Source organism: Zalophus californianus, chromosome 1 (genome assembly GCF_009762305.2).
Source record: "Zalophus californianus isolate mZalCal1 chromosome 1, mZalCal1.pri.v2, whole genome shotgun sequence".
Classification (NCBI taxonomy): domain Eukaryota; kingdom Metazoa; phylum Chordata; class Mammalia; order Carnivora; family Otariidae; genus Zalophus; species Zalophus californianus.
Genome location: NC_045595.1, coordinates 869651 through 992212, shown reverse-complemented (window position 1 = coordinate 992212; position 122562 = coordinate 869651). Strand labels below are relative to the sequence as shown.

At 62.0% G+C, this 122562-nt stretch overlaps 10 protein-coding genes across 22 annotated transcripts; 7 read left to right on the top strand and 3 right to left on the bottom strand.

The window, feature by feature from the left end:
- Positions 1-1934: 1934 nt before the first annotated feature.
- On the top strand, positions 1935-4337 carry LOC113916653 (cytochrome b-c1 complex subunit 10). The gene is made up of 3 exons (XM_027583356.1): positions 1935-2091; positions 3413-3557; positions 4174-4337. Exons 1-2 carry the CDS (start codon positions 2042-2044, stop codon positions 3531-3533), a joined length of 171 nt encoding a protein of 56 aa, XP_027439157.1. The 5' UTR covers positions 1935-2041; the 3' UTR covers positions 3534-3557; positions 4174-4337.
- A 4126-nt stretch (positions 4338-8463) lies between these two features.
- MBD3 (methyl-CpG binding domain protein 3) lies at positions 8464-19648 on the top strand. Its single transcript, XM_027586471.2, is given in 8 exon segments — positions 8464-8621; positions 13353-13512; positions 14820-14957; positions 15695-15785; positions 16213-16325; positions 16327-16391; positions 17902-18100; positions 18212-19648. Coding segments are annotated over 7 exon segments (774 nt in total). The 5' UTR covers positions 8464-8607; the 3' UTR covers positions 18095-18100; positions 18212-19648.
- A 3045-nt stretch (positions 19649-22693) lies between these two features.
- On the top strand, positions 22694-27595 carry LOC113918300 (translation initiation factor IF-2-like). The gene is made up of 4 exons (XM_027586655.1): positions 22694-22777; positions 24015-24239; positions 26468-26566; positions 27093-27595. The coding sequence occupies exons 2-4, from the start codon at positions 24023-24025 to the stop codon at positions 27464-27466; spliced, it is 690 nt and encodes a 229-aa protein (XP_027442456.1). The 5' UTR covers positions 22694-22777; positions 24015-24022; the 3' UTR covers positions 27467-27595.
- A 309-nt stretch (positions 27596-27904) lies between these two features.
- Positions 27905-36635, top strand: MEX3D (mex-3 RNA binding family member D). Its single transcript, XM_027587778.2, has 3 exons — positions 27905-28518; positions 34408-35778; positions 35895-36635. Exons 1-3 carry the CDS (start codon positions 27921-27923, stop codon positions 35930-35932), a joined length of 2007 nt encoding a protein of 668 aa, XP_027443579.2. The 5' UTR covers positions 27905-27920; the 3' UTR covers positions 35933-36635.
- Positions 36636-51018: 14383 nt separating this feature from the next.
- PLK5 (polo like kinase 5 (inactive)) lies at positions 51019-57990 on the bottom strand. The gene is given in 16 exon segments (XM_035727012.1): positions 51019-51379; positions 52084-52194; positions 52279-52408; positions 53223-53302; positions 53304-53380; positions 54142-54219; positions 54484-54568; positions 54751-54827; positions 55018-55144; positions 55244-55442; positions 55862-55957; positions 56059-56146; positions 56238-56367; positions 56816-56932; positions 57075-57190; positions 57838-57990. Coding segments are annotated over 16 exon segments (1803 nt in total). The 5' UTR covers positions 57944-57990; the 3' UTR covers positions 51019-51193.
- Positions 57991-68118: 10128 nt separating this feature from the next.
- ADAMTSL5 (ADAMTS like 5) lies at positions 68119-74197 on the top strand. Its single transcript, XM_035727017.1, is given in 14 exon segments — positions 68119-68213; positions 68415-68737; positions 69013-69043; positions 69045-69209; positions 69320-69411; positions 69671-69731; positions 69879-69987; positions 71085-71212; positions 71490-71601; positions 71953-72039; positions 72187-72350; positions 72510-72708; positions 72782-72853; positions 73163-74197. Coding segments are annotated over 13 exon segments (1587 nt in total). The 5' UTR covers positions 68119-68213; positions 68415-68672; the 3' UTR covers positions 73465-74197.
- Positions 74198-79937: 5740 nt separating this feature from the next.
- REEP6 (receptor accessory protein 6) lies at positions 79938-85061 on the bottom strand. Of its 2 annotated transcripts, none has more exons than XM_027587440.2 (5): positions 84627-85061; positions 81626-81719; positions 81410-81548; positions 81079-81157; positions 79938-80679 (listed from the first exon to the last, which is right to left on the bottom strand). In XM_027587440.2, the coding sequence occupies exons 1-5, from the start codon at positions 85013-85015 to the stop codon at positions 79968-79970; spliced, it is 1413 nt and encodes a 470-aa protein (XP_027443241.2). In that variant the 5' UTR covers positions 85016-85061; the 3' UTR covers positions 79938-79967. The 2 variants fall into 2 exon arrangements, with proteins under 2 accessions (XP_027443241.2, XP_027443242.1); XM_027587441.1 differs by having other exon boundaries at positions 80019-80679; positions 81079-81247; positions 84627-84879.
- Positions 85062-85329: 268 nt separating this feature from the next.
- On the top strand, positions 85330-92982 carry PCSK4 (proprotein convertase subtilisin/kexin type 4). Of its 5 annotated transcripts, none has more exons than XM_027587437.2 (15): positions 85330-85918; positions 86164-86268; positions 87793-87879; positions 87954-88082; positions 88173-88249; positions 88358-88446; positions 88676-88848; positions 88933-89145; positions 90412-90512; positions 90592-90695; positions 90766-90883; positions 91081-91302; positions 91492-91616; positions 91906-92028; positions 92166-92982. In XM_027587437.2, exons 1-15 carry the CDS (start codon positions 85481-85483, stop codon positions 92618-92620), a joined length of 2559 nt encoding a protein of 852 aa, XP_027443238.2. In that variant the 5' UTR covers positions 85330-85480; the 3' UTR covers positions 92621-92982. The 5 variants fall into 5 exon arrangements, with proteins under 5 accessions (XP_027443238.2, XP_027443240.2, XP_027443237.2 ...); XM_027587439.2 differs by having other exon boundaries at positions 87787-87879; positions 91906-91979; positions 92166-92397; XM_027587436.2 differs by having other exon boundaries at positions 85331-85918; positions 87787-87879; positions 91084-91302.
- Positions 92983-94031: 1049 nt separating this feature from the next.
- Positions 94032-110359, top strand: C1H19orf25 (chromosome 1 C19orf25 homolog). Of its 4 annotated transcripts, none has more exons than XM_027582086.2 (5): positions 94032-94122; positions 94384-94515; positions 96004-96182; positions 107299-107499; positions 109774-110359. In XM_027582086.2, the coding sequence occupies exons 2-4, from the start codon at positions 94386-94388 to the stop codon at positions 107479-107481; spliced, it is 492 nt and encodes a 163-aa protein (XP_027437887.1). In that variant the 5' UTR covers positions 94032-94122; positions 94384-94385; the 3' UTR covers positions 107482-107499; positions 109774-110359. The 4 variants fall into 4 exon arrangements, with proteins under 4 accessions (XP_027437887.1, XP_027437888.1, XP_027437886.1 ...); XM_027582087.2 differs by lacking the exon at positions 109774-110359 and adding an exon at positions 108871-109376; XM_027582085.2 differs by lacking the exon at positions 109774-110359 and adding an exon at positions 108861-109376.
- Positions 97857-120880, bottom strand: APC2 (APC regulator of WNT signaling pathway 2). Of its 5 annotated transcripts, none has more exons than XM_027582066.2 (15): positions 120771-120880; positions 114599-114757; positions 114363-114453; positions 114055-114235; positions 113025-113133; positions 112816-112932; positions 112213-112290; positions 111949-112047; positions 110984-111371; positions 110453-110548; positions 107618-107757; positions 107071-107148; positions 106738-106854; positions 106209-106423; positions 97857-105206 (listed from the first exon to the last, which is right to left on the bottom strand). In XM_027582066.2, the coding sequence occupies exons 1-15, from the start codon at positions 120822-120824 to the stop codon at positions 100253-100255; spliced, it is 6876 nt and encodes a 2291-aa protein (XP_027437867.2). In that variant the 5' UTR covers positions 120825-120880; the 3' UTR covers positions 97857-100252. The 5 variants fall into 5 exon arrangements, with proteins under 5 accessions (XP_027437867.2, XP_027437868.2, XP_027437869.2 ...); XM_027582067.2 differs by having other exon boundaries at positions 112816-112929; XM_027582068.2 differs by lacking the exon at positions 120771-120880 and adding an exon at positions 117437-117571.
- Positions 120881-122562: the final 1682 nt, after the last annotated feature.

Below are 122562 nucleotides of genomic sequence, written 5' to 3'. Positions count from 1 at the left end.
GTGATCGCCGAAACCTGGAAACAACCCGAATGCCCTCCAGCAGGTGAGCGGGTCAGCACACAGGTCTGCCCCTCTGTGGAAGGAAGGCACCAGGGACTCTCAGAATTAACTGTGCTGCATGGGAACAGCCAGACACCAAGGAGAACACACCGTATGCCTCCCTGTATAGACAAGTCTAACAATGCAGGTGGACCGACCGGAGACAGCAGATGAGTGCTTGCGGGGGCCAGGAGAGGGTGGGCGGGGGTCCAGAGGGGCAGGGGGAAACGCCAGTGGGCACCCCGGCTGTCCCAGTGGGCAGTTCCGTGGGCACACACACGTCCAAAGACCAAGCTGTACGTGTTCAGTACATGCCTCTGCTCCACTTCCACAGGAGGCCCAGGAGAACCAGCCTCAGGGTATCTTCCACAATTATCAGGAAAGAGGTGCCATCTTCCTTCGAGGGCTGCTGGAATGCTGACCTAGAGTTTCCACATGCCACTGCTCAGAGAGAGCTCACCAGAGGCCAAGGACAACAGAGGCAAGAAGAGCTGAGAGATGCAGAGAGAGATTCGTGATAATATTGCTAGGTTCCTGGATCCAGCCGTGCCTGAAGCCACCCAACATGCCACAAAACTTCTTTTCTCTTGGGGGCACCTGGGTGGCTCAGTCGTTAAGCGTCTGCCTTCGGCTCAGGTCATGATCCCAGGGTCCTGGGATCAAGCCCCACATCGGGCTTCCTGCTGGGCAGGGAACCTGCTTCTCCCTCTCCCACTCCCCCTGCTTGTGTGCCCTCTCTCGCTGTGTCTCTCTCTGTCAAATAAATAAATAAAATCTTAAAACAAAAACTTCTTTTCTCTTAAACTGGTTTTCGTATTTTATCGCTGCAAAGGAAAACATTCTGCCTTATGAGCTGAAATACATTAAGCAGAAGGAGCAACGAGGCAGGGCATTAGGAACTGCTTGGATCCAGGACCTGCAGCCTGCAGGCCTCTATGACCATCTCCACTCATTTTTTTTTTAAGACTTTATTTATTGACTTGAGACAGAGAGAGATAGAATGAGCGGGGGGAGGGGCAGAGGAAGAGGGAGAGAGAATCCCAAGCCGACTCTGCGCTGAGTGCAGAGCCCAACCTGGGGCTCATCTCACTACCCTGAGATCACGACCTGAGCAGAAACCAAGAGTCCGATGCTTAACTGACTGACAAGCAGCTCTGGTGCCCCGACCGTGGGCTCTGACTGTCGGTGCCGGGACCCACCCGCGGTGAGTGCCCGGGGCCAGGTCAGCACCTGCAGCCCCTCCTCCCCCCACCCCCGGGAACTGCCACCCTGCAGGAAACGGAGGCGCAGATGCCAGGAGGAGAGCAAGACGGGGCAGCGGCCGGGGCTTACCTCCGAGGCTTACCTCCGGGCCTGCACCCGATGCTGGGGCCCCAGAGGCAGTGACGGCGGCAGGCGAGGCTCCGCCCGCCCCGGCGGTCCGTCCACTAGCGGAAGCGGGCCCTCCGCGTTGGCTCCAGGAGCCAGGCCTCCGATCGACGGCTCCCGGGGAGCACACGGAGGCGGGGAAGCACGGCCAACGGCCCCAGAGGCGGCTTCCGATCGCACCCTTCCCTCCGTGCGACTCCGGCCGAGTTCCTTCCCCGCCGGGCCTCAGTTTCCCTAACTGCAAATACAGCCTTGGCTTGTAGTAAAGACCCAAAATCACCAGCCAAGTGTCGGGGGTTGTGCTCAGCTGCCGCAGGCTGCGCCGCTGGGGGCCACCCTGGCCGCCGGCGAGGGGACATCACCCGCGTCGCGGGGCCTCCCGCTCAGAAGAGCCCCCTCCGCCCCCCAAGACATGCCCACTCTCGGGCGCATCTAACGACTTCCGACCCTCCCCGGAAATGACTGCAAGGTTTTCCGGGTCTGCGCGCGCAACAACCGCTGCCGCCCGTCGCCAAACGGGCAGCTCGCTGGGGGGGGGGGGGCCTCCCCGTGCGCCTGCGCGCTGCCGCCGCCGCGCTTGCGTAGTGTGGCCGGGAGGGCCCCGGGGTCACCCTGAGCTGGGGACCGCGCCGCGATGCTGAGCAGGTTTCTGGGCCCGCGGTACCGTGAGCTGGCCAAAAACTGGTGAGCATGTGCTCCCGGCCCCCGCCGTCCGCAGTCGGCACCCGTTGTGCTACCGGGTCCCAGATGGGACGGGCGCAGAGCGGCGGGTCCGGCGCGCACTTACGAGCCAGCTCCTCTCCCCTACCTGGACGGACTGACTCGGCCGCCCTCCGTCTGTCCAGCGCCTTCGGCTCTGGCTCCCCGGGGCCGACCAGGACGGCGGGGAAGGCTCCTGGGACGTTACTGACCCTCGGAGCTGGGGGGCCCGCCGAGGCGCCAGGTGGGGTGGCGGGGGCCGCGGCTGTCACTGGGGAGACAGGCGGGGGGCGTGGTGGTGGTTCGTCGTCTGTGGAAGTGGCGATGGCATCCCTTCCGGTCCAGCGTCCCAGGCACGTGGCTGACCCCGACCGTGATCGGGGTCCGTATATCGCCGGCCATCGGCCCTCCAGTGGTCAGCCGTGGCTGCAGGACAGGTGGCCCCGCACAGCTTCAAACCACAAGCACGTATTCCCTCGCAGTTTGTGTGGGTCAGGAGCGCGGGCACACCCGAGCTGGGCCCACCACACCGGCTTAGGAGGCTGCAGTCTCCTCCAAAGGCTCTTTTGAGGGGGGCCTTTCCAAGCGCAAGTATGTGATCGTTGGCGGACCCCCTGTAGGGCAGCTCAGGTGGCAGCCGGCTTCCCGCAGAGTAGGAGCAAGCCAGAGCACCTGTGCTGGAAGCTTGTGCTCCTAAGGTCACCTGTGCGAGTCTCACTCATTAGAGACCAGAGACTGGGTCCTGCTCACACTCCGAGGGAGGAGGTGCACCGAGCGTGAGCATCAGGGGGAATTGTTGGAGCCACTGTGGATTCTAACCAATCACAGGACATAAGTGAGGGGTGGTCGTCCTGGGTGAAAGCGAGACTCAGCTCCGTTATGCACTATGCAGCTGTGTGTCATTGGGGAGGTGGCCTGCCCTTCCTGTGCTGTGTGCTCCTATAAGACCCAGACCCTGACGCCTCCCTCAGTCCCACAGCTGTCCCTGGTCAGCTGTAAACTGCATAGTTGGGGCCTGCATGCAGACATTACCTGTTGTGAATGGGTGCTTATGAGCTTGGGTTGTTTAAATTTTCTTTTGAGCAAATTCCTCAAAAAAAAAAAAAAACCTCCAGAAGATTCTCATGTGAAAGCAGGTGAGAGTGCCTCAGGGTCTCCTGCTTTGTGCCCAAACACTGGGCAGGAGGGGTGGGTGTGTGGTGGGCGCTGGATAAATGGAAGCTTGGCATGGGAGGGAGAGAGACCCAGAGATGCAGCTGGAAGGGTGACCCCTGAGCAGGACCTGACCCCTGCTGTTCTTTGGCAGGATGCCCACAGCAGGCATGTGGGGCGCCGTGGGCACTGTGGGGCTGGTGTGGGCCACGGACTGGCGGCTGATTCTGGACTGGGTGCCCTACATCAATGGCAAGTTTAAGAAGGACGATTAAACTGACTCTCCTCGGACCCCTCTGGTAAGTTTTGGCGGCTGTTAGCAGGTGAATCCTATGATGCCCACATGGCTGAGGGCTGGGGCTTCCATGAGGCTGGTTCTCCACGCCCCCAGAGCTAGGGTGGTAGGTCTGGGAGGCTCACCTGGACTATTCACCTGGGAGAATCTTGCCTGTCAACACAAAGCTGCCAACCAGCATCCCTGGTTTGTGGGCCTGGGGAATGGGCAGTGGCCCCGGGCGCTCCATCCTGGAGGCTGACTGCACCCCACACCCCAATCTGCCCAGGCCTGGGTGTGACAGAGGGGTGCCCCATTTTATAAATGGGGAAAGTGGAAGCTGACCCACAGCTGCTGGCCTCCCAGGGGTTGCTGCGTGAGCCGTAACGACCCCTTGGACTCTTCCATTTGTCTCTTGACGTGGCTGTCCACTGCGCCGACCACGATAGGCCAGAGTGCACGTGCCTCTTGCATTTCCATTCTACAGATGGGCCCCAGGCCATGACGCAACTAAGCAGTCTAGCTGGACTTGATTTTGGAGCCTGGCTGCAGTGTGTGTAGCTCCTCATCACTTAGCTCCTCCCTCTTACAAGAACGGGAGCCCGGAGTCTTGTGCTCACCCTGCCTTGTCTCCCATCCAGGTGTCTGCTGATGCTGTCTCCCGTGGGAGCCCCTGCAGTGCCTGGACCAGCCCCCACCCTCAGGATGGGCCTCAAGGAAAGGACAGCATGACTGAGGACTCTGTTTCTGAGAATAGCTTTTATGTTTGAATGCACACAGCATTAAACCTTGCTCTGAAACCTGCTGCGCCTGAACATGGTCATGCTAGGGACTTGGTTATCTTGACTGCAGCCGTGGTGGTGTGAGTGACCCAGGGGTCCGTGGCTGTGGCAGAAATTGATCACTTATGGTGTTTAATGTGTAACACCTGTACAGGGTGTTTATCACCACCTTGAGAAGTCACCTCACAACTTAGGGGTGTCAAACAGCAAATATCCGTTACCTCTCGATTTCTGTGGGCGAGAATTTAGGAGTAACTTAGCTGCACGGTCCTGGCTCCAGATCACTCATGAGGATGCAGTCACGGTGTCAGCTGCGGCTGCCTCATGAGAAGGCTGGACTGGGGCGGGAGGAGCCGTTCGTGCGGGCACCCTCATGGGGCTGCTGGTGGGAGGGAGGCCTCAGCTCCCCACTGCGTGGGCCTCTCCGTGGGGCTGCTGGAGCCGCCTTGCGTCTTTGTGGGTGGAAGCCACATGTCTTATGACCTTCCCCCAGAAGTCTTGCACCATCACTTTCTCCACATTCTGTTAGAAAACACATCCCCACATCCAGCCCACACTCAAGGGAACGAGAACTTGGCTCTGTTTTAAAAGGAAAAACATCAGAAGTTGTAGAAAAGTGAAACCATCACATGAAGGATACAAAAGCGGGCAGGTACACAAGGGTCTGGCACACAAGTTTCCTCCCCTGGCCCCTGCCCGGTTCTTGACAGTTCTAGAAACTGTGTGTGTAAGCATATTTGTGGAAGCAGCTGTTCTGTTAGCCATAAGGAAACCGCACAGACTGGGGAGCTCATACAACACAACCGAATCTTCTTAGTTCTGGAGGCTGGGAGTTGAGATCAAGGTTCTGACAGGGTTTGCTTCTGGTGAGTTCCTGCATCCTGCCTTCTGGCTGTGTCTTCTTCACCTGGCCTTCCCCCCGCACACCTGCGGAGGGAGGAGCAGGCGTGTGCTCTCAGGTGTCCCGGGACACTGATCCTATCAGGGTGGGCCCCACCCCCCTGACCTCTCCTCACCTCCTTCCGTCCTGAGGCGCGGAAGACACATTCGGAACAGATCTCTATCTTGAACACAAGCGGTGGCATTTGTGACACCCCTCTCTGCACATCATTCTCTTACCCAAGGCATCTTTCCTGGGGCCACAGCACTTTGGGAAGGATCCTCCGCTTCGACACGGCTTAACCCAGTTTTCAACCTGGGGCAGCCTCCGGGGCTGTGTGGAGCCATGTGGCCTGAAGTGGAAAGAAACCTGTTTCTCCTAACTAAATCTTAAAAAAATACACATTTTTAAAAATTGGTATTTACTTATAAGGATTTTATTTTATTTGACACAGAGAACAAGCGGGGGGAGCAGCAGAGGGAGAAGCAGGCTTCCCGTTGAGCAGGGAGCCCGATGCAGGGCTGGATCCCAGGACCCTGGGATCATGACCTGAGCCAAAGGCAGACACTTAACGACTGAGCCACCCAGGCGTCCCACAAAAATAAAATTTGACATTTTGTCTATCATGGATCTTAAGCATTCATTTTAAATTGTTACACTATTGCATTAAATGCCATTCATCTTGATGACAGGTACCCTGTAAATTCTGTGCCCCAGCTGAGTGCCATGATTGACTCATTAACTCGGGGACTGTTGGCTGGGGACATCTGTGGTTGTCAAGACGGGGGGAGTGCTGGCCTAGAGTGGGCTCAGTGAGGGATGCTGCTCGGTCCCCCACGGTGCCCAGGATGCCCCCAATCACCCATCCCCAAGGTCCACAGTACTGAGGGGGGAGACCCTGCCACTAAAAGTGGCTCCTCATCACTTGATTTTGTTTTTATTTCTTACCTTGTGTAGATGGGTAGGAGAGGGTGTCTGCTTGGGTCCCGAGGCAGCCAGCCCAGGAAAGGGAGGTCCTCAGTGCCAGCAAACCAGGAGGGGAGCATGATTGCCTGTCTCCCTTCTGGGACTCCCAGCTTCTCTGCTGGCAACTCCCCATCATGTCCACCTGGACCAGCCCCAGGGGACCATCCCAGGGGCTCGGGCCAGGCGATGCCCACAGGCTTGCTGCTATGGAGGCAGCCTTGGCCTGAGGGGGGTCAAATGCCCCGAGAAGCAAGTGGAGGCCGGCACGCTGAATGCCTAAGAATGGTGAGGGGGCACCTAGGGTGCATTTTTTTTTTTAAGGGTGCATGGTGGTTCTTAAGGTCAAATTTTTTTTTAAGATTTTATTAATGAGAGACAGACAGAGGGAGAAGCAGTCTTCCCAAGAGGCAGGGAGCCCGATGCGGGACTCGATTCCAGGATCCTGGGATCATGACCTGAGCCGAAGGCAGACGCTTAACGACTGAGCCACCCAGGCGCCCTCTTAAGGTCAAATCTTATGACCCAACACCATACATCCACCAATGTGGTACTATCAAAAACCAGGAAATAACAAACGTTGGCAAAGATGTGGCGAAACCAGAGCCCTCCCCCAACCCCTTCCTCTTCCCCCCAGCGAGAGCAGCTGGCTTCCCCTCTGAGTCCCTCCCCTCACCTGCCCAGGGCAGGTGCTCAAAAAAGATGACTGAACGAGCGGCTGGAGCTGCGGCCGGTGCCAGAAGGCCGGACCTCCTCCTCATGCACCACTGGCGGGAACGTGAGTAGGGCAGGCGCTGCGGAAAACAGTAGGCGGTTCTTCTAAAAATGAAACATAGAGGGCGCCTGGGTGGCTCCGTCAGTGAAGCGTCTGCCTTCGGCTCAGATCATGATCCTGGGGTCCTGGGATTGAGCCCCGCATCGGGCTCCCTGCTCAGTGGGGCGCCTGCTTCTCCCTCTGCCACTCCCCCTGCTCATGCTCTCTCTCTTGCTCACTCTCAAATAAATAAATAAAATCTTTAAAAAAAATTAAACAGGATTACCATGTGACCCAGCAATTGCACTTGGGGTATACACCCAAAGACTTGAAAGCAGGAGCTTGGTCCTCCCCAGGACCTCTGACACAAGAAGGTTAACAATTTTTCCTTTACCTCTGCACGTGGTTTCACTGACTGAAATAAACGTATCTTTGTAACTATAGTTTTTTAAGTTAAATAAAATCATACAAGCTGGAAAAAGACAAGCCCAGTAGTTACCAGCATTTCCCTGCACAAAGGGCAGGGTCCTGAAGCCCTGGGTTCTGGCCTGAACCCTCCAGACAGGAATCTGGTGCCCCAAACCAGCTTCGTATGGTGACCGTTCAGGGTGCCCGCCTCCCCACTGTGCCCTTTGTCTCTGAGACAGCAGGAGGGACATTGTGAGAAGCTGCACTTAACCTGAAGCCATTAAAACAAGTTACACCTGCGCTCCACTTGGTGCTCTTGGGTTGCCCGCCCAGGGCCTGCCTCAGACTTGAGCTGTGAAGACCCCTGCAGGGGAGACCCCTGTGTGCGGACCACCCCTCTGCTTCCCTCGGCGGAGCTTGCCCCCGCCCCCCCACCATCACCATGCTCCTCAGTCTCCTGGCACCGGCTGCAGCTCTAGCCACTCGGTCATCTTTTCTTGAGCACCTGCCCTGGGCCGACGAGGGGAGGGACCAAGAGGGGAAGCCAGCTGGTCTCTGGCGGGGAGAGGCGTCAAAATCGGGGCGGCACGTTTCTTAGGAAGGTCCTGGACCCCAGGAAGAGAAGGCGGCTGGACTACGGTGGAGCGGGGGGAGGTGGGGGCTGGGGAGGGGCTATTCCTCGATTCCAAGGCGTCGGGAGGGACTTGGGGCGTGCAGGGCGGTGGTCAACTACAATGCCTGGAGGCTGGGAGACCAGGGGGAGGGAGGGCGGGAGGCGGCGTGATGATGGAGGCCCGGCACTGGGCGGATAACCCGAGATTCGAGCGGGCACCTGGCGGCACAGCGCTGGAGAGGACCACGGGGCGGTCCGGCAGTTTGCCGCTCGCCGAGCCCAGGGCGCAGGCGCTGGGCGGGCCGGCAGGCGAGCCGCGTGCCGCCACTAGCCACGCCCCCCAGCCGCCCGCTGATTGGGGCCGCCGCCGCAGGGCGGGGCCGGCGCCCACGGGGAGGGGCCCGCGCAGCGCCTGCGCAGCACGGGGCCCCGCGCGCGGGCGGGTGGGCGGAGCGGGCCCCCCGAGCGGGGGCTGGCGAGCGCGGGGAGGGGGCCGAGAGGGCGGCAAAGCCGGCGCGTGCCCGGCTGGGGGCGGAGGGCGGGGGCCCGCGGGCCGGAACAGCCGCGGCAAGTGGCGGCGGCGGCGGCGACGGAGGCAGCTGAGGCGGCGGCGGCGAGCGGGGGTCCGGGCGGCGGCGGCGGCGGCGGCGGCGGCGGGCCGAGGAGCCGGGCGCGATGGAGCGGAAGAGGTGGGAGTGCCCGGCGCTCCCGCAGGGCTGGGAGAGGGAAGAAGTGCCCAGAAGGTCGGGGCTGTCGGCCGGCCACAGGGATGTCTTTTACTATAGGTGAATGAACGTGCCGGCCGGGCAGGGCCCCAACGGGCGCCTCCCAGCGGCCTCTGCGGCGGCCTGGGCGCCTCGACCCGGGCTGCGGCCTGGGCCCCGCGCGTGCGTCGTGCGTGCGTGCGTGCGTGCCGGCGCGCGGCGGCCCCGGGCCAGTGCGCGTGCGTGCCCCTCCCCCTCCCCCGCGGCCGCGTGGGGCGCGGGGCGCGGGGCGGGCGGTGGCCTTTGTTCCGCGGCCGCGGCGGGCCGGCCGGCGGGGCGAGGGACGCCGGGCGCGGGCCAGACGCCGCTGGGAGGCGGGGGTGGGGGCTGGGCTGTCCCTTGGATTGGCGGAGCGCGCGCTCAGCCCGAGGCGGGGGCGCTCGGGGGTGGGGGGCCGCCCCTCCGGAGAGCGGCGCTGCGCTGGGTCGCGGCGCCTCCGGGAGCGGGGAGGGGACGCGCGGGACTGTGAGCCCCCCTTCCCCAGGCTCCTGGTCGGTGGAATAAAGAGTCAGTGGGCGGCTGGCGGCCCACCCCAGACAGTCGGCCACCTGCTGTCTTCTCTCGCGCTCCTGTTTTCTTTCTGACTGCTGGAAGATGCTTTTGTGTCTGAGCCAGCTCTGATGACTCCCTCCCCCTTGCTTCAGGACCCTGGGGCGCCTTCGGGTCGCTGGGCAGAGTAAAGCGGGATACCCGCCACGTGTTGAATGCGGGCTGGGTTCGTGCGGTCCCCACGGGCCCAGAAGCTGCCCGCGTGAGGCCGAGGCGGGCTGGGAGTGCCGTTCCGTCCACCCAGCACTTGGGTCCCTCCTGCGCCTTTGCCGGCCCCCGTGGGGAAGGAGTAGGGAGGTGGGCTGAGAAGGGCTGGCGGCTGGGACCGTGTGAGGTCAGGCATTGAAGTGGTGTGACTACAGCATCTCCCCGGGACTCTGATGCCACTCCTTCGCCAGCTGTTGCCGTTCTGACCTGGGGGTCCGTGAGGAGCTCTCCTTTCATTCCAAGCATGCCTGTGTGTCCGTCTTCCCTCTCAGATCTAAAGTGTGAAGCAGATCTCCCTGGCTCTCTTGTTAACGACTCTGCAGCACCTGCTGGCGGTGGGGCTGGAGTCAGACCCGGGCCTTCCTCTCCTGGGCGACAGCACCAGCCGGCTCCCCGAGGATCCCATAGTTACAGGAGAGGACACCCGCTCAGAAGCGCGGGGGTCTGTGAGGGCCAGTGATGGGGTGCTGGATTGAGGCTGGTGCAGCTCAGGGAGGGCCTCTCTGACGGGGTAGCACTGAGCTGAGCTTGGGCAGTGGAGCTGGGAGGGGCTGTCCGGGGAGTGGGCATCCTGTGCAGAGGCCCCAGGAGGCTGAGCCAAGGTCAGCAGGGCTGGAGCACCTTGAGAAGAACATTGCTCCACCTCTTGTCCCCACCTCCGTGAGGGCCTCATAGGGCCTCAGCTAAACGGGGCCTTCCTCTGAGGCCCTGGACCTGAGCATGGGGGTCTGGCAATGGGGAACAGTTCCAAATGGGCTGGACAGATACAATTCTAGGTTTCCCATGACCACTGAGAGGCGGTCTGAGGGGAGGAGGTGGCCGGGAGGGTCCCGTACCATTCCCAGGTCTTTGACCTGGATGACCCACTAGGCAGGTGGGTGTCACCTTCCCTCCCAGTGGGTGGGAGGTTTGGGGTGTGTGATCTGGAATCCATGGTGTTTTCTGGAATGTGGGTCTCTGGCCTCTCCACCTACTGGAGCTCCTGCTGAACCAGGCAGCTGGGCAGGAGCATGGATAGATTTTCCTGATTCTCTCAATGCAGAGGGAAGGTAGGGCATGAGGGCCTTGAGTCCAGCAGACCTGGTGTGGGATCCAAGCCTTGTCCCTAGGAACACATGGGCCTCGATTCCTTGTCCAGAGAGTGGAGGAAGGGAGTGTATTCTTTGCAAGATTGTCACCCCACAAATTGTTACCTGGGGGCTGACACATCAGCCTGCAGCCATGTATTTTCTTTGTGAAAATAATCTCACTGTGACATTTTTTGTCAGGCAGGAGGTTGAGGGTGTGCGGGAAGTTAGTACCCTGACCTCGGGGATAATTCTTTGGAGGGGTATGGAGTAGGGAGGACTTCTCCAGAAGATCTCATTTTAGAGGTAGAAATGTACTCAGGAAAAGCAGGAGGGACTTAGCGTAGCAGCCCCCTTCCTTGGGGCAGCCGGCTGAGGTTGTATCTTGCTTGCTGTTGGGGCGTCACGGGTTTTGGGCCTCACTCTCGTCGGTGCCCGCTCACTGGTTCTGGCGACCCTCACAGCAGCCCTTTCTGCAGACGGGAAGCCAGGCTGCACTCAGTCCTGCATCCATCTCCTGGTCTGGGCATCAAGGCTAGGTGGCAGCTCCTCACCCCACAACAAGCCACTTGACGGGCCAGCCGCAGCCCTCCGAACCCACGCTTCTAGCTCCTGGTTTGTGCCCTCTAGCTTAGGCCCTGCTCCCAGAAAGGCCATAGTGCACTTTTATATAAATCCAGGATTGTTTTCAATAAACCATCAGGGACATTTTCCTGTGTCGATGCTGCAGAACCTTTTTTAAAAGTTGAGATACAGTCTGCATTCTGTCAGAAATGTGTACTGTTGAGTAGTTCTTTAGTACATTCACAAAGTTGTGCAGCCATCACAATATCTAGTTCCAGAACATTCCATCACCCCAAAATGAGCCCTTTGTCCATTAGCATCACCTCTCAATCTCTCCCCCAGCCCCTGGGATCTACTATCGCATCTTTTTCTTTTTGTTTTTTAACAGTTTTATTGGGATTACGATTCATATACGTACAGTTCACCCATTTGAAGTGTATAATTGAATACTTTGTAGCATATTCACAGACAGGTGAATCCTCCACATTTCCCTCACCCCAAAAGAGCCCCAGGCCCTTAATCATCAGTGCCTTGTACCCCCAACCACTTACCTGTGCTTTGTGTCTATTTGCTGTTCTCATGTAGCATGGCGGGGGCAGGGGGGACTGGAGGCAGAGAAAGGCTGGCAAGTTTGATGGGGTCCTCTCCTTCCTCTGTGGCCTTATCTGACCCCGGTTCCTTCCTGCTGTCCTGGGCATGTAGGCTCAGTGTGCGCATGAGCCAGCACAGCATGATGGAAAAGTGCATCATCCTGAAGGCAAGAGTCGGGCTCTGTGTGCTGGGCTCCTGGTCCTAGCAGACGCAGCCAGGCCCAGGGGAATCGCCTGGCTTCCAGCCATGGCCCTGCTTGTCCAGAGGTCCTGGTGGGGATTCCAGAGGGGAGTGCAGCTGGCCACCGTGTGGGTCCTGACGTTGGAGGGGAGGGGGTTTCCTTCTGGCTGTCCCGGCTTCTATGCTGCCTTCTGTGGTCCCTAGAGGGGCTTGCGGGGGCGGACATGCAGTTGCTGAATTAGAGGCTCATCCTAGAGATTTGTCAGGGGAGATCAGCAAAATCAAGCACTTTTCAATCTCAGACTGATGAGCTGTTACTGAGAGCGACTGCTTGTTGAGTTGGTAGCAGTGACGTGTTTGGAGAGGCCCCAGGCCTGCTGGGCGTCACACAAGTGCTTTTTCTAACAGCCTGATGGAGATGCAGTCCACATACCGCACAGTTTAGCCACTTAAAGTGTGCAAGTGTGTAGTTTAGTGTATCACAGAGTCGTGCAACTGTCACCAGGGCCAATTTTAAAACATTCCATCGACCCAAGAAGAAGCCCCGTCTCTCTTAGTGTCACTCTCCCTCTCCCGGCCCCCATGAGCCCCCTTCCGTCCATGGATGAGCCTGTTCTGGACGTGCCACCCACGTGGATTCACACCCCGTGTGGCCTTCTGTGTCTGGTTCTGTCCCTGAGCGTCGTGGGCTCGGGGTCCGTCCCCGGGGCTGTGCGTGTGGGCGCCTCCCTCCTGTTCGCAGCCAAGGGATGTTTGTTCGCTCACCACCTGATGGCCGAGTGACACTCCCGTGCGTGAGGGACACGCTGTGTGTATCTGTTCCCCCACTGGTGGACACTTGGGCTCTTTTCACCTCTTGCTCTCGATGAGCCGCTGCTCTGAACACCGGGGTGTAGTTTTGCATGAACACGTTCGTTCTCTCGGGTAGATGGGAGTGTGGGGCTGCTGATCAGTACAAAGTGGCTGCAGCAGTTGGCGTTCCTGGGCCTGTGCTACTCATTTGTTGTGCAGTCTCCCTGTGGGTCGGCATCGTTAGTCTCCTAGAGAGGTGGGTGGCCTGCGCTGTCCAGAGGTGAGCAGGATCACGGAGCTTCACGGCTTCCAAACACCTGGTTTTGGATTTCCCAACAGGTCACACCTGAGCAGCTATTTGGGGTCCTGGCCCTGAATCTTAACGAAATGTTACCGTCCGCCCCCGCCACGATACCCTAGTCCCCAACATGGTACCCACGAGGAGACTGTTAGGGGTTGTCCCTGAAATACCTGTTATCTTGGAGTCCTTTCTCAAGAACACAGCCTAACTGTGTTTCTGAAATGTTCTGATATGTCAGCTGGGCTCCTGGAGCTGGGCCCCAGCCTTCTGCATCAGGGTGTTGATCCCTGCTCTCAGCAGACCCTGGGGTCTGCTTGGGGGCTCTAGTTGGGAGGCGGCACTGGGGAGAGGGCAAGGGTTGGCCCAGCACACCCTGCCCGCCGCTGACCCCCTCTCTGTCCACAGCCCCAGTGGGAAGAAGTTCCGGAGCAAACCCCAGCTGGCACGGTACCTGGGGGGTTCCATGGACCTGAGCACCTTTGACTTCCGGACGGGCAAGATGCTGATGAGCAAGATGAACAAGAGCCGGCAGAGGGTCCGCTATGACTCGTCCAACCAGGTCAAGGTAAGCTCCAGGCCTCTGGGGGCGCCTGGCTGGCTCTGTCGGTGGAGCATGCGATCCTTGATCTTGGGGTCATGAGTTCAAGGCCCGTGTTGGGCATACAGGTTACTTTTAAAAAGTCCAAAAGTTAAGAGGCACCTGGGTGGCTCAGTAGGTTGTGTTCAACTGTTGGTTTCAGCTCAGGTCATGATCTCCAGGTCCTGGGATCAAGCCCCGTGTCGGGCTCCCAGCTCAGCGGGGTGTCTGCTTCTCCTCCTGCCTCTGACCTTCCCTCCTGCTGTCACTCACGTGTGCTCTTTCTCTTTCAAATGAATATATTAAAAAACCTTTTTTTTTTTTAAAGATTTTATTTCTTTATTGGACAGAAAGCATGAGCGGGGTCGGGGGGAAGACAGAGGGAGAAGCAGGCTTCCCGTCGAGCAGGGAGCCCGATGTGGGGCTCAATCCCAGGACGCTGAGATCATGACCTGAGCTGTAGGCAGACGCTCAACCCAGTGAGCCACCCAGGCGCCCCTAAATAAAAAATCTTTAAAAAAAATAAATCTTGGGGCGCCTGGGTGGCTCAGTCATTAGGCGTCTGCCTTTGGCTCAGGTCATGATCTCAGGGTCCTGGGATCGAGCCCCACATCGGACTCCTTGCTCAGCGGGGAGCCTGCTTCTCCCTCTCCCACTTCCTCTGCTTGTGTTCCCTCTCTCGCCGTCAAATAAATAAAATCTTGAAAAATAAAAATTAAAAAAAAAAAACCCCGCTTTTAGGTGGAGAGAGAGAAGTTTCCACGCTTCAGTTTATTTGCCGTGGTATTCAAATCGCAACTATCTGTGGAGGGAAACTTGGGAGCTACAGAAAAGCAGAAAGAAGAAAAGAAAGCATTTTCACTCAGTCCCTGGGAGAGGCCACAGGCCTGTGGCCCCCGGCTGTCCCCAGTGTGCCTGTCACTCTCTCCCCAAACCTGGCAGTGAGGGGGTCGCTGCAGGGGCCTGGAAGGCAGCCGGTCTTCAACAGCTGATGGGACGCCCACGGGGGCCCGGTGACACTGTGTGTCCACCAGTCTCTGACGAGTGGAGGGGGGTGCTTTGGTCCTGGCTGCAGGACAGCCCCAGCAGAGCCCCACCACGGCCCCACCGTGGGCAGCAAATAGGCAGGGCCTGGGCTTGCCATCGCCTCCAGCTCTGGGGGTGCCTCGGCGTAGGCTGGTGACTGAGGGACACGGGGTCTGTTCCCCAAAGCCCACGGGGAGGGTTTCCTCCGCTGCCTGGGAGAGCCCACTGGGGACCTTGGGGCTGCGGTACCAGCTTGTGTGTGTCTGCAGGGCAAGCCCGACCTGAACACGGCCCTCCCCGTCAGGCAGACGGCATCCATCTTCAAGCAGCCAGTGACCAAGATCACCAACCACCCCAGCAACAAGGTGAAGAGTGACCCCCAGAAGGCCGTGGAGCAACCTCGGCAGGTGAGCCCACGTGCCCCACGCACATCCCCGGGCGAGGTCGCGGTGGGCATAGGGTGCGGGTCACACACATGCTGCCTTGTGACCTACCTCCCAAGAGCCAAGGGTTCCCTGTGCTTTTGAGCATGTGTGCAAATGCCCAGCAGATGGCTGGCGTGCGGGCACTGGCTGGGGCAGGAGGCTTCGGGGCCGCTCCAGGGGGGTCCCGTGGCATTTCCTCCCCCTCGGTGGCATTGGGGTCGTCGCCATCTAAGTAACTGCTCAGACCTGTGCGTCTGCCCCCACGCTTAGGACGTGCCTCTCTGCACACTGTCCCCCAGAGTCCTGGGGCGCTGTCACTGGGTGTGAGCCCCTTGACCTGCAGGGCCTGCCCTGGTGCTAGGCCACGGTGGGGCCTCTGGGGGCCTCGTAGCTCAGCCCTGCTGGACGGTGGAGTTCTGCACTGAAGTTTCAGCGTGAAGGGGGCTTCACCTCCCCAGGGTTGTGCCATGTTTTAGGAACGGCAAGGCTGAGGTCCCGGGTTGGGGTTTCTCTGGCCTGGAGGCCAGGCCTGGCGGGAAATCCCACACGTTCTACCGCAGCCTCGTTCCCAAGCAGGTAGTTCTAGCACATGGGGGTCAGAGGTCGTGCTGAGACTGCTGTCCCGCATGTGGATGGGCCCCAGCTGTCGTCGGGACTGGCCAGGGCTGCCTGTTGTGGGGGCACGTCCGTCAGCCTCATGTCTGTGTGTCTGGTGGCAGCTTTTCTGGGAGAAGAAGCTGAGTGGCCTCAATGCCTTTGACATCGCCGAGGAGCTCGTGAAGACCATGGACCTGCCCAAAGGCCTGCAAGGTAGGCCCGGGATAGAGGGGACCAGGCACGAGGAAGCCAGCGGTCTCTGCAGCGCGGTGAAGGACCGTAAATAGCACGCCCTGGGCCGAGCGCCGCCCTCCTGCTGGGCTGGGAGGAAGGACAGGTGTCTGGCAGGGGCAGGGCTCCCCCCGTGCAGCCTGGACCAGCCAGGGCCCTGGTCCCCCAATCCTGGAGGCCACCCCACCTGTGCCGCGGCTCCCGAGCTGTGTCGGGGGCCCTGCAAAGACCCACCTGTGTGTGGTTTTGCTCCCACGCCGTGAAAAGGCCACCACACTGTGACGGACGGGCACGGCTCCTGCTTTTGTCAAGGGCCTGAGTGCCTATAGCGGGGAGTTGGGATCGAAAACCCGAGGCTCGGGGGGAGGCCTCAGGTGCCCAGTGGTGACCACCCTCCTGTCCCTGGTAGGCGTGGGGCCTGGCTGCACAGATGAGACCCTGTTGTCGGCCATCGCCAGCGCCCTGCACACCAGCACCATGCCCATCACCGGGCAGCTCTCGGCCGCCGTGGAGAAGAATCCTGGGGGTGTGGCTCAACACAGCCCAGCCCCTCTGCAAGGCCTTCATGGTGACCGATGAGGACATCAGGTACTGCCCTGCACGCCACCCCCCCCATACCAGTGCCCATGGCCGGCGCGCCCGGCCAGCGCGTCCCACTTCCTTGCTGACGCTCTCTGGGGCTCGGGGGCTCGAAGCAGATGCGCCACAGCGAGGGCGGGTTTGAAAAGAATCAGTAGAAGCTTTCCCACGAGTCTTGGTTCAGGGCAGGCCAGGGGCGAGGCGACCTGTGGCGGGGGTGGGAAGCGTCCTAGCTCTGTACATGTGTTGTTGGGAAGGGAAAGTGGCTCTTCACCTACATGCACAGGCTCACAGTGTGGCCTGCCCATCCTCGGGCACATGAGGCCTTGCACGTGCCTGGCCGGGGGCGGGGGGGGCTCTAGAGAGTGGCATGGGACGGGGGTGGCGCCAAGCATGCCACAGGCCCCGAAGGCCAGCCCGAGTTGAGGCTGGACGCTGTGGCCAGTGGGCCCTGGAAGGGTTTCCCAGCTGAGCCAGAGAGCAGGTGCAGGGGGCCTCGGGGCAAGAGGCATCCCCGACCTGGAGTCCTCTGGGAAGGCATCCTGGTGAGGAGATAGTTGAAGCTGGCAGCAGGACAGAAAACATCCAGAAGCTCTGGACGAGTGGAACCTGTGTTCTCTCGACTGAAGTGTCAACGCACAGCTTAGGTCAGAACGAGTTAGGGGACTCTGTGGACCCCACAAAGAGAAGGGGCTGGAAACACAGCAGCCATGGCCAGGACTGGCTTACAGGTGGGGTCGTAGGTGGGCAGGCTTCCTGTGTCGGGCCTGGGGCTTGGAAGCCGTGCGGGTACAGGAGAGAGTCCCATGCCCTGCACACAGAAGACACAGAATCGCCCACAGGCCTGCAGAGGAGCTCGTCTCCAGGGAGTTGGAAGTATAAGACAAGAACACAACCGTCTGGAAAGACTAGCAGATTTTTAAAGTCAAGCAGAAACTTCTAGAAACAGGAAAAGCCACAGAAAGGAGAACCTCGTGTTACGGGTTAGGTGGTAGATTTGGTCCGGGGTCGGCGGGGGCGGGGGGGGCGCGTTGCCAAAGATGGGGGCTGGCATTTGCCAGCCTGGTGACAGACACAGTGCTGGTTCGTGTTCCCGTTGTGGTGAGGGTCTCGGCCTCAGGGAGGGAAGGCTGGTGGCTTTCTGGATGGTCGTAACAGAAGGTAAAAGGCCCGAGAAGGCCGTCCTCTGCCTGGCGCTCTCCAGCAGAATCCCCTCGCCCGGCCGGTGGCTGACCCTGGCTGTGGCCGCGGTGACCGAGCACCGTTGTCCATCTCTGCACACTGTGCTCAAGTGACAGGAAAGGGAGTCGGGGGCGCTGCGCTGGGCCCCGGCAGGTGCTCGCTGACGCGGCGGTGCCGGGAGGGGCGGGCACGGAGGGCAGCGGGGCCCGCCCCAGCATCGGCCCGGCCCGGGTGGAGTGCCAGGCCCTGTGCGCGGGCAGCTGCGGGGACAGGAGCGCGGGCGGAGGGGCCCCTCCCGGCAGCCGTGCGCCCGGCCAGCGTAGCCCGTGCACCCCAGGAGGCAGGAGGAGCTGGTGCAGCAGGTGCGCAAGCGGCTGGAGGAGGCGCTGATGGCCGACATGCTGGCCCACGTCGAGGAGCTGGCCCGGGACGGCGAGGCGCCGCTGGACAAGCCCAGCGCCGACGGGGACGAGGCCGGGGACGAGGACGGGGACGAGGACGAGCCGGACCAGGGGCCGGAGCACGTCTAGAAGCAGGTGCCGGCCCTGCCGGCTGGGTCCCAGGCCGCCTGGCGCTCGGACGGCGACCGTGGGGACGAGGGCCGCTCCCGTCAGGGCGCTGATGGCGCTCTCTCCCTGTCTTTCCAGAGGCCGCGTGGAGCCCTGCCGCGGGGAGCCCCCCGCGGACTCCGCCGTGCCCACGCTCGGACCACGCTCTGTGGCCCGGCCCCGGACGATGGCTGCCCCTCCTGGGCCCTCCCAGGCGTGTCCCCTCCCCTGGGCCCACGGGGGCACGGCTGGAGGGCAGCTCCTGCCCGACGGGCCCCCCGTGTGGGCTCTTCTTCTGAAGGCCTGGGGTCCGGAAGTGTCGTCCACCGGCCCCCGGGCCCGCCTGCAGGAGGCCCTCCTCGGCGCCGTCTCTCCACCTGGACTTGGGGCTGGCCTCACCCCCACGGCCGCATCACACAGGACGGCCGCCACCGGGGGCCTGCGAGGGTCCCCAGGGGGCTGGAGAAGCAGTTTTCGGAACAGTCCCCGCCTCCCGATCCCCGCGTGTGAGGACGCCGTTCCGGGGTCCGCACATCAGCCCTCCAAGGAGGGGGGATGCCCACCGGCGGGCGAAGCCGCCCCGGCTCGGAGCTCATCTGGAGGCAAACGGCGCAACCCAGACGTTGTCCTTCAATAAATCCGTGACACAAACAAGGCTGGACGTCCACATAACTGCTTAGCCTTTGTGTTCGCTGCACGTGGATGCGGACTCTAGCCTTTGTGTTGGGAAAACCTCACTGTCCACAGCGCGGCCGACCCGGCCTGAGGGTCAGCCAGCCACCGGCGATGGCGAACTGCTTGCGGCCGACTCGCCAGGCCGGGGCTCCAAGGCAGCTGGGCCGTCGACTGGCCTCCCTTCCCCTCCCTGTGTAGCGGGGACGGGGGTGCCCAGCACTCAGGGCCAGAGCTGGTCCTGGGCCGCAGCTCCTCCGAGGTCCCATCCTGGGGTGCGTTCTGTGGCCCCGGCGTTTCCAAGCATCTGGTGCCCAGAGCAGCGGCATCTGGGCAGCTCCGGGCGCAGGGGGGCGTCGGAATCGTCCTTCATCCTTGCCCTCTCCTAGCCTGAGTGCCTTGGGTGAGGGGCGCCCTCCCGTCCCCGCTCAGCCCCGGCCAGCAGCTGGAGACCGTCGGGAAGGACCTGGGTCGCTGCCTGTGTGGCTGTCACCCTGGCTGATGCACAGGGTGGGGGCCATGGCAGGAGCCACCTGCTCATCCGAGACGCTGGCCCAGCACGGCACATTGGCAGCATCCTTCTAGTCCAGTCAAAGCACAAATCCTCCAGAACCACCCACGAAGGGTGTGGCCGGCGTGCTGTGGGGGCCGGGCCACCACAGGCCTCGGGAAGGCCTCTCCCCTAAGGCCACGCATCGTCCTGCCCTTCATGGAGGCTGTAGCCGCTGAAGGAGCTCCGTCTGGGGCTGGCCCCTGTGTGGGCCTGAGGTCCAGGTGCCCGGAGCCCTGCCCAGCGGAAGGGACTGCGGGGCCCGGGAGGCACCCTGTCCTGTGGGCGACCGTTGAATAAAGCCATCTCGGTGAGTGTGGTTTGGAACCTTGCTTTAATTCTGAAGACCCAGAGCCTTTGTGTCCAGGGGGGGTTGGACCCCCGCCCAGGCCTTCGGCACCTAGTGTCCTGTTTGTCACCTTATCGTGGGCTGGGTGATGAAAGGGGACCCGGGGGGCCAACGGGCCTTTCCCAGGGAGGGTGGGGTTCCGCTCCCAGCACCTGTAGTGAAAGAGCCCGTTTGGCCAAGGTTTCCAGAAGATGCGGAGCCCCCAGGGCCCCCTGCTGCCTGGACTGGAGACTCCCCCACGTGTGCTCCGCCCCAAGTCTGCATTGTAGGGGTTTGTGCCAGGAGCTCAGGCGGGGAGCCCCCCCGGGCCAGCACTGGTGGGATGATTGGGAAGGGGGCCCGCATGGTAGTGCTCCTACCATCTCCGGTGTCCGGCCACCACCTGCTCTGCCTGGGGCCCCCTCCACTCCACACCCCTCCCACACAGTCATTCCACAGGCTTTGGCTCTACCCTGCAGTCAGCACCGCCCTCCTGGAGGGGGCCCAGCTCCCAGAGGGGAAACAGGCTCAGGGTAGCAACTTGCCGAGGGGCACCAGCTGGAGAGGTCCAGCCTGGCTGAGAACTTGGGTCTCCCCGACTCCAGGTCCACAGAGGCCCTGAGGGGCCGCGAATCTCAGGACCTCAGAAGCTAGGACGGGGTCCAGCGTCCCACCCCCCCAGAGCCCATCCTGACCCTGAGTTGGGGCCCGCCACGAATTCTCTCCTCTCCCTAGAGAGACCCCCGGTGGCAAGGGACGAGGAGGGGGCTCCCAGGCAGCCAGGTCACCTGGTGCATCCAGCTCCGACATCTCCCGACGACACCTGCTGGGTGCCAGGGTTTCAGCAGCATCAGCTCCGATGTCCACACCACAGACCAGAACCACCCCCATGTCTCCACCTGGTGCCCAGCCGCCCCCACTCCAAGGCAGGCACAGAGCTTTCTGAACCAAGCTGCACCCCACCCTGCACAACAGTCCTAGGACACCTCTGCATCTGTGCAAGCCTCCCGCGGCCACTGCAACAGGTCACGGCCACCTTGGCCGCTTAAAACCACACGGATTGATTCTCTGACAGTTTGGGTTCAGAAGTCCTAAAACCTCGGCGTGGGCAGGGCTGGTCCCCCCCGGGGCCCCGGGGAGACCCGGCTCCGGCCTTTTCCTGGCCCGCGGCCCCCCCTCCATCCTCACCGCCAGCAGCGTGGGGTCTGCCCATCTCTGGGACTCCCACCCTCTGCCTCCCCCTCGGGAGGGCCTCGTGAGGATCTCGTGAGGACGCCGGGCCCCCCAGGAACCCAGGGTCACCCCCTCCTCGGGGGCCCTGACAGGGTTCCCTCTGCCACGTGAGGGGACATGTCCACAGGTCTTCCCGGGACAGGGATGTCTTTGGGGGACTTAGTTGTCAGGCCACATTACCCCGAAGACAAAATTCCTTATCTCCCTGGGCAGCCCGTAGACTTGACCATCTCTTCCTTCCTTCCAAGCTCACTCCAGCCCCCTGGCCTTCGCCCATGTTGTCCCTCAAGGGGAATGAGCGGTTGCTACAGAAGCCCAGGGACGGGTCGAGCTCAGGATCCACCAAGTTTGAGGAGGAAGGGACCCTAAGGGTGACCTAAGGCAGTGACGTGAACAGAACAAGTTGGGAGTTTACTGGTCAAGACCTGGCCGGGTGGGCAGGAGCGGAGGGACCAGCTTGCTCAGATTTCTAGAATAGTCCAGTGGGATGGCCACCAGCCACATGTGGCTCTATCAGTTTCAATTGGTTACAACTAATGAAACGTCCCATTCCTCGAACCCAGGCCTGGTGGCTATGAAAGCGGACACAGCACATGGAGAACATTCCATCATCTGGAAAGTTCTATTGCCCGGTACCGTCCTAGAACAGGGACTCTCAGCCTTTGCTAGGGGGATGCTCAGACGCCACTGTAAGATCAGGTAAGGGTTGGTCCAGGTTCAGGCACTCAAAACGTGGAAATAATCCCAGGGTCTATCAACAAACAAGCGGAAACAGCGCAGACAGGAGTGAGGTGTGGGCATGCACTGCCCCAGGGACGGACCCTGAGCCCAGGACGTCCGGGGGGTGGGGGGGCAGGGAACCGGACACACAAGGCTACTGTGGGTTTTTTGTTCCAATGTGATGTTAATTTTATGCTGAGGGACACCCAGACAGCTGGTAAATGTGAGTTCTGGGGGTGCCCGTGGCTGTGTCTGGAAGAGATGAGCATTTCTTCAGCGGACGGAGTGAAGACCTCGTCCCGTCCACGTGGGCACCATTCACCAGGGGCCCGAATGCGACACTGGAGGTGGAGGAAGGGCTAACTGCTCTCTTCTCCCCGAGCTGAGCCAACCGTGCTCCTGGACTGAATCACGCCCTGGGCCCTCCCGGGTCTGTGGCTTGGCTCCCTAAGCACGGGAGCCAGTCGCCTTGTCTCCCCTTGGAGATCTGTCCTTAGATCCTACTGGTTCTGTTTCTCTGGGGAGCCCTCACACAGCCAGTGTCCGAACCCACGGACATGAAAGGTCAGGAGAGGTCAATCCACAGAGACAAAGTGGGTTCGCGGGCGCCGGGGGCTCCGGGGCTGGGGAGGCGCTGCCCATGGGGATGGGATTTCTTGTTGGGGTAACGATAATGTTCTAAGACCAACAGTCGTGATGATCGCACAAATTCTCAAATTTACTAAAAACCATTCAACGGTCTACTTTAAAAGACCAAACTTTGATGCACACGAATTATCCCTGTTTTAACAATAAGAAAATCTCAGGGTCTTAGGGAACCTGAAGCGTGTGCAGAGATCCCAGCCAGTTAGGAAGGAGCCTGAGGGTCCCCCAAATGGCTGTGGGGAGAGCAGGTGGCCTGCAGTGTGGATGCAGCTGCCTGGCCAGGAATCTTTAAAAAAAAAAAAAAAAAAAAGACAAACATTAACTTAGGCTGAGTTCAAGAAACGTGCCACGGGAGGCAGCACAAAGCAAGTCCGTTCAGGTGAAACTGCAGAGGAGGCAAAGATGCTCCCAGGGGCCGGTGGCGTGGGGAGGCCCAGCAGCAAGGGGGCGGACGCAGCGCTCCGGGGTGTCGACCTGGGCAAGCAGAGCTGATCAGTCAGTCGGACAGTGAAAACAGGTGTGTTTTCTGAAACTAATATAACACTGTCTGTCAGCTAACTGGAATTCAGATAAACACTTAGGGGGAAAAAGCTGTTTCATTGCATGTAAACTGTCTCAACAGCATCTGATTCGCAAAGTTTAACTTGCGTCCACCCCCAAACTGCCCCCAGCACACATTCTGATAAGCAACAAGGCAGTAAATAGAAACTGTCCAGGGAAGACAGTTCTGTGGTTTTATATTCTTTGGCAATTTTTTTCCCCTTGACTATTTCTTATTCTTTCAAAATGTGCCCACGGAGGAGGAGGGCGCCGCTGTCCGCCACCCCCCTCCCCGCGCTTGGGCAGCACCGAGCACACACCCGGGCTCCCCTGAGGGCGCCCCTGAAGCCCCACCACGGTGTTTCTGCTCTCTATTACAGCATTTCCCCAACAACGTTTGAAGAACTGTTAAAAAAAAAAAAAAGTTAAAAACAAAGAGGTGAACTATCACTAAAATCCTCCTGAGGGAAAATAACCATGCCCAGCCCCATGCAAACCAGAGCAGACCATCTTTTGCTGGTTTTGTTGGTTTCTTTTGGCATTTTCCTTCATACTGCATTTTATCCTTCTTGCTCCCCAGCCCCGGCCCCCACGAGCCCCCTTCCCGTCCGCGGATGAGTCTGTTCTGGACGTGTCACCCACGTGGACTCACACCCCGCGTGGCCTTCTGTGTCTGGTTCCCTCCCCGAGCGTCGTGGGCTCAGGGTCCATCCCCGGGGCCGTGCATGTGGGCGCCTCGCTCCTGTTTGTGGCCCAGTGTTGCTCTGGTGCGTGGGGGACCATGTGTGTATCCGTGGACCCACGGATGGACGCCTGGGTCGCCTACACCTTCAGGCTTCGGTGAACACAGGGGTGTGTCTGCTTCAGTCCATTTTCAGTTCTCTGGGTTCACGGCAGGTGGGGCTGCTGGGGCTGTTCCTGGCACGCCCTGCTCTGTTCTTGGCACCCCTGCCTCCCAGGGGTTTGCCACCAGCCCCCCCACCCAGGGCAGCTCCAGCAGGGGTTCCGGTCACAAGTTCCCTCAAGTTCCCAAGCACCTGCTGCAGGTCAAAATAGAGAGAAGGGAAAGCCGACTTCCAGGGCCCACCCCACCTCATGGGACTTTCATGCTGTTTTCATTTACAGACATCTCCAAATGCATCTCTCAAAGGACAGTTTTTAAAACTTAAAAATACGTTGTTTTTTTTTTTTTTTTTTTTTTTTTATCACGGAAGGTTCTGAAATGCAGCAAACAGACAAGCGCAGCCCAGGTGCTGCGACCCGGCCTCGGGAAGGCCGCTCAGGGCCCACACCACCTCCCAGCACCGCCTCCTGCCTCCACGTTATCCCAGCACACTCTACCAGAGGGATCTCCGACGCAGAGCAGAGTTGGCTGGATCAGACAATGACCATCCCCCGCGCACCACCTGCACCAGCCACACACGGGTTGGCATGGAAGGGTAAGCGGTTCTGAGCACCCAGGGACTCTGTCTGAGAACGGTGTTGGTCATCCTGCCTGGGGAGGTATTGTGGGTTGCACTGTGTCTCCCCAGAAAAGACTGTCCATGTCCCAACCCCTCAACCTGGGAATGGGAGCTTACTTGGAAATAGGGCCTTGGCAGATGGAATTAGTTAAGATGAGGTCACACTGGAGTAGGGCGGTCCTGAACCCTCCTGAGACAGAGATGTGGACGCAGATGCACAGGGAGAAACGGCGTGATCGTGGACACACACCAGGGCGATGTGTCCACAGCCAAGGGACGCCAAGGATGGCCAGCCACGCAGGAGCTGGGAGAGGCAGGAAGGACCCTCCCTGGAGTCTTCAGAGAGCCAACGGTCCAGCCACACCTTGACCTGGGACTTCTGGGCCCCAGGACTTGGAGAGAATACATTGGTATTCAAAGCCCCCCAGTTTGTGGTAATTTGCTAAGACCACAGAAAAGAAACGTGCGGGGCGGTGGGCGGGGGGCGGCGCTGGTGGCTCCGGGAACCACATAGTGGGGGCCGGGGATGCGGCCAGACACACACAGTGCCCAGCACAGCCCCCCGCAGAGAATGACCCTCCGGAGTGTCAGCACTGCAGGGGGAGAGCCTGTCCAGGCTGACCACCCACCTTTTACCTGCGGCATCGTCCGCCTCTGCCCGTCCCTCACTCCATCCTGTTTCTGGTGTGTTTCAAACCACGCCACAGACACCACCTTCTGCCTCCTAAATACGTCAGTGTGCAAACTGCTCATCGGTCAGTGGTTTACAGATCTTTTTATTTTTTTCAAAAGATTTTATTTGTTTGACAGAGAGAGAGCACAAGCAGGGGGAGCTGCAGCAGCGGGAGAGGGAGAAGCAGGGTCCCCGCTGAGCAGGGAGCCCAATGCAGGTCTCAATCCCGGGACCCTGGGATCATGACCTGAGCCGAAGGCAGTCACTTCACAGACAGCCACCCAGGTGCCCTAAAGTGCGCCACCACAGGGCCATTCCTACCCAATCCCTACAGACACCCAACAGGCCAGCATGTGCACATCCTGACTCCATGGAGCCCCGGTTCCCCTCTCTCTTCTGACTCCTAATCTGCTTGTTGTCAAACAGCCTCCTTTTGGAATTGGCAGTAGTCTTGGCTCCTGATGGCTGGTTGGCCACGGCCAAAGGCTCGCCGGTCCCCCAGACCCACTCTCCAGAGCCCCACTGCACACAGCTCGGCACCATTCCAGTCCACTTGTCTCCCCGGGCCAGCACCTGTGTGGTTCATTCACTTCCTCTCTTGTTTTGCTGGAGTGCACCCTGCAGGATGCTAAGCTGATTGGTGAAGACCTCGCTGGCCTGAAACATCTTGATTCTTCCTCCCACTTGACTCAGACCTTGGGGTCAGCCATCCCTTTCCCCTGGAACCCAGGCCTTCTTTTTCCTGATCGTTCGGAGTATGGCCCGGAAGCACTCAGGAGTCCCAGCTCCACGAACTCGTCTTCCCAGGACAAGCTGCGGGGTCCTGGCTATACCCTTCTATGGTTTCTTGGACAACTTCCCTCCATTTCCCCTTTGCTCTCTGGGATTCTTGAACTGTTCCTGTTTTTTCTCCCTCCTCTCTGAGTTCTCACTTATTTTTTTGCCTGACTTTCTGGGTTTCTCCAACTTGAATCTTCCAACTTCTTGCTGAAGTTTTAATGCCGGCTACTGTGCTAACTCCCAAGCCCTCTCTCGTTCTGTCTTCCTCCGTCACCTTCCCGTTGGCTGGATGCCTGCAGTGGAGCAGAGCCTGCACGCCCCCCAGGAACGCTGGTGTCTCCAGGGGGCGGCCAGCAGCTTGGGGCAGGGTCCCCCAGGCCACTCTGTCCTTGTTTCTCCTCCATCGGTGGATGCTGCCTCCCCTCCCAAGTCCCCCAGAGGGAGGGACATGTGTATGGGGCCTGGGAGCAGAAACTGGGGAGCAGAAAGGCACCCAGCTCGTCTGAAGACCTCTCCACGGGGACTGATGGGGTCAGGGGGTGCTTTAAGGAACATATGTATGTGGGTGCAAAACCTCCAGAAGTGCATTCCGGAGCCGACCACACTGTGTCACCACCAAATTATTCTCCCTTCGCCCAGCTCAAATGCCCTATCCTCCACTTTTGACTTCTCCCTACCCCAGCTCCCTCCTGAGCCCCTTTCTCAGAGCTTACCCCCTGCTCCCTTTTGTTTCTCCCTCTCCTTCCTCCAGCTCACCCAAAGGGCAGCCCACCTGCCTCCACCCTGGCTGGGGCCCCAGGAAGGGGGACCCGCATGCACCAAGGCCTGGCCCTGAGAAAAGGCAGTGATGGTGAGTGCTGGGGGTAGCGGGGAAGGGGGACCTGAGGCTGGCCAGCTGGGCCTGGTCCTGGAGCACCAGGGGACATTTCTGTGGGGGAGATGGGGACAAGGCCTGTGGCCGGGTAACAAGGAGGGTGTGCCAGGATGTGTCCAGAAAGCACAGTGGATCTGCAGGTCCCTCCAGGTCCTCTGGGAACTTGGTCCCATGGGGAGGGGACAAGACATAAGTTATTATGAAGTAATTAAGACTCACAAGTGTTCAAGTGCACAAAAGAGAAGTCTGGGACCCTGAGAGAGGAACTTGGGCTGGATGTGACTTGGGGGGGGTCAGGAAAGACATTTTAGGCAGCAGCAACAAGGCAGGGAGGCACGAGGGCCCTAATCGGAGGCACCTCTCAGGGCAGTCTGAGCGGGGGAGGCTCAGGCGCCACATGGGGCAGGCGATGGGGTTCCCCGGTCAGGGGGAGAGGGGCTGGCAGGCAGAAGGGGCAGGCCGCTCACACTCCCACCTAGGCAGCTGGTGTCCTCCGCCCCAGGTCCCCTAGCCGGGCAGGAACCCGGGCCGGCGTCTGCTGGGAGACTGGGGCAGATGCACCGGCTGAGGTCCAGCCTGCTCCCAGCCCATGGATCGTGTGAGAACTCCGTCCCCCACCGCGGAGAACAGAAGACCCCGAAGGGCAGCTGGAGGGAGGGCCGCCGGGGCAGGGTGGCTCTGGAGGTGGACACGCAGGGCAGGGCGCCCGGCGCCCCGGGAGCAGGAGGGTCCTCCGGCCGGCGGAAACCAGCCCAAGCCGGGAAGCTCTGCCGCCCACGTGGCCGAGGCTCGGGCTCCGGCAGCCCCCACTCCAGGGCTCCCACCCAGGACCGGGCGCGCGCGCAGGCCCGGGCCGCGGGGGGCACCGCGAGGTGAGGGTTGGCGGGGCGGCGCCAGGGGGGCCCAGCGGGCACCTACCTGCGGCCGCGCCCGCGCCCCGCCACGTGACCGCGCCCCGCCCCGCGCGCGCGTGCGCCCTGCCTGCGCCCCATTGTTGGCCGCGCGCGCGTCACGGGGCGGGGCGGGGCGGCCGGAGGAGGGCGGCGGGCGGGCGGGCGGGAGGGAAGCAGCGTCCGCGCCGCCGCCGCCGCCGCCGCCGCCGAGCCCCCGCCGCCGAGGAGCAAGCAGAGTCGCGCCGCCGCCCCGCCGCCCGCGGCCCGAGCAGCCCCGCGCCGCCGCCCCGCCCCGCCGCGCCCGCCCCGCCGCTGGATGCCGGCGGCCGGCGGCCCAGCTCTCAGAGGCGGAGCGCGGCGGCGCGGGCGGCGGCGGCGGCGGCGCGGGCGGCCGGCGGCCGAGAGGCGGGGGCGCGGGCCCGAGCGCTAGCGCCGCCATGCCCGGCTCCACCGGCCAGCCCGACGGCGGCGGCGGCGACCCCAGCCCGCGCCCCCCGCCCCCGCCCCCGCCCCCGCCGCCGCCCCCGCCCCTGCCCGAGGGCGCAGAGGAGGAGGCCGCGCCCGACGACGCGGCTGCCGCCGCCGCGCTGCGCCTGGCGCTGGACCAGCTCTCGGGGCTGGGGCTGGGGGGCGCCGGCGGCCCGGACGAGGAGGGGACGGCCGCGGGCAGCGGGGACGGCGCGGCGGCGGTGGCGGCGGGCGGAGCGGACGGCGGGGCGGCGGCGGAGCCCGCGCCCCCCGACGGGCCGGAGGCGGGCGCGCCCGCGGTGGCCGAGGCCGTAGCGCCGGCCTCGCTGGCGCTGCTGGAGCCCGACGTGAGCCCGCCGCCGCCGCCGCCGCCGCCGCCGCCGCCTCCCCGGCAGTCGCCGCCCGACGTGTTCGCCGGCTTCGCGCCCCACCCCGCGGCCCTGGGCCCCCCGACGCTGCTGGCCGAGCAGATGAGCGTGATCGGCAGCCGCAAGAAGAGTGTGAACATGACCGAGTGCGTGCCCGTGCCCAGCTCCGAGCACGTCGCCGAGATCGTGGGTCGCCAGGGTGAGTGGCCGCCGTCTGGGGCGCTAGACCCGGGGTCCCCGCGTCGCGCGCCCTGGGGAGGGGGCCGCTCCAGCCCTGCTCGCGGCCGGACGCCAGACCCTGGCCACGCCCCGCGTGGGCCCCGGCCTCCGGGGCCGCCTTTGCGCCTTTGTCCTGCCGCGGGCCGCGCGAGAAAGTTGGGCGCAGCCCGCGCTCCTCCCCTCCACGCTCAGGCCCGCCGCTGCCTTTGTCTGGGCGCCTCCAGCCGGGTCGAGCCCCTCTGTGCGGCGCCACTGCCCAGGCCCTGGGCCACCTGCTGTGGCACCCCGAGAACCAGGGGGCAGGGCCGGGCGGTGGGCGATCGACACCCAAAGCAGGCTCGGGGCGGGGCTCGCTGGGGCTTGGGGGTGGCTCGGGGGGGGGGCAGGGGGCCTCAGGCAGGGTCAAGAGAGAAGTTTGGCGTACAAAGAGGGTGCATATCTCCATTTGTCAGCCTGGGGGCCCTGCTGGGGGTGGGGGGAGCACAGGATGAGAGAGGATCCCCACCCCGCTCTCAGCCCCGAGTCGGGGATTTGGGGACATGCTTAAGGACCAGCTGTAAAAAGATTCCTGAGGTCCAAGCTCCTAGCCTCCCCAGGGCAGGCCCAGGGCAGCAGGCCCGGGGTGTGGGGGGTCCCGCAGCAGCTTTGTCAGAGTGCCTGTGGCCGCCCCATTGTTCTCTTTGTTAGAGAGCCAGTCTGAGATTTGCAGGGTGACATCAGGCCGGCCGCAGCTCATTGGCCCTGGAGCTGGAGCTGCGGGGCGGGCAGGCAGGAGGGTGGTGGGCAGTGCTCCTCCGGACACACGCCCACCTACCCTTTTAGCCAGCTGCCCCCAGCCCCAACTTTCCCCTGCCTTCTGCCTGCCCCTCCCTGTTCTCCACCCCCTGCTTGAGGCCAGGTTCTAGAACTTGGGGTGGGGTCTGGGCGGGGCTTGAGGTGGAGCTGCAGGACACTCAGGCTGGCCTTTGGGGGGCTCAGTAACAGGAGCCAGAGATGGGGGGGGCTTGAATTGCAAGGTGACTTGTCACCCTTGCCACCTGGGGGGGGGGGTTGTGCAGAGGACCACAGGGATGCTCCGGACACTGCCTCCTCAGAGTTCTGGGTGGGAAGGGTGGTTTGCCCAGTGAGTCCTCTGGCTTTGGGTGCAGGTGCAGCCGATCACGTGTCCTCCCCCCATCTGGACACCAGGAGAGCCAGGTGTAGTGCTGGGCTGAGGGCCCAGGAGTTGAGAGCAGGGGAGAGGGGACAGGTGGTCCTTTGAGCCCCGTCGGCTGCCTCCCACAAGCAGGCACAGCAGGACTCCAGGCCTGACCGTTCTCCTCCGCCTGCCACGGCCCCTTCCCTGCCCCAGTCACCCGCACCTGCATTGGGATGTATAACAGGACTGCTGCTGTGTGCGGAGCGTCCAGACGCCCGCCGAGGGCAGGGGGACAGCCGTGGAAGCGCAGCCTGGGGGCTGTTGTCCAGAGGCACTAGGCTGATCTGCCGGCTGACAGAGCGCGGAGTAGGAGGGCGTGTTCGCTGTGCGTGTGCGTGTTCTGGCAGCTGCGGGTCCTTCAGAGAGGCTGAGTCCACCCCAGTGGTGGCAGGAGCCAAGCAGAGGGCATCCGAACCTGTGCCTTTGGTTGTGGAGGAGCAGGTTTGGGGGGGTCAGCCCCCACTCTGACCTCCTGGGTGTGCTTTTTGGCACCCATTTATTGGATGCCAGCCTGGGGTCTTGCTGGTGGTAGACAGGAAGGCAGGCTGTGGGGGGTGCAGACGGGGCTGGCCCTGTGACCCTAGGCAAATGAGATCTCCTCTCTGTCATGGGGGGACAGCACCTCCCTTGGGCGCTTTTGTGAGGATTCTCCAGCAAGAGGGTTCTAATCCCAGCCCCGGGCTGGTACACAGTGGCACCTTGTAAGTGGGTGCAGGGTCCTGGGGAGGGAAGCATGAACGCCAGGACAGGTTGGCCCTTTTGGCAGCCCTTGACTCTCCCAGCTCTAGGACCATCTGTGGCGCTCGTCTTCTCCCTCCCGGTGTTAAGCTCAGCCTGGACAACTGTTTGTGCCCCATCCCGACCCCTCCCTTCCTCTGGTCGCTCGTCCAGTCTCCCACCTTGGGGGTTCCTGGACACGAAGCCTGTCCCTTCTAACCGTCCTGGCTCTCACCAGGGCAGAAGGTACAGCTTGTGAACTCCTCTGTCAAATCCTAGGTCCAGGGCCACTCCATCCCCTAGAGGGCAGGCCAGAGCCCCCCAGACCTGGGGTCTGTCCTTCCCCTGAGGCTCGCTCGCTCGCTGTTCTCTGAGTTGGTCTTTCCATCCTCGAGTGGGTCCCTGCACCCCCTGGGCACAGGCTAGGTGATCACAAGCCCTGAGAGTTCTCTCTTCTCCCCGAGGCTGAGTGGCACAGAAGGTGCCCTGCATGGGAGCCTCAAGAGATCCCTCAGGGAAGGTCATCCGTAGCTTCTGGTCACAGGAGGCAGGGACACGGCCAAAGCTGGATCGGCGGGGCTGGGATTTGAACCTCAGTCCCTCTAGCTCTGGGTGCGCTGCAGGGAACGGAGGTGGCTCGGGGGAGGACTTCCTACCTTCCAAAGCTCCAGGATTGGGGGAGTCGGCCCCACTTCACAGAGGCCCCAGGAAAAGTGGAGACTCCGAAAAGCGTCCGCCAAGGTCACCTGGGAGGCTGGTGCCCACTTGTCCTGGGTTTGACCTTGGGCCTGGTCCTTCGGAGTCTCCCGTTAGCGTGCACCCTTGCTGGGGGTGTCCGTGTGGGGCTGGGCTGGGGTGTGTGCACCTGTCTGCTGCCCGGAGGTCTGGGTCAGGAGTGAGTGAGTGAAGGATGGCCGTGATGGGCCTATGCTGGCAGGCACCCGGGGTCCCTCTGTCTCTGCTGCTCTCGGGGGAGGGCCGGTGCACTCAGACCGGCCCCCCTCTGCTGGCGGAAGCCTGCTGTGCTCACAGCTCTCCCTCGCTGACCCCCTGTGCCTGGCCCCCCCTCCTGCAGGCCTTGGATGCTCTTTCTGGCAGCTGGGGAAGGCCACAGGGCCACCAGCAGGGTCCGGGCACTGGTGTTCCTATTTATCCCCTGTGAGTCTGGGTTGGGGGTCCCTTATGTTGGCAAGCATAGACCTTCCTGTGTCGGGGGGGGGGGGTCTCTGTGCCCACGGGCCCGCCCTGCTGTGATGTCCTGGCTGGCCAGGACTGCAGCCCAGTTTGGCCCTGCTTTGGGGACAGCACCCCACTGGGTTTGGGGCAGTGGTCATTGTGAGGATTTGTCCCAGCCCTGTCCTGCTTCCAGATCTCTGCCCTCAGCTAGGAGCCCTCCCCTGGCACTCATCCTTCCAAGGGTGAGCCCTTCTCCCCCTCGTGGCTTTGAGGTTTTGTTGATAAATGTAGCCCGTGGTTCCTGTGTGGGGCTCCTGGGGGTAGTGCCTGGAGCGCCCGAGTTCCTGAGTGCCCAGCGCGCGGGGCTCAGGACCCCAGAATGAAGTCATAGGAGTGATGGGACCAGGCTCCACAGGGGGACCCAAGGCTCCCCCATTTAAGAGGAGGGTCCAGCTGCAGTGAGGAGGGAGTTGACCAAATGGGGGGTAGTCAGCCCCATTCCCAGGCACACCTGCTTGAGTTGGAGTCCTGGTGGCCAGGCCCAGAGATCTGCCTTTCAGCCTGTCGCCAGTGATAAGTGGTAACCCCAGGGTTCCCTGCGAGCGTGGGGCTTGAGCCCTGACCTCACCCACTGTTGCGTCTCTGGCTCATCCCCACCAGGGCAGGTGTGTGGCCCGGTTCGCTCTCACCGCCCCGATTTCCCGGACCTGCAGTCCCACCCCCTCTCAAACTCTGCTACTTCCTAGGGTCCGGGTGTGGGTGGGGCCTGGGTCGATGGGCATCACAGCCAAAATGCAGTCAGTGAATTAGTCTCCTCTGGGCCCTAGAAGGCTCCACCCAGGGCCACCCTGCAGGAGGGGGCAGGACAGGGGCCAGTTCCGTGTGACGGGAACAAGGGTGCACCCCTGGGTTTCATCCCCCGCCCTTTCTCCTGGCCTTGCCTCCCGGTCCCCCACACGGGCCTGTGGGGAGCGAACACTTCAGGTGAGGCGAGGGTCCCCCGCCAACAGCCTTGGAGGGTCATGACGGCAGCGCAGCGGCCTGGGGTGCTGGGTCTGGGCCCTTCTCTTCCTGGGAAGGAAACGGAGGTGCAGGACAGGGCTTCAAGTGGCCAGGTCATCCCAGCACACTGGCCCTTCCTCATAGCCCTCCAGCCTCGGGGAGTGGGGGCAGTCACACAGGAGGAGCTGAGAAGTGTGCGCCGGGGCCCCGGGCTAGTCCGCATGGGCTTCCTGGAGGAAGGGGTGCTGGGCTGTGACTTGATGCAGAGAAGGGGTGCAGGCACAGTTGCAGATGGGAAAGGTCGGGGGCAGTGAGGTCAGGGCCGGGGGGCTGCAGGAGAGGGAAGGACTGACGTGCGACTTGAAAGCTTTCCCACCAGCTGCCAAGTGGGGAGGGAGCTCCAGGTCAGGGTGGGTTTGGGGGGGGCTGCCCAGTGAGACAACGCTGCCACCCAGAGGGAGGACGGCAGGGGGGCGGGGGCAGCGTTTCAGGGCCCAGGAGATGCAATGGAAGCCACCGTGCCCCACGCTCCACCCTCCCTGGGGGTTTCTGACCCCAGTTCGCGTGCTCGGCTCTGCTTTTGCTCAAAGCCCTGGATGGGGCTGCTGTCCTTGGGGTCAGGGTGAGGCTGCCACCCCCAGACACCCCCTCCCGTCTCGCAGTGCTCCCTCCTGCCTAGCAGCCAAGCTGGTCCCGCTAGTCCAGCTAACTTTGTATCTTCTGCTCCGGGAGAAGTTAGCAACACTGTTCTCTCTGTGCCGGCCACTGTATTGAAACAATGTCCCTGTGTCGCTCCAGGCGCCCCAGAGTCGGGAGGGGGGTGGTCTTTCAGACTCGTGGGCTGGACTCAAGTTGTCTCAGAAGGCCCCGGGGATGGGGGTGGGGTATCAGAGCCCCAGGCCGGCACCCCCATCAAAGCCCCTGCGTCTAACCCCACCCCACACGTGGATCTCCTGTACCCCTTCCACCAGGTCAGACCCCAGCCCAGCCAGTGACAAACCACAGAGCCGTGTCCATGAGCGTCCCCTCAGAATCTGGGACCACCAGGGCCTCTGGAGGTCACCTGAATTAGGGTGCAGGAGACCTGGGCTCCCCTTGGGCTGGGGAGGGTCAGTTGGTCAGGAGAAAATCCGAGGTCATTTCCACAGTCTGACCCGGGGCTGTCCTGCCCATCGGCTGGGGAGTTGGTGGGAGGGGCGTGCATTCGTGTCCTAGAACTGACCTACCACACTGGCGGCTGGAAACCATAGAAACGAATGCTCCCCCAGATCCAAGGGCGGGAGTACAAACGCAGGGTGTCGGCAGGGCCATGCTCCCTCCAGAGGCTCTGGAGACCACCTGTACCCTTCTAGCTTTCCCGGCTTCTGGCAGCCGGGCCGACCTGATGTCCCTAAGCTGTGGCTGCCCCATCCCATCCCCATCTGTGGCTCCGTTTTCACAGGGTTTTGTCTTCTCTGTGTCCCTCCTCTTAGAAGGACACCTGTCACTGCATTCAGGGCCCCTCCAGTACAGCCTCGTGTTAACTAATCACGCCTATAAGACATTTTCCAAATGTGGTCCTGTTCACAAGGAGCAGGCGGCCGTGAATTTCACTCTTCAGTCCGCCACGGGTCCTCCTTGCCGTCTTGCCAAACCCACCACCACCTCCAAGGCTGGGAGCGGACGGGAAACCGAGAGCCATGTGTTTGAGGATAAAGCCCAGGGTGGGTAGGGCAGTGAGGTGGGGGCCCGGTCCTCATTGTGTCTCCCCCCCCCCCCGCCCCCTCACCACCCCAGGGTGCAAGATCAAGGCTCTGCGTGCTAAGACAAATACGTACATCAAGACGCCGGTGCGCGGGGAGGAGCCGGTGTTTATCGTGACTGGCCGCAAGGAGGACGTGGAGATGGCCAAGCGTGAGATCCTGTCCGCCGCCGAGCACTTCTCCGTGATCCGCGCGACGCGCAGCAAGGCCGGCGGGCTGCCCGGCGCCGCGCAGGGTCCGCCCAACCTGCCGGGACAGACCACCATCCAGGTGCGCGTGCCCTACCGCGTGGTGGGGCTGGTGGTGGGGCCCAAGGGCGCCACCATCAAGCGCATCCAGCAGCGGACGCACACGTACATCGTGACGCCCGGGCGCGACAAGGAGCCCGTGTTCGCCGTGACGGGCATGCCCGAGAACGTGGACCGGGCGCGCGAGGAGATCGAGGCGCACATCACGCTGCGCACGGGCTCCTTCACCGACTCGGGCCCCGACAGTGACTTCCATGCCAACGGCACTGACGTCTGTCTGGACCTGCTCGGAACGGCCGCCGGCCTCTGGGCCAAGGCCCCCAACCCTGGGCGGCGGCCCCCCGCGCCCACAGCAGGCCTCCGCGGGGATGGGACCCTGGGGGGCCCCGGGGGGCCCGAGGCCTTCTACGCGGGGGGCCGCGGGGGGCCGCCGGTGCCCGATGCGGGCCCTGCCAGCCCCTACGGAGGCTCGGGCAACGGGGGCTTCACCTTCGGCGGGGATGGTGCGGGGGCCCCATCGGGGCCGCCCGCCCCCGAGGACTGTGACTTCGGCTTCGACTTCCTGGCGCTGGACCTGACCGTGCCCGCCGCGGCCACCATCTGGGCCCCCTTTGAACGGGCCGCGCCGCTGCCGGCCTTTAGCAGCTGCTCGGCCGTCAACGGGGCCCCCGCGCCACCCGCCCCCGGCGCCCGGCGCAGCAGCGGGGCCGGCACGCCGCGCCACTCGCCCACGCTGCCCGAGCCCGGGGGCCTGGCCCTGGAGCTCCCGCTGGCCCGCCGCGGCGCCCCGGACCCGGTGGGCGCCCTGGCCTGGCGGCCGGCGCAGGGCGCCCTGTCATCCTTCTCCAGCGGCGCCGGCTTCTCCGCGGCCACCTCGCTGCCCAGCGGTTCCTCGGCCTCTGCGTGTCCCCCCCTGGACTCCAGTGCCTCCGAGGGCGGCCGCAAACCCCCAGCGGCCGCGTCTTCGGCCGCCCCGACCCCCGCTGCGCCCGCCCCGGCTCTGGCGCGGGAGTGCGTGGTGTGCGCGGAGGGCGAGGTGATGGCCGCGCTCGTGCCCTGCGGCCACAACCTCTTCTGCATGGACTGCGCCGTCCGCATCTGCGGCAAGAGCGAGCCCGAGTGCCCGGCCTGCCGCACGCCTGCCACCCAGGCCATTCATATCTTTTCCTAGCGGCTTGGCTGGCCGCCGCAGGCCCGGGGGGCGGCGCGGAGGGGGCGGCACGGCGGGGGCGGCGGGGCCAGCCTTCACAGACGAGCTTTAACTCGGTCCCAGGCGTGGAGACGGCTGCCCGATGGCATCTCAGTTCTTAACAAATAAACAGTATTGAGTCGACAGGTTAAAATAAAACAGAGAGAAAAGGTCTGCTTGCACTTTTTATTTAAGACCCCCCGCCCCCCAGGGTGATCTTTTTAAGGAAAAAAAAAAAAATATATATATATATATATACACACACACACGATTTTTACAACTCCCCATTGTTCTTTGGGACTTGGATTTCTGACTTGACAGCCCTGGCTTCGGAGGCGGCCGCAGCCTCTGTGAATCCCCTCCAGGAGAATGGCGACATTTTTACTCCCTCGGGGGGGGGGGCGGGGGGGTCTAACCTGTTACCCTTTTGTATGTCGGTGGGGGGCGGGACAGGCTGGAGGGGGCGGGGTGGGGGGCAGGGGAGGATCCAACCAGAAATTTCTAACTTTTTGTTTTTAATTATTAATCCCCTTCTGCTGTGGTTTCTTTTGTCAGTTTTTAAATTTTTTTAAATTGTGTTTTTTTTAAACTTTTACTTTTTACCTCTTGTGTATATGTAGGGAATTTATAGGGAAATATGTACTTTATGGAATAAATTTTAAGAACTAAAATATATTTTATTTTAAATAAAATAATGGACCTTTAATCTTACACAGCTAAATTACTGATTATATATTTGCTGAGCTGACTTAAGGGTTCAGAAAATTGTATCGAGAGTTTTATTTTTTGACTTCAAAGCCTTCTTAATAAAGTCTTTTTACTACATGTGAGCCCTTGGCGTGGTGTGGGGCGGGTGGGCCTGGGAGAGGGAGGACCAGGGGAGGGGTGCTCAGAGCCAGCCCCCTCACACCCTAATCTTCCAGATAAAGGAATTTGGACTCAGGATACCCCATGCCCAAGCCCAGGCTCTTCTAAAAGCCCGGCACTGTGCGTAGTTTCAGATGAGGGCGTTGGGTCTGGAAGGGAAGGTGGTGCAGCCAGACCCGCCCTTTTGAGGCTCAGGTCCCCTACATTCCAGGGGCCAGACAACCATGGGGCCGGCTGTGGCCACTGTGGAGGGAGGAGTGCCAGGCTCTGTGATGTGTGGGGGCGGGGGGGACTCCTAGTCCCGTTGTGCAGAGGGGAAACTGAGGTCTGGAAATCCCACTCCCAGATGGGTTCTAACACCTCCCAGTCTCCGAAGGACATGTGAGTGATGACCACACATGCCATCCCTCCCTCACCAGGTCTAGTTGGGAGCAGAGGACCATGCCCATGGGGCCACTAGACAATTCAGGGCCGGGTTGGCCCTGGAGTCAGGTCTGTGGGATTATGGGTTGAACCACCTGCAGTCAGCAGGTGCCACCAAAGTTCCCACGGAGGGGAAGAAAGCTCTGGAGTGAGTGGAGGCATGGGACTGCTCCAGAGACAAGCTGGGGAGCCAGGGGCCCATAGGCTGCTGGCTTGAGTGGGCACTGAGGAGGGGGTCTGCAGAACACAGCCTGCTAGGAAAACTAGGAAGGCATGGTGGAGCAGCCCGGAGGGCCTCCAAGAGGAGGCACGGGGGTCAGGAAGACAGGTCAGGTGGGGCAACGGGAGGGGGCAGATGGATGGGGCACGCCATGGGCCTTGTCTCCAGTGAGTGGTGACCACGTCAGCCTCTCCAGCTGAGTGGCAGCCCCTGGAGGCTGCAGGACCTGGGGTGAGTCTTAAAGAGCCACACATACCTGGGGTTCCAGCCCACTCTGGCTGGAGTTTCCCCATCTGTGAAATGGGGATACTCCACACTTCCAGCTCTGGTGAGGATCGTGGGTGGAAGCAGTTGAATCATGGCCCCGGAACCTGTGAATGGACCTTATTCGGAAAAATGGTCTTTGCAGATATAATTAAGGATCTTGAGATAAGCCCTAAGTCTAATGACAAGTGTCCTTATAAAAGACCTACAGAGGGGGATTCAAGACTCAGAGAGAGAAGCCATGTGAAAATGGAGGGGAGCCCAGGGCGCCTGGAGCCCCCAGAAGCTGGAAGAGGCAGGGAGGACCTTCTCCTGGAGCCTCCAGAGGAAGCCAACAGTGGGGGAACAGATGCCTGTTGTTTTAAGCCACTGTCTTTGTGGCAATTTGTTACAGCAGGCCACAGGAACCAGTGCGGGTTGGTGGGCAACATGGAACCTGGGGTCTGGCCCACAGTTCAGTGGGGGTGGTGGTGGACATGGCTGCCGTGGCACCTGGTGAGCTGGGGTGAAGTTAGACCATAGCCCTCGCCCTGCAGGAGGTTATGGAGGCAGTGGGAGGTGAGAGTGTGGAGACCATCCTCCTGACATTTTGGACACAAAGAGAAAGAGAAAGCAGTCCCTTGAGGGGCTGAGGGGTCGAGGGAAAGACAGGACATCAAGGGGGTTGAAAGTCCTTGGGAAGGAGATGGGGGCTGGAGCCCAAGCAAGGGGTTTCTGAAAGATGCAATGGGGGAGGGCCTGATCTGAGGACATTCTATCTTAGAACTGTCCAGAAATGTCTGAGGGATGTGCTCGCTCCCTACTGAGGGGTTGTGAAGCCGATCATTGGGAGGCCAGAGTTGCTGGTGCCCTTGGAGAAAGCTGAGAGAGGGCCAGAGGTGGACTCCCGAGCTTGCCATTTGAGGCCCTGGATCCAGCTGTGCCTGAAGGCAGACCATCCCAACCTCTCAGCTCGGAGTGCCAGTAAACTCTCCTGCTTTGCTTAAGCCAGTGGAAGCTGGAGTAACTCAAACTCATAAGCACCTACAGGGACCGTATTCCTGGCCAGAGAGCTGGGGAGCATTTCCTGGGGTGAGCAAAAGCAAAGCAAATACCCCGTGCATTTAGCTTCTTCACAACTAGACACAGTCAGGGAAGCCAGAGTCTGAGGCAAGCTTCCATTGCCCTTGTCACTCGTCTTTCTTGGTTCATGGGCTCAGCACATCGAGGTGACCCTTGTCCAGTGTCTTCTGAGAAAGCCTTTATTCTGGGTCTCATCAGATTTCGGGAGATGATGAAGGATAAGCCCGTAGTTCTCCCATCTGTGAGATTGAGCCACCCACAAAGGGGGCTCAGTGTGGGAATGCTATGTCACCTGCATGACCCTGTGTGTCCCTGGCAAGTCCCTGGGACGGGAATGGTAAGTCACCTCATGCCCACCACGTGTAGGGAAAATCAGGAGCTCTAGAGACAGACATTGGAGTCGCATCCTGGCTGACCACTTTCCTGCTTCATGCCCCTGGGCATGTTATCTCCCTGGCCTCAGTTTTCTTATCTTAATCATCTGCAGCTGAGTACGAAGCCTGGCAGATGTTCAACGCTGGTCGTCCCCACCCTCCATCTCTGCCCTCAGCTGAATACACTCTGGAGGGGATCAGTTCAGATATAAACCTTTGAGGCCAGAAAAAAAACAACAAACCGAACAGGAGAAGAACAAACAGTGCCTGGAAACTGGAAGGTGCTCAGTATTTGTTGGGTGGATGGATGAATAGGTAGATTGTGAGTGAATAGTGGATGGATGGATGGATGGATGGATGGATGGATGGATGGATGATAGATGGATGGTAATGGATGATGGATGGACAGATGGATGGAAGGATGATGGATGGGCAGATGGATGGATGGATGGATGGATGATGGATGGATGGATGGATGGATGATAGATGGATAATGGGTGGATGTTGGATGGATGATGGATAGATGGGTAATGGGTGGATGATGGATGGACAATGGACGGACAGATGGTTGGATGGATGGATGATGGATAATGAGTGGATAATGGATGGATGGATGCTGGATGGATGGATGGATGGATGATGGGTGGATGATGGATGGATGGATGCTGGATGGATGGATGGATGGATGATGGATGGATGATGGGTGGATGATGGGTGGATGATGGATGGATGGATGGATGGATGGATGGATGGATGGATGGATGATGGGTGGATGATGGATGGATGGATGGATGGATGGATGGATGGATGGATGATGGGTGGATGATGGATGGATGGATGCTGGATGGATGGATGGATGGATGGATGGATGGATGGATGGATGGATGATGGGTGGATGATGGATGGATGGATGCTGGATGGATGGATGGATGGATGATGGGTGGATGATGGGTTGATGATGGATTGATGATGCGTGGATAAGTCAGAACTTCAGAGGAGGAGAGATGAATTCTGCTTGGAAATTCAGGGGAAGGCTAGAGAGAGGGGTTGATTGCTCTTGGGGGACAGTGTGGCAAAGACTTGGAAGTGATATGGGATCACTGGTCACATTCGGGGAACAAAGAGTAGTCAGAGGGACAGGTTAAACTAATGGGACACAAGGTTGAAATGCCTTGGAACATGGCCTTGGGACTCCTTCTGTCTCATCCAGCCCAGTCAGGTCTTTCAGGGCAGCCCCCATTTTTGCTACAGCCTGCCTGGTCCCTGGAGCCTCCCCTTTACAAGGAGAAAGCCACACCAGCCCCTGCTGGCCTTCAGTGGCCAACAGAATTTAAATGTAAATGTGAACAGCCACATATGGCTGATGGCTCCTACATTGAACAGCATCACTCTAGAATGTTCCAGTCCAGCATTGTCCAATAATGGGACCATGATGGGAATGTTCTAGATCTGCGCTCTCCTTTACAAGAGATGCCGGCCACACCAAGTGATTGAACATCTGAAATATGGCTTGTGCATTTCAGAAACCGAACTTTTAATTTTGTTTTAATTAAATTTAAATAGCCACAAACAAAAAAAGGGAAAGCATCTAGGCAAAGTACTTTGCTATGCAAACTTTGAAATACTTTTAATCCAGGGAAGCAGGAAGGCCAGAGTGCCTAGAAATTGTGGTAACTGTGTGTGTGCAGAGGTTCTGATCAGAGTGTCCCTAAAACAACCAAGGCCACGGAGGAGGGGGTGACCCTGGGTTCCCGGGGGGCCCGGCATCCTCACGAGGCCCTCACGAGGGGGAGGCAGAGGGTGGGAGTCCCAGAGATGGGCAGACCCCACGCTGCTGGCGGTGCGGATGGAGGAGGGGGCCGCGGGCCAGGAAAAGGCAGGAGCCGGGTCTCCCTGGGGCCCTGGGGAGGTGACAAGCCCTGCCCACGCCGGGGTTTTAGTACTTCTGAAACCCGATTGTCAGAGAGTCAGTGTGAGTGGTTTAAGCAGCCAAGTTTATGATGAGTTGTGCAGTACTCCCAGGAGACTCGCACGGCGGGGGTAGAGTTACCCCAAACCCTTGCAGATACAGCTGACCCTATGGCCTGCATAGGGGGAAAAAATGGGCTAAGACATCTTGTGGTGTCAGGAAGTAAGTACATGTTCAAGAAGTCCACAAGGATAGGGTGAGTCCAAGGGACACAGGAGCTGCCATCTGAAAGAGCTCCCAGTGGCTGGAGCTGAAGCATGTCACCCCTGAAAATACAGGACACCCAGTGAATTTGAGCCTCAGGTAAACAACGAATCTTGTTTAATATCTCCCAGATTTTGCATGGGACCTCCTTCTACCTAACAACGATTGGTTACTTACCTGAAATTCAGATTTAACCGGACGTATTTTTATTTGTTGAATTTGGTAAGAAGTGGAGCGGGAAGAGAGAGCAATCCATTGATTCACAGGGAGACGCGTGTACCGGCGAGCTCCAACCCCTGGCTCTGAAATTCTGCCTGGCAGGTAAAGGTGAGGCCAAGCTAATGGGTCATGGGTTGGGGAACATGAACCAGAATTAAGTGCACAATTTATTGATACACACTGAGGCCTGTTTCTTACCATAACCAGGAGTGGGTGGGCACGAAGCTGAAAGCTCCCCAGCGCGCTTGCCCCGGGGCACCCCCTGCACCAGCCCCAATGCAGGCCCCGCCCACGACCAGGCGGGAGCGGAGCAGCCGGTCCTCTGTCGCCACCGCGCGGCCGAGACTGCACATGACGCCCTGCCCTCCGCGGCGTGGAGCCCGGCGCTCCGCACCGTCTGTGTTAAGTGGACACCGTCGTCCTTCACCCCGGGGCTGTGGTCTCCCGCAGGGCACAGACAGGCCTCCCTTTCTCACCTTTCTCCACTGACCGGCCCCGGCCCAGCGGCTCAGCGCCGGCACACAGAAGGCGCTCCCGAAATATTTGTTGGTTGAGGAAATGGCAGGGCACCGCAAAGCACTGAGTTTTCCCTTTACTCACACCAGATCTGGCCTAGTCCAGTGCCGGAGGGGAGACACGGGGCAACCTGAACACCCCCTGTCCGTGAGAATTTTGTCACCGCCCCCAGTAGCAGAAAACACTCCAGTTCATTGGCTTGTTGTTGTTGTTTTCGGTTAAATAGAATTTTTCTGCCCGGTGGTGGTGGGCATCCTTATCATCCGATCCAGTACCTTGGAGGGTGGACTGAGCGAGGCAGGCCATCAGGCGAGGAGGCAGAACGAGGTCCCATGGTGAAGGACACAGGGGGCCAGGCAACAGATGTCTGACTGTCAAAGTACATCTCACTGGGGCGCCTGGGTGGCTCAGCGGGTTGAGCGTCTGCCTTCGGCTCGGGTCGTGGTCCCAGAGTCCTGGGATCGGTCCCGCATCGGGTCGGGCTCCCTGCTCGGCGGGGGGTCTGCTTCTCCCTCTCCCTCTGCCAGTCCCCCTGCTTGTGCGTGCGCTCTCTCACTCTCTCAAATAAATAAATAAAATCTTAAAAAAATACATCGCATTATTCTCCCATCTGCAAAGAGAAGTTGAGATTTGTCAGCACAGGAAACCTCACCTATTTACATGGATTGAGAGCTCGAAACCATTTTCAAGCAACTCAGGCAGCTGATGAAGGTCAACATCAATCCTATAGCCACCCTCCTGAGAGCACAGGCCCTTGGTGTGATTGAGTAAGAAAGGCTCTTTGCTTCTGTGACTTTCCTCCCCAAAACCCGTAACCCATAACCGTGAGAAAGACAGCAAATCTCAATTGAGGAGTGTCCTACAAAATACCCAACCAGCGCTCCCCACGACTGCCCAGGAGCTCCCAGGCAAGGCAAGTCTGAGCAAATGCCTCAGCCCAGAGGGGCGTAAGGAGACGTGACAACCGAATGTCTTGTGGGGCCTGGTGGGGTTCCTCACGATCTCTAAGCGCACAGCTCCGCGGCATGAAGCCCACTCACACGGCCCGGCAGCCACCCCCACCCTCCGTCTCCAGAACGTTCCGTCTCCCCACGCGGAGACTCTGTCCCCACGAAGCACGGACTCCCCACCCCCTGCCCCAGCCCCGGCTCCCACCCTCTCCTCTCTGTCTGTGGGGACGGGACTCCTCTGGGGACCCTCCTGGGAGTGGGGTCCTCCTGCGGGATGTGTCCTTCCGGGTCCGGCTCCTCTCTCTGAGCCCGGTGTCCTCAGGGTCCCTCTGTGTCACGGCAGGTGGCAGGATGTCCTTGGTGTACTCACCATCCGTCGCCATCGGCTTGATTATAATGCTATTGATGATATTCCCTATACTGAACTTTTGATCTAAATGAATTATTTTATAACTGCAAGTTTGTAGCTCTCAACCCCCCTCGTGGGCTTCGCCCATCCCCCATCTGCCCTCTGGCAGCCACCGTTCTGTTCTCTGTGGTTGAGAATCTGTTTGTTGGTGGTGTTTTTTTAGACACCAGGTATGAGTGGGCTCGTGTGGTATTTGTCTCTTTCTGACTTATTTCACTTAGCATAACGCCCTCTAGGTTCATCCATGTTGTTGCAAATGGCAAGATTGCGTTCTTTTTGATGGCTAAGTAACATTCCATTACATCTATATAACATCATCTTTATCCATTCATCAGCTGATGCACATTAGGACTCTTTCCATAGTGTGGCTATTGTACATAGTGCTGCTGTAAACATTGGGGTGCAGGTGCCCCTTTGAATTGGTGTTTTTGTATTTTGGGGATAAATACCCAGTAGTGCAATTGCTGGGTCATAGGGTAGCTCTATGTTCAACACTTTGAGGAACCTCCACACTGCTTTCCTGAGTGGCTGCACCAGCTTGCATTCCCACCAACAGTGTAGGAGGGGTCCCCTTTCTCCACATCCTCGCCAACAGTTTTTGTTCCCTGACTTGTTAATTTTAGCCATTCTAACAGGTGTAAGGTGTATCTCGTTGTGGTTTTGGATTTGTATTTCCCTGATGTCAAGTGATGTGGAGCATTTTTTCATGTGTCTGTTGGCCATCTGTATGCCTTCTTTGAAGAAGTGTCTGTTCATGTCTTCTGCCCATTTTTAATTGAATTATTTGGTTTGGGGGCATTGAGTTGCGTCAGTCCTTAGGAATTTCCTTCTTTTTCAGGCTGAATAACACTCCAGTGTATGGATGGACACATTTTGCTTAGCCATTCATCTGTCCATGGACACTGGGGATGTACCAATATTGGAAAGCAGATGGAGCGTGGAGCTCACCATGTCACCGGGATTCAGTGTACCTGGGAGAGGTTCTTCTTTTTGCTGAGCAGTCTCCTGTGACTCATTGCAGCCTGGAGAGGCGGGGTCTGCATTCACCCGGGGTCCAGATGCTCTTGCTGCAGGTGCTGGTGGCTGCCAATGGGCTGAGGCTGCAGAGAAGACAGTGTGTGTGGGGGGGGTGGGGGGACTCACGGCTGAGACTCCCACTGTGCCCCACACCTGGTGTCCCTCTGGCTGGGTGATTTCTGCACTGAGGGGGGGCGGGTGGTCCAGGGTCACCGCAGCCTGACAGGACCACAGAACGCCGCCATGTCCTGCTCTATGGGTTTGTCTTTTTTTCCCTAAGCTGTTAGACCAGGGTCTCTCCCCCTCACACCAAGGTCATTTGGGGCCAGTCATTGCCTGGGGGGGGGGGTCCCAGGCACTGGGGTTGCTGAGCAGCATCCCAGCCCCACCCCTCGACGCCAGGACACTCCCTTTCCCCTCCTGACAGTGTCTCTAAAGTCTCCCCGGGGTGCAGACCCACCCCACCATCAGAACACTCTGTCCCCCTTCACGCCCATTTCTGATCCCGGCTCTGGGTTCCCCCTCAAAAGACACAGCAGTGAAGATTCGCCTGCAGGACCACTGGGCTCAGGGAAGACCAGTCCTCTGCGGGGTCGGCTCGGTAAACTCCCATCTGACCGCAATGGCTCTGAAGTCTGAACGTGTCCCACGAGCCCACCCTCAGGGAGGGCTCCACTCACAGTGTCCCAACACTTGATTCCGGCTTATTCCAAGCGGCCCTTCAGAGGGACTACGTCCCACCTAACACGGATCATAGTTGATTCGTGAAACTCTTTAGTGTGGGAAATGTCAAGTGTAAATCCTAGCAGGGAGGAGAGGAGAGGACCCGCGTGGACCACCAGCAGCTCTGGATCTCGGGCACCTGCCGGAGTCCCACCTGCACCTGCCTGCCGCCCTGGGGCTCCGCATTCCGACACGATAAGGGTGCTCAGCAGAACATATTAGAGACCTCAAATTATGAACACGAATTTCTTTTTTTTAAGATTTTATTTATTTATTTGACAGCAAGAGAGCACAAGCAGGGGGAGGGGCAGAAGGAGAGGGAGAAGCAGACACCCCGCCGAGCAGGAAGCCCGATGTGGGGGTCCCAGGACCCCGGGATCATGACCTGAGCCGAAGGCAGAGGCTTCACCGACTGAGCCACCCAGACGTTCCTGAACACGAATTTCTCAATAGTAACTATCTGATCCGCATCGGAACTTCTCGGTGGGGTTATTGTGATTATTTAACATTGGTTTGTTTCCATCTCCACACACACACTCCTCCTTGCTCACTGCTCCTTGTTGTCACCCCCCAGTTCTGCTATAATGAGCTCGGGGTGTCACGTGGGCAGTGAGGATTTTTTAAGTTGTGGTAAAATACATATAAGATACAATTTACCATTTTAAGGGGCACCTGGCTGGCTCAGTTGCTGGAGCCTGTGACTCTTGATCTTGGGGTCATGAGTTTGAGCCCCACGTTGGGTGTAGAGATTACTTAAATAAAAACATAAAATTTACCATTTGAATCATTTTAAAGTGTACAATTCAATGGTATTAAGTGCATTGACAAAGTTGTGCAACTGTCACAGCAGAACATTCCATCACCCCAAAAGAAGCCCTGTCCCCATTAGCATTCACCGCCCCTTCAACCTGTTCCCTGCCCCACCCCTGAGCCCCCTTCCCGTCCGCGGATGAGCCCGTTCTGGACGTGTCACCCACGTGGACTCACACCCCGTGTGGCCTTCCGTGTCTGGTTCCCTCCCTGAGGGTCGTGGGCTCGGGTCCATCCCCGGGGCTGCGCGTGGGGGCGCCTCGCTCTTTCACAGCCCAGTGATGCTCCCGTGTGTGGTGGACACACTGTGTGTATCTGCCCATCTGTCAATGGACATTTGGGGTGTTTCCATTTTTGGCTATTTGAACAGAGCTACTATGAATGTTGGTGCACACATTTTTGAAAATTGTTAATCCGGTGATTTTTAAAAGTTTTTAACTGAAGTATAGTCGACATATAATATTAGTTTCAGGTGTACAACAATTGTATACATTATGAAATGCTCACCACAGTAAGTGCATTCACCATACAACATTACAATATTATTGGATATTCCTTATGCTGTACTTTTCACCCCTGTGACTTACTTTATAACCGGAAGTTTGTACCTTTTAATCCCCTTCCCCTGTTTTGCCATTCCCTGCACACAATTTTGGTTTAGAACACCTATTTTAATTTTTCAAAAGTAATCTCTACACCCAACGTGGGGCTCGAACTCACAACCCCAAGAACAAGAGTCGCACACTCCCCCTTCCTTACTCCAATTTCACATTTTTCATTTTACTCGCACCCACGCATGTGTGTTGTCCACAATGTTACCAGCTGGGGAAATTGGGGATCCCTCCCTCCCACCCACCCCCATCATAACCCCTGGCAACCATGAGTCTGTCCTGCATTTCTAAAAAGCTGTCATTTGAAAAATGTATCACGGGGCGCCTGGGTGGCCCAGCCGTGGGGCGTCTGGCTTCGGCTCAGGTCATGATCGCGGGGTCCTGGGATCGAGCCCCGCATCGGGCTCCCTGCTCGGCGGGAAGCCTGCTTCTCCCTCCCTCACTCCCCCTGCTTGTGTTCCCTCTCTCGCTGTGTCTCTCTCGTCAAATAAAATAAAATAAAATAAAATAAAATAAAATAAAATCTTAAAAAAAATTTTTTTAAATGTTGTATCAGGAGAATCTTGCAGTATGTGTGATCTGTTGGCATTGGCCTGTTTTCATTCAGCATCATCGGGATTTTAGAACTTCCTCGTTTGGGAAGGGGTCAGGGTGGACCGGCCTGTAGCCACACTTTCCTCCCCGCACTTCCATATCGAGGTGACCCACGTGCCTCAGTGTCCTCACCTGTTAAGTGGGGAGAGGAGAGCCCCCGACCCCAAGGCGAGTTGCACCAATTAGAGCAGATGGGGAACCAGATGCCCGCATCCAGGACCTGGACCCGGCAACGCGTTATGACGCCACACACGGTTGCCACGGCAGCAGCCAACCACGTCTTGCGCGGCCGTGCCGCCTGGCCCCTCCCTGCTTGCTGGTGATTGGAGGAGACGTTGCATCACGCGCCCCCACAGACCAATGGGGACGTGGTCCAGACAGGCCCGGCGCGGAGGATGCCAAGTTTCCCGCATCCTCCCGTTAACCGTGCTCTCCGTGGCTTTCTCTAAAAAAGAAAAAAAGCTCCGGCCCGGCATGCACTGGCTGCCATTTCCTGAACCTCCACCCTTTGCAAACACCCACAAAGGGGAGGTTAATGACTTTATTTCTTGAGGTGCACAGTTACCCTGTTTGAAGAAGATTCCAGAAACTCGCAGCGTGGGGGCAGCGTGGGCACTTCGCCCGCTCCTGAAGTTCTCACCCACGGAATAAGAGCTGGCCCAGGAGGTCACGCAATTACTACTTTGTGTGGGCGGGTTATTTACTGTGCCGGTGCGGCTGGCGGCTCGGTGCCCGCACACAGGTGGGGGCTGGTGCTCTAGGTGGGCACTGCGCAAGCGGGCAGGTACACATGCTGAGGGCGCTCGGTCGTTTTTCCCCAGAAACAGCGGTCTGGGCAGAAATGGGGCGGGTCCTCTGCATGTTTGGCAAGTGTACCAGTTAGCTGTTGCTGGGTGGTAACAAATCAGCCCCAAAGCAAGTGACTCGATGCAGCAATACACAGTTGTCTTTTTCCTTCATCGTTTCTGCAGGTTAGGAATTCAGAAGCGGTTTGGCTGCCTGGTTCCGGCTCGGGGTCTCTCATGAGGTTCCAGTCAACACATGGGCCAGCTGGGGCTGCCTGGTCTGAAGGCTCAGCTGGGGCTGGAGGACCCACTGGCAGGCTGCCCACAGGGGCTGTTGGCAGAAGGCTCGCCCCGTGGGCCCCTGCCCAGCAGTACCTGGGCATCCGCAGGGCACAGCAGTGCAACCCACCCCCTAGCCTGCGACCCCAGAGACCGCCAGGCAGAAACCTACAGCTTTTACGATAGAGTCTCTGAACCCACAGATTGTCACTGTTGACACCCTGTTGGTTACCCAGGCCAGTGCTAGTCCCTGTAGAGGGTCCACACACGGGTGTGACTACCAGGACACTGGGACTGTGGGGGGCCATCTTGGAGGCTGCCCACAGAAGACCAGGGCAAAGCAATATGATCCCGGGATGTCAGCATCCCTTCCCCCCTCTCCTGGACTCCCCTCTCTCCTTCGAGGTGACTCGGCTGGCAGGGGGAGGTCATGTGGGCTCAGGCCTGGCCAATAGGCCTCAACCTGGGACTTTTGCCAGCACTAACCAGAGAGTTTGGCTGCCCCCTTTCCCCCTGTTTGCTGAGCTGGTAGCTCCAGCCCGTGCCAGGGGCCACCTTGTCACCATGCCGCAGGAGCCTGCTAATGAGTGAAGTCCAAACCACAGATGGTAGCACAAGAAATGGAGAAAGAGAGAGAAAAAGAGAGGGGCAGATGGAGACCCTACCTTTGTCTGAGCCCCACATCCAGCCTGCAACCATCTCTTCTGACCATTTCAGCCTTAGAAGCCCATCCTTCATGTTGCTCCTAACAGTTAGGAAGGGTTTTTGTCCTTTGTAACACGATGCTATCAACAGATGAAGGGCACATTCACAACACATCCACCGTGCACGGACACGTCCCTCCACCACGAGCAGGAGCGAGGCACCCACACGCGCGGCCCTGGGGACGGACCCCGAGCCCACAACGCTCGGGGAGGGAACCAGACACAGAAGGCCACACGGGGTGTGAGTCCACGTGGGTGACACGTCCAGAACAGGCTCATCCGCGGATGGGAAGGGGGCTCGTGGGGGCCGGGGCCTGGGGGAGGGTTGGGGTGACGGCTGATAGGGGTGGAGTTTCCTTTGGGCTGAGGGCATGTTCCGGAACTCGATAGAGGTGATGGTTGCACAACGTTGTGAATCCACTCAGCGTCACTGAGTTGTGCACTTTAAGATGGCTCATTGCACGGTATGTGAATTTCACATCAATGACAATAACGGTAACAATAAAAGGACAAAAAGACCAGGAGGTGTGTGCCCGGTGTTCGCTCTCTCCCTCTGCCGGCTCCTCTCACGCACACTCCCTTCCTCCCAGATTCCCCAAGGGCTCTCCTAGTTCCTGCCCCTCTTTTACACAAAACAATTTCTCTTCCCACGTCAGGCCACACCAAGGCATGTGACCTCCCTGACCCATCCACCGCTCCCTCCGTCGCCTCCCCAGGCCCTGACCGCAGCTCCCTTGCACCTCGTCCTCGCACCAGACATTTATAGCCAGATGCAGAGATGCATCCAGGCCCGTGGCTGTGGGGGGGGGGGAAGGAAGGTCACACTGATGGCTGCCTCCCTTTCTAGGGGGACATAAGGGTGCGTAAACAGAAAGAACCAGGTGACCCTGTGACCTCCCCACGAAGGTTGTGGCTCTGTCCATGTGCAGTTTGTCACAAATAGATGGCATCCTCGTTTTACTTTTGGAATTGATAGTAAGTCGGTGAAAAGGAAAAGCCCTGTTTGGAGGGCGTCCAAGGCCCGGGTTCTGGTTCCAGCCCCAGGCAGTTACACCCCACTGGGAGTTCCCCCGCCCCCCGCCCTGCAGGCAGGTGCGCCCACAGGACACGGGGTCCTCAGCAGGGCTGTGAAGGATCCCGCGTGGTGCTGCAGCTCTGTCTGAGAGGCACCCCTACCCCCCCGTGGCCTCTCTCCCGATGGACGCGGTGTGAGCCCCAGCCAAGGGACAATGACGGGGACAATTATGGGCTCATGCTGTGTGTGAGGTGCTGTGCAGGCACTGGACTCCCCGTTTCTCCCAAAACTGTCACTTTGCATCTTTATTGCTTTTTTCCCTGATTACAAAACAAACGTGCTTTTAGAAATGCAGCATTAGGCCTGTAAATACTTCAGTTTCTCTCTCTGAAGCAGGGTCTCTCCCCAGCCCTGCGGACATCAGGGTGTCCCGGGTGCTGGGGGGTGCTGAGCAGCCTCCTTGGCCCCCACCCACTTGGTGCAAGCAGTGCCCCCAGTGTGACAATCACAGTTGCCCCGAGTCATCGCCAGGGGTCCCTGGCAGGCAGCACCGCCCCCTGCTGGGAAGGACTGTCTAAGGATGAGCGCCTTCTAAAAACAAAACTATAACAATGTTACACATTAAAAAAACTCAACATCCATAAATGCATTGTGCATGTTTCTCTGAGTACCTCTCATACACATTCAGACCTCTATTTGGGGGGCGGGTGGAGAAGTCTGTAACCTGCCGAGTCAACTCCTCCCCCAGGAACCTGACCTGGAGGATTTAGAACCCTGTCTCCTGGCTTCCCCAACCCCACAAGTCGCGAATCTCTGCTGTCCCTGCGCTCTGTTTGCTAGCTGGCCGGTTCCTTCCAGGCCTCGGGTCTTTCTGAGAATACCCTGCACAGAAGGCCCAGTTCTTGATCAGCCCGGGGCTGCCAGAGCACGGTCGCCCTGCAGACCACGGTCACCAACTTCCCAGTGCGGACACCCACTTTCTTGCTGCTCGGCCATCGAGCAAACGTCACATGCTTCAGTGCTCTGGTGGCGGCACGACCCCACGCTGGTATGAATTCTTGTGTTGGCGGAGATCAGGCCCATCTGTGTCTGCCACAAAGGGCAGTAGGCTCAGAGCCTGCCGGTCTAAGTGTCCCCCCGCCAACGCATCTCAGACTCCACCAGAGAGGCAGACAGCTGGCTAGATGGTCAACTTCTCTTTAATGAAAAAAAGAACAAAGCCAAACAAAAGTCTGGGTTGCACAGTCATGACCTGAGGCAAGGACCCCCCACCTCCCATGCTCCCCTGGGCCGTCCCCAGGGACACCCCTCTGGGGAGACAAGAGACCCGGAACTGGAGCCGGGGGCCTGGTCCCCTTGCGGGGGACACTAGATGCTCTGCAGCATGTGGAGAGCGTGGACAAGGTGCAGCCGGGCAGCCGGGGCAGAGCCGAGACTCTGCAGGGCGCCGGGGGGGTAGGAGGTGCTGAGCTGGCCGCGTTCCCAGACCGTGAACTGCAACTCCTCGCCCCGGCCACTCAGCAGCAGGTGAGTCTGGTCGTCACTGCAGCTGATCTGCCAGGGGGTGAGGAGCCGGGGTCAGGGAGAGGGGGCCCCCCGTGCCCTCCCCACAGCGCTCCAGGGGGTAGGACAAATGGACCGAGGCTGACAGCCCCCTGACCTGGGTCTCAGCGCTACCGCACCCCCAGGAGCTCAGGGAGCAGGGGCCGAGGGCTCTACTGTACCAACGAGGCAATGGGGCTCAGATGGGGACTCCCCTTTCCAGGGCCACCCCGTGAGACCCCCCACCCCGAATCCTGCGACCTGGGTAAACCAGCTTCCCAGCGGATGTCCTCTCCAGCTGAGACCCAGCTCAGGGCAAGCATGCTAGCCACATTCTAGTCTGAACAGAGAGGGAGGTTTTACTGTAACACAAAATAGTAATTTTTTAAACTAACAACGGAAGTATTGTACAGGACTGCCTCTGAAGTCTGTTTCAGGACTGGCTGTGATTTGTCAGCCATCGCCAGGACTGCTCAGGGAAGCCTCAATCTAGAAATGATTTTCCACTGAAATAACTTGGGCGGCTGTGAGGTGCAACCCCATGAGGATGGCCCGAAATTACATTTTGCCGGCACATAAACACATTTTTGATTTTGCAGTCTTTGTACTTAGGAGTCAACATCCCACCCCCACCGAAGCCAACTGTTCCTGGCCGCCCCCCCACAGCAGGTGCTCCCAGCGTGCCCCCCGAGGACGAGGGCACATCAAGCGCTCACCTGCACCGTCCCGTCGCTGAAGAGCGGGGGCGACGCCCGCGCGGACGCCAGGACGCGCAGCAGGCAGAGGCTGGGGGCTGCCGGCGGGGTGGGCGTGGGCCGGGCCCCCTCCTGTACACAGACCCAGCCCCGCGGGTCTCAGGGCCGGGGGCGTCCGCACCTGCCCGGCCCGGCCCGGCCCCACCCGGCCCTTACCTCTCGCAGCCGCTGCTGAATACGGCGGGCAGAGAGCCGGAGGACGGCCAGCTTGGCATCCAGTGGGCTGGGCACGTCCCTTGGGGTGAAGGTTTCCGGCTTCCCCCGGGCAGGCACGTAGGACACTTCGCTGGGGGTGCGGCACAGGGTGGTGCCCGCTGTCACAGCCTCCATCCTGGGCACTCGAGGCCCGAGGACGCCTTCCCGCCGGCCACGCCCCCTCGGAGGGGCGTTCGGAGACCAGCTCCGCACTGACCCACCTCTCCCCGTACCCCCGGCCCCCTGGGGCCGTGTCCGTACTGACCCCGGCCGGCCCCCAGACCGCTCGCTCTGCCACCGTCCCATCTGGCCCAGCGGCTACTCCGACCTTCCTGCCGGCAACGGGAGTCCAGATGCCAGCGTCCTGGCGTCCCTCCGAGGCCACCACCCCAGGCCACGGCCACTCCCTGCCCGACTAGTCCAGCCACCTCCCTGCGGGCTCCCTGAGCCTCCCTGCCAGCCAGGTCACGGTGAACGTGCGACTCGGACCCACCCTTCCTGTCCTGACCACCACAGCGGCCGTCAAGGCCCGTGACTGCACGTCCTCCCCGTGTCCTCACGCCCAACGGCTGCATCCCACCTCAGGAGGCTTTGCACATGCTGATGCCTGTGCCTCAGACGCTGTTCCTGCTGGGCTCCTTCTCATCCTTTGTGTCTTGCCTGAATGGCACTTCTCCAGAAGCCCCTCCACAACCCTAACCCTCCGCCCCCCGAGTCGGTCACCTCACCCACTTCATTTCTTCAGAAAATTGCCTCCTGGAGTCACCTTGGTTACTTGTGCAGCATTGTCCCCCCTCCAGCAGGCAGGGAGTCCCCACGGGCGCGCACAGTAGGCGCTATTTTAATAAATACTTGAGGAATGGGATTGAAGAAAGATGGGGGGTGGACAGGAGCCCATGACTTACTCCCCCGGGGGGCGCAGGGCCATGTGCGTGCCGTCCCGAAGCAGGACACCACTGCCCCCATCCGACAGCTGATAGCCGAAAGCCATCCTTGCTGGAATAATGCACCCACTTGGGGGCCCAGAGAACGGGCCGCTGCTCTCCCGGGGGGTCCTGTGTGGCTGGGCACAAAAATGAAGTGAATTGAGCAAGGGGTCTCCAGGGGTGGGGGCTGGGGGAGGAACAGTGGAGACACAGAAGATGTAGAGCAAAGTCCGGGGGGGGGGCAGAAAACCAAGTCTTGCCTTGCGGGGGCGGGGGGACACCAAGGGGCTGGGGGCACCCGCCGCCTCTTGAGAGGAGCCCTCTGAACCGTGTGTAACACCCGGACTCTACAGGCTTTGCTGGATTGCATTAAGAAAAAGTGTGCGTTAAAAACAAATCAATCAATGGCCTCGGGAATCCTGGATCAGACCCTGGCAGAGATAAAAGGGCATTAGTGAAAAAACGGGCCATCCAGGGGCCCGGGGAAGCTGGGGGAGCGGCAGGCAGAACTCTCCGGGCGGCCTCCCCTGTAAATCTCAAAGTATCTTTTGCTGTTTCTTTAAGACATCTCAGTGAGTAAGAGTTGGCTCCAACTGATGGAATTCTCAACGTCCAGGGTCCTTCTGCGCTACAGAAGCAGAAGAGTAAGAAGAACCCCACTGAGTCCTTTGAGAAAGAGAACGCTCCCGGGACAGTGACCCAGGAGGGGCAGGCATGGGGGGCGGGGGTTCCAGGACCCTGGGGTGTGCAGGATGGGCATCTCCGTGCCCTGGAGCCTCCCTCAGCTCTGTCCCCCAGGGGAGCCCCAGAAATGCCCGGGGGGCCCTGGGCAGAGCAGGGCACTTTTCCTGGGATGTTAAGGGACAGGTGGCCCCTGTGGGCCTGGCTGGGTTCCTACCTGGGAGGCCAGGGTCCAGGCAGAGCTGCAGGTTTCTGATGGCCACCTCGACCTCCTGCCTCTGGCCCCCCGGGGGCCCTGGGGAGACAGATCTCTGTAGGGACAGGCCTGTCTGTCCCCCACCACGAGGGGCCCCTCCCACCCAGCCCTGCTCCAAACTACCAAACCTGGGAACATCTTATTTTAAACCCAGAAGGATTCCAGCCATCTGTCCCATTTCACAGGTGGGAAAGTTAAAGCCGGGAGAGGGGCCACAACCCTGGCAAGGCACACTCGTTGCCCCCACCTCCATACCCTTACTCCCCACCAGCAGCCGGGGCCTAGGACGGAGGGTCCGCTCACCCGTCCGGGCACTCCTGAGGGTCCCTTGGGTGAGAAGGTGGACGGGGACCTCGGGGTGGGGAGCGCCTCTATCCAACAGGGAGGCCTGGGGAAGAAGCAGCAGTGGTGAGGGGAGGGAGGCCCTGGCCCCCAGGAGAGGCCTGAGGTGGCTGAGGGGCTCCATCCTCTTGGCTCTGAAGACCACGCCCCCGGACTTCTCCCTCTGCCGGGTCTTGCTGTGAGAACGCATTCCGCGTGCCCCCGCGAGCCCCTGCCCCGAGCCCTCACCTCACGGCCACGCTCCATGGAGTCAGGATCTGAAGCCTCTTCTCCTGGACCCGAGGCCTCGCTGGGAGTGAAGGGGCCTGAGGGAAGCACAGGGAGTTTCGGGGGGCGGGGCCTGGCCCCATGCAGCCGGAAGGCATCTGCCACCCCGCGTCCACCCCTGCCACAGGTGGGAGGTTGCCGAGCAGGTGCGAAGCAGGACAGGTGTGTGAGACGCGGGCCGGCCAGGCAGGTGGGGGCAGGGGAGGGGTGGGCAGGTGCGCTACTCACAGGGCGGCCGGCACTGGGTCAGCAGCAGCCGGCCCACCTTCCGGAAGAGCCTGCCCAGAGGCTGGGGCATGGTGAAGATGGGTGGGCCGTAGCACGAGCGGGCCAGCAGCCGGTCTGGAGTGAAACCCTTCGGAGCGGGGCACCGCGGGTCAGCACACGGCGCGGGCCGCCCGGCTCCTGGGCCTCGGCCCCCCAGGGCGGGCCCCACCCGTGGAACAGCACACACCTGTGTGAAGAAGTCGTCCTGCAGCAGGAGGTCCAGGCTGGGCCGCTCCGCCGGGTTGGGCGCCAGCAGACGGGCGATGAGGCGGCGTGCGTTGGGTGACAGGTGGGCAGGCTCAGGGTAGCGGCCATCTCGGATGTTCTGGTACATCTCCGACAGGGGAGCCACCATGAAGGGAGGGGTACCGGTCAGCACTGTGTACCTGACCCGGGGGTGGGGGCGGCAGGAACCTGAGTGTCTGCTTGCACCTGTCCTGCATGTACCTCATAACTATACATACCCAGATCTTCCTGTGTATCCACCACCTGCACACACCTGCCCACACCTCTGTGCACGCTCAAAGCTGCCTTCCCTCGCACGTACATGCCCCGTATGCCCTGTTCATACCTGCACACTCGCATGATGGCAGGCGGGTGCGCCCCACCTGCCCCACACCTGCACGCACCTGTCCACATCGGTCCTAGGCATGCTCACACCCGCCTGTCCCCCATTCAACCTCCCCTCTGGAGGCTTACACCTGTCCTTACCTGTCTGTGCGTGCTTCCACCTGCCCACACCTGGCCCTACCCGGGCCCTCCTGCCCCTCTTCCCCGGGCGCGGGGCTCCCCACGACCCACTCACATGATGCAGCCAAGAGCCCAGATGTCTGACTGGCAGGAGTGCCCATTCCTGGAGATGACCTCTGGGGCCAGAAAGTTTGGGGTCCCACAGAGCACTCTGGGAGGGGATGATGGTGGGCTCAGGAAGGCCGGGGCCCACCTGCCAAACTGGTCCCACTTGTGCCTCCCCTGAGGCACCGTTCAGAGCCCCTCACTTACCTGTGGCAGTGGCCCCCTGGCCCCACCCTCGCAGCCAGCCCCAGGTCTCCAATCTTTATCACCATGTTCTTGCTCAGGAAGAAGTTACCTGCCAGAGGGGTCGGGCCGCGGGCTATGAGGGCAGAAGCCACAGCCCGGCCCCCCGCCCCCGCCCCCAGACTGCCCTTCTCCGCGCTCACTGGGCTTCAGGTCGCGGTGCACGATCCGCCGCTGGTGCAGGTAGCGCAGGCCGCTGACCAGGCCCCGCAGGTAATAGCGCACCTCAGGCTCTGTCAGTGTCCGCCGCGCCTCCAGGACGTGGGCCAGTGACTGCAGGTGCCCGCAAGTGGCCGCGGCAGCACCGAGCACACAAAGGCGGACACAGGTAAGCTCGGATGAACCCAAAGAGGAATAGAGGAGTGCAGACTGGCCCAGATGGCCCAGGGAAGTGTGAAAAGGGCCAGGGGATCAGAGATGAACCCAACGCGGGTACATGCTGGGCACAGGTGACCCCAGGTGTGCTCAGGAGGGCTAAGGCGGGCTTGATGGGGTTAAGGTGGTCCCACATGGCCACAGATGGAGATGAGATGGGCCGGATGAATGAACTGGGCACAAGTAGACCCAAGCGAGTCAAGAGCCAAGGTGGGCACAGGTGCATAAGGATGAGCACAGATGGGCCTGGTGCGGACACAGGCGGAGACATAGAGGTGGACACAGATGAGCACAGCGGTCGGGCGGGGGCGGGAGGGGCTCCCTCTCCACCCAGCCCCCGGGGCACCTGGCGGCTGCAGTACTCCAGCACCATGTACACGTGCTCCCGGTCAGCAAAGTGTCCGTGGAGCGCTACGATATTGCGGTGTTTCAGGCGGCTGTGCAGGGCGATCTCGCGTTCCACCTGCAGGCGTGGCCCCATATGTCCACGCCCCGTGGTACTCAGGCCCAGGGGCATAACCCCACCCCCCCCCAGGGCAGGGCTCTCTCCGGGGACCCCCTGCGAAGTGTGGGGGCCCCCCGGGGCACGGAAGGTCTGGGCCTACCTTACCGCGGGAGCGCAGTCGCCCGGCCCCGCCCTCAGCACGAGGCACCACCTGGAGGGCGAACACGGCACTGGTGGACATGTCCACCAGCTTGTAGCAGCGACTGAAGGCACCCTGCAGGGGAGGGGGACACACCCGCTCAGCGGCTACGTGGGCACAGGTGTGCAGATAGGTAGCCAGGCCTCTTCATATCACATACACACACAGATGCAGGAGATGCATGGACACGCAGCTCACACCCGCAGACGCAACCACAGGAACACCGAGGAAAACGCAGGGACACGTACACAGACGTATCCACCGCTGGATACATCCAGCCCCCGGACCACAGTGCAGTAAGTACGTGGACACACGACACACCCAGACACGGAAAGCGCACAGACATGGAAAGTGCAGAGATGGTTCAGATACGGACCTGGAGACAGCACGACAGAGTTTCTACAAAGGCCCGATACCTGTAACACGTCCACACCCTTGGACGCACAACCCATGGGCACAGCACAAGGCGCCAAAGACCGCTCCCGGCGCACAAAGCACACTGGGCGACGGTACAGCACAGACCCGGGCGCCCAACCCAGCCAGCCGACACCAGGACCCCAAACTCGCGCCGACACACGGCGCACGCGGAAGTCAAGCCTGGGGGCGCCCTCCTGCTCGCCGGGGCTCGAGATCGCGCGCGCACACCCCTCCCCGCCCCGCCCCGCCCGGACCCCCGCGCGGCCCGAGACCCTCCCCGCGGACTCGCGGAGCCGGGGTCCGAACCTGCCGATCAGCTTCCCGCGCCTGTAGACGCGCCCGGAGCTCGGATCGCGCAGGAAGGCGGAGACCGGCGGGCACCAAGTGCGCCGCCGCCGCGGCCCGGGTTCCATCCCGCCGGGGGCCTGGCGGGCGCTCGGCGCGGGCACTGGCGCAGCCTCCGCGGGACCACCTCTGGGGGCTGCGCTGCGCTGGGGTGCCTCTTATAGGCCGAGGGGGAAGGGGAGGGGAGGGGAGGGGAGGGGCGGAGCCCGGCGCTGGGGGCGTGGCCAGGCGCCGGAGGGGCAAGTGTGCGCCGAGGAAGAGCGGCGGGCGTGGGCGTGTGGGGACACCCGACTGGCAGGAGTTCCAGTGACAGCCGAGCCCGCGCCCCGCGCGCCAGCCCTGCGCCAAGTCGGCGCTTCCAGTCCCGCGCCTCCCGCCCAGCCGTGAGGTGTCAACGTGCCCATTTCCCCGAGCTGGAAACAGAGGTCAGAAAATTGTCGCATTCTCTCAGAGGCCTCCGAGGGAGAGGCGAGTGGCAGTGGGGGCCTGACAGGGTTCTCGTGGCACTGGGGAGCCGTGGCCGGGTCCAGAGGGCAGAGAAAGAAGCCCGGGATCTCTCGGGCTGGGGCTGCTCGGGAAGGGAGTGAGTCCCTGGCGCCGGGACCCAGGAGGGCAGAGCTGGGGGTTGGGGGTATCATATATGCAGGTCACTGGGCAGCGAGAAGGAGCAGAATCTGGGGACCGAAGGGCAGAGGCGGGTGTGTGACTCCTGGCCTGGGCAGCCAAGGAGAGGTGGTGGAGGAAAGGACCGGTGGGCAGTCTCAGACCCTCCTGGGAGCCATAGCTCAGACTCAGTTCCAGGCTCCTCCCTTGTGTTCTCTCATGACACCCTGACATCAATCCTGGGACACAGGAACTGGCCTCGTCCCCATTGTACAGGTGAGCACACTGAGGCCCGGGGAAGCTGTGGCTTCTGCAGCCAGGAAGGGTCAGTGCTGGATTTGAATGCAGGCAGCTTTCTCTGGATGCCACGGTATTAATCCCCAAATGTTACATAACACGAGGAATGGGGAGGGATTAGCAGGGCTCCCTGTGGCTGGAATCAGGCCTTGGAATTTTCCAGAGACCAGATTTCGGAATCTGGCTAGGTCATGCTGCCAGGGACGGGAAACACCTTCTGAATGGTCACATGTCCAGCTGATGTGTCAAGCAGGGGCACGCGGGGCAGGGGGAGCCTCTCAGGGTGCCCCAGGGCAGGGCCCAGAGCAAGACTCCGGGACCTTTGTGGGGGACCGGCCTCAACACCAGGGCCAAGGATTGCAGGCCACCGTTGGGGGCCAGCTGGCTGCAGCCGGGGAGCCCGAGTTCCCTGCTAATGGGAACCAAGAGCATCGTGACAGAAGGTGGGTGGCTGGGGGGCCATGGGTCTGGGCCATCATGTCACTGTCACCCTGGGCTCTGCTGGCTCTCAGTCACACCCCTCCTCTGCGTGTTAACTCAGGCATCCGTTGAGCACCTACGTATCAGCATGTAGAACCTGCACAGGGCCCTGCACGCCCAGGACAGATACACTTGGCCCTCATGGAATGACTGCTAGGAGATCACCCGACTGAACCACGGCCGTGAGTCAGGACGGCCTTCAGAGGCGAACGTGTATAAGCCAGGCCCCTGGCGGGCAGCAGCTTATCCTTGGGTGCTGTTCTCAGCTCCATTTTATTTTTATTTTTATTTTTTTTTAAAGATTTTGTTTATTTGACAGAGAGAGAGACACAGCGAGAGAGGGGAACACAAGCAGGGGGAGTGGGAGAGGGAGAAGCAGGCTCCCTGCCGAGCCGGGAGCCCGATGCGGGGCTCGATCCCAGGACCCTGAGATCATGACCTGAGCCGAAGGCAGTCGCTTAACCAACTGAGCCACCCAGGCGCCCCTCAGCCCCATTTTACAGATGAGAAAACCAAGACTCAGGACGGCAAATGCAAGCCCGAGATTGCTGGACTGCAAGTGGCCGAGTCCCACCCGGAGTCTAGAGCCGCTGCCTGCACCCCCATACCATCCCCCTGGGCTTCTGCCCCGGGGGCCCTGGGAGCTCTGGCAGGGGCAGATGGCCGAGCTCACTGAACCCCTATAAGATCCTGGCCGGGAGCCTCACAGCCCACCTGTCCCTGTCACCTGCACAGACACCTGCTCTGCCCCCTCTCCCATTGTGTTTTCCCAGCTGAGCCTCTATCACAGGGCCAGGGACACCTCCCGTTCTCAGCCTGCCTGCTCAGCTAGGACCCTCTCCCCAACCACTCTAGAATGAAAAAAAAAATTACAATGAAACAAAAAACACAAATGTCTGTAGCAGCATAAGTCACAACAGCCAAAAAGGGGCTGGACACCACACCAAGTGTCCACTGACATATAATGGATATGTCACACGATGCGGTCCATCCCCACGCTGCAATACGATGCAGCCTTAGACAGGAAGGGACCCTGACACCTGCCACGACTCGGAGGGACCCCCGAGGACACCGGGCTCAGTGAGAGGAGCCAGACCCAGAAGGACACATCCCGCAGGACCCCACTCCCAGGAGGTTCCCCAGAGGAGTCCCGTCCACACAGACAGAGAGGAGAGGGTGGGAGCTGGGGCGGGGGCAGGGGGTGGGTGGGGACAGAGTCTCCGTGTGGGGAGACGGAACGTTCTGGAGACGGAGGGTGGGGGTGGCTGCAGGACCGAGTGAGCGGGCTTCATGCTGCGGAGCTGTGCGCTTAGAGACGGTTATGACGGTAAATTTCTGTTACGTTTGCCATAACAACAACAAGGAATGAAGACCGTGTTAGATTCCCCACCCTCCGCAAAAGAAATCACAGTGTTAGGAGTGCACTAATACCCACAAATTTACAGACGGGTAAACTGAGGCAGCATGCCTGGCAAGCAAAGGACTGCAGCATTACAAAGGGGCTCAGCGGGCTGCCTGACCCTCCCATGCCGACCCCTGCCCAGGTTCCAGAGGCGGGGCTGGTCTTTCGGGGCCGGCACCTGGTCTGGCCACCCGCCGCTTCCGCCCAGAGCCCGCGTGCTCCAGGCTATAGTCTGTTCCTTCACTGACCTAACTCCCCAGACTCAGCACATTTCCTAGGAGAAATGCCGGGAAGCTTCGCTCCAACTACCTCCTGCAGGTAGAGGGGACAGCTGCCGAAACAGCCCCCGCGGTGAGACTCCTGGAGGCCTCCCTGGGGAGGTGTGAGCCCATGGGCATGTGGGTGGCACAGTCTGCCCCTTCCGGAAGGTGCCGGAGCCAGAGCATGAGGCTCTGGGTCCCTTTCCGGCCTCCTGGCCTTTGAAAACGCCATAGACTCCCTCGTGCCCGCACTTGTGAGCAGTCACCCCACCTGGCAGCTCCCTGGGGGCGGCCGGGAGCGGAGCTGCTACCACACTCTGGAAACCCCATGACTGCGGCCACGCGCTGTCTCCAGACTGGCTCAGCGGTGTGGGGGAGGCTAGACCCGGCTCCCCACCCCCGCCCCGCCCCATCCAGGACCAAACTCTGTCCTTGCCTCTCCCAGCCTCATGCGCCTCGCTGGCTCCTTCTAGAAGCCGTGTCCTCTCCTGTGCTTCCAGACCCCGCTCTGCAGGCTTTCTCCCCCACCCTTCTTCCACATCTCTTCAGTTATCCTTTGAGGCTCCTCTTCCTTCTCCCAGTGCCTGCAGCTTGGGTCCGAGGTCCCTGTCCCCGTCTTCACTCCCTCTTGATGACATGGGGCAGGCCAGCAGGATGCCGAAGTGGGAGGCTTGTCTCTCCTCCCATATCGCCATCTGGGCTCTGCCAAACACAGAGCCTGAAGCAAGGGTTTGGTGCAGAGCAGGAGTGAGTGGCTGGGGAGGATGGGGCATAGGGCAGTGAGCCCTGGTGACCCGTGTGGGTCCCCAAGGAACTGGGTACAACATTCCTCAGGACTGTCTACCCAAGAGGAAGATGAGGGAAGCATCAACCGCCTGGCTAGATCAGGGGACACAGAGTGTTTGGGCCCTTGGAGGCTCACAGAACCAGGGGGGAGGCTGGGAGCTGGTTTCAGGGCCTGCTCCGGGACCCGGGGGCAGGAGGCTCAATCTCTTCCTACGAGCAAGAAGCCCTCCAGAACCAAATCATATTCCAACTAAAGCCTGCTGATTCACCCCCCGTGGGCCTCCCACCCACCCACTCACTCACCCCAGTCCAGCCGCCCTGGCCTCTCTGCTGGTCCAAGATCCCATACCAAGCTCATCCCAAGGGCCTTTGCATATGTCCTTCTCTGCTCATGATGCTCCCCATCCCCGAGTCTCCTCCCAGCGGCCCCTTCTCATCTTCGAGGGCCTAGGCAAGGGCCACCCTTGTCCAGGAGGCCACCTCCACCCCGCGATTCCCTCTGCGGTCCCTCACAACCTGAGATTATGTCATTTCCTTGCAGGTCTGCTGGTTTTCATCCCACCAGACTGGGCCCACCACATGCGGACACGGGCCTGTGTTTGTCCCTGCTGTCTACTCCATAGGTGCTGACCTGCTGGGTGGCCTCATGCAAGTTCAGACCCTCCCCACACTCCCCACAGCCTGCCCACAGAAGGGGCATCCTCAGGGTCCAGAGTGGGTGCTTCTCCTCTGGGGGGAGGGGGACACCTATCCTGACATCCTCTCTCCAGCTGGATGCTGCTTCGACTCCTCTCCAGGGACATTGATTGACTCCAGCTGTGTGCACAGTGCTGCGTGAGCGTCAGACCCGGCCAGATTTCCACACGAATAATCTCCATTTCATCTGCTTGGGTCTTTTTACCAATTATGAGAAAAGTAGCTCAATGTCATGGGAGATCCTGGATGAGATCCTGGAACAGAAAAGGGAAATTATCTAAAAACACACACATGGTGAAATCCATATACAATTTGGAGTTCGGTTAATAGTAATAGTAATTGCTAATATTATTCATTAGTAATAGCAATGTGCCAATACCAGTTCCCGAGTGGTGACAAAAATATTTGTTTCCTAGGGCTATTGTAACAAATCACCACAAATTTGGTAGTTAAAAAAAAAATCACCATTTATCAACCTCACGTTGTGAAGTCAGAAGTCCTAAAACCCCGGCGTGGGCAGGGCTGGTCCCCCCCCCTGGGTCCCCCGGGAGACCCGGCTCCGGCCTCTTCCTGGCCCGCGGCCCCCCTCCATCCTCGCCGCCAGCCGCGCGGGGTCTGCCCGTCTCTGGGACTCCCACCCTCTGCCTCCCCCTCGTGAGGACGCCGGGCCCCCCAGGAACCCAGGGTCACCCCTCCTCGGGGGCCCTGACAAGGTCCCCTCTGCCACGTGAGGGGACACGTCCCAGGTCCCGGGACGAGGATCTGGACGTCTTGTCGCGGGGAGCGGATTATACCACTGATGACAAAGTGTAGACAGAAACTCTCTAACATCTTCGCAATTTTCTGTAAATCTAAAATTATTTCAAAATAAAAATTTTCTTTAAAAATCTGAATTAGAAGGTCATTACAGAAATTCACAGAGAACCTCTAAGGCAGTAACTCGGTCACCCGTAACCCTGCGCCAGGATCATCGTGGGCAACACAAGGGGTGTCCCTTTCCCCTTCCCGTCTGAATTTATGTAACATGCATCTCTTCCTCTCTATGATTGGCACCGTGTCACGCATCACTTTCTTGATGTTTCCTCCTGACCGTGTGCCTGAGATGACCTGCCATGTTCAGCGAGCCTCCCGGGCTCCCGCCCCTCTCTGCTCCAAGCGGACCCCCTCGCTCCCTCCGCCCCCCCACCAGCCGCACAGGCCCCCTGCCCCGCCCGGTCCTCACCTGGGCCTCCAGCCACCCGGCCTTTGCCTGTGCCCTCCCTCTGTCCCCCTGCTGAGGATGCCCTCTCCCCCACACCCTCTCCTGCCCCCCTCCCTGCTCCTCCAGGTCCTGCCGGCAGGGATCCCAACCCAAGCAAGCCCCCCCCCCACTCCCTCCAAGAAGGAACTCAGGACACCCATTCGGATGTGGGGGAGAAGCCGCCCAGGCTCTCTGGGTCCCGCTGCCCCTCAGCATCCCTATGAAGTGGGAGTGAGAATTCATCTCGGGGCAGCTGCGGGAAGCCAGGGTTCTGGGGCAGGAGTGGCAGGAGCCCCCCCCCCCCCACCCCCGTCCAGGCTCCTCTGGAGGCTGAAACGTCCCGGGGACCATGTGGCCAGGCCTGAGGCATCACAGGAGGCCACAGGGAGTTGGGGTTTGGGGGGGGCAGGCAGAGGCCACAGGATCTGCTCGTGGGCATTTCCTGAGCCCCAAAGGCTGCAAGACCACAGAGGTGGCAGGAGCCCAGCTGACCCGCATCCGCGGGGACCTGTGTCCGCTTGGCCTGATCCCCCCGGGCCCTGCCTCAGGGACGGCCCAGGCTAGAGCTCAGGGTAGGGGGCCGCACTGCCCCCCTGTCGGGGGTCTAAGCCAGGGCACAGGAGGGGTGGAGGGGCTGAGATGCCGCACACCTGCAGTCTATAACCCTCATAAGCACCCCTCCACCTGCACGAGGTACTTCGAGCTGAGCGCTTGGCCTCCTTCTCCGGGAATCTGCTGAGTCCAGCTGAGCTGTGGCCAGAGGACAGAGGACAGAGGACAGAGGCAGGAGGCTGGGGCCCGAGGGAACAGAGGTGGGGGCCCAGGGCCCAAGACGCCCTATCTTCACCGCATCCCCATCTGCCTCCACATGCTCCCTCTCCAAGGCGCTAGGCCCCCACGCAGGCCCCAGCACCTGCTGTGTCCCCTCCCTGCGGGACACAGTGCCTGCTGCATGCCCTCCTGGCCGCTCGAGTGACTCCTGTATACACAGTGGGACACAGTGCCTGCTGTATGCCCTCCTGGCCGCTCGAGTGACTCCCGTATACACAGTGGGACACAGTGCCTGCTGTATGCCTTCCTGGCCGCTCGAGTGACTCCTGTATACACAGTGGGACACAGTGCCTGCTGCATGCCCTCCTGGCCGCTCGAGTGACTCCTGTATACACAGTGGGGACACAGTGCCTGCTGTATGCACTCCTTGAAAGCCTCAGACTACTACAGTGCAGTCCCTGTAGGGTGCAGTATCTACCGAATACACTCCCTGCAGAGATAAGTGTCTGCTGAATACATGTCTATAGGACGCAGTGCTCTAGGCACTCTGCAGGGCACAGTGCCTGCTGTATGCACACCCTGCAGAGCTCTTTGGATGGGGACTCAGGGAAGGAGGCACGTCTGAGGGAAGGAGACTGTCCACTTGGTGGAGCCCCTGAGCCAAGCCTGGATTTATTTCTGATGCCCCTGCTCCTGCAGGACACAGTGCCTGCTGCATACCCTCCTGGCAGCGTGCAGTGACTCCTGTATACACAGCAGGCCGCAGCTACTACACAGTAGGTGCTCAGCAGAGGGTGCCTGCCCTTGCTTCCCCCACCCCCTCTCCTGCTACCCGTTCTCAGGCCCTGTCCAACGGGGATTAACCTCATCAAGGTCACTGACTGCCTCTGTCAATGCTGATTCCTCCCCCCCCACTCTCCCTCTTCCCTGAAGCCCAACATCCCTAGGCCTCTAGGACCCCAGGCCCCCCCTCCCCCTCCCCCATCCCAGGCCCCTGGTACACAGGCCCCAGTCTCCACTCCATCCATACTCATGCCCCGTGATCTCACCCATGCCTCTAAACACCCCCATGTGTCAAGGGCACCCACCTGTCTCTCTCCAGCCAGACAAAGCCCCTGCTCTCCCAGCCTCTTCTTGCTGGCCCACAGACGTCTCACCCCAGACCCGTCCAGGAGCGACCTGTGCACGTGTCCTCCTATGCCTGCCCCCCCCCCCCCAGCCAATGGGCACCTCCCTTCCCAGCAGCTCAGGCCAAGCTCCCGCCTCACCTCTTCCCACTGCTGCCCCCCATGGAACTCCTACATGCTCTGCTCCCCAACAGCTGAGAGCCGCCCAAGGCTCCTCAGCTCCACCCGAAATGCCAGCACGGGGGCTCTACCTACCCCGGGACCGGACGCTGCTGCCTCCTCGCTGCCTTCCTGGCCCCCACGGCAGCCAGGTGTGGCTTTTCCAAGACTAGAACACCCTCCCCCACCTCCGGGGCTCCCATCCCTTGACCCCCCCTCTAACCTCATCTCCGCCCCCTGACCCACCCTGACCTCCCAACTGTCCCTTGTTCTCCTGTTCTCGCTCAGGGGCTGTGCACAGGCTGTCTCCTCCGCCCACACTGCCCTCCTCCTTCTGGGAATTGCCTCTTCAGTAAGGCCTTGCTGACTCCCAACCCCATCTGCAGTGGGCCTGGGCTATTGCCTCTGAGTGTCCCCATCGAAAGGTAGGACTCTGCACTCCCAGGGGGTTGCCTCCCTCAGCCTAGTTAGCTGGGTCGTTCACAGCTGCACCTGCACATAGTAGGTGCTCAGTAAAGACTGCATGCAGAGATGGCATCGAGGCGACCTGCTCTGAGCTGCTCTGGGCTGGAAGGCAGCCAGAGCTGGACTGGTAACGCCCCTCCCCGTGGTCAGGGCTGGATACCCCACGGTGGGCTTCCAGGAGGAGGGGGGCAATCAAGCTGGGCCTGGGCTTGCCTATGACCAGAGGGGCAGTCCACTCATCGTCCCCTTGGTGTCCCCATCTCCTCAAGCCACCCGTCAGGGAACATCATGGGCAAGAGCAAGGAGCCAGGGGAGGGGGTGAGCAGAGGGCACCTACTGCTTGCTGCATGAGCAGGGGGAGGGGGCCAGCGCAGAAGCCGAGCTGGGAAAGGGTGGGGTAGGGGGGATGCCTGGGGTAACGTGGCCCTTGCCAGCCCTCAGAAAGAGCTGAGGTCCCCTTGGAAGTGTCTTGGTGAAGAACCCCACCGATCCCATTGCCTGGATGGGAAAACTAAAATCCTAGGGAGGGGGTCACTGCCGCGCGGGGGAAACGGATCTTCTGGACCCCGGTCTGGCTCCAAGGCCTCAGCGCACAGCCCGCGGCCAGGCAGGGAGGGCGGAAGGCAGGGTGGGGCACGTCCTTTGGTGACAGCAGTGCACGGGAATGCTGCTGGCAGGGCTGGGAAGGGGACTCTCCGCCCCCCACGCCCGGCCTCTGGAGCTGAGCTTCTCCCAGTGCGTTGGGGCCCTGCTCCGGGGTGGCCGGGACCTGGAGGGGGAACCCCAGGATTGCAACCCAGGCGAGCGGGCTTCCTCAGTAGGATGACCTTGAGGGAGGGTTAGGAGGGAGGACCAGGGGAGAGGGGTACTGACCGGGAAAGGGGACCCTCGGGGGGGGGGACGCGATCTGGCGTCGGTGGAAAGGCGGCAGCGTCCCGGATTCCCGGAACCATGGCAGGGCCACCTCGGTTCTCGCACATTCCCTGGCCCTGAGCGCGGCGCCCGGAATAGCAGCCCCGGGGTGGGGGGTAGAGGCGGTCAGTTCCGCACGGCTCCCCGCCCTGGGCTTTCCAAGGTCGCCGGGATACGTGCGCTGGAACACCAGGCCGCGGCTCCGGGGGCCCGGGGCCCGCGCGGGGCAGTCCCCTGCCGTAGACACGCGCCGAGGCGCGCAACGGCCGCGCGAGGGCGCACGGGGCTGCCGCCCCTGCGGACCCCGGCCTGGGCGCGCCCTGGGAGGCCGGGTGGGAGGGGCTGCCCTGGCTCCCCCTCGCGCCTCCCCGCGGGCCCCGCCGCTTCCGCTCGTCCTGGGGCCGCCGGGGGAGCCAGGACGTGCCGCCGGGGCTCTACGTAGCCGGTAAGTCCCTCTTCCTATCCTCCCACTATCCCGGTCCCAGGGCCCGGTCCGGGTAGGGGCTGGCCAGGCAGCAGTCCCCAGGGGGGGAGAAAGCTCATTCCCACTTCCTCCTGGGGAAACTGAGGCCTAAGAGGTCTGGCTTGCCCTGGGATCACACCTGCAGTCAGGAGTGCAGCCAGAACGAAGTGTGTCTTGCTCCGCCAGGAGGGGTCTCCCGGGGGAAGAAAGATGGTGCTTCTAGCCCCTCAGTTCCCACCGTTTACACTCCGTCCCCTCAAGCTAGTGCTGAGTGTGTGTGGTGGGAGAGGGGGTGTCAGAAGGCCAAGCCCTCTCCCCCTATCTCAGCTCTCCAGCCAACTTCTTCCCAGGCCGGCCAGGGCTCTGGGCTCAGAGAGGGGCAGGGACACAGCTGGCTACACAGCCCTGGGCAGAGAAGGGGACCTGCCCAGTGGTCCCCAAGGCTCTCAGCACCTGGAGCCACCAGGGGCCCCAGCCCCTGATGCCCCAGGTGGGAATGTCAGAGCCAGTGCCTGAGAACCAGGGAAGCTGGGGCTCAAGAGGCCCCAGAGGGTCAACTGGTACAGGACCGGTGTCCAGGACCTCGGGGCTGGACACCTCCAGCTTGTCCTTCACATCCTTCGGGCTCTGCTGACCACCAGGCAGCCTTGGCCGTGGCCCGAGAAAGGACTCACCAGGTGGCCACTTCCCTCCCCCTTTCTCCAGCAATGCCATGGTGTTGAGGAGGGTGTGGGTGGCAAGTGTCTTCATCCTTCCCCTGACAGATGGGGAAAGTGAGGCCCGGGCAGGGAAAGTCTGCCCCCACCCCAATCCCGTCACCCCCAGATGCCTCCCTCTTTCCTGCATCAATCTCATCAGTGGCCCCTTTACCTCTGCAGGCCGCCCTCGGTGGGGCCCACACCCTCTGCACATGAGGTCAGGAGTCGGCGACTGGACTGGGGCCAGGTCACGCCCCCCTTGTTATCCCTCAATCCAGGGGCTCCCTGCTGCCTCGGGTCTGGGAGCTGAGGTGGTGCTGGAGGCCCAGGGGCAGGCCGGGGGCTTCTGCCAGGGACTCGGGCCCTGACCCAGCCCCCACCAGGCCGCACCTCTGCAAAGTCCCTCCTAGAGCCCTGGACTGAGTCCAGCTGGTCCCCATGGCACAGATGGGGAAACTGAGGCCCGGGAAAGTGGAGTGTCTGGCCCTCGGCCACACAGGAAGGTAGAAACAACAATGGTGGGGTGAGTGGTTATGGGGCCCCGACCCTGGAGACACCCTTGCACTATCCTGGAATGATTCCTTCCATAATCAGACACAGATTTAGCAGCTACTGTACATTATAAGACAATACACAGTCAATAATAATAAAAGCAGATAATTCTTTGAGCTCTCCCTCTCCACTGCCAGGCTCTGTGCCACTTGTCTTTCTTCCCTGATCCGATGGGCCCCTGAAACTTTCCTGTAACGGGGGGCTCTGTTATTACCCCACTTTTCAGAGACAAGAACAGAGGCCCAGAGAGGTTAAATTTACTGCCCCAAATCACACAGCCAATTGGGACAGAGCTGGGGTTCAGACCCCGGCCTCCTGGCACCCCCACTGCAGCGCCCTCCCTGCTCCCCCACACTTCGCCCCCTCCAGAACCTCCTTCTGCTGTGGACCCTCCTGAACTGTGGTTTAGGGGGCAGTGCTCAGGTAAGGGGGGACATGAGTCCAGGGAGCCAGTGGACTTAGGGACCTGGCCAGTGGTCTGGGGGCCACCAGGCTCCTCTCCAGGCTGATGGTGCCTCTCTCTCCCCAAGTAGGGTCCAGGTGAGTGGACCCCGTGGGGTTCCTGGAGTCGCTGTTCCAGCTCTTGTGGGCGGGGTCTCTCGGTGCGCAGCAGGCGCTGCTTCTGGTGAGCAGAAAGCTGGGGTTTGGCTGGGTGGGGTGGGGTGGGGTGAGAGGGGGGTGTCTGCCCCCCCCTCTCCTGCCAGCCCGCCCCACTCCTGGCCGCACCTTCAGCCTGCCCACACATGCTGTGCCTTTTAATCCCACTGATCCAACTGGAATGTGGGTGGGGCTGACCAGGCCAAAGGTGGAGGGGGGGCAGGCCAGCTCCGGAAAGAAGGTTACTGGGGGTCCTAACCACGCTCTGGACATCTTGCTCCTTGTAGGTTTCCTGGGGGAGAGCCGTGCTGGGGAGACTCCCACGAGTACCACCTCTGCCATTTGCCGGTAAGTTCTGTCTACCTCCCAGACCCTTGGCTGGGCCTTGAAGACCTTCTGTTTCCTGGCTCAGGCCCCCAGATACCATTGCCACCCTCCCAGGTTCTCTGGGCTCCCCCGGGGCTCTCCCAGCCTCGGACCTATCTTTGTCCTCAGGACTGTCCCGTAGGGGCCATTCCCTTCCGAGATCTCCAGTGTGCCCTCTACAATGGCCACCCCGTCCTGGGCACCCAGAAGACTTACCAGTGGGTGCCTTTCTATGGTGGTGAGTAGCCTTCCCTCCTGTTGGTCCAGAAGAGGCAGGGAGAAGGGGTTGCTAAGAAAGCAAGAAGACTGGAGGACGGACTGCAAGGAGAAGAGAACATTAGCCCTGGGCCTTTGAAGGATGCCTAGGAGTTGAAGTGACAGCGTGGGGGAGGGAGAGCAACGCTGTGATCTGTGAAACAGGAGCAGAGGGAGGGGCAGGGTCTGTCCTGCTCGGGGTTGAACACCAGGCTGAGGATTTACTTGGAGCTGTATGCAGAGGCCAAGAGTCCTCAAACTTATCCCCGTAGCAGGAAATGTTGCCGCATTTAGCTGAAGGCAAGTTATACAACTGTGTGCCCAAGGCAGCGCGCCTCCGGATTTAAAGGAAACAGGCAGCTTTAGACACTATAGTGGAAGCAGACACAGATATGGAGAACATTCCATCTGTCGACCTCATTGGGTTTTTTTGAGGGGGAGGGTTGGGGTTTTTTCCCCTAAGAATTAGAGGAAATTTGCCGCGATCCCACCCCCGCAGAGGCCCACCAAGGGCTGGCTCAGGGGGGTGGGAGCCAGGAGGAGCAGGGATCAGGGCTACGTGGGCTTGTGCCTGCGACTTCCCATTCTGCCCCACTGCCAGGCAGAGGGGGAAACTGAGTCCTGGGGAGGGCCAGTGACACACCCAGGCTACGCAGAATTCGGTCAGCACTGAACGCTTTTTATTGGGCACATGCTGGGCCCAAGTGCTGTGTGACCTCTGCCCACGGCTGTACCCCAGAGCCTGGAACAGTGTTGGGAAAATAGTAGGTGCTCTGTGAGTGTTTGCGGAACTAAAGAACGAATGAAGAATGGGTAAGGATGTTAGCAATGGATAACGTGTAGGGACTCCCTAATGTGAGAGCTTAACCTGAATGAATGAAAGCATGCGCTCGTGCGTGTACGCAGGCCCAGGACAGTCCCCGGGAGCTGGGGGCAGAATGCTTAGGTTCCAGCCCTGGCTCTGCCTCAACCTCCATCTGTGGCTTTGGCTGAGTCTCCGGGCCTCATCTGCCTGAGGGGGAGGAGGCTGGAACTCGGACAGAGGTACTCCACTGGCCCCACAATTCCTCCCGCCCCCAGCGCCCAACCAGTGCGACCTCAACTGTCTGGCCGAGGGCCACTCCTTCTACCACAGCTTCGGCCGCGTCCTGGACGGCACCCCCTGCAGCCCGGGGACCCAGGGGCTCTGCGTGGCTGGCCGCTGCCTCGTAAGGCCTCGCGGGACCCCGCAAAGCCCGTCCGTCTCACACCCGGGGCCCATCCCTTTCAGTCCCAGGTCCCACCCTCTTCCCTAAGCCCCGCCCCCGCCTGTACCGCCCCCTCCCCAGGTCCCGCCCACCACTAGGTTCCACCGCAGCCTCTTCCCTCCAGAGCCCGCCCCTTTACTCGTGGGCCCCGCCCCCCCAGGACGGTCCCGCTCCCCCCAGGACGGGCCGGGGCAGGGGGCTGTCGGTGAAGCCGCGCCCGTCCTCCCCGCCCCTGTAGAGCGCCGGCTGTGACGGTTTGCTGGGCTCGGACGCCCGCGAAGACCACTGCGGCCGCTGCGGCGGCACCAACGAGTCATGCTTTTTGGTGCAGCGCGTGTTCCGAGACTCCGGTGACCGCCCTCTCCGTCCTCCCGGCTAACCCAGAGCGGGCCCTTTAACGAGCTTCGGGCCCGGAAGCGAAGTCGCGAGCTGATTGGGCAGTCTGTGGCCCAGCCCCCCTCGCTCTTCATTCTGATTGGTTATTGCCAGGTGGCCCAGCCCTTCTAGGAACAGTTGGGTTTCTAACTCTTTCCCTGCTGCACTTACTCGAAAATAATCCTCCTAACTCCAAAAGTTAACCGATCGTTTGGGGGTTACCAGGACCCCTGGTACCTCTTACCGCAGTATCTCATTTAATCCTCAAATCGTCCCTAAAATACCCTCCCACCTGCGCCTCAACACTCTCCTTTCCTCCTGTCCAGGTGCCTTCGCTGGGTACTGGAACGTGACCCTGATCCCCGAGGGTGCCAGACACATCCGTGTAGCCCACCGGAGCCGCAACCACCTGGGTATCGCGGGGTCCGAGGGGGGAGGTACCCTGCTGGCCGCCTGGGAGCAGCCAGGGAGCCTGAGGCCGGGGGAGGAGGACGCCAGGGTTGGGAGGCCGGACGGTCTCCCGTCCGGTCCCGGAGCCCGGGCTGACCTTTCCCTTGCAGCGCTGATAGGGGGCGACGGGCGCTACGTGCTCAACGGGAACTGGGCGGTCAGCCCACCCGGGACCTACGAGGCGGCGGGCACCCGTGTGGTCTACACCCGCGCTGCAGGGCCAGAGGAGATGCTGAGCGCGGCTGGGCCCACGTCCCAAGACCTGCTCCTGCAGGTGCGGGCCAACTTCTGCGGGGGGGGCGGCTGGGCAGTGAGGCGGGGCTGGCAGATGTAGGGGATGGTTGGGCCACAGGAGGGGGGCGGGAGGCAGGGGTCGGAGAGGGAAAGCTGGGCCATCAGGTCCTGCGGCTCCCTAGGTGTGACACCCCTCCAGGTCCTCCTGCAGGAGCCCAACCCCGGCATCGAGTTCGAGTTCCGGCTCCCGCGGGAGCGCTACGGGCCCTTCCAGGCGCAGGCGCAGGCCCTGGGCTGGTCCCTGCGGCAGCAGCAGCCTCGGGAGGTAGAACCGGAGGCCCCCGACCTCCGCGCAGCCCCAGCTCCCAGCGCCCCTCGCGCCCCGACCCCGGCCCCAGGTGAGGCGGGCATGGCCGGGGTGGAGCAAGCAGGGAGGGGAGGCCTGTGCCCCTAACTGTGCCGCCCCCGCAGAGCCCTGCGGACGCTGCCCCGACACCCGAGGCCGCGCTCCCCGGCTGCTGTACTACTGCCGGAGCGACTTCGGTGAGAGACTCTGAACCCAGCCCTTACCTGGCTCCTAACTGACCCGAGCCTGACCCTCCGCTGCGGCCTTTACCTCAGACTCCTTGACCTGACTCCAACTGGACTCCTTCTGACCCTTTGTCCTAATCTGACCTTCGACCTCTCATTGATCCCTGACCTCACCTGACCCCAGCCCCTCCCCCCACCCCCAGTCCCCAGAGACCTCCAGTGCCCCATCTGACCCCAGTCCCTTTCTCCGGCAATGGGGTGAGTGCGGGTGGGTGCCCGGGGTGGAGTGTCCAGCCAGCCTCCACGCGGTCCTGCCCGCAGTGTTCAGGGCCCGAGTGCTGAGCCGCCTGCACCAGGCCGAGGAGACGCGCTATGAGGTTCAAGTGCAGCTCATCTACAAGAACCGCTCGCCGCTGCGGGCCCTCGAGTACGTGTGGGCACCGGGTCGCTGCCCCTGCCCCCGACTGGACCTCCACCGCGAGTACCTGCTGGCTGCCCAGCGCCTCATCAGCCCGGATGGCACTCAAGACCGACTACTGCTGCCCCACATGGGCTATGCCCGGGCCTGGAGCCCCGCTGAGGAGAGCCGTGTGCGCCTGGCCGCCCGCCACTGCCCTGTCTGAGCCCTTCGACAAGGCCCTTGCCACATGCAGCAAGAAAGATATGCCGGACGAGGCTCAAATTCAGCATATTTCCCCTCTTGCCCTGGCTTCCAGCGAGCTTAGAAATATCTCCCGTCCACAGCTATGTGACTTCCCATCACACGTGCTTAGACGGCCCTGCACATGGTCAGATCCACTGCCGTGACCAGGAGCCAGTGGTGAGGACGCACTGAATAGACCCGAACTCATTTCCTCTCTCACTCTGGCTGCCAGGAAACTCGTAGATATTTTACACTTTGAAACTTTGTGTCTGCTTTTATTCCCTTTGCCTCACGCTCACTTTCTTAGAGACACTGTCACAAACAAGCAAGGCCCAAAGGAAGACATTGTAATGTATCCGTTTCCCCTCTTGCCCTTGCTACCAGGAAGCTCATTGCTGTTTAACGACCTGATACCATGTGCTCTCTCTTCTCACGGACACACATAGGCTGCATGTATTCAAAGACGCTCTAACAAACAGGCACGCTCCCAGAAGACACGCCTAACCAGATACTGTAATGTACACACTTCCCCTCTTTGCCTGGCTACCAGTAAGTCCAGAGATAATCTGGAGAGCCTCAGCAATTCTGGATGGTTTCTTTCTTTCGTTCCTTCCCTCTTTCTCTCTTTCTTAAGGTTTTTATTTATTTATTTATTTTTAAAGTATTTATTTATTTATTTGACAGAGAGAGACACAGCAAGAGAGGGAACACAAGCAGGGGGAGTGGGTGAGGGAGAAGCAGGCCTCCCGCCAAGCAGGGAGCCCGATGCGTGGCTCAATCCCAGGACCCCGGGACCATGACCTGAGCCGAAGGCAGATGTTTAACGACTGAGCCACCCAGGCGCCCCTTAAAGTTTTTATTTTTTTAAGTAGCCTCTACACCCATTGTGGGGTCCGAACCCACAACCCGGAGATCAAGAGTCGCACACTCCACGGACTGAGCCAGCCAGGCACCCCGGCTGGGTTTCTTTCAGGCAACACTGCTCTCCATCCATTGTTTATTCCTATGTAACTTTTACAAGCACTTTTTAAAAACAAGGGCACCCGAGTTAAGCATACTGGGCCGCAGAGATCCCAGGATGTGCTGGTAGTTGGACTCGCATTCATGCTGTCACAGTGTGTGCACCCCAGCCCTCCTCCTTCTCCTGGTCCAGTGCACCCTCCCATGCCCCCTTGGGGGCCACACTTTCCTGGCATGCCATCCAGGGCCACTCCCCAGCAGAGGAGGCTGGTCGCAGCTCTCAGCCTGTCCCCTACCCTCTGGAGATCTGCTACTCATATATTCTGGAGCCTCGGTCATGTGTGATTTGGGGGTACCTGGTGGGTGTCATTCAGCAAACCTCTTCGGGGCTCCCTGGAAGAGCCACCCTTTTACCTTCCCTCCCTGATGGGATGGCTCCTGCTGTCATTTGGTACCATCCATGGTTGTGCTTTTCTCTAGGACAAGGGATGCTCAACTGGGGGGTCTCAGGTTCAGCCCCCTGACCTCCTTGCAGGTGACCCACGGCCAGACCCTGCCCCTCCCTGGCCTCAGTTTCCCCATCTGCGGGGCCCCTTTCAGCCCCTCGCAGCTCTGAGCATGGGAACCACGCTCCTCGGACTCGGCCCCAGTCCCTCCGCCCCCAGCCTCTCCGTCCAGGCCTAGCCCTGTCCTCCGCCACGAGTGCTGAACGTGGGGCATCCCTCCAGTCCTTCCGCGGAAAATGGGGCACAGTTCTGGAGGAGGCGTGGGGCCTTGGCACCCCCTGGTGGCAGGATGGGAAAGGAAGGGATTCAGGAGTTGCCTGCAGCCCCCAGGGGCCCCATGCCCGTGCCCCTCGCTGGCGCCCACTTCTCTCCTGGATGCTTGCCACCTCCTTCCGCACGCCAGCCTCCATACACGGCACCCACGCCCAGGGCCCCTCCGTGCTTGTCAGTCCTGCCAGCACCTCTTAGCCCACGGGTGCCCCCTCTGCCTCCCTGCTGTCATGTGGGGTATGTCGGGGAGTGGGGGTCCATGGGGTGGCCCTGTCCCGGGCTCCCAAACCAGCTGGCCCGGCCGGCGAGGAGAGACCAGCGTGGGGCACACTCTGGTGGACGGGATGGCAGTGGCCCCACGAGCAGGGACCCCATCTCTTCACTGCCCCCTCCTCTGCACGGCAACATTGTTTCCAGGGACCATCGTGTAACAACCACAGGGGACGTGCCCTTGATTTCCGGATTTGCTCTTTAGCTTTATTTTTTTTTTAAAGATTTTATTTATTTGACAGAGAGAGACACAGCGAGAGAGGGAACACAAGCAGGGGGAGTGGGGGAGGGAGAAGCAGGCTTCCCGCGGGGCAGGGAGCCCGACGCGGGGCTCCATCCCAGGACCCTGGGATCATGACCTGGGCCGAAGGCAGACGCGTAACGACTGAGCCACCCGGGTGCCCCTGCTCTTTAGCTTTCAAACGAACACTTGAACAATTAAAAGAAGACGTTGCAATTCTAAAGACGTTCAAGTCCGGCCCAGGGATGAAAACTGCAGGTGGTCGCATAGAGTGACAGGAGCGGGCTGCCCGAGCTGTCTCCCTCTCCACAGTCACTGGCTCTCAGTTCTTATTAGTTACCGTGTCCCCTCGGGAATGGGCAATGCCCGTTTGGGTGAGAGGCTGAAACGTCGCCCGAAGGGGCACGGTGGGGGTGGCGGCAGCCAGGACCCTCTGCCTGCGGCCAGCTCCCTTGGCTGAGGCCTGGGGGGCGGGTCACAGCTGCGAATTCTCTGGACCCACTTCCCTCAGGAGGAGGTGTTTAGTCAAGAAGAAAGGACAAAATCAGGCAAGTTTGAAACGCGTCCTGTTAGTAAGAGGATGGTAACCGCAATGACTATTTCACTGGTTCCCCCGAAAGGTTTTCCCCACAACATTGCAGGAGGCTGGCTCTGGGCTTCCCATGCTTTTCTTAGTATTTTTAATTCTCTGCAGCCAGCACCCCTCTACTGCCTGCCGGGGCCCGCGCTCCCTTCCTTCTGACCCTGAACTAGGACTCGGTCCCAACAGCTGCTGTCCCACAGCCCCCTGGGGTGACGTCCGGGCCATGCGGGGTACAGCTTGGCCGTGCTGCTCCAGGTGAAGTGGTCCTCACTATGGAAGGCCGAACACATATCCAGGTCCTAATCTCCAGAACCTGTGAATGGGACCTTATTTGGAAAAAAGGTCTTTGCAGATGCAATTAAGAGCCTCATGATGAGATCATCCTGGATTATCCAGGTGGGCCCTAAACCCAGTGACAGTTGTCCTCGTAAGACAGACAGAGGAGACAGCCGTGTGGCTACAGAGGCGACGCTGGAGGGACGCAGCTGCAAGCCCGAGGAGGCCTGGAGCTGCCAGGAGCTGGAACAGGTGAAGGACCTTCCCCCTGGAGGCTGCGGAGGGAGCTCGGTCCTGCCAGGCTTCTGGCCTCCAGAATGTGGGAGAACAAATCTCTGGTTTTAAGCCTCCCAGTGTGTGGTCATTTGCATCAGCTTCCCCAGGACACTCTAATGCTCACCCTGCAATCTCTGACAGGTGTGTGCCCAAGGAAACAAGAGCTCTGCTCACCAAAGGCCAGTTCTAGAACGTTCCTAGCAGCTTTCGTCACAATAACCACAAACGGGAAACCACTCCAACCAACAGTGGAATGGTGTACATAAACTGAGTGAAATACTGTCCATCACCACCCAAAACCAAAGTCTGGATCACTCCTGCAGCAGGGTGGTGAATCTGAGAGCCGCGGCTCTGAGGCACACAGGCAAGGGCAGGACACAGCGTAGTTGAGACGTAAGTGATGCGCACAGACAACGTAAACAGAGTCAAGACGGGGGGCCACCGACGGGGGGAGGGGCTGGCCGTGTTGCGTCACCAGCTCTGAGTGGCTGGTTACACTTTTCTGTGTGTTTAAATTAAAAACAAAATAGGGGCACCTGGGTGGCTCAGTCAGTTGAGCATCTGCCTTCAGTTCAGGTCATGATCTCAGGGTCCTGGGATCGAGCCCCGCATCCCCTACACTCGTGCGCTCGCTCATTCTCTCTCTCTGCTCTTTCTCTCAAATAAATAAATAAAATCTTAAAAACAAACAAACAAACAACAAACAGGCCTGAGGGGCTAAAGGTCCTGTTTCAACCTGGTAAGACAGGTGTGTCCTCCGACCTGTGCTCCCTGGTGGGCTGACCCCTGGCGGTCTCGGGAAAATCTCTGAAGGGACACAGCTAGAGCCCATTTTGCTGCCCCCTTGGATGGCAGGGGTCAATGCCAGGTGCAGAGCAAGCCTGGTACCTCCTTGTCCATCCCTGGACTATGGCCACACCACAGTCTTCAAACAGCTGGGCCAGCGATAAGCAGATTCCCAGATCCCTGTCCCCCACACCCATCTGGACTTCTCAGCAGGGCGGGGGGCGGGGCAGGAGGGAGGCTCATTAATGATTATGCTCGGTCCCTCCCTTGCTCCCTGCAAAGCCTGCATCCCCAAGCAAAGGCAAAGTCCTCACCACACCTTCCAGATATCTGCGAGGTCAGCCTCACCCCACTTCCCTCCTCTCCCCTTCACTCATTCAGCTCCAGCCACACTGGCTACCGCACTCTTCCTCTAACCTGCCAGGCACAGTCCTGCCCCAGGGCCTTTGCATGTGCTTTTCTCTCTGCCAGGACCATATTTACCCTGGCTTTCACAAGACCCACGCCCTCTGACCTGACTTTCCTATCTCCTTCAGGCCTCTCCTCAAATGTCACTTTCATAGACAGGTCTTTCTCTGACTGTTCCTGAAATTGCCACCCCACCCAACTCCCCACTGCATCCCCGCCCCCAGCAACATTCACCTCCCTCTGACATATACATTTATCATGCTGTTGTCACCTCCCCAAATCCTTAGGAGCAGAGATTTTTCTCTCTCTGGGCCATTATGTACCCTTGACTGTTGCAACAGGGCCTGGCATACAGTAGGTGCTCAATATTTGTTGAATGAGCAAATAAACAAATTGGACCAGTTGCTCACCAGCAGCTCTAAGTGCTCCCTCCTCCTTCACTGGCATTCTCAAGGATGAGGACACAGGCTGCGGGGCAGGTGGCTGCAGAGGGCTGCCTCCTTTGGGGGAACCTTGTCTTGGATGAATGCGGCCACCACCAGCGGCAGTGACGTGTCAGTGGACTGTGGGACGCTGCACAGACGCCTGCAGTGTTTCCAAACATTGTCCAGTGTCCCCAGGGCACGATTACCCGGGGGCGCCTGGGGGGCTCGGTCGATTAAGTGTCCCACTCTTGACTCCGGCTCAGGTGGTGATCTCAGAGTCGTGCTCAGGGGGGAGTCGGCTTGAGATTCTCTCCCTCTCCCTCTGCCCCTCCCCCTGCTCATGCGTGATCTCCCTCACTCTCTCAAACAAATAAATCTTTAAAAAAAAAAAAAAAAGAAGTCATGATCACCCAGAATCTTGGAGAAGCAGCCCTTGGGTGGGAGGGGCAGACCGAGGCGGACACTGCGGGTCCCCAGGTCCTTCCTCACTGTGGCTGCAGCTGCCCAGCTAGGGACTTGTCTTTGGGTGATGGGAGGTGCCTCAGGGTTACAGCCCCTCTTGGTTGTGGGCTGAGACTCAGGACTGACAGACACAGGTGACAACCCACCTGGCCTTAAGGCAGAACGCCAGGGTGCGGGTCCTGCACTCCAGGGTCCTGCCCCCACAAGCTGAGACCACCTCCTGGCCCAGCTCCCCCCGCACTCCCCTGCCAGCTTCCAACGCAGACTCTGCTTCCAGGAACCTGACCTCCAATGGGGGGGGGGTGTTCTATTTTGTCAGCATACTGCTGGACTGAGTTTGCTCTTTTTACATCTGTCTCCGTGCAACGGGCTTGGGTCTCTGCCTGGTTTTATGATCGGGGCCATGCCGGTGTCCAAAGAGAGACCAACTGTGGGCTGCTAGTGACACCCTTCCCCTCCTCCCCACTCCCACGAACCCACTCCGATGGCAACCGCCGGGCCCCCCACCTTTGCTGAAGCCTTCCTCGGCCCCCACGCTGCTTGCAGGGGACACAGGCTAGAACGAATGGCCACTGCCCTCCCCCCGCCCAGGGACCAGCCAGATGGCGAGCGGGAGAGGTCTCCGGTGCGAAGGCGACACTGTTTCCCAGAGCCTCCATGGGATGGGGCTCCAGGTGCCCGCAGCAGCTAGGGGCTTGGCAACACCCAGGCTTAGCTTCCTTCCTCTCCCGCATCTCACAGCCCCACCCCTGACCGGACCTGCCGGGGATGCCCTCCCAAGAAAGGACTTGTACTCCGATTCTCTCTCCAGGTCTCCTTTGGGAGCCTTCTCGGCCACAAGGCAAGACCTCAGGCGAGTGGGGGTGGCTCTCTGGCCTCAGCTTCCTTGAGTGTAGCGTGGGGCCACAGCGCATCCGCTCCTGATCAGAGGAGACAGGGCCCACGAAGGCCCGGCCCGGGGCTCCCCCGCGGACACACGGCCAGACGAAGTTCATCCAGGTGAACTTTATTGAGTGCTTGCTAGCAGGCCAGGTGTTTCAGCCTCCAGCAGTGCTGCAGGTACCAGAGCTTGTGCCTGGGGTGGGGCCAGCTGCAGGTGACCTCCGTGGTAGACTCGGAGGTGTACTCCAGAGAGGACTCGGACTGGCAGGGGACAGGCAGCTCGGTGCCCGAGCTGCCACCGTGGGGCTGCGCTGGGGACCCCTTCTCCTGCTGTCTTCTGGACTTGGAGGCCTTGGGGGCCAGGTCCTCGGGCCCATCCGAGGTTTTGTTGGGGGGCTGCGTGGGGATGGTGGCACCGCTGGGGGACGGCATGACGTGGGGTGCCTGGCTGGAGGAGGTGCTGGGGCGCAGCACGGCGGAGCCTGAGGACTCGCGGGCTGGCTGGGGTCGGCCTGAGGAGGTGACGGACGACCGGGCTTGCTGCTGGCTGGCAGCCAGGGTGGGCTGGCTGGAGGAGCTGTCTCGGGGCCGAGGCGGGCCCCGGGACTTGCCAGGCAACTGGGAGGCGCTGGCCGGGGAGCGCAGCGGGGACCGGCTGTGTGAGGAGCTCCCGGGGGCTGGCTTGCTGGGGGACGAGGGGCTGGTGGCGGCCTCCACCCGGGAGTAAGCTGAGGAATCCGTGGAGGACTTGGGCTGTGATGTGCCCCCCAGCTCGCCAGCCGACGGCTGTTTGTAGAGCTGGGGCGCGGCTTTCACTTGTCCTTCTGGAGCTGGGTCATGCTTGCTTTGGCTGCGAAGAGACAGCCGTGGGGGTGAGGCGGGCCCCGGGGCGGAGCGGCGCGGCGGGGAGACCAAGGCCGTCCCTCCTCCAAGGGGACAGCTATCCTATAGGCCATCTTGCACACGCACAGGCCCTACCTCCCAGGGCTGGGGGCTACGTACGGTCAGCTCCAAGGGCAGCTGTGGGGGTGACAAGAGCCCGGCCGCGGGCCAGGGTCTGCAGGACTGGTTCCCGAAAGCAAATGTAGGAGAGAGAGGCTGACAGTGAGGGGGTGGAGACCAGACGGATGCCAGGTGGGGTGAGGAGGGAGGGGGCAGCAGTGAAAGCGAGCAGGGGCTGGTGGGCTGGGACACACAGGCAGACAGAGGCTGGGACAGACAGACAGCCCCGCGCCCAGTGAGCACACACCGTCCCGGGTTATTCCGGCTGCCACGTCCAGAGCTCGCCCGCTGAAGTCCCTCACGACGCTGTCCACGGCCTCGTGATGCTTTAGAAACAGTGGACGAATGGCGCGGTGATACAGCATGTGAGCCCCGTTCCAAGGCCCGGGAATCATGCAGAACAACAGGAAGGCGCACTGTGGGCACGGGGCAGGAGTTACACTCTGTCCCTCGGGCATGAGCCTGGGCCTCCCCCATCAGACACCCCTTGGGACGGGCCTACTTCCTCGGAGAAGGTGAGTCTCCCCTTTGCACCCCGGGAGGCAGCACAGTCCCGTGTGTGTCCCGGGGGCACCCACCTTGCCCGCGTAGTAGAAAGGGAACCAGGACAGGAGTAGATCGCTGAAGAACTCGGCCAGCCCGAACAGGCCGTACACCACCCAGTACGTGAGCCACACAGTGTCGTCTTCTTTGCTTGGGCTCTCGATTGCTTTGATTCTGGGGGGAGGTGGGCAGAGTCAGGGGCTGCCCAGAGCCCCCAGACACCCCCCACCTGGACAGCCAGCAGGACTCACGAAGCATACGCTGGGTACACAAAGCCGATTACATTGCACAGTAGAGACGCCCCGAAGCCGAAGAGAAGATACAGGCTTAGCAGAGTGGTGGCCCCTGCAGAAGAGAGGGTGTGGGCAGGATGGCACCCTCCCAGCCGGACCATGGCGCCCCCAGGCCGCCTCCTGGCCTGCCAGACACAGTCTGCAACAACCACTCCCCCTAGAAGCCTCAGGGACCCCACCAGGATGCATTTGCTGCTCCCGCAGCACCTGGGCAAACCCCACCGTGGCCCTCAGCCCCATGTTTTGTGTCTGTAACCAGTTAACCAGTCGGTGTCCCCCCAACCTCTGGACTGTGAGCTCCTCAAGGGCAGGCAGGGACCTTGGCCCTCATAGGTAGAGTAGCTGCCCAATAAACGTTTGTTGAATGAATACATGACCATCTGCAATTGTAACTGCTTACTCCAGGTCCTATGGGAGAGGGAGGGCACAAGGGACCAGCGTTTAAATGTAAGTGATGGGAGAAAAACCTAAAAGAAAGGCCATTCTGACATTAAGGCTTGACTCGCAGTGAGCAGAGAAAGGCAACATTTGTAACTTTGATCTCAATGGAGTTTTTCATCCTCAGCCCTGCAGACAAGCCCTGTGGGATCATCTTCTGTGGGGGCGTCCTGGGCGCTGGGCGGGGGGGGGCTGAGCAGCATCCTCGGCTCCACCCTGTCGATGCCAGGAGCACCCCCGGTTGTGACAACCACCCATGTCATGTCCCCAGACACTGCCCAGTGTCCTGAGGGGGACCGCATGGCCCTGTGTGAGGACCCTTGTCTTAGTGCGAGACAGCTAAGAGCAGTAGAGTCCCCCAGACCCAGGAGAGCCCTCTGCTATTCCACCTACCACGTGACACCAAGCAAGTCTCTCTCTGCTTGGAGCCTCAGTTTCCCCATCTGTCAGTGGGGTGGTAATGGCCCTGCCTCCTAAGGTTGCCGTGGGGATGGCTAAATACCACTCCACGGAGGGGCTCCTCCTGTCTACACGTTTACTGAGCACCTTCTAGGCATGCAAACACATTCCCAGGGATGAAGGCTCCAAGAAAACATTGTTGGGGGAGGCGGGGAGCCAGGAGCGCGAGCCACTCTGAAAGCATGAATGGTGAACACAGCATTTATTAAGTGCTTCTTGTGTGCAGGTCCCTGCACTTCCCTGCTGTAGCTCGTTCTATGGCCAGAACAACACGGGAACCCGGGGAGTGAGGCCCAAGGTCACTCACAGAGCATTTTACAGCCTCCAGCCTGTTATCCGCAGAGACAGAGATCACCTGTGTACCCAAGGGCAGAGTCACCCCCACCCTTCCCTCCACCTGCATTAGTCTTTGTCCCTAGGGCCAGGGGTCAAGAGAGGGAGGGGAGCCTCCCCAGTTGGCCCTGGGAGGTCACTGCCTCCTCCGGGTTTCCTCCTTTGTTATCTGGGCTGGGGATTTGGTCATTTGGAGCAGCTGGGGCCCAAGAGTTCCCACATCTGGGCACGGGGGAAATTGCTAGTTGGGGAGGAGTGGCTTTCCTAGGGCACCTCTCCCCTCAATCCCTATTCCTGCAGCCTCAGCAATGGGCGGATGACCTTGGACATGGGGGGAGGGCACAGCCCCAGAGATCAGCAACAGATGGGGCTTGGGGGGGAGGTGGGTAGGGAGCGGTGGATGCTCCAGACAGGGCAGGTGGCAGAGGCAGCCTCCCTCAAAGCCTCTGACTCTCTAGGCCTCAGTTTCCTCCCTGTGACTCCCAGCCTCCACACAGGCCCCTCCCCAGGGCTCTATGACCTAAATTTCCTGCCCACAGGTACCAGGGATGTGGAAAGTCAGCAGAGAAGTCAGGGCCTGCTCCCCGGGGGCAGGTTCCTGGCTGAGCTGATGTGGTTGGGCACAGGAGGCCTGGGGGAACAAATGAGCCTTCCTTGGGCTGCCGGGCACGGGGGTACCCCTGCTGAGGGGGAAAGGGGGGAAAGAGGACTCCCAGGATCTGCCGGCAGAAGGTGCTCAAAACACATGCCCCTGTCCTTGGCCCAAAGCCCCCCGCCAGGTCTGGACAAAGGTCCCCAAGATCCATTCCAGTGGGCTTCCTGGGAGGGGTGGCAGCCCTGATGGGCCTGGAACACGGAAAAAGAGGGGAGGAAGGTATTTAAGGAGTGCTTACTAGACAGTTTGGGAGGGTAGTGGGGCCCAGCCAAGGTCATTGAGGAAGAAAGTTAGAGGAGGCACTGCTGGGGTGGAGTAGCGGGCGATCGATCAGGCTGCTCCGTCCCAGGGTGAGCCCTCACAGTCAGGAGTAACTGGACCCCCTCTCTGTGGTCCCCCACCCAGTATTTCTCCAACTCCACAGCAGCAAACAACCCAATTCAACTACTCACTAAGCGGGCCAAAGCCATCGGGGAGGAGAGGGAGGGGGCAGGCTAAGGGAAGGGTACTCGCAGGAAAACAATGGAGGGAAGAGGGATGGGAGTGACCCTTCCCCTCCTGGCCTGGAGCATCCCCCTCGACAAAACGGTAAGATCTCTACGCTTGCTTCCAGGCTGGGCTCCATGTGGGTCGGGGGTGTGGCAAGACTCTCAGGGCACTGGCTGCCTACCCGCGGCCCTCTCCTCCCCCCCCAGGGCGTACAGAACAACTGGAAGAACCGGACTTCGGCCTGGCGGTCACCCAGGGCCACCAGGGAAGGGGCAGCGACAGCCTCCAGACCCGAGGACGGGAATGGAGGTAATGCAGGGGCCGAGAGAGGTGGGTGACACTCGCCCCAGATCGCACGGCGGGGGCAGGCGAGAGGCTGCAGGCAGACGCGAAGTCCTGGTCCACGACCCCTCCCCAGGATCTCCGTCTCCCTGCTGGAGAGTGGGGTGCACCCCGCCGTCCGAGCCCAGACCCCGCAGGAGGCGCCGGCCGGAAAGGATCAGGTCCGGGACCCGGGTGCCCCAGAGCCTCAATGTGCCCGTCGGCGAAACGGGGCAGCAGTCCCAAGCGCCCCGGACGGCTCACCCGCGGCCAAGTACCGCTTGTCGATGCCTGTCTTGGCTTCGAGAGCCCCTAGCGCTTCCGTGGCCAAGTTCCTCTGTTCCAGAAGGCGCTCGAAGCGCTGGCGCAGGCCGTCCATGGCACCGGCGGGCCCGGGGTTGGCAGCCGGAGCTCGACCGCTGCTCTACGCACCCGCCCCGCAGCGCGCGTGCCGCCTTCCCCGGGCGCGAGCAGCTCGGCTCCGCCCCCGGGCTGGTCTCCGCCCCCGGGCTGGTCTCCGCCCCCGGGCTGGTCTCCGCCCCTGGGCTGGTCTCCGCCCCCGGGCTGGTCTCCGCCCCCTGCCCCCCACTCCGGCCAATGGGAGGGCAGGGCGGACAAAGGAGGTGGGGCCTGCCCCGTCTCCCCTGCCTCATTGCCCTCTGGCGGGCCGCGGCCGCCTCAGCCGCGACTCCGGGGGGAGGGGGCGCGGCGCGGAGGCCAAGGGTGCCGATTGGCGGAGCGGGGGGGGGGGGGGGGGGTAACGTAGCGGATTGGAGGGGCGGGGTCATGGCCGGGGATTATTGGCTGAGCTGTTGTGGGGGCGGAGCTTGTGGGAGGACCCGAAGAAAGTCCAGAGATGATTGGCGAGAACAGGGGAGGGGCGGGGCTGATCATAAAGGAGGAGGGACAGAATCTCAGGGCAGGGGGATGGGACGGAGCTGAATCCAGGAGGCGGGACTTACTCGGAAGAACAAGTCCGGTTGGACCAGGCAGGAGGCAGGGCTGATTCAAGGAGGAGGGGTGTGCAGGAAAGCGGGCGGGGCCAAACAAAGGGGCGGGGCCAAGGCTAGCAGCCGAGAATCCGCTCCTCTTGGTCGGAAGATTTGGTCACTGTACAAATGGGGGAGACTGAGGCTCCAGAGGGTTTGGATCTGCGGAAGACCGGGGCGGGCCTTTGTCCCCCCCGCCCCGACCTCGGCCGGATCTTCGCGCTCCTCAAGGGGGAGCCGCAAGGCCCTCTGGGAGTTGAAGCCTTCCAGGGGTTGCTATGGCCTCGGGGGCGGGGCGGGCGCCTGGGACTCGGCGGTTTGGCCAGGGGGAGGGGCTTTCGGAGGCCCCGGCCCGGCCCCGCCCCCGCCGCCATGCGGCCCGCCCAGACTGCGCTCTGGCTGCGCCTAGTCGTAGCCCTGGGCCTGGCCCTCGTTGGCCCCCTGCCTGTGGGGTGGTCCTCGGCCCGGGCCCCCATCTATGTCAGCAGCTGGGCCGTGCGGGTGTCCCAGGGTTACCGGGAGGCCGAGCGCCTGGCGCGCAAATTCGGCTTCGTCAACCTGGGGCAGGTGGGTAGGACCCAAGTGGACAGGAGGGGCGGGGGCTGGACGACCCCAGACCCCGGAGACGGGAGGGGTACCCAAGATACCAAGAACCCCCAGCCCACCCTTGCCTCGACCAGCTTCAGATTCTGGGACCTCTAGAGGGCACCTGGTTGGGTGGAGGATGCAAGCAAGAGGTGTGGGCCACTGTCCTGGGGGATTCCATCTCGGAGCCAGGTGCCATGGTTGCAGATGCTTCCCCACTTTCCCAGATCTTTCCTGACGGGCAGTACTACCACCTGCGGCACCGGGGCGTGGTCCAGCAGTCCCTGACCCCACACTGGGGCCATCGCCTGCGCCTAAAGAAAGACCCCAAGGTGAGCCTGGCCTGGTGGTCTGGGCCACCTCCTGTTATTCAAGGCACCTGCTCTCTCTTAGTCTGGGTTTCCACTTGGTTCCCCCCCCCGCCCCGCTTCTGTACAGTGGGGACCATCTGTGGAGAGCAATGGGTCACGAATGGGTGCCGTGCTCACCTCAGGGCCTGGCCCACTGTCAGCATTTCTTGTCTCCCCGCTTCCCCCCACTCCCCTCCTCTAGCTCACCCTGAAAGATCAAGGTTCCTCTGTACTCCATAAAGACGGCAGGTACCGTTCTAGTTCCTGAAATGGAGGGAAGGGAATTGGCCCTTTTAAGGACAGAAGCAACAGGTCCAGAGTAGGAACCTTGCCTAAAGTCACCCAGCGAGACTGTGAGATGCTCAGAGAGGCGCCAGACTGGGGGAAAAGGCTTTAGATGCCAAGCTGGGGAGTGAGGCTGAATCTGCAAGCCCTCAGGAGTCATGATGGGGTATGGGCTGGGCCGCGGGGCTGATTGGCATGGAGGTAAGAGGCTTGGTAACCTGAAACCCACTAGGAGCACTGGATGCAGGAGTTGCTGGTTCCAGATGGGGTCTACAGGAGAGAGGCCAGGGTTTGCCAATGGATTGGATTTGTGGGACAGAGAGAAATCAGGGCCAGCTCCCACGTCTGAAGCTGTGCAAATGGGGAGACAATTGCCCCATCACAGATGGGGGGGAGGGCATATGAACTGGTTTGGGGGGTGGGAGATCAACAAGGAAAAAAGGAAGGGCAGAGGTCTGAGGAAGAACAGCCTGGGGCAGGCAGAACAGCATGTGCAAAAGCCCTGGGGTGAGGGAGCCACTGTGGCTATTGTAGCAGAGGGAAGCTGGTGAGGGCCAGATTAAGCAAAGCTTTGTGGGCCCTGGAAAGGGGGGCAGCACAGGAGGGTCTCAGCAGGGAGTGATGCTGCAGTGTTGTAGAGAGGCACGGGGGCTGAGGGGGAACCCGGGAGGAGGCAGGTATGGCCATCCTGGGATGTCTTTTGAGGGGTGGGGAGGAGTGGTAGAGAGAAATGGCCACTACAGGGGGGAGATGGGCAGGTCTTGGGCAGAAGGATCTAGAACAGGGACTAGGGAAGGGGCAGGGTTGGACTTCAAGAGCAGTTGCCACATGTCAGTGGGCCCAGGTGACTGGTGATCTGAGGGCCTTGGTCCCCTCTGAAGGCAGAGCCTCAGGCACATGGGGACCCCAAAGAGCAGCCTCAGCAAACACAAGGTCCCGGGCCCTGTTCCACACCATGAGGGACCCAGGACAGGCAGTGGACTACGCAGACACATCCCACCCAGCCGTGGCCCCACAATCTCCCCTTGGTGGACCTGAGGAAGAGGCCTGCCGACCGTGGAAGCAGCCCTGGGGCCCTTTGACTAGGAATCGGTGGGAGAGACTGGGAGGGGCAGGGCCCTCTAAGGGGCATGGGTGTGGGGGCAGGACCGTTGGGTGGAGGGTAGGCTGGTTCTTGGGGTCCAGCCCCCTCCTGCAGTGTGCATCCGCCTCTAGGTGCAGTGGTTTGAGCAGCAGACGCTCCAGCGGCGGGTGAAGCGCTCGGCGGTGGTACCCACAGACCCCTGGTTCTCCAAACAGTGGTACATGGTGAGCAAGCCGAGCTGGGTGGTGGGGGCGGGTGGGGCCAGAGCCCCACTGACCCCAGCGCCTGCCTTGCACAGAACAACAAGGTGCAGCCGGACCTGAACATCCTGCAGGTCTGGAGCCAGGGGCTGTCGGGCCAGGGCATTGTGGTCTCTGTCCTGGACGATGGCATCGAGAAGGACCACCCGGACCTCTGGGCCAACTATGTGAGACCACGGGGACCGGAGTGCTGGGTGGGGGCTGCCCCAGGTCCCACAGCCGGCCCCCCAGCCCTCATGTCCCCGCTCCGCCCCCAGGACCCCCTGGCCAGCTACGACTTCAATGACTATGACCCAGACCCCCAGCCGCGATACACACCCAGTGATGACAACCGGTGAGCCTGGCGTCCTCCAGGGTGTGAGGGCCGCCCCCCCCCCCCGTGCCTTGCGGGGACCCGGTGGGTGGGGGGCTGTAACGGGCTCCCCTCCCCCCTTGGCACCAGGCACGGGACCCGCTGTGCTGGGGAAGTGGCAGCAATGGCAAACAACGGGTTCTGCGGCACAGGCGTGGCCTACAATGCGCGCATTGGAGGTACGCGGGCTCCGGCTCCTCGGGCCCCGGGACGCTGGGCGGCCCGGGGTGCCGGATCGAGAGCTCGCGGGCAGCCCCAGGACGGCACCTTGGGGGGGGACGTGCGGGGCCCCGCACGGATGCTCCATCCCTCCCGGGGAGCTGGACAAACCCGCAGGGGTGGGGTGCGGCGGGGCCATGCACAGAGGCCCGACGTCCCCTCCCGCCCCTCCCGCCGCGGCCCGTGCAGGCGTGCGCATGCTGGATGGCACCATCACGGACGTCATCGAGGCCCAGTCGCTGAGCCTGCAGCCGCAGCACATCCACATCTACAGCGCCAGCTGGGGCCCCGAGGACGACGGCCGCACGGTGGACGGCCCCGGCATCCTCACCCGGGAGGCCTTCAGGCGCGGCGTGACCAAGGTGAGCGCACCCCGGGGCCTCGGCGGGCCTGGGCCTGCTCCCAAGGCCGACGCCCCCATCCCGGTCCCCCGTCCCTGTGTGCAGGGCCGCGGTGGGCTGGGCACGCTCTTCGTCTGGGCGTCGGGCAACGGCGGCCTGCACTATGACAACTGCAACTGTGACGGCTACACCAACAGCATCCACACGCTCTCGGTGGGCAGCACCACCTGGCAGGGCCGCGTGCCCTGGTACAGCGAGGCCTGCGCCTCCACGCTCACCACCACCTACAGCAGCGGCGTGGCCGCGGACCCGCAGATCGTGAGTGTCCGCACCCCAAGTCCGCCAGACAGGCTCCTCCTTGCGGCCTGTCCCCGCCCCCCGACCGTCCCCGCCCCCTCCTGACCGTCCCCGCCCCCTCCTGACCGTCCCCGCCCCTCCTGACCGTCCCCGCCCCCTCCTGACCGTCCCCGCCCCCCCCCGACCGTCCCCGCCCCACTCCCCGGCCGTCCCCGCCCCTCTTGACCGTCCCCGCCCCCCCCGACCGTCCCCGCGCCGCTCCTGGCCGTCCCCGCCCCTCCTGGCCGTCCCCGCCCCTCCTGACCGTCCCCGTCCCCTCCTGACCGTCCCCGCCCCTCCTGGCCGTCCCCGCCCCTCCTGACCGTCCCCGCCCCCTCCTGACCGTCCCCGCCCCCCTGACCGTCCCCGCCCCCCTCCTGACCGTCCCCGCCCCCCACCGTCCCCGCCCTCCTCCTGACCGTCCCCGTCCCCTCCTGACCGTCCCCGCCCCTCTCCTGACCGTCCCCGCCCCCTCCTGACCGTCCCCGCCCCCCTCCTGACCGTCCCCGCCCTCTCCTGACCGTCCCCGCCCCCTCCTGACCGTCCCCGCCCCCCTCCTGACCGTCCCCGCCCCCTCCTGACCGTCCCCGCCCCCTCCTGACCGTCCCCGCCCTCTCCTGACCGTCCCCGCCCCCTCCTGACCGTCCCCGCCCCCCTCCTGACCGTCCCCGCCCTCTCCTGACCGTCCCCGCCCTCTCCTGACCGTCCCCGCCCCCCTCCTGACCGTCCCCGCCCCCTCCTGACCGTCCCCGCCCCCCTCCTGACCGTCCCCGCCCCCCTCCTGGCCGTCCCCGCCCCCTCCTGACCGTCCCCGCCCCCCCCACCGTCCCTTGCCCCTTCCCTCCTGACCTCTGCTCCCTTCCTGCCTGTCCCCTGCCCCCTTCCCACCCGCCCCCACCCCTCCACTCCTGTCCCCTGCCCCTCTCACCTGCACCCTCCCCAGCTGTACTCTGTTCCTTCCCACCTGTTTATCCCTCACTTTCCCTTCTGCCCCCTTCTCTCCCATTCCCTCCTCCTAAGTCACTCCCTCCTCCCCCCTTCTACTGTCCCCTCCCCCACCTTCCCTCCTGCTCCCCACTTCCCCTCCTCCCAGGGCTGCCCCGTGACACCCCTTCACACATCCTCCTGTCTTCCAAGCAGGGCGGGTTCCCCAGGGCCCTTTTCTGGTGGGATCTCTGCGGCACTTTCTTGAACCAAGTCTGGGTTTTCATGGGTACGGGCCCCCCAAGCGCCCCTGTCTGCCCCTAGGTCACCACAGACCTGCACCACCAGTGCACGGACAAACACACGGGCACCTCGGCCTCGGCCCCGCTGGCTGCGGGCATGATCGCCCTGGCTCTGGAGGCCAAGTAGGTGACGGAGGGGAGCCCGCTTACCGCGCTCACCCCCCAGCGTGGCCCCAGCTCACCTGCCCTCACCTGCCCCCAGCCCGTTCTTGACGTGGAGGGACATGCAGCACCTGGTGGTCCGGGCGTCCAGGCCAGCACAGCTCCAGGCTGAGGACTGGAGGACCAACGGTGTGGGGCGCCAAGGTGAGGCAGGGCCAGCTGGAGGTGGGGATGCCACGCCCGTGGGGCGAGTGATGACCACCCCTCCACACAGTGAGCCACCACTATGGCTACGGGCTGCTGGATGCCAGGCTGCTGGTGGACATGGCTCGAACGTGGCTGCCCACACAGCCCCAGCAGAAATGCGCCATCCGGATCATACACACCCCCACGTGAGCGCCCTCCTCAGCCGCCCTCCCCCCACTGTGCTTGCCTGTCATCTCCCTACACCTGTCATTACCGTGGGGGGGGGAGGTTGGCAAACACGTGGGAGGCTGGTCCCGAGGCCTCTGCTTACTCATCTATCAAAGGAGAGGCTAAGCCCCACGATCTGAGCCCACACCCCACCTGCTGGCTGCCCATCCCCCAGCAGGCCCGCAGGAGGGGCCCTCACCCCCCACGCCACCCCTAGCCCCATCCTGCCGCTGATGCAAGTGAGGAAGAATGTGTCGGCCTGCGCTGGCCATGCCAACTACATCCGCTCACTGGAGCACGTGCAGGTGCAACTGTCACTGTCCTACAGCCGCCGGGGGGACCTGGAGATCTCGCTCACCAGCCCCATGGGCACCCGCTCCACGCTCGTGGCCATCAGGTACCGGGACGGAGGACCTGGCCTGGGGCAAATGCACACTGTGGGGTCAGGGAGGGTCTGGGTGGGTCTGCTCCGGCCAGACACCTGCCCTCCACCCCCCGGCCCGAGCCCTTCCCCCCACCCCGTGGGAGCCCTCCCAGCAGCCAACATGTGGCCCGCTCCACCCCCCGCCCCCGCCTTCTGTCCCAGACCCTTGGATGTCAGCAGCCAAGGCTACAACAACTGGATCTTCATGTCCACCCACTTCTGGGACGAGGACCCGCAGGGCTCGTGGACTCTGGGCCTGGAAAACAAGGGCTACTATTTCAACACAGGTGAGAGTTGCATGCAGGCTGGGGCCTCGGGCTCTGGAGCCACCCAGGGACCCCACTGCCAGGGGCTCCCAGTGGTCTCCCCGAGAGGCCAAGCCGGTGTGTCTGGCACATCATATGTTCCCATCGGCGTTCAGTGCCCGGTGCACAGTGGGTGCTCAGCCTGGGTGCTGTCTGGGTCTGGGACTCCAGCTTGGGGTCGGGTGGCTGGGGAGAGGGGCCCAGAAGGGCGGGACCAGGCTGCCAACAGCCTCTGCCCCTCCTCCCCGTGCCCACCGCAACCCCTGCCCAGGGACTCTGTACCACTACACGCTGCTGCTGTATGGGACGGCCGAGGACATGACGGCGCGGCCCCCTGGCCCCCAGGTGACCAGCAGCGCGTGTGTGCAGCGGGACACAGAGGGGCTGTGCCAGGGTGAGTGCCTGGCGTGGCCCAACCTGCCTGCTGGGAGGTGGCGGCCGCGGGCAGTGTGCGTGTGCAGCCCAGGGCGGGAGGGCAGGCAGGGTGATGGGCCTCGGCCTCACCCCCCCATGTGTGTGTCCCCTGCGCAGAATGCCACAGCCCCGCCTACATCCTGGGCCACCTCTGCCTCTCCTACTGTCCCCCGAGGTACTTCAGCCACACCCGGCAGGCAGTGACCGCTGGGCCGGGGCACTCGGCCACACCCGCCCTGCGCGTCTGCTCGAGCTGCCACCCCTCCTGCTACACCTGCCGCGGCGGTTCCCCACTCAACTGCACGACCTGCCCCCCTGCCTACATGCTGGACGAGCATCGGGGCTCCTGCTCGGGCCCTGCCCCTCCCAACAGCACCCCCTGGCCCACCGCAGTGGCCCACCCCAGCTGCCACCATGGCCGAGCCCAGGCTGCAGTCCTGGCCTTGCTGGCCATGGCCTTTGGGAGCCCCTTCCTCTGCAGCGTCCTCTCTGTAGGCTGCCTGCCACCATGCGGGGGCCTCCCCCATCACCACCCCAGGTCCGGCTGCTGGCAGGAACCTAGAGACATCTGACGAGGGGCCAGGCACCGCTGTGCTGCTCCTTTGCTTCAGACTGGTACCCGGGCTGGGGCTGCGAGAACCTGCCCTGAGAAGGCTCTGGCTGATCACTGAGGCCCTCAGGCCAGGGGCGGCCTACATGGAACCGTGGACCTGAAATTGGCAGGTCCAGGGGAAAGAGAGAGAGAGAAAAGTCTAGTTACACAGTTTGGGGTGGGGGTGGGGTGGGGTGGGGCAGAGGTCAGGCTGTGACAACCATCCCTTCCCAGCCCCAGAAGTGGGGGGGAGGGGCAAGGGGAGCAAAGACACCATCCAGAGTCTCAGGCACCACGTCCGACCTCAGAGTTTGCAAATAAAGGTTGAATAGGAGGTGCCAAGTCTGCGGTCTCCTTTGGGGAAGGGGCAGGCCCCCATCCCCATGTCATGCTTGGGGTTTCCCTTGTGCAGGCGTGGAAACTGTCTTCTCCCAGACATCAGGACCGCAGGACCCAGCGGCCCACAGAGGAAAGGGGGTCAGCCCAGGTTCCAGAGACCCCAGTTGTCGAGGGGGCCTGAGCCAGGTGGAGGGTTGCATTCGTAACTCCCTAAGTTCCCCTCCATCCTGCTGGGCAAGTTTCTCTTTAACACTGAGAACTCACAGAAGCATGATTCTCAAACGCTTTTCCATCCACACGCGCGGCCCCGGGGACAGACCCCAAGCCCAGGACACTCAGGGAGGGAACCAGACACGGAAGGCCACGCGAGGTGTGAGTCCATGTGGGTGACACGTCCAGAACAGGCTCATCCGCGGACAGGAAGGGGGCTCGTGGGGGCCCCGGGGGAGAGGGACGGAGAGTGACGGCAGATGGACACATGGCTTCCTTTTGGGGGGATGGAATGTTCTGGAACCAGACTACGGCGACGGTTGTACATCTTTCTCAAAACCACCGAACAGCACACTTTACACAGGTGGACTGTACGGTGTGTAGCTTACATTCAATTAAGCTGTTGAAAGGCACAGACCCGCCCGCTGCTCAGCCTGTCTTCCCACCTTAGCCGTCAGGGAAGGAGCCCAGGCGGGAGGTGTTAGGGACCGGAGGGGCGACGCCGACCTGCGTCCAGCGTCCCTGGCCAGCTGCCCGGTAACTGGCACAGCCCCCACCCTTGCACGGGCAGTAACTGTGTTCCCACGACAGCCACGTGGGTTGTGCGCCCTGTCCCCTTTAGGCAGAAAACCAGTACTCTGTGTTTTGTGACGCAGTGAGGGGGGCCGAGACAGGACCCCACGCCCACCCCATGCTCCTCCAGGACCCGCGAACCGGGGAGGCTGAGATCGCGTACTTCTCGGTCCGGTCTGACGGCACTGGAAGCCTCGCGGGCGCGGCCCCTTTAAAAGGGGGCGTGGCCTCGCGACGAGGGGCGCACTGGAGCGGGAGGAGGCAGGAAGTGTGCCCCGAGTGCCTGGAGGCGGGGCCGCGCTGCGACCGGAAGCGGAAGCTGGTTTTCAGCGGCGCTGGCGGGTCTATACGCGCGCCAGGGTAAGGCGGTGGGTGCGCTCGAGGCTTTCACAGGGAAACTGAGGCAAAGATGGAGCCGGGCGCTGAAACCCCTGGCCCCATGTTTCGGTCGTTGGGAGGGCCAGAGGCGAAGCGAACCCGAAGGGGTGGGACAGAGCGGGGCGGGCTTCCCCGGGAACGGGGCTCCGGCGGGTGTGTAGGAGTTTGCTGGGCGGGAGGAAGGGCCCAGGAAAAGGCCGAGAGGTGGACGCCCCGGTCAACGCCCATTTCTCTCGCCTCCAGGGATGGGTTCCAAGGCCAAGAAGCGAGTGGTGCTGCCCACGCGCCCGGCGCCCCCCACGGTGGAGCAGATCCTGGAGGACGTGCGGGGTGCGCCCTCCGACGACCCCGTTTTCGCCGCGCTGGCCCTGGAAGGTAAGAGCGGGGGAGGGACGACCCTGAGACCCCAGCAACGAGGGGTGGGGGGAGCACACCCCAGCTCCAGCCCGGGCAGCAGGTCCCGTGAAGCCGTGGGGTTCCGAGCGCCGTCCCTACCGCTTCTGAGCTCGCTCTGCACGCCTGTGAAGGGGGGCGCACGGATCGGCCCCCGACCCCGGCCAAATCCCGCTCGCCGCCTCTTCTCGTACAGCCTGGCAGCTAAGAGAGCAATTTCCCGGCCCCGCCGGCTCAATCGCGGGAGCCTGCGACTCGATTTGGGGTCGAGCCCCGCGCTGGGTGTGGAGATTAAAGAAAAAAGAATGGATTTTTCATTTTCACCTGCGGGGGTGAGAACGCGCGGTGACAAGGGAGATGGCAGGAAGTTGGGGTCTCAGGGCCACGAGGTCGAGTGGGCACAGAGCCATGCCTATGGCGTGCATGCCCAGCAGCCGCCCTGGAGGCGTGTGGCAGAGGGCACATTGGGACGGCCAGCCGTGCAAAGCCGAAATATTTATGCCCGGCCTTTTGTGGGAAACCTTCGTCCACCCCTGGTTCTGAAGACAGAAGCATTGGGCGTACAGTTGTCGGGTGAATTTTGTGTTCTGCTTGGTGGGGTTCGTGTGTTCATTCATCGAACATTCACAGAGACTGTTCTGTTGGCCAGGGCTACTGTTCTGAGCACTGGGGCCAACAGTACAGCGCACGCCCTCGGGTTACGCTGGTGGAAGAGACATGCACCATTAGTCTGGGAAACCGGAGATGCTAAGAAATGCTTTGGGAATTTTAAAAAAACAAAGTAATAGGAAAAATTTGGTGCTTTGCTCCATGTGGCTGTATTTCGTGTGCGCAAGAGCCCCTCACGGCCGGTGGCTGGCTCTGTATCCGACTGGAATGTTCTGTTGCACGGGGCAGCCCCATGGAGTGTGTCCACCAGCATTCCCAGGGAGGGGACACTGAGGCCCGGGCTGTGCGAGGGCCCGCAGAGGGGGAGCTTGCCTGCGACCGTGTGTGTTGTGTGGCCTGTGTCCCTCCTTAGTACCGACACAGGTGATAAAGTGACTTGAAATCAAAGACCGGGGAACCAGGCAGGGTGGAGAGCATCTCGACATGCCTCTGGGCGGCCTGCAGCCCTTGCTGTCCTGCGCTGCCCTCCTTGGGCCTGTGCTGTTCTAGGAAGCAGGGGCACGGGGAACGGGGCCACCTCCCTGTTAGATTTCGCAAGCTTGCGCGGCCAGGGAGGAGGTTTGGGGAGGCACGACGCAGCATCTGGCTCTCAGAGCCGGGTGGGAGCCAGCCTGCTCTGTGATTCCATCATGGGGTCGCCGCCCTCTGCAGGAGTGGAGGCCGCATACCCAGGCAGGGCCTCAGGACACAGGTCCAGGCTTTTTCAGTGATCCGTCCCCTCCAGTGGTGTGCTTCGCTGAGGGGATAAGCTGTGTCATCTCCCCGCCCCTCCCTGACCCGTGCGCCGTGTCCCACCCCCAGACTCCCTAGGCCTCTCTGGGGGGGCAGAGGACACGGAGGCCCAGCGGGAACAGCTCTACCAGCGGAGCCGAGCCTACGTTGCCATGAACCAGCGGCTGCAGCAGGCGGGCGATAGGCTGAAGCAGAAGTGTGAGGAGCTGTGGCGAGCGGGTGAGGAGCTGGAACGAGACGTCAGCCAGGTGAAGCAAGTGGCGCTGCCAGGAGCCATGGCCGCCTCCTTGGGCTGAGCAGTCTGCCTGCTTGCCTGCCCTGGGCAGGGCACCCCCGGCTCCCCGTGACACCTGACCTGGCACAGCTTAAGCCCCCCGGGTCCCATGGTCTGTGTGTGTGCCCTGGTACCCAGAGAGCCCTGGGGACACAGCCGGGCACAAGCTCCTCTCTGGGGGTCAGGCCCGGGACCTGGTGTGGATGCTGCTCACCCCGGGGCCGTGGAGCCCAGACAGGACTTCACGTGGGGTCCCCAGCACCCGAGGGCCAGACCGTCCACCCTCCTCTCCTTCCCTCTGCGGACTCTGCTTCCCCGCGTCGTCCCCAATAGACGGAGCTGGTGGGACCCACTCTGCTGCCTCTGTCCATCTCTGCCTGAACTGCAGGGCCCCGCGATTCCCGAGGAGGCCGGGGGTTCTGTTCCCTCCGCCATAGTGGCTGTGGCTATGAGAGGAGCCGTTGCCCGGCAGGGCCCAGATAGTGAGATGGGGCCTCTGGTGGGTGCCGCCCCTGAGGACCCTGAGCACGCTGACCTAAGGTGTGGGTGCTCCCGCAGGGCAGGTTCACGGTCGGGGTGCGGGGCCGGCCTGGGAGCTGTGGGACTGCATCACACGGGGCTCCTGGCCGGGCTCCACGAGGACAAGCTGGCCTGTCTCCCACGCGAGCCCTTGCTGGCTGCCTCCATCCTGGCAAGCTTCGCCTGTGGGTGGGTGTGGGGACCACGGAATAGAAGCAGATCTTGAAAAGGGCTTTTCACCCTAAAAGACAGACTTTCGGAAGACCAGGGCAACAGTGGCTGCAAGAGGCATCACAGAAGCCAGGCTGCTTGGGGGCGCCCCCACTGAGCCCGTCAGGTGCAATCTGCTCTGTACCTGGCCCCTGCACAGTGCCTCTGTGAACTGCCCTCTCCTGGGGTCCCTGGAAGCTCCGGGGCAGCACGGTGGGGCATCCCAGAGGTGTTTTTCTTTCCCTGAAGAAGGGGAGTCTGCTTAATCCTGAGAGAACCCCAAAACCGGGAACCAGAAAGGAGGCCTGGGGGCACAAGTGTACAGAAAGCTCACGCTTGGCTCCCATGATGGCAGTGGACGCCAAGACCGTCCTGCCCAGGCTGGGCCCCCTTGTGCATCAGCACCCTTCCACAGCTGCTAACAGCCCGCCCGGTGCGAGGCGCCTCGCCCCTCCCTGCTTGGCCCTGGTCTCCGGGCACTGCCTGGCTCTGAAGTGCTGTCTGCTCTCCGGAGCCCCCCCACCCCTGCCACCAGGGGTCAGGCAGGGGCGCCCGCACTGACCTCGCTGTGCTGCCGTCCCGGGGCCAGGCCACATTCCAGCTGTGCCTCCAGGGATCTGCCCGAGGAGGATTTCTGAAAGGTGTCCTAGCGTGTTGCCTCCTGGCGGAGGCCAGGCCCCTCCCAGCCCCACCCCACCCGCGCCCCTTGGAAATAGAGCCACAGACAGCAGGGCGCGGTTCGACAGCTGGGTTTATTAAAGGTGCGCGTAAGACGCCTGGCTCCGTGGGTTCCTTTGGCCAGACGATGGCTCTGTGGTTAGTGGGGGCAGGTGGGGCTGTATTTACACATGTCCTGTAGTGCTGCAGAGACGAGCAGAGACGCAGGGGGATGGACGCAGACGGCCAGGCTCGGGCTGGGGGGGCATGTGGCCGCCAGCCAGGTGACAGGGGTGGGGGGCAGCAGGGGTGAGGTAATGCCACTCCAGCAGGTAGCCCCAAATTCAGCACCCCGCTAGTGGTGGTGTCCATCCGGCTCGGGGTCCAAAGTCACAGGCCTGGGCTCCCAGGCGTTCCTGTCGGGCTTGCCCCAGGAGTGCTCCAGAGGCAGATGAGCCCTTCACGGTTCCCTTGGTGGGTGGCTCGGTTGGTCCTTCGGGTCCTGAGACCTTAGGCGTCCAGCTCCCGACTCAGGTTGATTGTCGGTGACCGCCACCTGCCGCCGCCCGCTGCCCGCGCAGGCTGGATGATGAGGTGTGGCTGTGCCCCCACACAGGGGGCTGGGAAAGGCAAAAGTGGCTGCCGGGCGTGGACGGGACATGGGCCCCCTGGGTGCCACCAAGGTGGAGCTGCCCTCCTGCCCTGCCTGTGAAGAGGATATGCCCGTGGCCAGATGGGCGGGGGCAGCAACGAGGGAGGGTCCCGAAGCACAGGTCTCTCCCCCGGGCCTGGTGGTCTCTCCACTCGCCCAAGAGGTAGCTCTGGGAGTTCCCCCCACGGCCCACGTGGGGAAACTGAGGCACAGAGCGGCGGAAGCACTGCCCAGGGTCTCACAGTGCACGAAGCCGTGGGCCCCTGTGGCTGGACGAGCTGGTGACAGATCCGCAGCTGCTTCCCCCCCACCAGGCCGTCGCGGGGAGCACCTGCCCTGTGGAGATGCAAGCACGATGTCTGGCAGTCCCAAATCCAGAAAGGAGCTTGGAGGAGCCCCAGTCCCGTCCCTCCAGGCTACAGGGGGACCAGGGCTGGTGGTTTCTGAGAAGAGTCTGAGACACTCTGGTGTGTCCCCAGGGGCGGGCTGTGGCCATTCGCAGCTGGCTCGGCCACCGTCACTGCCTCCGCTGCCTCCTGCCCTTGGGCCGGGCCCCGGCTCCCGTCGCACGGGACGGGGCGTTGGTGATGCAACATGACAGCAGCAGGGTGTCTGTGGGGTCTGGGATCAGCACAGCTCACAAGGGTTTCCTGTGAGGACCGTCAGCCACAGGAAGCACTTCGGGTAATGGGGCGGGACAGTGGTGTCTGCAGGTGGGCCTCGCCACGGCGCACCTCCTCCAGAGAAGGGACTTGGGTGGCCGTGTCCCGTCTATTCTAACAGCATCGGCTCCGGGCGGGGAGTGGCACGGCGGCTGTCACAGCAGATCCGCTTGCCGAGAGCAGCTTCTCCCCAGAGCCTCCGTGCGCAGGAAAGAGGTCGTTGGCTCTTTCTGCAAGGAGGTGCCCTTGGAGCCGACCCCGAACACATGCGCGCACGGACCCTGAGCAGCCTGGTGGGGGGAGGGGAAGAAGTGAGGCCTCCGGGCTTGCTGTCCCTCGTCTGTCCGCCTCCAGCTCCAGGGCAACAACACTCTAGCACCCGGTGGCCAGCATCCCCCGCGCCCGCCGCTACAGTGCTGTCCCGAGGAGGAGATGGTGCGCCTGGCGGAGCCCGGGGAGCCCAGCACGGTGTGTGTGGCGAAGGAGAAGGGAATTGAAAAGCCGGGCAGCCGCCTTCAGGAATGTCCCTCCACACGCTTCCTCCCACAGGGTGCACCGCAGACCCTGGCGGCATCCCAGCACCCGCACGCACCCCCCCCCCGAGGGTCGCCCTGCGATGCCCCTTCCCACTGCACCGCGCCTAGTTCCAGGGCCCTCCTTCCCCCATCCAAGGCTCTGTCTGCGCCTGCCGCTGGTGCACCGGCCGGTCCCTGTTCGTCCAGGCTGCTCCAACTCCCTAGGCGGCGCTGTCTGGGGCGGGGGCTTTGAGTCGGGCTCGGCCACTCCCTGCCCCCACACTCCCCAGCTGGGGATGAGAAGGCAAACAAACCCGCAAAGTCATCATTAACCAATTACCGGGCCTCCAAAATTACAGGCTTCGTCCCAGCGTAGGCTGGCCCCCAGCTGGCAGGCGCTTGCTTAATGGGGCCACCCTCCCCAGCCCTATCCCCCACCTTGGGTGGGCTCTGTCACCTCCCTGCGGCTCCTGACATGGGAAGGGCTTGCTGAGGCTTGGGCCCAGCGGAGCTCGGGGCCCTGGAGCATGCTGCAGAGGGCGGCTCAGGCTGGGAGGGTGGTCTCTGCATGGGGGCCAGGCTGAGGCCAGAAGGCCTCGCTGTGCGCACTCCAGGCTGGGACTGGAGGTCCAGCCGGCAGCCCCGTTCCCTCCAGAGCCCCCAGAGCACGGAAGCAAGCGTCTATGCGTGAGATGTGAGGCCAATTCAGGCTGCAGTGGGGCTCCAAGGGCACGGGCTCTGGTGGGTAGATGGACCGTGGGACCACCCTCCAGGCCGCCAGACCAGCCCTTGGCCAGGAAAGGATGTTCTAGAAGGCCGGCCCTGGCCACTATTCCAGGAGGCTGGTGGGGGCAGCAGTGGGGGCTTTCTCTGTAGCCAAGTCAGTGGTGGCTGCCACCATGGGGCTGGGCACATAGTTGAAGGGGGAGACACGGGCTGAGCGGCTTGGGGAGCCGTGCCGGCTGGCAGGAAAGCCCCCTGCAGCCACCCCCAGGCCCTCATGAACAAAGGGAGCAGAGGTGGGCGCCTTGGTGGGACCGGGCCCGTCCACATCGCTGCCAGAGAGGGCAGTGGGGCCGCTGACTGGGGCCTGGGGGGGCCCCCTGCTTTCCAGGCTCGGAGACGTGCTGGAGTTGGTCTTAGTGGCAGCAAAGTCCTCCGTCTGGACCACGGCATCGCTGGTCTTGCGCTGTGGGGGGCCGCTGGGGCCCTCCTCGGATGGGGCACCCATCAGTGGCAGGGCAGTGGCGGGCAGCGTGCTCCGCAGGATGTGTGGAACGTCCTCGTCCCGGATGCGACGCCACGTGGTGCCCGGCGCCGCCACCCTTGGCAGTGGCCGGGCCTCGCCATCGCTGCTGCGGCGGGCAGCATCCGTGGTGGACCCAGGGGCGGCTGTGTCGGGCCTGCGGGCCACGCTGATGTGCGGCAGGGAGGCGTAGCGCTTGACTGTCTCGGGCCGGGTGGCCGGGGTGCGGACAGGCAGGCGGGACGGGCTCTCAGAGCTGGGGCGCCGGGCCAGCCGCTCACTAGGACTGGGCCTGGCCACGGGGGCTCGCTGGGGGACCGGAACCTGCCGGGGGGCTGCCCGCAGCTCGTCGCAGCGCGAGGAGCAGAGGAAGACGGCGGGCAGCGCAGGTCGAGTGCGGTGGGGTGAGCCGCCCTGGGAGGCGGGGGGCGCAGCCTCGGGAGCGGACAGTTCCGAACGGCGGCGGCGCAGCAGGCCCGGGGACTCCTTGATAAAGGTCAGCTGCCGCCGGAAACCCGAGCGGTCAGAGGACTCGCTGCCGCTGGAGCGGGCAGAGGCCATGCGCACCAGGCCCAGGCGGCCCCCTCGGGCGCCAGGGCTTCCTTCAGCTGCCGCCCGACCCCGGGAGCCTGGCTCTGGGGCTGCCCTGGGCAGGGGTGGTGGCCCCCGCCTGGCTGGCCTCTGCATGAAGGGGATCCGCACAGGTGACTTCTGTGTCTTGTGCTGCTTGGACAGCAGGGCCCGTGTGGGTGTTTGGGGCACCAGAGATGCCCCGGGGCCGGGGAGAGGCCCTGCGGCCTGGGTGCCTGGGGGCGGCCTCCTCGTAGGGGGCTGGGAGGCCGGAGACGCCGGGGAGGAGCCGGATGAGGGGGCCTTGGCCAGGCGGGCGGGTGGTGTGGCGCTCCTCTGGGGAGGCCTCAGCGCCGCCAGCTCTGAGATCTTGCCTGGCCGGTGCAGGCTTCGAGACCGCTGCTGCCCGGGGCTGGGGGTTTTGGCAGGGGCTGCTGGCTGCGCAGGACTCGGGGGTCCCATCTTCCTTGGTGCCACGCGGGTGCCAGCGTTGCCTCTGGGCTGGGCCCGGGGGGCCGGGCTGGGCACATAGATCACGGTCCGTCCCCGGAGCACGGCTGGCACCCTGCATGCGGTCTTCTGAGCACCGCGCAGCTTCTCGGGGCCACTGGTGCTGTGCTGGGCCAGGGTCGAGTTCCGTTTCTCTGGTCTCGCGGTGCTGACTGCCTGGCTCCCCGCCTGCAGCCGCTGTCCCTTCCTGTGCAGAGGGGGCTGCAGGGTGGAGCTCCCGGACAGCCCGGATCCTGACAGGATCGAGTCAGACCCAGACGAGGCCTCGTGGGTGGCTGCCGCCGCCGCCTGGTGCAGCCACGTGACAATGGAGTTGGCGCCCTCCTGGATGGCACGCCACTCGACACTGTCCAGGTCTGAGGCATGGTCTGAGCTCGCCGCCTCGTCCCCACGCTCCCGGGGCGCCTCTGCCGGCCGCCTGTCTGGCTGGGCAGCCTGGGGCTTGCGGCGCCGTGGGCCTGAGGCCTGGAGCCGGCGCCTGGGCACCGCGGAGCCAACGCAGCGCCGGAGCAGGCCTGTCTCCGCCCGCGGGCTCAGGGGGCCGTTACGCACACCCCCAGTGCCTGGCACCTTATTGGCCGCTGGCTGGGGAGCATGGGGCTGGCTGGCCAGGGGCGCCGGAGGCTCAGGAGGGTCAGGCTCGCTGAGGGAGCTGGCGGAGGAGCTCAGGGAGTAGCACGGCGGCGTCTCGTCGGCGATGAGGCTGGGCTGGGTGCGGGCGGCTTGCGTGGCCTTGGGTGTGGCCTTGGGCACGGCCTGCACCTCCTTCCTGCCAGCCTGGTGCTCTCTCTTTACTGCACGGGGGATGGCTGACGCCCGCCGCGGGGGCACCACCGCCTCGGAGGGCTCCTCATCTGAGTCGTAGAAGCAGTACACGGCCTCCTCGGTGGGTGTCGTGAGGCACAGTGACTGCAGCGCCCCGTCCCCGCGCGCAGGGCTGGGGCGGGGGCTGGCCCGGTCCGTGCAGGCGCTTGAGGGCCCGCGGAGGGGCAGTTCCAGCCCCACCCGGCTCGTGCCTGCCCCCCGGGCCTGCTCCGTGCTCCGGCCCGAACCCCGTGCCCTGTGCCTATAGCCGGTGGCCTGGCTGGCCGGGACCTCACGACCTGCAGGCTTCTGCCTGTCCGAATGCCCGCCAGGCGGGTCCCTGGGAGGTCCCTGCAGTGTCTCATCACTGAGTGAGGTGGCACTGGAGAAGGTGACAGGTGTGCCCTCAGCGGAGTCGGTGCAGGAGTCTTCCACCCGGGCGGGGGCAGGCACCAGCATGTAGACGGGCACGGGCAGCGCACGGCGGCCGGGCACCAGGGCCGAGGCAACCTTGCGGAGCCGGGCGGGCACCGCCGCCCCCAGGCACTCACGCAGCAGCTCCAGCTCCTGGTCGGCAGCGGCTGGCCCCTCAAGGCAGCCACCGGCCTCATCCCGCCGGCGGTGCCCAGCAAAGTGCAGTCCAGGGCCGCCACCGCCACCGCCACGCTCGGGGCAGGCCGGGGGCAGCAGCCGCAGCTCCACGTCCTTTTGCACATAGTGCTCGTGCAGGGCCAGCGCACTGAGGCTGGAAGCACACGAAAAGTTCTCGTCGGGCTTCTCCACAGTGAAGCGCACGCTTCCCGCGTCCAGCTCGGACGGAAGCCGGCAGCGCTCGCGGCGGTCCGCGATGTCCAGGAAGCGCTTCACATAGCTCTCCCACTGCAAGCTGAACTGGGTGCTCTCGCGCTCGCCAGGGGGCACGGGGACCAGCGGGGGCGTCTTGCTGCGGCTGGGTGGCATGGTCTGCCCGGGGCTGTCGGGCAGCTCGCTGGGGCTGACCGTGCCGCTGCCCAGCCCACTGCACGGGTCACTGGGGACAGAGCTGGCGATGGATGGGCTCTCGAAACTGCTCAAGGAGCTCACTGAGCTGCAGCGGCTCAGCACCAGCGGCGTCTCCTGCACGCAGTTCTCCGAGGAGCTAGATGGCGTGGTGTCCTCGACCCCCAGGCCCCGACCCCGCTGGGGTGCCGGGATGGCCACGGGCAGGGAGGCGGCCCCGGGCCCGAGCCACGCCCCATCCAGGTCTGCCTTGCTGGGTCCTGCCTCCTCCAGCCCCTCCAGCGACGAGTCACTGTCCAGGTCCCCGGCCTCGCTGGGGCCTGGGCGGCCAGCCGAGGACAGTGAGGACAGGGAGCTGCAGCGGGACAGGCAGAGCGGCACTGTGTCTGCTCCCAGCTTCTCTGGCACCTTGCTCAGGCCGTCCGTGGGCAGCCAGGCCTGCTTCCGGGCTCCGGGGGCCAGGGGCCCCATGCCCGCCCTGGGGTGGCCCTCGAAGAGCGGCACATGCTGGTAGGTGGGCGACAGCTTGATGGTGCGCACACGGGCGTCAGCGGCAGAGCTGTCCCGGGATGCCGGCTCCTGGCTGCCTGGCAGATGGAGGTCAAGCCGGCTGGGCCTCACCTGGCTGCACGGGGGCCCCTCGCGGTGCTCGGCCAGCACTGCCAGTGGACAGGGCCGTGTGTGCTCGCGGGGACAGCGCCCGTCACCGGTGCTGCCGCTGTTGAGACTGTCGTTGGAGAGGCTGGTGTGGGCAGCCTTCAGCCGCAGTAGTGGGTGGGCACGGCTGCCAGGCTCCGGCCGCCTGCCCTCGGGCCGCCGGCAAGGGGAGCAGGACTGGGCCCGGCCTTCGCGCGGCGCTTCCTGCCCGGGGTCCCCAGAGCTCAGGCTGAAGCTGTCGTCAGATGAGGTGTGCAGGGCAGAGATGTCCTCCACCAGCCGGTCTATCCGCGCCACTGCCAGTGCCAACTTGGCCTTGGCCCTGGCCGCCACGGCCACCTCCCCGCTGGCCTCCTTCTCCGCCTCTGGGCCGCTGCGGCGGGCAGGCGGGGCGCGGGCCAGCGCCTGCCCTTGCAGGAAGGGGCTCCCCAGGAAGAGCGACAGCACGGCTGGGCTGGCAGGCTCCGCGGTGGCGGCTGCCGCAGCCAGGGAGGGCGCCTCATCGTCGTCAAAGCAGCCCGAGTCCGAGGCATAGTCCCGGGCCAGCCCGTCCAGGTGCCGCAGGGACGGCAGCGGCTTCTTGGAGGCGGCGTCAGCCTCGGCCTCGGGCAGGCCCTGCTTCTCCAGGTGGTCGAGCGCCTGCGCCAGGTGCCGCGTGTCCAGCTCGGCCTCCAGCGCCCGCTGCTTCCGCACGTACAGGCTGGGCGCGCACGCGCCGGGGGAGACCGCCGTGGCTGTGGTCTGGTACTTGGCCGGCCGGTGCGCCAGCAGGTTGCGCAGGGCGGCGGCGCTGCCCATGGCGATCATCTTGTGCTTGGAGTGCACCAGGTTGCGCAGCATGCCCACGGCCCCCAGGTCCCACAGCAGCTCCTGGTCGCGCGGGCTGCGGGCGGATAGGTTCCAGAGCGTGCCGCAGGCGTTGCTCACGATGGTCAGGCTGTGGGACGTCAGGTGCTGGAGCAGCGTCTGCAGGCAGTTATGGTCCCGCAGCACCTGTCTGCAGGGGGGGCGGGGGCGGGGGAGCGTCAGGCCAGCGCCGGCCCTGCCCCACCCCACGCCGCCCGCCCGCCCGCGGGGACAGGGGGCCAGACTTAGTAAACACCAAGACAAGGCGCCAAAGTAACTTGGCATTTCAGAAAACGGAATACATATTTACTAAAATATATATATTAAAATAATAAATACTATCTTTTAATGTAAAATTGAGTTTATCTCATTTTAGCGTAACCACATCTGGTAATATTCCGGATATACTTACACTGAAGGCAACTCTTATCTGTTTTTAAAAATGCTAAGAATTTTAAAAATGCTAATTAGTGTATTACTTAGTAAATAAATGTTTTATTGACTTTAATAAATAAAATCTTTAGCACAAGTATAGCCCATGCCATATTTGGGATATACTTACACTAAAAATGCATGTTATGTATTTTCCTACATCAAAAACATTACTAATTATCATCTAATAAATAATACTTTATTTTGATAAGGGATGAGTATTAATACTATTTATAAAAATTTTAATGAACAAGTATTTATAATTAGCATTCAGAAAGTAATACATATTTGTATCTTAATAAGTTAGGTTAAAATTTAGTATAAGTAGGGCGCCTGGGTGGCTCAGTTGGTTAAGCGACTGCCTTCGGCTCAGGTCATGATCCCGGAGTTCCCGGATCGAGCCCCACATCGGGCTCCCTGCTCGGCGGGGAGTCTGCTTCTCCCTCTGACCCTCCCCCCTCTTGTGTTTTCTCTCTCATTATCTCTCTCTCTCAAATAAATAAAATCTTTAAAAAAAAAATTTAGTATAAGTATACCCCACACAAGATTTGCAGTACACTTACACTAAAAAATTTAGTCCCTAGGGACCAGGAGGGACGGTGCGTTCTCAGCACAGAGCAAGGCTTGTCCTCGGTTCGCAGCAGAGGGGCTCTGCCCTCCCAACCGCGAACTGCGCCCCCGCCCCACCCCCTCCTCGCGGCCGTGGGCTGGGAGGGCCGACCTGTAGTCCTCCCGGGTGGCGATGAGGCTGGACACGTTGCGCAGGATGCCGCCGCCGCTCTCGATGATAGCCAGAGAGTTGCTCTGGCACTTGTAGGTCAGTGTGCTCACCAGGAAGCCCAGCGCACCGTCCACCTGGCAGATGGCCGCCTTGTTCTCAGTGCTGTGTGCTGACAGGTTCCACAGGGCACTGAGCACGCTCTTCAGGGTGGACTCCTGGACACAGAGCAGGGGGGAAGGAGGGGGTCAGCCCCGCCCACTCCGCCCTCCCCGTCAACGTGTGCCCAAAAGGCTGGAAGGAAAGGCACCCAAAGGACCTCAAGATGCAGGATTGGAAGCCCCAGGTGTGGACCACCTGCTACACAGTGCACTGTTTGGCTTGATTTCCCCCAGAGATGGGGAACTCACACCCCCCACGCAGTTCTCCCTGCCCTGTGGCTGGCACTGAACAGCCCTGGCCGCTCCCTCCTCCCGTGACCTGGGGTGAGCACCCCCCCCCGCCCCCAGCCCCAGCTCCAGCTGGTGAGCACCTTGGAGGCTCGCAGAACACACTGCATCAGAGCAGTCATGCTGCCGACCTCCCTCAGCACCTTCTTGCTGTTGATGTCGGCCCGCCAGGACAGGTTGCGCAGGATGCTGGACACCACCTGGGCCGGGGCAGAGAAGGGGCAAAGTGGACCTAGGGCCCAGGCTCCCATCCTCCACCCCTGTGCCAGGAGGGGCTGGGGACAGACTGGAGGGGACGCCCCTCACTGGAGACCCACCATACCCAGGGGAGAGGGCGCCTTGCTGGCAGAAAGGCCTCAGGCAGTGGGACACCCTGCAGGGCGTTCCTGGCGCCACGGCCCACGCCAGCCAGGTACCTGGTGGAGCTCCTCGCTCTCGGAAGCCAGCTGGGCCACAATGGCCTCCATGCAGCCCCGGCGGGCACACAGCGTGGCCTGTTGGTGTGAGAGAGGGAAGTCGCGTCATGCCAGGCAGGGCAGGGGGCATGCAGCAGACCACTCCTACCGTCAGGCTCCTTCCTCTGCTCACTGAGCACCTACTATGTGCTAGAGCCCAGCCCCCACCCTCACTGCTGTGTGTTGCAGGGGAGGGACAGCCGTCACCCTGTTGCTCCATCGAGGAAACAGGCCCAGATCAGCACAGACACCCAGCCCCCTGGTCCAGAGGCCCCATTCTCGGCAGCGTCAGCCCCAGAGCAGCCGACAGGATGGTGGCCTGGCAGATTGCATCCAGACACAAGCCTTCTGGGCCTCACCAGCCCTCTCTGAGCCTCAGCCTACCTGCCTGTAAGTTGGGGACAACTGTCTCCACCTCTCAGGGCTGTTTTGAGGCGGGGGTGAGGGAGAGGGAGGCTCGGACCGGGAGAGCGCTGACCCTGCCCACCCTCCGGCCAGCCCCAGGCACCTTGTTGGCGACATCCCCAAAGGTGAGGTTGGTGAGGGTCATGCCAGCGTATCGGCGTAGGGCGAGGTTAAGCGGGTCCCGCGTCATCTTGTGCATCTCGTAGTCAACCTGCAGCAAGTCCGCTACGGCCTGCAGCCCACCTGTGGGGGTGCGGGGAGGGGCGTGGCGCGGCTGCGGACAGGTGGGGGGCCCTGCCCACTGCCCGGCACCCCAAACCACCCACCTGCCTTCTTCCCGGCCTCAGATGCCCTCTGCTCCCTCCCACCCACACCTGCCCTGCTCAGGTCCCCCTCCCCAGCCCCCAGGGCTCCTTGTCAGCTCCCAGGCCTTTGCACGGCTGTTCCCTCTGCCCGGAATGCTCTTCCCTGCTATTTGCCCAGGTTCCTGTCTCTACTCCCAGCTCAAGTCACTTTCTCAGGGAAGTCCCCCAACATCCCACATGAGAATTCCCTCCAGATCATGAGCCACAGAGGGCAGGCTGTGGATGGCCCGTGCTCAGGAGCTACTGTGGGGGAAAACGAATCGGGGGAAATGGTCAGTATGGAGGGAAGGGAACGCAGCAGCAACACAAGCATGAGAAGCCCCATCTCCACCATCTCCCCATCGCAACAATGATGGGGGCGATGCCAGCATCCCTGGGGCAGGAAGTTAGCAGCACACACCTAAAAACTTCCAAAGTACACCTGCCACATGCTCAAACAGCATGGCTCGTAGCGGCTGAAAGGTGGACAGTGCGTCCACAGTGCAACATTCCTCAGCCGTGAAAAGGCAGACGCTCTGACACCTGCTACCGCATGGTGGACCCCAAAGACTTTCTGCTCGAGGGTATTTATGTGAAATAAGCCAGACCCAGAAGGACACATCCCGCAGGACCCCACTCCCAGGAGGTCCCCAGAGGAGTCCCGTCCACACAGAGAGGAGAGAGTGGGAGCCGGGGCTGGGGCAGGGGGTGGGGGCAGAGTCTCCGTGTGGGGAGACGGAACGTTCTGGAGACAGAGGCTGGGGGTGGCTGCAGGACCGAGTGAGCGTGCTTCATGCCGCTGAGCTGTGTGCTTAGGGACACAGCTTAGAGACACAGGTTATGATGGTGAATCTTATGTATATTCTACCACAATTTAATTTCTTTATAAGTAAGCTCTACACCCAACATGGGGCTTGAACTCACGACCCTCAGGTTAAGAGTCACACACTCTACTGACTGAGCCAGCTGGGCACCCCTAAAAATTTTACTACATAATTATAGGTTATTTCAGGGAATGCTTCCAAGGCCTTTCACACTCCTGAACGTGGAAACCCCGCTGCTGGAAACCCACAGGAAGGACATGAACAAGAACAGGCAGACAGGGCGCCTGGGTGGCTCCGTTGGTTGGGCGACTGCCTTCGGCTCAGGTCATGGTCCTGGAGTCCCGGGATCGAGTCCCGCATCGGGCTCCCTGCTCGGCGGGGAGCCTGCTTCTCCCTCTGACCCTCCCCCCCTCATGTGCGCGCTCTCTCTCTCTCATTCTCGCTCTCTCAAATAAATAAATAAAATCTTAAAAAAAAAAAAAAAAGAACAGGCAGACAGTGCTGTGAACTCAGCTGTGGGCGGGACCACCAAGCCAGGGGTCCTGGCGGACACGGCATGCAAGTGTTCTGCCCTCAGGACCCCTGTATCCTCCAAACATTTTTGAGGACCCCCAAAGAGACTCTGTTCCTGTGGGTGAGAGCTGTGCATATGCACCCTGCTGGAAATTAAAATTAAGCCTTTTTAAACCCCAGAACATACACCCCAGTGGTCCTCAGAGTAGGAGCGTCTGGAAAACGCCCAAGAGAAGACCGGGGTGGGAGATGCAAATCACATCTTGTGTCCTTATCAAAAGAACTGCGACCTTGGGGACCTCTTAGAAGGGCCTCAGGAACCCTCAGGGGTCCCTGGGCCACACTTTGAGAACCAGTTTCGTATGAAATTCTGTGTGTCCATAGTCCAAGTGTTCAAGGTCAGAGGGGAATACAGTGCCAACGGAAATTCCCCATGGCGGCCTCACACCGGCTGGCGGGAAGCACAGCCCAGGGGCACTCAATCCTCCTGGGTTTAGACAGCGTTCTGGGGCGCGTGTGTGCAGGCATATTGTGCACAGAGCGGACCAAACCACCTCCTCCTCTTCCCCCCACGACAGGAGAACTTCAAAGGGAGGATAAGACGCCGCTGCCTGCGACCGACTCCTAGCTACTGGGCACACGCAGTCTCCAGATTTGGGGTTTTATCTGGGTGGCTTGCTTCCTCCAGACAGTAAATTCCTAGCTGGTGGGGGGGGTCCTCAAAAGTGTGCACATTCGTAAAGTATCTGCTGTAGCCAAATGCCCCTCCAGAGCGCCTGCACTCGGGTGCCCCCCCCCGGGGGCCGCGAGCACCCACTTCCACACAGCCAACCCCAGGAATGGGGTCTACCCTTTGGGCATTTTGACCACCTGCTGGGTGAGAAGTGTACCTCATTTTGAAATCACGACAGTGAAATTGAGCATATGGATGTGATGTCTGAGCCTTGCTAGCTCTTTTTTCCATGTTTTGATTACTTGTATATGGAAAGAGATATAAGACTTGTAATGCCCACAAACCTAAGATTTCACAAGGCCAACCCCCTCCCCCACTACCCTGTGGCTCTGATTCCATGAATTAAATTGGGTCTTTCACCTTTACTCTTGGCTTCCTCAGCAAAGTCACCTCGCTGTTCTCTGAGCCCCAGCACCTTGGTGGCTAAAAGCCGGCCCTGGGTGGAATGGGGGCCAGCAGCCCCCCACCCCCACCCCGCCCGTCAGGAGGCAGTGTGTGGTCATGGAGGAGGGAGGGGCACTCACCCAGCTCGTTCATGGCACGGCGGTATTCCTCATCAAAGGACAGCTTCATCACGGCACAGGTGGCCTGGCAGATCTGAGGCTCAATGGGGACGGGGGCTGTGGGCCACGGGGCGGGTCAGGGCCCTCCCGCTCCTGGTGGGTCCCTGCCCCTCCCTGCCTTCACCCCACAGGCCTGCAGGAACCCCCGAGCTTTTCAAACTGCTGCCCGCGGAGCACATGGGGGGCCTCCCAGAGCAGGGCGGCCTTACCACACCTGTCCAAAGCCAGGACAGAGGGTGCTGCCCACCCCCGGGATTGCAGAGGGAGATGACGCAGTGCCTGGTGCTAAGTACCTTTTGGCAGCGTTTTTGTCATATATTAACTTTGTAATGAGCTGTAAAAACTAGGAGGCTCAAACTCTGCATCCTGCTTGCAAGGGTTCCCCGGGACCTAGCCAAAGTCCCCAGAAGGCCTCGGCCAGTGCCCGGCACACAGGCGGCCCCCTCACTGCTCACCGCCGGCCCAGCCACACGGAAGCCCCCACGTGCTCACCGCCGCCGTTGCCGCCTCCGTCGGCGCTGTCCCTGGCCTGCAGCCAGTCCCAGCACGTCTCACAGTAGGCCCGGATCTGCTCCAGCACGTGCAGGACGCGCATCTCCTTACGCGCCAGGCCCTGGTCCGGCTGCGAGAAGACAATGTTATGCAGCGCCGCGTTGGCGCGCATGCGCGCATCCTTGGCTCCCGGCGCCCCGGGGCTCCCGTTCCGACCCCCAGCGCCAGCCTCGGCGCCGTGCAGGATCTGCAGCAGCAGCGGCAGGCACCCCGAGCGGCGCATAGCCACGCAGCTCTCTGGCGAGCTGGACATCGCCAGCAGGGTGCGGGCCGTGTCCTCCTGGTCGCGCGTCGCCAGCATGGACAGCAGCCAGAAGACCACCTCCACCTAGGAGGGCAGGGGATGGAGTCAAGGTGGGGAGCCCCGCCCAGCTCACCAGACCCCAGCCAGGGGCAGCCCCGCGCCCTCAGTGAGCGGCCCAAACACAGTGAGAGTCCCGTGACCCCGCCCAAGAGAATCGCTTGCTCAGCCGCAGCCCCCTCGCCCTGCATCCTCCTGGGGGCCAGCGCACACACCTGGGGAGGTGGATGGGAGGCGTCAGCCAGCACTGAGTGCCCGCAGTTCTGGAGGGCCCACCCTGTCGTCCCTCACTGGGTACTCCTGTGGGTGACCTCCTATGTCTAGGGTAGAGTGCCCCCCCACACCCACAGGACAGCTATCCCCCACCCACCTTGCCGGCCTGAGACCACATGCTGGCCCTGCCAATCTCAGCACACACCCCCACCCAGGGTCGCCCTTCCACACCTGAGGACACTTTATGAGATGGAGGAGGGAGGGTCCCCCACATCTGACAGAGACGCGGGAGGGACCCATCTCACCATGCACCTCAACCCAGCTGGCCACCCACACCCCTCGCGCCTCAACCCACCCGCCTGGCCCCCAACAAACCTGGATACCCTCTCACCTTGCTGTTGCCCGGCTGAGGGACACCGTCCTCAGGGTGCGTGGGGACCTCAGGCTCTGGGTCCTCGTCCACCGACACTGACTTCACCGCCAGCAGGGCCTGTACGGAGAACGCCAGGCCCGGGGGTTCGACTGGGGAGCACCCCACAAAGCGCCCAGACCAAGACGATGTGGGTGGGGGCTACGGGCCCATTCCTGCACCCCGGGCAGGGCCCTGCCTGGACCCGTCACCACCTCAGGGCCTTGGCTCCACCCCTCCCAGTACCTGGGGCTCGGTCTGTTGCACGCGGTCCTGCGCGGACAGCAGTTCCTGATCGATTTGCTCCAGGCGCGAAGCGCGGATCTGAGCCCAGAGAAAGGTGCACGCTGCAGCTGACCCCGCCCCGGCTCTGGCTCCGCCCACTCTCTGCTATGACCCCACCCACTGCCCAAACCACACTTTGACGTCTGACTCTGCTCTGGCCCCGCCCCTGGCTCTGATCCCACCTATTCCTCTATACGGCCCCATTCGCTCTAAACCCCGCCCCGTTACCTGACTCTGCCCACGTCCCGGCCCCACCCATGGTCCAACCCCAACCCAGACTGACCCCACCCCCTCCCTTATTTGGCCCCGCCCACTCCCTGATCTTTTCCCTGGAGCTCGCTCAGACTCGGTTCCGCCCAGTGTCCGCCCCCTGCCCCCACCTTTCTCGGATTCTGCCCTCTGGGCCCGGCTCTGCCCTTAGCCCCCTCCGCCCCCCCACCCCACAAAGGGCTCAAGCTCTGGCTCCGCCACCTGAGCCAGACCCCGCCCACGGCAGTCCCTGCCCGCCGGGTAATGCAAACTTCCCCGCACGGGCTCCGCGCCCGGCCCCGCCCACCGCCTCACCTGCGCCCGCTGCACCATCTCGTCCGAGGTGCCGAAGCGCTCCTCCATCAGCGAGCGGATGTGCTGGGCCTCGAACTCCAGCTGCTGCCGGATCAGGTCCATCTGCATCGAGAACTGCTGGGAGGGGCGGGCGGGCCGCGGTGAGGGCGCGTCCGGGCCCGAGGCCCCCAACTCCCGGCCCCCGCCCGCCCCCCGCCCCGGCCGCTCACCGTCTCCACGTGCGGGAGCTCGTCCAGGCGCTTGGACAGGCCCTGCAGCTGTGAGTAATACCAGAGCTTCTCCTTCTCCTCCTTCTCGATCTCGTTCAACAGAAAGCACCTGGGGGGGGGGGGGCGAGTCGGTGGGCGCAGCTCGCAGAGGGGGAGCCGTCGTGCATGCGGTGTTTGCCTTGATGTGTAATCACTTGTTTCAGACTTGTTTCAGGGACTGGGGTCGGGGGCAGAAAATTAATTCAAAGGAGAGAGGCAATTCCTTTATAAGTTCTGGTCCCCAGAGAAAGGCTCTGAGGGGGCTGTTCTGCCCCCAACACCTCTCCCACACTTGCTAATCTCCCTCTAACCTGCAAAGACCAAGTCAGGCTCAGGTTGCTCCAGGCCCAAGTCTCCCTCTAAACAACCCTGTGGGGAGACACTGCTATTCCCCTTGTACAGAGCTCCATGGTTAGGCTCTGTGTCTTTTTTTTTTTTTCCCTTTAAATAAAAGCTTACTGACTTTAAATAATTTTGCCTATGTTCCATATAATTACAGGGCAGAAGTCTGAGGCTGGTAGGGGTTAGGAGACTCGCTTGAGGTCCCACAGCACAGCACGGACAGGACTCCAAGCCGCTCCTGAACTGCCCCATCCGACCCCACACAACCCAGCTGAGCGGAGCTGGGCGCCCGAGGCCTGCTTTCCTCTGCTGGCCACGGGCCCCGGTTTCCTGGGCCACAGCCCCTCTCTCCACAAAGCCTGCCTTGAACCCTTCTGGCTCCAGTCCTGACCCTGGCAATGGACACAGCCCTGTCCCTGGTGAAGCCTGCATACTGGGGACCCCTGAGGATATCTCCCAGGAGCCTTCCTCTTTGTCCTCCAGAGTCCACTGGACCCGGAAAAGGGGAAGCCGCGCCACAAGCAGCGGGTGTGGGCCGGGTCGACTCAGGAGGTGGGTGGGACACATGCCTGTGGGCCAGTCAGGGGCCCGGGGTAGCGGGGGCGGGGCCGGCTGAGGGCGGGGCTTCCCGCCGCCCGGGGTCTCTCACCGTTCCCGGTCCAGTTCCTCCAGCAGCCGGATGGTAGCCCGGCTCAGCTCCCCAAAACTGTCCTTAGAGGGCCCAGAGCCGTGGACGGGACTTTCTTCGGGGGTCCGCGCAGTGGGCTCGGGGCCTAGGGCTGGGGGCTGGAACTTGAGGTTGTACAGGCTGGTGATGTCCATCTGCAGGGCTGTATGGGCATGGAGGGAGAGGGCGAGGTCAGTGCCCCTTCCTGCCCCTCCTCCTCCCAGCTCCCTCTGGGGGCAAGCTGGAGATCACCCCAGTGTGCAGAGGGGGCCCCCAGGCAGGGCCCTCACCTTTCAGCTGCTCCAGGACCTCGGTCTGCCCCAAAGACACCAGCACTCCAGCCTCCTGTTCCAGCTTGCCTTGTAAGTGCTTCAGGACCTCCTAAGGCGGGGGCGGGAGCATAAGCCCACTGCCTGGGCTGCGCGGGGCCACCCCCCACCCTGAGATGCCCCGGCCAGGCCGGCCGGCCTCTAGGTCCGACCCCTGGTGTTTGTGCCTGTAGCCGCAGCCCCAGCCCCACGCGCACCTTCATGCCGGATGTCTCCGTCTCTAGCTTGGACAGGTGGCTGGAATTGTCCTGCAGCTCCTGCCTCAGGTGACTGTTCTCGGCCTTCAAGGCCTCCACCTGCCGCACCAGCTGCTCGTAGGGTGCCACAGAGCTCGCCATCTTCAGCTCCTGCAGCGCCTGGGGCCACAGGTCAGAAGGTTCACCCAAGGGTCTAGGGAGGGCTGGCCCCTGATTGAAGTCCCAGCCCTCCCATCCAGTCCTGGGGTGAGTCCCAGCAGGAATGCCTGGTGTGGACCGCTGCAGGGCTGGCCCCGGACACATGCGGCATGGCCAGTGGAGAGACAGATGGTGACAGATGTGGGCAGAGCCATGGGATGGACGTCGAGACACATGGCCCAAACGTGCAGCTGACCAGCAGACACAAATGCATGGCCGTCCTCACTGCTGGGCTCCCAGACACACATGCTGACAGCCAAGGCCCTGCCCCACAGAAACGCAGCTGCCCAGAGGTCCTGGGCAGACCACCTGGACAGACCACCTGCTGGCCCAACGGGGGGACAATAAAAATGCTGTGCCTGCCAACAAAAAGCAGCTCAGAGAGCAATGGCCAGACTGATGGTGGGACCCCCACAGCTGGACAGCTGGACAGCTGGACAGACAGACCCAAGCCCATCACAGTCACCCTGGGGGGCTAAGATTGGATGCCCCGCCCCCACCCCCCCTCCACCAACAGCTGGAGCTGGAGCAGCTACCTGCCTGGCCTGGCCCCCCTCCGGTCAGCCTTCCCCCAGCCCCTGCGGCCCCGGCTGCCCCATGCCCCATCTCCTGGGCTCTGCCACCGCCACCCCTTCTTTGTGTGTGGCGGTCCTTTCTCACTCTGGCCCAGCCTCCTCCCTCTGTCCAGCTGGCTGGCGGCCCCGCCTCTCTTGGCTAGGCCCTCCCCAGAGCTGTCCCACCTCCCCGCCCCCCTTCCCTCTTTGTTCCCTTCCCATCAGCACTCGCCCCCTCCCTCCGCCTTTGTCTGAGGCCCACCAATGGCAGCCCATCCTCTCCTCCACCTCCTTCCTAGGAGCCCCCTCCCCAAATCAGCCGGCCCTCCCTTGTCCCCAGGGAGGTGCTTACTGCCCCCCTCACCTGGCCACATGCATTCGCTCACTTGCTCACTCAGTGTTGTCCCTGTGCTCCTACCCACAGAACCCTCCCACCCTGGGGTCACCAAGGGCACACTGGGCCCGGTGTAAGGGTGGGGAGACGGGGTCAGGGCATCCTAACCCATCGGAGGACCTACTGTGTGCCTGGCCCTGTCATCTGACTTCCTGGCCACAGTCCTGAGCCTCAGGGACCACCATTAGGCTGTGCTCAGAGGAAGGAAGTGAGGCCAGGGGGCCACAGAAGGCATGACTGGACCCCGGCACTGGAAGTACTCGGGAGGCCAGGTGGTGCTTTCTGGCCTCAGTTTGCCCATCTGAGCCACGAGAAGAACTCGGTGTGCCGGCCCCATCCTGAAGGCTGATGAGAGGGTCAGGCATGGGAGTGGTCGTGGAGCAAACCAGAAGTCACAGGGCGGGTGGGACAGTCAGAATGGGAGACAGTGTTTCGGGGAAGGCCAGCTGCCTGGGCACCAGAGCCTTCGCCTCCCACCCGAATAGTGATCCCAGCCAAGGCTCTGTCAGGGGTCCCAGAGCTGGGAGTCATGCCTGGGCTTGTGGCAAGATCCCCGGACTGGAGCTGTGTCCTGGCTGAGGCTCCCAGGCCGTGCCCGGCCAGAGGAAAGCACTAGGTGAGGCATGACACCCCCTGCACACCCCTGCCAGCCCCTCAACCAACCTAGGCCCCCTCCCTGCGCCCCACCCAGGGCCGCCTCCCACCCCCCGTTTCCCTCCTGGGTGTCTTCGTGGATGTTCCAGGCTGAGCCTGGGATACCTTCACTCCCCCTGCATCTTCATCAGCCTGAGCTTGGCAGCAGGGCCACCCACCAGAATCCCCCCTCATTCCAGCCCGAGTCCCCAGCTCCACACTCCCACCAGCCCCTCAAGCTTTGCCCAGCTGGACCCTCTCTTCCCCAGCTCCCCACACCCCTCCCATCAGCACAGCCTCGCTGGCCTCCCGCAGTCCACTCCTCATGCACAGCCAGAAGGAAGCTCTGAAAGTCACTGGTTGGACTCCATCCCTCCCCTGCTCCAATACTTCCCATGGCTCCCCAATGCCCTCAAGATAAGACCTGGTTCCTCCACATCCACCTGCAGCCACACAGCAGTGCTCTTCAGCCAGGCCCCTGGACGTGCAGTTTCCCACCTGGACCACCCTTCCCGATTCCTGCCATCCCTCAAGGTGCAGCTTCCTCCAGGAAGCCCTCCTGCCTGCCCCTCAACCCCAGGTTGCACCTGGGGACTCCCGGGAGCCTCCTTGGGAGCTCTCCATTGCAGAAGGGAAAGCACCAATAGCTGGGGGGGTCGGTCTGAGCGAGCAGTGAGTGGCCGAATTTCAGGGGAGGATGGCATATATGTGGCCCAAAGAGGCCCTTCCTTCTCCTTCCTTCGACGCGAACCCCACTTTCCAGAGAGGGAAACGGTTGCCCAGAGAGGTGTAGCACTACCCCCGAAGCACACAGCAGGCCTGCCCGCAGACTGTGGGACACCCGACGGTTGAACGCCGTGAGTGGGTGTGTGCGTGCGGGTAGCAGCAGCGATGCAGGCGCCCCCCTCCCCGGCTCTCAGTTTCCCTTCCGGCTCCACCCTGGAGGAACGGAGGCTCCGGAGTGTGTGCTGACAGGTGAAGCAGAGGAGGGGATGGAGGCCCCCAGCAGAGGCGGAGGACGTGCCCCCTGCCCTCCACCCAGGGAAGCGCGCCGCTTACTTTGTCTTACTCGGGCTGGACTGTCGGGGGCGCCGCGGGGCGTGGGCTCCGGGGCTCCGGGGTCTCGGCGGCGCAGGCAGAGGGCTCTGGGGCGGACAAAGCCCGGTCCCGGCCTGGCCAGGCGGCGCAGCCGCTCCTGGAGCTGGGCGAGACCACCGCGAGCGAGCGGGGGAGGATGCGGGATGCGGGATGCAGGCGCCGCGGCCAATGGCGGCGCGGGAAGACGGACTGGTGCCATGGCAACAGCCAATGGCGGACCCAGGGCGGGGCCCAGCGGCGGCCGCGGGACGTCGCGCCTCCGGGCGGGTTCAGGGACTGTGTGTGCAGATAAGGGGGGGTGAACCTCCTCCAAGAGACGGGGGCGCCCCGAGGTCTAGGACCCCGTGCCTCCCCCGCCACACCCGCTCCGGAGTCTTAAGAACCTCCCGCGGCTGGATCCAGAGATTTTGAGAGTAAAACATCCAGTCTTGGATGTTACATCAGAATTTGGGGGGTGGGGGGCAGGAGCCAGGCCAGCCCCTCCCCACGGATCCAGCCAGGCCTTGTGCAGATGGGTGAGGGCGGGGCAGGTCTGAGGATCCAGGCTGGACCCCCCACCCCCGCATCTTCCTGCCACCAGGGAGGGTCATGGCTGGCGTGAAAGGCTGAGCATGGGGGATGGGCGGGCATGCTGCGAAGCACTTGGGACCCTGGCATTTCTCTGTCTCCCTGGCAGAGCTTCTCCGTGGGCATCTGCCATGACTCCTGTCCACCCCCACGTCGCTTGGTTTCTTTCAATCTCTGTCTCCCTGTGTCTCTGTCTCTCATCACGCTCCTATTTCACCCTCACAGAAGGGGAGAGGAGGGCGGGGGCCTGAGGTCCCAGCTGTCTCGGATCAGTCCACGGGTCCCCAGAGCCACTTGAGGGTTTAAAACCCAGAGGTGGAGTGTCGCAGCTGCCGCCAGGCCTTACTGCCCAGACACATGCATGCCCGAAGGACGAAGGAGGCTCTGGGCCAGGAGACGTGGTTTAAGGGGCCTGCCTCTGTCTTTCCTGGCTGGGAGGCCAGGGCGAATCGTTTGCCTCGAGAACGATTTCCCTCGGTAAGATGGGGAGGTGGCTGCAGCCTCACTTAGGGCTGGTGCAAGGAACGACGGGACAGGCAGCCAAGGGCACGCGGACCACACTGTTTTCTGTTGGGTTTACTGCAGGAGGTCCCGTGTGCCCGTCCTGGGCTAGCAATGCTGGGGGCCCTGAGAGGAGCCTCCAGAGCCAGACACAGCAGTCCCCAGCCTGTGGGGCTTGAGGACGGGGTGCAATGGGCAAGGGGGCTCTTTCTGGAAGCTGGGAAGGCTGCACAGAGAAAGGGACACAGGTGCTTGGCCTCTTCAGGATGAATAAGAGTTGGCCATGGAAGCAAGGAGGGGAACAGCATTCCAGGCTGAAGGAACAGCATGTGCACTTTCTGGAGCTGAGATCAAAGCCCTCTCAGGGGATGTGGGTTTCTGGTGGGGCTGGATCAGGTCGTTGTGAGGGGTTTAGAGCAGGGGCAGTCCCCTGGAGGAGTCATGGGCTGAACTGACCACAAAGTGCAGGACAGAATGGGCAAAGCTGGAATGGGGGTGGGGAAAGGGCAGAGCCCAGGGCCCCAGCTTTAGTTCTACCTTGATTCCCCTGCACGAGCTTGGGCCTCTCTCTCTCCGGCCTCACTTTCTTGTTTTGTCAACTGGGAGGTGGGTTGGAGAATCCTTGCCCGCAGAGAACTACGTCTTACCTCCCCCCCCCCCCAGTCTCAGAGGTCACCGCTCCCAGGGCCCCTCTCAGGCATAATCTTAGAGTGGTCTGATGGCCAGCCTTGTCCTCATACATATGAGGACACTAAGGCTGAAGCCAGGAAGCACCCTGCTGGAGTTCACTCATGAGCCTCACCAGCCCTGGGGCCCGGAAGGCTGAGGGCACGTGGGACTGAGACCCCAGGGCAAGATGCCCTTGTCCCCAAGCCTCTGGAACATCATATCTCTGACACCCCTGTCCCTCCTCCTCCTCAAAAATCCCTGACCCTCTAAGTTCTTGAGCCACACATTCAGGCATCACTGGAAATTCAAGAACCACAGAGCCTTGGGAAACCCCACAGCACCCCAGGACCCCAGTCCAAGTCTTGGGGGAATGAAAGAGACCCCCCAATGTACAGTACCCAGGCCTAGTGGGGGGCCCTTCCCAGGTACCCTCCCTGGGACCCTCTGTGCTCCCTACCGCTGCTGGGCTCTCAAGGAGAAAGTTGACTCATGGGGCTCGCTCATCCCCACCCTCAGCCTGAGACCGTCCCTTCCCCCCGCCCCCACCCCCATCCCAGCATCTGGCCAGCTCACAACACGGTCACTCACAAGAGTGTCTTTGAGTCTTCTGAGCCTGACCTCAGCGTCAATCCCCACTTGATGCCCCCGCCCTTTCCCACCGACCTTCCGCTATGCCAGGGGCTGGGGGTAGAACCTGAGGTGTCCCCCCCCACTCAGAGCTGGGGTGGGGCAGAAGGAAGCAGGAAGGCACCAGGTTGTCATACGACCAGAGATGAAGCGCGGACTAGGGCCCTGAAGGGTGAGGAAGGGCTGCCATTGGAGATGGGGGATTGCTGGGGTCGTGCCCCGGAAACCCGATCCGGGGTGGGTCGCCTGACAGGATTCTGGGCCTCAGTTTCCCCGGGCGGGAAGAGGGCGAGCGAGCGTCCTGTCAGCACCGCGGACAGCTCCCCCATCGGCCTCCAGGCCCGGTCCTCGGCTGACGCCTCCGCCCGGCGCTCAGGCCCCAGCCCTGCTGAAGACGTGACCTTGGCCTCCTCGCTGCGCCCCCAGCCTCAGTTTCCTCTTAAATTGGGGATGTTAGAGCCGCAGGGTTCAGAACGATTACAGAGGCCGGCAAAGAGCTCGGGCCCGGTGGGAGGCATACTATGAACCTCAGCGTCGGTGAATGTCGGAGTCGGCCCTACCCTGGGAGCCCAGAGGGGAAACTGAGGCAGTAAAAGGTGCAGGGCGTGGCCCGGCCCCTACCCGCCTTGTACGGGACGGACCCTCGGCAGGACGGTCCCCCGTCGCGGTCCCCCCGCCCCAGCCCCTCTCTGTGTACGCGCAATGGGGAGGGGTCGGGGGGGGGGTCTCCCTCGGAGACCTGGAGCTGGGCCCGGCGAGGCCGCGCTTGCGCAGACCCGGGGTGGGGGATTCGCTGCGACGCGGGGGAGGGGCTCCCAGCCAGGCGAGCAGTCTGAGGCAGTTTCCCTGGCAACGGTCTCCGCGGCAACTGCGCGAGACCCCAGACCCGTCAAGCATCGTGCGAGTATCGGAGCGCCCCCCCACGCCCTACCTGGTCCCCGAAGAAGGCCGAGTGCAGCAGGCTCAGCAGCCCCAAGAGCCCCATGGAGCCGCGGCCACCCCGGACCAGCCCGCGCCCCGCCCTCGGCCGCTCGGGTAAGAGGGGGGGGAGGCACGGCCGAGACTCCCTGCGCCTGCGCGGAGGGACTGCGGGGAGGGCCCGCTCCGCGGGGCCGGGGCGGGGACTCCTGGGCAGGGGGGGCGACCAACGAGCGGGTCTGCGGGACTTCGCCGGAGGCGGGGGGAGGGAGTCTCGCGGGACTGAGGACTCGGAAGGGGAAGGTGGGAGACTGGAGAGGGGTGGGGGCGGAGGAAGAGCGGGGAGGGGCTCACCGGGGGACTGGGAACCCTTAGCGCGAGGGGTCCCAAGGAGAATGGAGCTTCTGAAGGATGGAGGGAGGCGCCGCCCTGCGGCCGCAGTCGGCTGACCGCTGGGACAGTGGGCCCGCAGCAGCCAAGCTCGGGCTGCGCGCCTCAGTCCACTAGTCATTCAGCGAACATTTGCCGCACGCCTCCTGTTTGCCGGACTCTGAGCTGGGCGCTGGGTACGGAGGGGGCTTGTTGGCCCACACTACACCTAGACAGACATCCATTGAAGTCATTTAACCAGTATCTATCGAGCACCTGCTGTGTGCAACGGTCAAAACCCTGGTCGAGGGAAACGGACACTGGGAGGAGAGGGAATGACAGTAAGTTGGCTAGCGGTGAGCGCGGAAAACAGCAGGGCGGTGGGGGCGTGGAAGGCTGCGGGGAAGGGCACTTGATAGACCCGACGAAGGGCGTCCCGGTACAAGGACCAGCCAGCGCGAACAGAGGAGGCAGGCGGGGATGAGGTGTGTGGGGGAGGGGTCGTGCAGGGTCCCGTGGACGTGGGAGGCCTTGCGCCCTGACTCGAGGGACCTGGGAGCCCTACAGGGCTGCGCGCGGAGCACGGACCGGCCCGACTCGGTGCTCACCAGCGCCCCCTGGCGGCAGCGGGGAGAACAGGGCGGAGGGCACTGTGTCGGTCCAGGAGGGATGAGGGTGGGAGGGGGAGTGGAGTCCCGGAGGAGCGTTATTAGGACTGTGTTAAGTCCCGGAAAAGCAAAGAACAAGCAGCAAGAGAAGGGCGCTCCCTTGGCCTCTGCAAGCAGGTGCCGTGGATCAGTGGTAGGGTACTCGGGCAGAGGGCACAGCCTATGCAAAGGCTGGGAAGTGAGGACCAGCCGGGGGGAGGGGGGCGGCCGAATGCAGGCCAGCAGGGTCTGGCGGGCCACTCGACTCCGGGCGTTGTTCTGGAGCCCACGGAAGTGAGGGGATGAATACCTACTTATTTCAAATTGACGAACAGGTGAGAAAGTAGAGAAAGGGCCAGATGCAGGACAGGCTCCCAAGGCAGCTGGCCAGCTAGGCAGGGTGTCCAGGCAGAGCCCCGGGCTGGGAGCAGCCTCTGACTGAGGTAGTGGGGATGGCGGGCAGGTTGGGAGAGTCAACTCTGGGTGCAGGGGCTGCAGCCCAGTGCAGCTGGACCAGAGGATCAGAATGAGAGGGCACAGAGGCAGGAATGGAGCTGGGAGGCCTGAAGGCAGAGCCTGGGCCTCATGCCAACAGAGGGGCCGAATCGAGTAAGCCCTGATTACGCAGGATCCTGCCCCACAGCCGGACCTCGGGGAAGTGCTTCCTGGCCTAGAGTGCCACATGATGGCTGGGGTGTGTGTCTCAGTAGGACACCGTTCCTTCCGCTTGGAACACCAACAGGCATTGTCCCCCAATCATAACTAATTGCTTAATATAAATTCAAAGTG

Excerpts from the sequence above, each read along its gene's own strand:
- LOC113916653 (XM_027583356.1), top strand. The coding sequence starts at position 2,042 with ATGCTGAGCAGGTTTCTGGGCCCGCGGTACCGTGAGCTGGCCAAAAAC. Across the intron at positions 2,092-3,412 it reads CGTGAGCTGGCCAAAAACTG|GATGCCCACAGCAGGCATGT; the intron begins GTGAGCATGTGC and ends GTTCTTTGGCAG.
- LOC113918300 (XM_027586655.1), top strand. The coding sequence starts at position 24,023 with ATGCAGCAAACAGACAAGCGCAGCCCAGGTGCTGCGACCCGGCCTCGG. Across the intron at positions 24,240-26,467 it reads ACACGGGTTGGCATGGAAGG|CTCACCCAAAGGGCAGCCCA; the intron begins GTAAGCGGTTCT and ends TCCTTCCTCCAG. Across the intron at positions 26,567-27,092 it reads CCTGAGAAAAGGCAGTGATG|GTCCCCTAGCCGGGCAGGAA; the intron begins GTGAGTGCTGGG and ends CCTCCGCCCCAG.
- MEX3D (XM_027587778.2), top strand. The coding sequence starts at position 27,921 with ATGCCCGGCTCCACCGGCCAGCCCGACGGCGGCGGCGGCGACCCCAGC. Across the intron at positions 28,519-34,407 it reads CGAGATCGTGGGTCGCCAGG|GGTGCAAGATCAAGGCTCTG; the intron begins GTGAGTGGCCGC and ends TCACCACCCCAG. Across the intron at positions 35,779-35,894 it reads GCCTGCCACCCAGGCCATTC|GCGTGGAGACGGCTGCCCGA; the intron begins ATATCTTTTCCT and ends ACTCGGTCCCAG.
- REEP6 (XM_027587440.2), bottom strand. The coding sequence starts at position 85,015 with ATGAGGCAGGGGAGACGGGGCAGGCCCCACCTCCTTTGTCCGCCCTGC. Across the intron at positions 81,549-81,625 it reads GTGTACCCAGCGTATGCTTC|AATCAAAGCAATCGAGAGCC; the intron begins GTGAGTCCTGCT and ends ACCTCCCCCCAG. Across the intron at positions 80,680-81,078 it reads AGCCGGAATAACCCGGGACG|CCAAAGCAAGCATGACCCAG; the intron begins GTGTGTGCTCAC and ends GTCTCTTCGCAG.
- PCSK4 (XM_027587435.2), top strand. The coding sequence starts at position 85,481 with ATGGGGGAGACTGAGGCTCCAGAGGGTTTGGATCTGCGGAAGACCGGG. Across the intron at positions 85,919-86,163 it reads GCTTCGTCAACCTGGGGCAG|ATCTTTCCTGACGGGCAGTA; the intron begins GTGGGTAGGACC and ends CCACTTTCCCAG. Across the intron at positions 88,250-88,357 it reads ACACCCAGTGATGACAACCG|GCACGGGACCCGCTGTGCTG; the intron begins GTGAGCCTGGCG and ends CCTTGGCACCAG.
- C1H19orf25 (XM_027582086.2), top strand. The coding sequence starts at position 94,386 with ATGGGTTCCAAGGCCAAGAAGCGAGTGGTGCTGCCCACGCGCCCGGCG. Across the intron at positions 94,516-96,003 it reads CGCCGCGCTGGCCCTGGAAG|ACTCCCTAGGCCTCTCTGGG; the intron begins GTAAGAGCGGGG and ends TCCCACCCCCAG. Across the intron at positions 96,183-107,298 it reads TGGAACGAGACGTCAGCCAG|GGGAGGGACAGCCGTCACCC; the intron begins GTGAAGCAAGTG and ends TGTGTGTTGCAG.
- APC2 (XM_027582066.2), bottom strand. The coding sequence starts at position 120,824 with ATGGGGCTCTTGGGGCTGCTGAGCCTGCTGCACTCGGCCTTCTTCGGG. Across the intron at positions 112,291-112,815 it reads AGATGGTGCAGCGGGCGCAG|ATCCGCGCTTCGCGCCTGGA; the intron begins GTGAGGCGGTGG and ends CTCTGGGCTCAG. Across the intron at positions 106,855-107,070 it reads AGAGCGAGGAGCTCCACCAG|GTGGTGTCCAGCATCCTGCG; the intron begins GTACCTGGCTGG and ends GCCCCGGCCCAG.